The 144,179-nt window shown below is 36.2% G+C and overlaps 1 protein-coding gene and 1 long non-coding RNA gene across 3 annotated transcripts; both read left to right on the plus strand.

Moving 5' to 3' along the window:
• The first annotated feature begins 13,856 nt into the window (after positions 1 to 13,856).
• LOC141555664 (uncharacterized) lies at positions 13,857 to 30,654 on the plus strand. Its single transcript, XR_012486291.1, has 4 exons — positions 13,857 to 13,932; positions 17,448 to 17,509; positions 21,103 to 21,206; positions 30,164 to 30,654. It is a non-coding gene; the product is annotated as an uncharacterized LOC141555664 (long non-coding RNA).
• Positions 30,655 to 33,118: 2,464 nt separating this feature from the next.
• ZNF831 (zinc finger protein 831) lies at positions 33,119 to 118,773 on the plus strand. Of its 2 annotated transcripts, none has more exons than XM_074288713.1 (6): positions 33,119 to 33,394; positions 72,819 to 77,007; positions 79,027 to 79,175; positions 84,521 to 84,666; positions 112,574 to 112,689; positions 113,413 to 118,773. In XM_074288713.1, the coding sequence occupies exons 2-6, from the start codon at positions 72,856 to 72,858 to the stop codon at positions 114,253 to 114,255; spliced, it is 5,406 nt and encodes a 1,801-aa protein (XP_074144814.1). In that variant the 5' UTR covers positions 33,119 to 33,394; positions 72,819 to 72,855; the 3' UTR covers positions 114,256 to 118,773. The 2 variants fall into 2 exon arrangements, with proteins under 2 accessions (XP_074144814.1, XP_074144815.1); XM_074288714.1 differs by lacking the exon at positions 33,119 to 33,394 and adding an exon at positions 54,040 to 54,370.
• Positions 118,774 to 144,179: the final 25,406 nt, after the last annotated feature.

Consider the following 144,179-nt stretch of genomic DNA (forward strand, 5'->3'; position numbering starts at 1 on the left):
ATATATATATATATATATATACACATATATATATATACACATATATATATATGACTTCAGAGCACAGTACTTCACATGTATTTAACAATAAATATTTTTTACTAACTGATTTTGATCATGTCAGCCCTTTAGATGAGACTAAACATGAATCTGAAAGTGCCTACATTTTCTAAAGGAGGCTTAGAGAGCTCTCATTAGAGCTGGGCATATTAAGTACAGAATTGGTGGGTGTAGTAAAAAGTTGTTTAAACATAATTTACTCCCACAAGTCCTTTGATGTTCTGGTAGGTCAGTTACTTTCACATAGTAAGGTAATCTTGTTGCTATGGATACACCCATCTAGACATTAAAGTGCAAGGGGAGAAACCCTGTGTTGCCTTGACAACTGGTGCAAAAAATCTGTTAAAGCATAAGAAAAAATAAGGGGAGAAAGATCCGTATTATTAAAAAAAAATCCCTCAAAAACTAACTTGCCCCTGAAGTTATTTGGAAGCCAAAGTCTAGTGTTACGTGGATTGAGAACTATCAAATTGCTCCACACAGGTCACTTTTCCTAAGCAGCTAAGTAGAATCATTAGGGGATGCTTATTATTTTTTTCAAGAACTTTCAGTTATTTCATGTTTTCATATCACCCAAGTCTCATCTATAGAACCATAGAAAGTATGAGCTGGAAGTGTCCTTAGAGATAATCTTAGTTTCCATTTTACAGGATGGGAAGGCTTAGGTCTGAGGAAGGAAAGTGAGTTGCAAGCTTGCATCTCATTAATGGTAAAGTATAGATGAAAACCCAAGTTTCTGAACTTTCTATCCAAGACTCTTTCTGATGTACTGTAATGCTTTCATTATTCATCATCATAAATAGCATTTACAAAGAACTGACATAGAATTGGGGAAACCTTATGGCACTCATTAACTTTGAATAATATAAGGGAAGAGCAATTCCCTTAGAGTTTAGATGACATCTTATACTTTGCATCAATGAGATTATGATCTTTTCTTTTATTTCTTATCTGACACTGTTGACCACATGCTGCTTGTCAATGTTTTAAAATGGAATTGAATATTATTCTTCCCCATCCTTTAAAAATTTCTCCATTTGATCCTATCATCCCTTCAAGGCATCATACTCTATACTTTCCCCCTTTTCTGGCAAACTCCTGTCTATGTTCATTACCTCCTACTTTCTTCTCATTTACTTCTTAACTCCTTAAACTCAGGTCTACAACCTCATCACTCAACTTCAACTATTCTTTCTCAAGTAGCCAGTGAATTTTGAATGGAGAAATATAAGGATTTTCTTAATGTTTGTCTTTCTTGGCCCTTCTGCAATCTAGAACACTATTAATAACACTTCTGGATAGTCTTAATGACACTGCTCTTTCTCTTCCACTTGTCCAGCTGCTCCTTCTCAGTACTTTTCTTTTCATGATCTCTGTCCCATCCCTTCACTCAATGTATGCCTCATGACTCTGTCCCAGACTCCTTTCTGTTTTATCTTTGCATCCTCCCCTTTGGTGATCTCATCAGTGTCCTTAGATTTTATCTCTATCATCTCTATACAGGTAAATTATATACACACAGAGATATAGATTCACATATATATGTATATGTATATAATTATTTATATAGGCTTTTGAACATATGTCTATGAATTTTTTAATATATCAACTATAAATACAGCACCTCTATTTCTATATGTTTGCATCTCTGTTTTCTCTATTTCTATCTCTAATCCTAGCAACTCTAGCTGCCTCATGGACATTTCTAACTGTCATACCCTTTCTCTAATGTCTAAAATATTGCTTTTTGTTTTTTTCCATGTAAGAATGTGTGCTCCCCATGTGGACTATGTAGGTCCCTAAATGTGGCTCATGAGGAAGAATGAATGGATAGATATTGCTGAATTCTTGCTCATTCCATTTTCATCATTCCTCCCACCAATTAGAAGAGTTTTTTTGCAGAATGCTCAAGGCTTAAATCCTGAGTTACACTTGCAAGCCCACGCTTATTCCTCACTTCCTTATGTCTGTCCAGGGCACCATTATCATTTCAGTTACATAGATTTGCAGTCTCAAAGTCATCCTGAAATCTTCACTCTTCCTCATCTCCATGTCTAATCAGTTGCCAAGTCTTGGGGACTTTACCTCTCTTTCTGTTTCTCAGTTCTAACTCTATCTCTCCATTCACACTGCCACTCTCCTACTGGCTGCTTGTATCACTTCTCTTCAGAATTATTGTAATTCAGAATTATAGTCTCTCAGACTTTAGTCTCTCTCCTTTCTGCAATTCATCCACTGTTAAGCAACATTCCTAAAACACAGGAATGGCCATGTTATTCCCCAAGTCAGAAACCTACAATGACTACCTATTGCCTTTAGGATAAAATAATAATACTTCTATTAATAATTTTAAATCTTTTTGACAGGATTCTAATGTACCTTTCTAGGCTTATTGTTACATTTCCTTTCCCTACAAGCGCTGTGTTGGACATTTAAATTCTGTGTTTCTCTTATTGATTAAAATACACTTCCTTCTCAAATCCATCTCATAGGCTCACTAATTTCCTTCTACATGAGGTCATTCTATGTGCTCCAACTACTAGAACCTCCACTCCCATGAAAGTATTTTGTATCTCCTTTGTATGTGTTTTGTTTTATTTATATGTATACATGTGATCTCTCCATAAATAAATAAATAAGACCATATATAGAGTTGTGTTGGATATTAGACTTGTATCAGAGTTAAAAATTAAGAACTTTTAGAGAGGGATTTTTCCAAAACCACTTTGGTTTTGTAAAATCTGTGCTTGCTTTTGAGCAATCTCATTCTAATAAATGCATTTGCATGGGGCCAAGATTCCTACAAAGGGCACCACTCTGAAAGTCTGCAGAGCTTGTGTGATGCTTTTGCCTAATGACCAGGAAGGGTGAACTTGGTACTTAGTGAAGGTTTAAAGAAAGGCTGAGCTTGCTGCCTTAAACCTCTCCCTATTTAAAAAACAGCAAAGGTGAAGTAGAGATCAAGGGAGTAGTAAATGAATTACCAGCAAGATAAGTATAGTCAACAGCAATGAGTTCCCCACTGATTACTAGGAAGTTACCCTAACAAATAGCTTGTGGGCACGAAACCTGCTGTTATGTGAAGCAGAGGGACAGAAGAAGGCTTGTGTAGAGAAGGTTTGGATGTAGACATTTATCTGAAGGCCATATTTTTATATCTGAAGAATATCTTACATGCAGATTACATGATGCTTGTGTAAAGAAGCTTTGGATTTCAAGGATTCTATCTGGGCATCAAGGTCAGGAACAAAAGAAATCTAGCTTTTTATTAAGAGAGATGCCAGTGTTGAAGGTCACTGACACTGGTTCTTGTTTATGAAGAGACCTGTAGCCTTCATAATCTAGTAGTGTCTCTGGACAGACCCATGATTGAGTAATCTTATTTAGTGGGAACCTCTAAAATGATCAGGAATAATAATAATATTATTTTTTTCTCTGAAAGGGGAAGAGAGGGAAACTGAAATTTTTTTATGCTGTTATCATGTGAGCTCTGTTTTCTAAGGCTGTCTATAAAACAAAGGATTTTAGCTCTGGAACTAAAAGAGAACTTTGAGACCTTATTTTACAGATGAAGAAAATGAAACTCAGAGATGTTATGATTTCATATATATTTTTATACATATATGCACACATATATATTATAGTCACATAGCTATTGTATCTGAGGAAGATTTGCACTTAGATTTTACAGATTATAAATCTGGTTCCCTATCCACTACACTCTTCTACCCAACATCATGCAATGTGTAAGGATGAGAGATAAAATTTGAATCCAGATTTCTTAATTCCTTGTCCATCACTAACCACTAAAAATGAACACTGGATTAAGTTTCAGAGATTTATCTTCTCATTTGTATAGAGCTGGCTAGAAAGTGCACTTGGGGGCACACTATACTTTTGAATGAAATCATAGTTTATTTTGTACCTTGGCATTCCCTGCAGATTCTACAGAAGGTTCTTTCTGTGTCCCTGCTTTTCCATCTGTTTCAGTAATTTTCATCCAAGCTCCAAGAGAATTTAGCCTCCAACACCGTTTTTAAAAGGAACTCCTACTTTCTTATGCCTAAGACTATACAGATTTATGCACTTTTTCTGAGAAATCTTTTGAAATAGAGCAAATGACAGTGAAGCAGTAAATTGCCCATTAATCTCATCCCATCCCAATTCACTCTCTTTTGGAGCAGTATAGTCCAACATTTATAGAGCACTTTAATGTTTGTTAAATATTTTAAAGATATATCATTTGATCCTCACAACAAATTGGTGAGTTACTTCTATTAATGATCTTCATTTTACAGATGATGAAATTGAAATTGAGTTCAGGTCAAATAATTTGCCCAGGGTCACACAAGATTGTGAAACAAGATTAAAACTCGTGATTTCTGAAAACCAAGTCCAGGTTTATACACTGTGCCACTGCCCTGACATATTTCAGAAGTAAACTGTGCAGAACCCGAGTGAAAAGGGCTCTGTATCTGTACTTGTCCTCCATTCTCACTTGCTCCACTGAACTAGATTGGTTGGAATTAACTATGTGATGTCTAAGAGGCTTCAGTTTTGAGGTGTCCAGCCTAATGAGTGAGGAACTTCTTAGTTGGTGACTTAGTTTAGGAGAAGTAGAGTATAGAAAACCTCATAAAGTGTTAAAGAGTTATTTGGTAGTTTCTGTATTATCAACCAACTTAATAATTCACATTTAGAAATGTGAAAACCTGATTTTCTAGAAAGTTTGCACATTCAAATTACTTTGGAATTTGTGATACACTTATAGATTTTGAGATTTAAGACTAGAAAGGGCCTTAAAGATTGTTTAGTCAAAGTTTTTTAGGAGGAAGAAACTGAAGTTAAAGAGAGAACATCCAAGTAATGAAATTACAAACACGAATCAAATTAGGTCTTCTGAATCCAATACTAGTGTGTTTTCTAGTACTCTATGCTGCCTCTCTCAAATTAGACTTAAATTTACCCTAACTGTGGAGAAAGTAAAGATTTTCTAAAAAACAAACAAGATAGAGAACCATTAAAAATAAACAAACAAACAAAAAAACAAAAAAACCAACAACAACTCAAAAGATTGACTCTAAGGAATGAAGGGATTAGGCCATTATAATTTGTGAAGATGATCCATTATGGTGTGGAGGGATTTTTATTTGCATTGGTTGAAGGAATGCCCTTATCAAAGAAGTCAATTCTGTAATACTTACACATACTCTAAATCCTACATTTTTCTAATTTTCTTATTTAAAGAGGAAATATAGTGTAGCGGATAGTGTTGGATTCAGAATTATGAACACCTAGGTTCAAATCCTGCCTAAATCATACTAGCTACTAGTCACATTCTCTATTAGCCTCAGTTTCTTCAACTGTAACTTGAGGATAATAAATGCAGTATCTATCCCAAGGGGATAATTGCAAGAGACTAAGTTGTAAACAGTTATAAGTTAAAATGAGATGAAGTGTATGAAGCTCTTTTCAAACTTTAAAGCTCTACATAAACATCAGTTAATTTTATTGTTAATTCAGAATGACCTTCCTAACTAGATCAATTTGGCTTTATTTGAATGTATATACTTACAAATGAATCAGGAGGTACTTATTAAATCCCCACCAAGTGTTCAGCTGTTTGGTGTTTTCTGGAAGATGAGATAGTTCAGAGTTAATCTGGAGAGATAAAACTAATGTAGGGGTGTGTGTGTGTGTGTGTGTGTGTGTGTGTGTTTGGAGTAAGGTGAGTGATTATACTATTCTATGGAACAAAATGAATAGTGTAATACTTTAGATGTTAAATCAGACCCAATCAACAAATGTTTATTAAATACTCACTATGTGCCAAAAGCAGCTAAGCACTAGAAATAAAAAATAAGGTGAAAATAGGCCTTGCCCTCAAGGTGGTACATGCAAATTACTATGTGAATACTGGGATCTCAGAAGGAAGGCACTGACTATAAGGGAGAATGGGAAAAGGCATACAGGATGGTGACTAACCAGAATGTTTGGATTATGTGAAGGTTTTCTTTAAGGATGAGGAAACACATTTTAGGCACCACAGAAGAAGCCAGTAGATAGAGATTGAAAAATAGTGGGAGGAAGGGGATGACAGAGGAGATATTCTCTAACCATCTGTAAGCAGAACCAAGATGGTGTTATAACATTTCTAAGTTTGAGAGGCATTCATAAGAGGGAAAAGACAAAGAAAACTTCCAGGAGCCTGAAGTCGCATGTCTCAAGTCAACATCCCTCCTACTCCCTCCCCTCCTCTATTACAACTGAAGTAATCCCAGAACTTGGGAGATGTCAGCCTGCTGGGTGTGGAACTTTTCCTTTTGTTTCCATTTCATTCTGAACTTCTGTCAGCCATCCTGGAATCTGTATTTTGAGCAATTGAATATTTGGTGCTTGCTCTTTTTTTTTTTTTTTTTTTTAAATTCATTTTTCCAAATTATCCCCTCCCTCCCTCCACTCCCTCCCCCCATGGCAGGTAATCCCATACATTTTACATGTGTTACAATATAACCTAGATACAATATATGTGTGTAAATACCATTTTCTTGTTGCACATTAATTATTAGCTTCCGAAGGTGTAAGTAACCTGGGTAGATAGACAATAGTGCTAACAATTTACATTCGCTTCCCAGTGTTCCTTCTCTGGGTATAGTTATTTCTGTCCATCATTGATCAACTGGAAGTGAGTTGGATCTTCTCTATGTTGAAGATTTCCACTTCCATCAGAATACATCTTCGTACAGTATTGTTGTTGAAGTGTACAGTGATCTTCTGGTTCTGTTCTTTTCACTCAGCAACAGTTGATTTAAGTCTCTCCAAGCCTCTCTGTATTCCTCCTGCTGGTCATTTCTTACAGAGCAATAATATTCCATAACCTTCATATACCACAATTTACCCAACCATTCTCCAATTGATGGACATCCATTCAACTTCCAGTTTCTAGCTACAACAAAAAGAGCTGCCACAAACATTTTGGCACATACAGGTGCCTTTCCGCTCTTTAGTATTTCTTTGGGATATAATCCCAATAACAGCAATGCTGGGTCAAAGGGTATGCACAGTTTGACAACTTTTTGGGCATAGTTCCAAATTGCTCTCCAGAATGGCTGGATGTATTCACAATTCCACCAACAATGTATCAGTGTCCTAGTGTTCCCACATCCCCTCCAACATTCATCGGTGCTTGCTCTTTTAATCCCAGACATTGTTGTGGGATTTGCCAGAAAAAAAGGGTCTGGGGCGTTTCCTATGTTCTGCCTCTGGACCATTAAGACTACCAGATATGATATTGTCACTCTTTCAAGTGCTTGAAGGAGAATTTTTCTGATCTGACTGATGCTTGTGCTTATTGAGCTTGACAGTGACAATCAAAGTCCACAGGGAGCAAGTTGACCTGAATTTTAGTAAAGATGTAAGTAATACTATACTTTGTTGAATCTTTATAATACTGTTCATTTGTTAACTGTAAACATAGGTGAACCTATAATTCATTAAATATAAATATAAATCATTTCTGTACCATGTTTATAGTTCATAAAGAGCTTTCTTCTCACTATAACATAGTATGAATATGATTTTCCTTGGTTTACAAAGAAGGATATTGAGGCAAAGAGAAGGTAAAGGATCTCTCATGTGACATGGCTAGTAAATGGTAGTCTCTGAACTTGAACCCAGGTCTTCTGACTCTACTGGTAGCATGGTATGGCAAGAGAGAATAGTAGCAATGGGAAGGTATAGGTATTTGAAATCAAAGAATCTGGGTTTGAATTTCAATTTTGCAATTGATTTACTAAGTAAACTTAAATTACTTTACTTCAATGAACCTCAGTTTCTCCAGTTTTAAATTAGGGAAGGGCTGAATTAGATGACTTCTCAGATTGCTTCTGACTCTACAATTTAGGATTTTAAAAAGTATATCACAGCTTTCTCTAATTACTGAGCTGGGCTCTGCAATGCTCCAGATTACTTCTGATTTGCCTTTGGCATTAATGGATGAATGAGCTCCTGCAAAAGACCATGTGCCTTATAGCAACCCAATATCGGAGTGGGTCCCAGTAAGGACTGATCCTGTGGAGTTATCTTGTACTGATGAATTAAGCTATAGATGTCAACTCCTGAGGCTATCTTGTATAAACAAGACAACCTTGACCACCAGTTGATGCATTGATGCATACAATCAGCATAGTTAGCATACCTTTCTCTGAGTCCTTTCCCATAAAAAAATTTCATCTTTTCCCTGGTTAACTGCAAGTTCATTGGAAACTTTGCCAGTCTTACGGTGTTATAATAAAGCTTTTCACTTTGACCCAGAGATGGTTTGAGCCTGTGATTTATTCTGGATGACTCCCAACCTTTGTGACTTCTTAAAACTCATCATGATTTGTTGGACCTCATCAGCATCCCATGTCTAGTTTTCTAGGTAGCCCTATTCAAGGAAGTGAAGGGATAATCTTAAACTCTTTTGCTTCTCTTCCTCTTTAATTATTTAAGTATTTCTATATGTTAAATATTTCCCAAGGTTAATTGGGGGTGGAAAGTTTATGATCCTTTTACCTAAATAAGGGGCAGCTAGATGCTCAGTAATTAGCATGCTAGGCCTGCAGTACAGAAGACTCATTTTCCTGAGTTCAAAACTAGCGTCAGACACTTAATAGCTGTACAATGTTGGGCAACCCTGTTTGCCTTAGTTTTCTCATCTGTAAAATGAGCTGGAGAGGGAAATGGCAAATCATTGTAATACCTTTGCCAAGAAAAGCCAAAATGGAGTCATAAAAAAGTCAAGCCCATCTGAAAAATGACTGAACAAAAACTAACTAAATAGCAGAATTTGATAAAATGTGGGCTGCAGGACTGATTGGATACTTGAATTGATTGCCTCCTACCTGGGAAACACATCTGTTCTTCCTGTTCCCCCTTCTGACTCTCTCCTATGCCTCTTAGTTTCTCACCTTCTGTTCTCTCTTTTCAATTTCATAGTAATAAATGTTTAATGTTCAAAGTACTCTATACTCTACCTTGGGCTTTACAAAAGGAAAAATGCTCATTTTAGCAGCAGTATGCTCTAATTTAAATGTTATAGAGAAAACAAAAGGCACAAAGTGGCTGAATTAGAAAAGGTAAAGTTTGAACATTGTAATTCTGGAGCCTTCACATATGACAGTTTATCAGAAAACAAATCCTTGTGTACCATGGAAAGAAGAATTTTCTGGCATTAAACATATGTGCACTTAAGGAAAGTCACATTAAAAAAGAGTCTTTCTTTGCACACTTTGTGTTTTGTTCCATAGGCAGCTGCCTGAATTTACCTTTTACTTCCAACTCTGACCTTAGTTGACATCATTGCTGTTACAAAGAATTTATTACTTGGAAACCAGGGATTATCAATCAAAAAGCATTTGTTAAGAACTTGCTCTATGCGAGGCACAGTGCTAGGTTCTGAGGAGACAAATACCTGAAGAATGAAACAATTCCTACTCTCAAGTTTAATAGCTGTATAAATTAGTGTAAATTCCAATGGGAAAGACAAGTACTTATGTAAGTAAATAAGTACAAATAAACACAAGATGGCTAGATACAAGGAAGTTAAGTAGGCAGAGCACTAAAAATAGAGAAATAAATATAAATAAATAAATAAATAAAAATAGAGAAATAAATAAAAATAGAGAAATAAAAATAGAGAAAGGTTTCATATTTCCCCCCCCCCCCAGGCTGGGATTAAGTGACTTGCCCAGGGTCACACAGCTAGGAAAAGTGTTAAGTGTCTGAGATCAAATTTGAATTCAGGTCCTCCTGAATTCAAGGCTGGTGCTCTATCCACTGCGCCCCCTAGCTGTCCCAAGAAAGGTTTCATATTAAAGGGGGTCCTTGAATTGCATCTTGAAGGAAGGGAAATACTGTACACACATTCACATATATTTAATGTAGTTTCAAATTTTATTTAAAATTTTTTTATATTTTATTTTTCCAAATACATGTAAAGATAGTTTTCAGCATTCACCTTTGCAAAACCTTGTGTTTCTCCCTCTCTCTCCACTTCCCCTCTTCCCAAGACAGCAAGCAATTTGATATAGGTTAAAAATATATGCAATTCTTCTAAATATATTTCCATATTCATCATGCTACATAAGAAAAACCAGATCAAAGGGGAAAAACATGAGAGAAAACAATAACAAAAACAAAAAGATAAAAATACTATGATATAAATTTAGTCTCTATAGTTCTCTCTCTGATGTGGATGGCTCTTTCTATCACAAGTGTATTGGAAATACCTGTTTCCACTGCTGTTAAAAAGAATCAAGTCCATCTCAGTTGATCATCACACAGCCTTGTTGTTACTATGCACAATATTCTCCTGGTTCTGGTCACTTCACTTAGCATCAGTTCATGTAAGTCTTTCCAGGCTTTTCTGAAATCAACCTGCTGATCATTTTTCATAGAACAATAATATTCCATTACATTTATCCATTTCTTAACTGATGGGCATCCACTCAATTTCCAATTCCTTACCACTATAAAAAAGGTTGCTGCAAACGTTTTTGCACATGTTAATCCTTTTCCCTCAGTTTTGGGCATAGTTCTAAATTGCTCTCCAGAATGGTTGGATTATTTCACAACTCCACTAATAATGCAGTAGTGTCCCAGCTTTTCCATATGAGGGAAGTATTTAGTATAACAAAATTTAGGAAGGCCTGCCTTCCATGCATGGAGGGTAGCTTGGTACAAAGGTATAGAATGGAATTTATTGCGCATGATTACACATATTTGTAATGAATTGTTTTTCTGATGTATGTGGGAGGGGAAAAGAAGAGAGAGAATTTAAAAGTGAAAATAAAATTGAATTTAAAAATGAAATTGAAAGTCAAGACTTTTGAGCATAAATCATGAGTTTATTATTTTTAAAATGAATATATGCAAAAACAAAGCAACCCGACTCAAGGTATGAAGAATAGATATAGGGTGCTGTGTGAGAACAATAGCAAAAAAGGCCACTTGGGCTGGATTATAGAGAGTGTGAGATAGAATTTTTTGGTTTTAGGCTTTTCATATTGGTGTTCCAGACACTTAGCTCAAGACCTCTCTCACACATAGCATGTGCACAATTGTAGAATTCATTTATTCAGGAAGAATTTATTAAGTATCTAGCAAGCACCTAAGTCCTATACTAGATAATAGTCATGTAGAGACAAAACTGAAACAGGTCCTACTCTCAAGGTATTTACATTCTATTGTGAGAAATAATCCCAAAATGTATTTCTAAGCTTAAGTTGAAGAAATCTTTGCTGAGCCTAAGGCATTGGGGAACTTGACCATACTTTGTTTCCCCAAGCAAACTTTTTCATTTCTGGCCCCAGATGAGTGGTGCAGAACCTGGCCTCTAATGCTAGGAATTAAGACTCCCTATTTTTACACTCTTTGCCTTATTAAATACTTACTCAGTGCCCCAGGAAAATTTTTACTTACAGCTTAAGTCTAAAGTTTCCTCAAAAGGGAGGCAGTAAAATATACTTAATGTACAATATAAATCAGGTACCAGACAGGCATTTTTATTCCTATTCACAAAAGAAATGCCAAACATAAAAAAATATATGTTTAAGAGAATAACATAGCACTCAATAACTCACCTTATAATTTCTAGTACAAACTGCTGAAAAACTGACACTGAAACATATGACATATGTTTTAGCATATACGTAGTTTTCAGGATTGGTAATTAATAGTTAACATTTTTATAGCACCTACTATTTGGCAGATACTGTGCTAAGCACTTTAAAAATATTTATCCTCACAACAACTCTAGAAGGTAGGTCCTATTATTATTCCCATTCTGTAGTTGAGGAAAATGTCTGATACAGGTTTGAACTCTGATCTTATCTACTATATCACTGAGCTGCCTAATTATGCATTTCATCATTTACCTAGCTGTCTAATCCCTTCCATGTCATGACATCTGACAAAAGATCAGTTCTTTGTTAGTGACTGTCCTTCTAAACTGGCTAGACAGTCCATGACTCTTCCTCTTCTCAAAGTACAAGCTTCTCAGCAATGAGTCACACACATGGACATCTTCATCAAAGTCTCCATATGGTCACTGGGTAACAGGAATGGCAAGTTGGAACTTGTTCTATGGAATGTCGCTCACAGGACAATTCAACTTCACTGCATGAATAAATTATAAAACTCATGCAGAATAAATGTAAAATAACAAGTGGAGGGCTTATGAAATGCTTTATGTAGGAAGGGATTCTTGGGCCAATCTTTGGAGTTTGCTAAGGATTCTGGGGCAGAGGTGAGCAAGTAGTGCTTTCCACACAAGAGATTGGATAACCTGTTCAAAAACACCGAGGTAGCAGATTGTCATTTATGGAAAATGTTTGGATAGAAGGTAGAGTTTGTGAAAAATATCTTGTTTTTGTTTTTGAGCTAGATCTGTGATTTCAGCAGTATAGAGAACTTTCAGTGAAGAAACTTCCTTTACCAATGTAATTTGGACAGGTTGGCTGATGCCAGATTTTGAAGAGTTTTAAGAGATATATATATAGAGGCATTCATATCTTAAGGCAATAGGAGCCACTACACTTTTGAACAGGTGAGGGACTTGGTCATATTTGTGCTTTCAGAAGATTAACCTGGCACTGTGTGGAGGATGGGTTGGAGAGGAGATTAATTAAGAGGATATTGCAGTAATCCCTATGTGAGAGATGGTTGCCATATGAATAAATAATGAAGAAGGGGGTGGATGGAGAAGATAGTATAGAGATGGAATTCCCTGAACTTGGCAGTTGAGGGATATGGGTTGAGGGGATGTGAAGAATTGAGGATGATTCCAAGAATACAAAAGAGCATTGCTAGAAAGAGTGTGATGTACTTCACAGAAATAGGGAAGTGAGGGAAAAGGGTGGATTTAGGGAAAAAGAAAATGACTTCTATTTGAAATCTAGGATTTTTTAGCTTCGAATATGAATGTCTTGTTGGGAATTGAGCATTAGATTTTTAGATATTAAAAATAGGAACATCTTTTTATTTATTTTTAAATAATATTTTTATTGATATATTTTATTTTAATACAATCCCCATTTCTCCTTGAGCCCTCCCCATCCTACTCCAAAGAGCCCAGAACATTTTTCAGAGATTATTATGGGTAAGATAACCATCTTATTTTAAAGAGTCTCTTGGGTCCCAAGGGAGAATGGAATTTTTCAAGGTGTCATAATTGGTTAAAGACCTGAGAAGAGAACCCAAGTGTCTAATAGTCATCTTATAACTCATTTTTAGCTTGTCAGCTTTTGATATGATTTAGAATAATAGAATCTCAGAACTAGAAATGTTTTGGGAATTTAACCCCTTCATTTTATAGATGAGTAAGAGTCAGTGTAAAGAGAGCAGTGAGAGACTTCTCCAAGCTCACACTAACCAGTCCGGCTCATTTCCTTTGAGTCATTTGATTGCTTGATATTTTTAGGCTTGCCTTCTTTTATAGACTACAGATATCTTTCAGTTGCCTATAGGAGATAATGAAAATACCTAATTACCCTGATCAGTCAGTCATTCAACAAACATTTAAGTGCTGACTGTGTCAGGGACTATGAAAAATATTGGGAAGAGAAAGATAAGATGAAATAATCCCTGTTCTCAATTCTAATGGGTGAGGTTTTATATATACACATACACATACCATCCCTTTCTTTGACAGACTATAGATATTGTAGTTTTAAGAACTTAGATAGAATGTTGAGAAAAGACAGTGTTGACAGTTGGAAGTGACAGCTAAGAAGGGGCTTAAATGAGCTCTCCCTATGGACTGAGAAGCCTTGTGTTTTACCTGTGGTCCATATGGATCTGTGGAGAATCTGTGGAGAAGCCAGGATGAAGGTGAGGAGAAATATCTTCCTATTGTGACTATTTGGCTGTTGTATAATGAAGTGATTCATGTTACAGAGTTCATGAGGAGCTAGAGGGAAGTGAGAACTGGAGTCTGACTTCACTAGCTGTGTGACCCTGGGCAAGTCACTTACCCCTCCCCGTTTGCCTCAGTTTCTTCATCTGTAAAATAATCTGGAGAAGGAAATGGCAAACCACCTTTGCCCTTTGTACCTTTGCCCAGAAAACACAAGAGGAGTCACAAAAAGTTGAACATGATTGAAATGATTGTACATCAAAAATGGTACAGTATATTTTGGAAACACTTTTTCCTCTATTCATTGAAGAAGGAACAAAGAGAAAAGGACTAATTCTGAAGAGAAATTTGAAATTGTTTTAAGGTTTTTTATCTAGAATGAGTTAAATGATTTAAGACAGAGTTTCTTGACAAGTAAAAAGTTGTAAACTATTGTTATATGAAGGATTTGAGATGACATGGCCTATGACATTGGTCATAGCAAAGTATTGTAAAGTTACAAATATGTATTTTTGTCAGTTTTAAAAATTACATATATTCACAGTAATTATTAATATTTATTTTAACATCAATAAATCAGAATAATTACTTCTGGAAAAGAATGTTTCTCTAGTTTATTTGAATAATTAATATTCATTGCATTAATGTAGAGCTTTGAGCTAATTAAATTAATCAGAAGGCATCATAAATGTATCAATGATAAATAAATCATTTAACATATACCTAGACTTCCATAGAAATGGCAAGGAGTGACCTACAAGTGAATATGGTCAGATACCATACCTTACAACCTATTACACGTATAATTTATATGTAATGAATGTAAAATGAATTTAAAAGGTAATTTTGGGAAGTATCAAGAAAGTCTTCCTGAAGAAGGTTGTACTTAAGCTGAATCTTGAAGGAAACCAGAGATTCCAAGAGATAAAGGTGAAAAGGAAGTGTATTCCAGATACGGGAAACAGCTGAAGATAATAAAGCATGAAAAAAAGAATAAATAGGTAAATATAAGCATGATTCTGGTACAAAGTTCAGGGGAAGGAAGAATGTATAAGAATTGGGAGGCAAGAAAGATCAAGGCTATGAGAGCTTTAAATGCCAAATAGCAGTATTTATAGTTGATGCTAAAGAATAAGGATCTACTGGAATTTGATGATCAGTGGGCAATATAAAAATTGTGATGTAATAAATTAATTAAATTTGGAGATTATTTGATCTACTTTTAATTTAACTCAGTTGGAAATAGCTGTGGCTATTACATGTGGTTAGAAATGACTTTAGGCCGCTTAAAGTATCCATTCTTTTCTCTTGGACATTGTATTGTAGAAGTCAGGACCCCTTCCCCACTATAGAAGCCACAAAGAAATGAGAATTTGGCCCAAACCCTCAAGCTGACTTAGGAGAGTGGATAATGTATGTTAAAGAAGGAAATAAGAAAAGGTCTTATTCTATCATAACTTATCTCTTGAAAGTGTGTTAATTACTATTTTTGTCAATTATTAAACAAATGATCATTCTTCCAAACTGATCTATTCAGTATAACTTGAAAACATCCTCTACTTTCATCTTTGGCAATGTAGTATAACAGAAAGAACTCTAGACTAGGGGTCTTAAGACCTGGATTTGAGTCTTTGCTTCAATGCTTTAGTAACATTGTGATCTTGGACAATCAGTGAATTTCTATTCACTCTATCACCTGTCGCACAAATTTGTGATATATAGTGTGGCAGTGGAAAGAATGTTAGATTAAGATTCATAAGATCTGGGTTAAAATTAAAATCTCTGTTTTGATATTATTAACTGTGAAATGAAGAATTTTGACTTGATGGCCCTTGAAGTCCTTTCAAACTCCAAATTGTTGATACTCTTAAATGCAATATTTCCTTCAATGTACTTCTTTTTATGATAGTTATTCTTGTACTTGTTTTATCCTCTCTATTTTGTATGATCTTACTAAGGAAAGTACCTAAGCACCCCAGAATTCCAGATTTTAAGGCATTCATGCCCAAGGAGCAAGGAGTAGTCATCTTTAACAGTGATCTTTGGGGCCCCAGCCTAGTAAACTGAAACAAGGACTCAATTCTGCCTTTGGATGTGAATTTGGTTAGGATCTATCTTATGCAGAACTAAATTGACCCTACTTTTTTTCCAGATACTAAAGTGATTTCTACTATGTTATAGGGTATTTTGTATCCCTTTCACCCTCTATTTCAGGACCATGTACATAATATATGTTCAAAAGTCATTTGTTGGAAGAATTGACAATAATTGAAAATAAAATTGTTTTAGATTTATATATTATTCTTTGCCGGCTATATATAATAGAATCTGTTTCATCTTTGTCTTTTGGACAATCTAAGTATTTGACAAGCTGTCTCAATAGTCTTATAGACAAAATGGAAAAATATGGCAGAGTGGAAATTATAATTATATAGACTTGAAAAATGATAAAATACTTTACTCAGAGACTTGCTAATGGTTTAATATCTTCCTAGCTGGTGATCTCTTAATAGAGCAGGACTATGCTGTTTAACATTTTAAATCAATAATTTAAATGAATATACTGTTGACATGCTTATTGGATTTTGAGATAATTCAAAACTGGGAAAGATAGATAATCTATTGGGTAATAAAGTACCCAAAAGATCTCCACAGACTGGAATGGTGAGCAGTCTGAAATGAGATGACATTTAATTGAGCTAAAAATAAGGTTCTGCCCTGTATTTAAAAAAAAGCACAAAAAACCTCACAAATGTAGAATGGCAAAGAAATGATAGATAACAGTTTTTGTACAAATGCCCCGGGAGTTTTTGTAGCCTTCAAGATTAATATAATTCGTTAATATAACATGGAATTCTCTAAAGCAAATGTTATACTGAGATATCCTTCTTCTCTTGAAGTATGATATACACAACAAAGTGAGTTCTGCTATATTGCACTCATCAGACTATTTGAAATGCTGGCACAGTTTTGGACACTACAATTTATGAAATGCATAGACAAGCTGGAAATAATAATAAGAAATAATAAATAAGAAAAGGCTAACTAGAATAGTGAAGGGACTGGAGAATGGGCCATATGGGAATTAATTGGAGGAGATGGTACTGCTAGGAGAAGAGAAGATTTTTAAGGGGACCTCATTAATTGTCTTTAAATATTTAAAGGGTAGAAGAAAGACTGAATTTGTTTTGCTAGTCACCAGAGAGCAGACTTAGAAGCAATGGCTGGGAGATGGACAATTTTTCTACTTGTTTTGTTTTCAACATTTATTTCATTAATATTTTCCATTTACATGTAAATTTTTAAAAATCATTTAATATTTTTTAAGATCCAAATTCTCCTCCTATCTTTAGTCTTGTCTTCAGAAGGCAAGCAATTTGATATCAGTTGTACATATAAAACATATTTTTATATTAGAAGCCATATTACAAAAGAAAATTTAAAAAAACAATAAAAGTAAAACAAAGGTATGTTTCAATCTGCATTCAAGGATTATTCTCTCTGTGGAGGAACATTTGGAATTGTCTTGGATCATTGTATTTCTAAGAATAGGTAAGTTATTTACAATTGATCATTGTACAATATTGCTGTTACTGTGTACAATGTTCTCCTAGTTATTCTTACTTCATTTTGCAGCAATATATATAAAATCTCCCAGGTTTTTCTGAAATCATGCTGTTCTTTATTTTTTTTAGTGTAATAGTATTCTATCACAATTACTTATCACAACTTGTTGAGCCATTTCCCCATTGCTGACAGGACATCTCTTTGACTCCTAGTTCTTTGCTGCCACAAAAAGAGCTGTTATAAATATTTTTGTACATATAGGTCCTTTTAACTTTTGTTTGATCTCATTGAGATACAGTCCTGGTAGTGATACTGCTAAATCAAAGGATATGCACAATTTTATAGCCCTTTGGGCATAGTTCCACATTGTTTTCCAGAATGACTGGAATACTTCAACTCTATCAACAATGTATTAATCCCAGTTTTTCCCACATCTTTTCTAGAATTTGTCATTTTTCTTTTCTGTCATATTAATTAATCTGATAGATGTCAAGTGGTACTTCAGTGTTGTTTTAATTTGCATTTCTCTAATCCATATGTATTTTTATGTGATAGAGCATTTTTATATGATTATAGATAACCTTAATATCCTCTCTGTCTATTCATATCCTTTGACCATTTATCAATTGGGGAATGGCTCTTATTTATATAATTTTGACAAAATTCTATATATATTTGAGAAATGAGGCCTTTGTCAGAGAAACTTGCTATAAAAACTTTTTTTTTTTTTTTTTTTTTTACCACTTTCCTTTTTTCTTCTTCTAATCTTGGTTACACAAGTTTTAGTTGTGCAAAATCTTTTTAATTTCATGTAATTTAGAATTATTTTACTTTTTGTAATCCTTTCTATCTCTGTTCATTAATTTTTTTATTTTTCCACAAATGTGACACATACATTTTTCCATTCTCCCCAAACTTATTTATATAAACCTTTATGTCCAAGTCTTTTATCCATTTTTACCATTTGAAATGTAAGTCTAAATCTAATTTTTGCCAAACTGCTCTCCAGTTTTCCTAGCAATTTTTATCAAATATTGAGTTCTTATTTAAAATCTTAAATCTTTGGATTACTATGGAAATTTACTACTATTGGGTACACAATCTATTTTACTGACTTATCACTCTATTTTTAAGCCAGTACCAGATTATTTTGGTGATTACTGCATTGTAATATAGTTTGAAATCTAAAACTGCTAAGTCGCCTTTTTAAAGATTTTTTTCCTCCATTGATTTGATATTTTTTTACATTTTGTCCTTCAAAATGAATTTTGTTATTATTTTTCCTAGCTCTATAAGATAATTCTTTGGTAGTTTAAGTGATGTGGCAATATACACACGTACAAATACATACATACCTATACATATATACACACATATATTTATGCATATATGTAGAATGCATATTTTATATATTTATGTATTTTCCAATTTAGATTCAGTTTTCAAGTTTTGCCCACCATTTCTCCCTTCAGTATAAGAGTTCTTCTTTGCAAGATGTTTATGTGAAATGATCTTCCCTCTTCTACCTCTCTCTTCCCCATTTCCCCAGGGCATTTCTCTTAATATTTTATCCATTTTTTTATATCATTCTGACATAATTAGTTCACTTCTACACCTTCTTTTTATGTAGAATCTAACTGCCCTAATAATAATAAAATTCTTAGAAAATGCATGTATCATCTTCCCATGTAGAAAGGTAAATAGTTTAACCTTATTGAGTCTCTTTAAGTTTTCTTTTTCATGTTTACCTTTATATGTTTCTCTTGACACTTGCATTTGAAAATGAAATTTTCTTTTCATCTCTGAAAAGGAATTCTCTAGGAATTCTTGAAATTTCTTTGTTTCATTTAATATGCATTTTCCCCCCTGAAGCATTATATTCAATTTTACTGGGTAGGTTATTCTTGGTTGTAATCCCAGATCTTTTGCTTTCTGAAGTATTTTATTCTAAGCTCTCAGCTTCTTTAATTTGATAGTTGCTAAATCTTGTGTGATCCTATGTGTAGCTCCATGGTTAGTTTCTTTTTGAGTGTTTAAAGTCTTTTCTCTTTGATCTGGGAACTTTAGAATTGGCTATAATATTCCTAGGACTTTTCATTTTAGAATCTTTTTCAGGTAATCAGTATATTCTTTCAGTTTCTATTTTATCCTTTGAATCAAAGATATCAGGGTAATTTTCCTTAATAACTTCCTGAGATATGATGTCTGGCTCTTTCTTTGATCATGGCTTTCAAGTAATCTAATAATTCTTAAATGATTTCTTTTCAGTCTATTTTCCAGGTCAGTTTTTTTTTTTCTTTTCAGTAAGATATTTCACAATTTCTTTCTTTCTTTCTTTTTCCATTCTTCTGACTTTGCTTTATTGTTTCTTGATGTCTCATGGAATCATTAGTTTCTATTTGCCCAATTCTAATTTTTAAGGAATATTTTTCTTCACTGAGCATTTGTATATGTTTTTTTCCATTTGGCTAATTCTGGTTTTTTAGATGTTATTTTCTTCAGTATTTTTGGTGCCTCTTTTACCAAACTCTTAATCATTTTTTCTTAGTTTTCTTCCTTTACTTTCATTTCTTTATTAAGTTTTCCACCTACCATTCTTATTTTATTTTAAAAATAATTTTTAAACTATTCTAGGAATTATTGTGCATGTATCTAATTAATGTTTTTAATTTGAGGCTTTGCTTTTATCTATTTTGATCTCTTTGTCATCTTCTGAGTTTTTGTTTCCCTAACCCATAGCAGCTTTTTTGGTTAGGTTATTTTGTTGTTGCTTGTTCATTTTTCCACCTATTTCTTGATTTGAAATTTCATGTTAATATTGAGTTCTGTTCCCAGTGTTGGGGATTAAAGGGTACTATTTCAAATTTAAGGCTTTCCCCATACTGATATTTTTAGAATCAGTTCTAGGGGTTTGAAAGTTTTTGGTACTTGCAAGGTGGTGTGATCTGAGGTGACTCTTGATTTGCACTTTGGTTCTTACCCAGGAAGAGCTTCTGAGCCAATTCTATTGAACCATTGAACACCAGGTAAGTTTTCTTAAAGGATATTTACTTAAAATATACCAAGAATAAATATATACAAACATTTCCCATATGCCTTGGAGGCATAATCTCCCATATGCTATTCTGGTGTGTAGGGGAAGAGTAAGTTCAATTTAGCTCTTTCTACATAGCATTGTTCCCACTAAGTTCATATCCAAAGATATAGCCTTTATCTCAGCTCACCAAGCTGAAGTTCCAAAATTCACTCTTGAAAGCCTATCTTTGGAACACTGATACTACTTTGGCTGCCAACCCAAAGTCTGGAATGCCAGGATGTGGAGGTACCCTTTCTTATCTTTCAAACTCAAAAGATTATAGGCACCTATCTCAAAGAGCCTCCTCTTCCTTGTGTATTTAGCTTAGAACCAGACCCAGAATGTCCATATCTGCTATAGTCTCTCCAAGACACTTGTATTTCACACTGTAGGGTTTTTCCTGAACACAAGAAGCAGGCTTCCCAGTGTCTCCACATGGGGAAACAAAGGAGAAGTACCTGCTGCCCATTTGCCAGGCTCTTATATGGTTTTCTACTGATAGGTTTTGCTGTTCTCAAGAGGAATCTCAAAGCTCAGCTGAGTGTTCAGGAAGGGAGTGATAAGAGGAAGAAGGGAGATGGAGAAGAGGAAGAGACTTATCAAATAGTATGTTCACCATTCTAAATATCTTAAAAGTGGGACTGCTTTTTTTTTGAAGGCACAATTGGAAAACCCATGGACCAATCTGGAAATACAGAGGCAAAATGGTGCTGGGCTTAAAGTCAGTTTTGCAGTTACTGGGAATGTTTTATCTAACATTTCAAGGTTTCTGATATTTGTTCTCCCTCTTCTTCACCACCTCTGTCTCTCTTCCCCTAAGTATCAGACAATTAACTGTTCTCAGAAACATTCCTTGAGAACCAAATGTTAAATTCTTATCAGTTGTTCAACATTTAATTATGGGATTAAGTTTAATGCATAGTATTGTACTTCAGGATTCATTAAATATATTGCTTTAAAACGATAAAACTGTGATTAACCACTATGTGAGACCAATTTTTTAATCTTAATTAAATGACTGAAAACTGCTTTATGGCATTTCCATGTTTGGTAAACAAGAGCATTTGTGGAAATTAGATAAAATTCAGCTACCTTATTAGGCAATTAATGACTTCACTTTGCATGCTAGAATTGGGGGTCATTTTAGGGATCTGGTATTTTTGTTGGGTCATTGTTTGGTATTTATTGTGTGTCTAAAACCTCCCTAGTTATTGTCTGTACTATGCTTGGTGTGCAAACTCTTTCTACAAGTCATATAGGTCTAAATTTGTTCCTAGTGCCAAAAGCACAAGTTGTAGCTTCCATTCCCAATCTATCCTTAAACCCCTCTCTCTCTCTCTCCTTCCATCCCACTCCATTCCATCCCATCCCAATTTAAGCTCTCATCTCTTTGGGGGGTTGACTAATGGAGTTCAAATTCCACCTTTTCTATGAAAATTTCCCCAGTTGAAGTGATTATTTCCTATGAACTTTCAAAGTGGTATTTTAAAATAAATTTTTATTGATTTTTTTTGTGTTTATATCACCTACATTTCTTTTAGTAGTTCTTCTTTTCACTCCTCCCAGATATCCATCTCATATAACAAAGTATTTTTTTAAAGAAAAAGAAGAAAACGAAAAAAAATCAATTAATTAATACATTAAAAAATTCTGAAAATAGATGCTATATTCCACACCTGTGGACCTCCCACTTCTGCAAAGGAATGAGAAGGTCTCTCTTTTCATATGTCCTCTGTGGGGCTATGTTTATTCTCTTAGTTGTTTTGTAATTTTTATTCTTCCCACTTACATTGTTGTAGTCATGTGCTTTATTTTCTTGACTCTGCTTACTCCATTCTGCATTATCATGTTTTTCTATGCTTCTCTGTGTTAGTCACATTTTTTTTATGTCTTACAGCATAGTAATATTCCATTACATCCATATATTACAATTTGTTTAGCCAATTCCTAATCAATGGGCATTTTTGTTTCTTTTCCTGTCATGCAAAAAAAAAATACTGCTATAAATATTTTATTGGACATGGAAGCTTTCTTATCAGTGATTTCCTTGGGGTTGTATCCATAATAGTGGAATCTCTGGTTCAGAAGGGTATGGACATTTTAGTCACTTAGATTTTTTTTAAAGTCCAAATGGCTTTCCAAAATCATTGTACTGATTCACAGCTCCCCCAACAATGCACCAGTATCCCAATCTTCCCATAATCCCAGCATTTACTACTCTCATTCTTTGTAATCTTTGACATTTGCTAGATTTGAGGCAAGACTTTAGGGTTGTTTTCATTTGCATTTATCTTTCATATAGTTTCCCTTGAGAACTTTTTTTTGTTCATATCCTTTTAGCCACTTATCTTTTGGTGAATAACAGTTTTATATATTATTTATATGTGTGTGTGTGTGTGTGTGTGTGTGTGTGTGAGACAGATGCTAGACCCCTTTCCCAAATTAACTAATCAGAAACATCTTCAGGTACAAAGAGAAAGCATTTATTTAGTCCCTGTGGGGAGAGCCCCAAGCACACCCCAGAGGCATCTCAGCTTCCAACATGTGCTAGACCAGACAGGCTGGAAATAGTAAAGCTGGTCAAACAGCAAAGAACTCAAATCTTTTCATTGAATGGACTAAAAGGAAGTAACCATCACTGACCAATGGTCAAGTCACTTCCTGTTACTTCCTGCAGCTGATCTAGAGTCTGATCTTTAGAGACCTCTAGGCCTAGAGATCATGTGACTTCCTTCAACCTGGGCCCAAGCCCTGATCTTCTGGCTCTGCAGACCTCTGGAAATAGGAATCATGTGACTTAGGCCTAATCTGACCTATTCCATTTCATAGACTGAGAAAACCTCATAAAGTCTCACTTATTCATTATGGATATATGGATATATGGATGTATCCATATGTGTGTGTACATATATATATATATATATATATATATATATATATATATATATATATATATATATATATATGAATAAACAGAACAACATGTGTGTGTAGTGCGGTGAGCTAGGCTATATATGAATAAACAGAACAACATGTGTGTGTAGTGCGGTGAGCTAGGCCCAGAGATGAAAAAGATTTTTGCTATTTTATGGACCTAGGTTTCTACTATCTGGATAAACAAAACCAAATCCAAATATTTCCAATAACTATCCCCCAGGACTATGAAGCAAAGTACATCCTATCCTTTTTAACCTGGAAGGTGCTAAGTAGGCTAAGGGAGAATAAATTCCTTGAGAGCTGGGTTTGTAATTTATTTTCTTCATATCTCTTTTTGTCCTCTCCTTAGATACTTGTTGGATGCTGAATGACTAAGAGATTATTCACTTTAGATTTGACAAGTCTGTGATAGAGTTGTAAAATGTCAGTAAAGTGATTAGAGTCCAATTCAGCCCCACATTTTATGATTTAATAATCCTAAAATGAGCTTGGCCCAAATAGGACGGGCCATTTAATTTCATCAAGTATATAACAAGCACGAAGGTCTTGCTGTTTGGAAGGTTCAGAAAAGTTGTAGTTTGCAGGCTGGCCCATTACTTCTCAGTTCTATTTGTTTTCTGCTGGAGGAAGCTGAGTGCTGCTGGCAACAGAAGAGACTCAGAAAGACCCTTGTCCAAATCTAGCTTCTGACACTTAAGAACTTTGTGATCCTGGGCAAGTCATTTAACCTCAAGATTTTTTCAACTTAGTGGAGTCGTAAGACATTTCACAGATTTGTTGTGAAATTAAGTGAAATATTTGTAAAACACTGAGCATATAGTAGGTGCCTAATAAATGTTCATTCCCTTCTCCTTCCCAACCTCCTACCTCCCCAACTGTCATCAAGTTGACTATATTCACAAAATCCTACCTAGAAATCTGATGTAAACTAACTTACACAAATTGCCTTGCAGAAAAGAAGTGCTGATCCATGTCAATCTTCTCTTCTTCCCTCTGCAGAACTTTTTCTTATTTTTAGGATCCAAATTTTCCACAAATATTAGGGACCACACCAACCATTCCAACCTTTTGATGAGAATTTTGGTGTTTCGATTAATTTTTTTTGCAGCTCAAAGAAATCTTTAATTTGTATTTCTGCCTTCAATTCCAAATGTTCTCTTTCACTCTTTCCCTCCCCAATCCATACCCCTGTCTGCCTAGAGAGGCAAAAATACCAGGACTTAGTATTCTTTCAAACTTGAAGAGCAAATCCTTTTCTGAAGGACCTCAGACAGTGCCATCAGCAATGAAACAAGCCAAACTCCTTCCTTTCTTACTTTAGAGCAGGGGTTCTCAAACTATGGCCAGCGGGCCAGATGCAGTCTGCTGAGGACATTTATGCGGCCCGCTGGCTTATGGCAAATGGGCTGAGGGGTGGAGACAGAGTGTGAGTTTTTGTTTTTATTATAGTCCGTCCCTCCAACAGTCTGAGGGACAGTGAACTGGCCCCCTATTTAAAAAGTTTGAGGACCACTGCTTAGAATATATATGATTCTATATATTCTATAACTGCCTGGGATTTGATTTGAACATTCTGCTCTCAACCTCCACATCCCTAGCACTTTATTCATTGGGATCCCAGTAATTTAGAATTGCCAAAGATTGGGATAGGACTCAAGGAAACATATGAGGGCATAATCTGGAGTGGTTGTTACTTAAGAAGTAACAAAGAAATGATTTGCAAGAACTTTTATAGTAGCTTGTAAACAATGTTCTAATGACACTCATTGAAGCTCTTACTAGATTTTCTAAAACTCTTCTGTCAGTCTGTTCATGGTTGTTTGTCCTTCGTTCTCAAAGAGGACAAAAAGGACATATATTAGAGTTGAATTACAATGTGTTTAACTGTGGCTGAACAGACCAAGATGAGCTTGGAAAGCTGTGCCACAGGTTGGACACAAATAGTCCCTATGAACATTTGGGGTAGCTTCTCTAACTTTATGCATCTCACGTTTCTTCTTATCTAAATGCACTTCTGCTTTGCTCATAGAGCACCTTCCCTGATGAGGGCACACCATGCTGGGCAGTCCTGTACCAGTGTCTCCTATATCATGCAATCAATTGTAAATTTCTTAAGAGAGACCTTGAGAGTGTTCTTAAATCGCTTTTTTGGATCTACTTTGGGAGTGCTCGCTATGCATGAATTCTCCATAAAATAATCTTTTTGGCAAGTTTACATTTGGCATTCAAACAGTGTGGCCAATTGTGCTCTTTGCAGTAGAGTTGGAATGCTTGGCGGTTTAGTTCCAGAAAGGACCTCAGTGTCTGGCATCTTATCCTTCCAGGTGATCTTTAGAAGCTTCCTTAGACAATTCAGATGGAAGTCATTCATTTCCCATTGTGGGGCTGGCATGCCATCCAGGTTTCACAGGAATACAACAATGAGGTCAGCACAACGGCTCTGTTTGGCAGTCCATCTAATATCCCTTCTCTCCCAGAACTTCCTTTGAAACCTCCCAAATACTGAGCTAGCTCTGGCAATACATCTATCAGTCTCAGTATCAATGTGGACTTCCAAGGGAAGTAAATTTATCCGCAGCATTCAAAATTTTTCCATTTGTAGTACCTGACGCTTGCACATATAGATGGTATGATTCTTGCTGATGGAGGACCTGTGTTTTCTTTCTTTTTTAAAAATTTTATTTATTTATAATTTTTTTGACAGTATATATACATGAGTAATTTTTTTTATAATATTATCCCTTCTATTCATTTTTCCAAATTATCCCCTCCCTCCCTCTACTCCCTCCCCTTGATGACAGGAAATCCCATACATTTTATATATGTTACAATATAACCTAGATACAATATATGTGTGTAAATACCATTTTCTTGTTGCACATTAAGTATTAGATTCCCACGGTATAAGTAACCTGGGTAGATAGACAGTAGTGCTAACAATTTACATTCACTTCCCAGTGTTCCTTCTCTGGGTGTAGTTGTTTCTGTCCATCATTGATCAACTGGAAGTGAGTTGGATCTTCTTTATGTTGAAAATATCCACTTCCATCAGAATACATCCTCATACAACATTGAAGTGTACAGCGATCTTCTGGTTCTATTCATTTCACTCAGCATAAGTTGATGTAAGTCTGTCCAAGCCTCTCTGTATTCCTCCTGCTGGTCATTTCTTTCAGAGCAATAATATTCCATAACCTTCATATACCACAATTTACCGAACCATTCTCCAATTGATGGACATCCATTCATCTTCCAGTTTCTAGCCACTACGAAAAGAGCTGCCACAAACATTTTGGCACATACAGGTCCCTTTCCCCTCCTCAGTATTTCTTTGGGATATAAGCCCAATAGCAGCAATGCGGGATCAAAGGGTATGCACAGTTTGATAACTTTTTGGGGCATAGTTCCAGATTGCTCTCCAGAATGGCTGGATTCTTTCATAACTCAACCAACAATGCATCAGTGTCCCAGTTTTCCCACATCCCCTCCAACATTCATCATTATTTGCTCCTGTCATCTTAGCCAATCTGACAGGTGTGTAGTGGTATCTCAGAGTTGTCTTAATTTGCATTTCTCTGATCAGTAGTGATTTGGAACACTCTTTCATATGAGTGGATATAGTTCCAATTTCATCATCTGAGAATTGTCTGTTCATATCCTTTGACCATTTATCAATTGGAGAATGGTTTGATTTCTTATAAATTAGGGTCAGTTCTCTATATATTTTGGAAATGAGACCTTTACCAGAACCTTTAACTTTAAAAATATTTTCCCAATTTGTTACTTCCCTTCTAATCTTGTTTGCATTATGTACAGAAACTTTTTAGTTTGATGTAATCAAAATCTACTATTTTGTGATCAATAATGATCTCTAGTTCTCCTCTGGTCATAAATTCCTTCCTCCTCCACAGGTCTGAGAGGACCTGTGTTTTCTTGGTGTCGGTTATTAGGCCAAAATGAGCACAAGCAGAGAATTGATTGGTGCTTTGTTGCATCTCAGCTTTGGAGGCCGCATTGAGTGCACAGTTATCTGCACCAATCATGCACCAGCACTCCCTCCACTTAGTTTTGGTTTGTGGCTTTTTGAAGTTGAAAAATTTGCCATCAATGCAGTAGCTGACTTTAACTCTATGTTTGTCCTCTTTGAAAGCATTTGACAGCTTGGCTAAAAACACCATGCTAAAAAAAGCACACAACATTGTTTCACTCCATCGGTGACCAGGAAAGCTTGAGAGCATTGTCCATTGTCTAGAACCTGGGCAAACATGTTGTCAGGATATTGACATATACTGATGAACTTCTCTGGACAAATTTTGACATAATTTTCCATAAATTCTCTAGACTGACAGTGTGAAAGGCCTTGGTCAGATCTACAAATATTGTGTACAGAACTCTGTTTTGCTCCTCGCATTTCTCCTAGAGTTCTCAGGCAGTAAACATCATGTCAACTGTTCCTTGACCCCTTCTGAAGATACTCAGGTGGCTCTCAAGTAGATGAATTTTTTCCAGGTATAGGATAACCTATAAAAAAGGACTTTGGCAAGACTCATTGCAGCAATATCTAAGAGAGAGATCTCCTTCCTCTCCTCTCTCTTTCCCACAATTGTCACAGGGCAATCTATTCTCTTTACTTTTATAAAGACAGGCAATGGAGGCATCCGTGAATTCCTGAGGCATAACTTTCTCTTGCCATATAATCTGGAAAATTTCAGCTTTTATATGGGAAATCAGGGACACCCCCCACACACACCTTGTAAATATCAGTGAAATAGAATTAGTACCAGGTGCTTTGCCACATAAAAGTAGCCTAATAGTCTTCAAAACCTTTTCTTCATTTGGAACTTTAGCTAGGGAGTGATTAATTTCAACCTGAGGTAAACAATCAATAGCTTTAGCACTGATTGATGACGTTCCCTTGAGAACACAATGGAAGTACTCAGTCTATTCTCAAAGATAGACTAAATACTTCTGTTGTGTTCTCAATATGACCATATGTGATCATGTAATCAGTGTGGTACAATCATCATGGAATAGTTGAGATGCACCATAGGTCTTTCAGCCATAAATGGCCTTCAGTGCATCATAAAAACTGAATTTCATTTGCCTTCTTACTGAGCCAAGAATCCTGCATCTTTCAAATTTCAATTGTACTTTACTTTTAATGGAATCGAATACTATCTTCTTAGAGATGGATTTAGCTGCTTCTGAATTTCTCCATCATTTTCATCATACCAGTCTTGATGTTTGTGAGTGTTCTGACCCAGATGGGCAAATGTAATACTATACACCAAATGGAAGCTACCACTCCTTTTTGGCTCTGCTGTTGCCAACTGTGTATTGGTTCAATTTACCCCAAATTAGCAACAAGCTGTTCCCTCTCAGAGATATACCCTAATCTCTTGACTTTAATTATTCTAGTAGTCTTCTTGCCTTGGGACCACGGTTGTTGGTGAATGCAAATATTCAGCTTGGATAGGATAAGTCTATAATCAGTCCAGCACTCTGTGCCACACATTATCTTTGTCACTCTCACATCCCATCTTTCTCTTCTTACAATTACATAGTTTGTTAAGTACCAGTGTTTGTTCAGTGGACACCGAAGCTTTGGTACGTTTAGGTAAATGAAAAACAGCGTTAGTGATGAGAGAGTTATGAGATGTCTGTCTTCAATACTAAGTGATGATCACTGCTCTTTCTGTTTCTAATTCCATTCTTCCCAAGTCCTCCTTGCCATGTCTCGTAGTCTGAGCCTACTTTAGCATTAAAGTTACTCAGAATTATAAATTTGTTCTCTTTTGGCACATTGATGATAAGGTCTTCACAAAATTTTTCTTTAATCTCATCAGAGTTTGTCATAGCAGGAGCATAGGAACTGATGATGGTAACCTCGTGTTTTCCTGCAAGTGTCAATCGCATTGTCATGAATCTGAAATTCATTTCATTTTGAAAGGTATATGAGCTTGTTTCCTAGATTAATTTTGATTGCAAAACCTACACCAGCTTCACACTGCTCTTTCACTATGGCCAGTCCAAAAAACTATGTATGCAGCTCCTACTTCAGTAAGCTGGCCTTCATTTGCCAACCTTGTTTCACTCAGACCTGCTATTTGGCTGTGATAACTGTTGAGTTCTCTCACAACTAAGACAAGTTTGTTTCAGGTCTACCGGGTTTTGTGTTGTCTATAAGTGTGTATACATTCCACGGACCAACAGTAAATGGAATCAACTTTGCAGAAGTTTTTAAACATTTTTGGCATTTCAATTGCATGGTATGGTAATCAGGCCAGGGTTGGGTAAGTAGATAATTTTTAGGGCACTTTTTCTAGCCCCTTCCTCACACATCAAGCTGAGCAGTGTGATCATTAAAAGGCTGCTCAGAACCCAAGGGGGCTGCTGAATCCTACTGCTACTTCCAATGAGAAGACTGCCCTATATCCTGGGCTATCTGTATGCTGGGTCATGACTACTGCTTCCAGTGTGTTGACACCTGCTGCTTTCTCACTCCCTTATGCTGCTTTGAAGGTAGAAATGGTAAAATGTTATGGTGATGTCTTTTGATTTGTGCATAAGTTGCATTTAAGTGAGGCAGAATTGCATGAAGTTGTCAGCCTCATTCTCTCTTCTAGAGTCATCACTGTACAGTGAGTGGCAGGACAGAGTCAAGGTGATTGGTGACGACTTGAGATGCAGTGGATGACCTTGGTGACTGTGGTATCTGAAGAAGCTCTAGGCACTCTCCAACACCTGTTTCACTTGCCTTCATGGACGTTGGAACAAATTATTGTCATCCTCCCATTCTATGAGGGGAAGTCTGTATATGCTTGAGGTAGATATCCCTTGATTCACCACACAGTTACCTTCAACCTGGTTTAGCCCAAGGGTGTGGCCACTGTGCAGGCTACAACTTCTTGGAGCTGTAGGTGAAAGGTGGGTCAGGTGGATACTGAAGGTGGAAGGCAGCTCTGAAAAGGGCAGGGCAACCTTCCCCCGGAGAGGTACTAGTCTTCCCTGAACACATCCTATACCTTTAATTTGTTTATATTTTGTTTCAACATGTATTTAAATAATAGAACTGTGTTTCTCTTTTTAAAAAAAATTTACAATTTGGGCTTCTTCCCAATTCATGCATGGTTCTCCATTTTTATTCTGAATCAGTGATATTTTACTACACTTTATATATTTTTTTTCTTGTGCATTGTATTTGTAGGCTCAAAGATCTAGAGTGAAAAGGGACCTCAGTTGCCATCTAGTCCAATCTTCTCACTTTACAGATAAGAAAACTGACCAAGGTCACAAAGACTATAAATGCCAGAACTGGGATTTGGAAATAGTTCTTCTACACCTAAAATCATTTTTCTATCATAAAAACTGCAAAGTAAGGATTCAGATCTTTTGATATAACTGAACTTTGCCTTACTTAAAAAAAAGAAATCATCATGACGAGGGACCCCAAAACTCTGAAAAATCCTTAAAGGAGAAAACCTCCTTGGATCCTGCCTCAGGGGGGACTCCACTCCAAGCACAAACAGTTTCATATTTGTTATCTGGCTCACTCCTGAAACTCATTGAATTCAATTCAAATTCTAACCCTGGCTGAAATCCAGCCCAGAGCCAACCTGGACTCCACTTACAAGCCCCCTTCAGCTTGTAGCCAAATCCCCCTATTACAAAAGAGCCAAGCTGGAGTCCTCTCTTTGCAGAGGTCCCAAACATGGCAGCCTTACGTCTGCCATGACAAAGGATTTCTGCACACTGGAACTCTGGTTCCGATGCCTTTTAATTCTACCTTCAACTTTACTAACTAGACTTTACTTCCAAACCCCAAAATAAACCTCTTTTATCAATCTAGGGTTTTGGATCTGTAAATTCCTTTACAAGGGACTCTTGTACCGCTACTAGACCTCATTTAACTTTGTATCCTTGTGCCAAATCCAAAGGGGTTGCAGGGGAGCTCTATTTGATTCCCTGTGCCCTGAACCTGCCACTAGACCTCAATCAAACCTAATTTCATTTAGGTACCCCAATTCTAAACCTTATCAATCACATGACCTAAAACATAGAAGGAAAGTTTTCCCTGGGAAGACATTCATTTGATCTGTCACCCATTACATAGTGGAGAAGTTATAAAAGAGAAAGGACTAGAATTTGACTAGTCCTTAGGGAAAAAATATACCCTTAATTACAATCCAGAGGACACCAAGGGAAACAGTAGAAGAAAAGAAAGATGGTTCCATTTGTACCTGATGGGTTTTTTTTAATCTGTTTCCAAATATTTTAATTATTGAATGTAATTTTGTTAATGGATTCACCTAGTAAAAAAAAATCATATAACATTCAAGAGGCAGGCTTATAGATCTAGAGTTGGAGGAAAACTTAGATGTTCTGTATAGTATAACCATTTCATCTTTGTAGAGGAAGCTAAGACCCAGGGAATTTAAATGCTTATTATCTCACAAACAAGAAACAGTGGATCCAGGATTTGAAACCAGGTCTTCTGACTACAAATCCTATGTCCATAGTCCTCAACCTCTGCAAAGAAAGGAAGGAAATGCATTTTTCATGTTTTCTTCAGGGTCAACTTGATTATTAAAATGATACAATATTCCATTTATTTTGGGGTTGCTGGGATTAGAAGATTTCTATTTATATTTCTTTGTTAAAGTTACTGGCTATATTGTTTTCCTGATTCTATTTACTTTATTTTCTTTAGTCCTGCTACCCTACCATTCTTTTCTGAATTCTTCATATTCATTACTTCATATAGCTCTATTATATTCATATATCATTATTTATTTCTTAATCAGTAGATGATCACTTGGTTCCAGTTTCATATGTGAATGTTTTGGTGTATATGAGACCATCCTTTTTTCCTTGCTTTTCCTTCCTTATCTTTCACATGTGTTTTATTCTTAGTTTCAGTTTCTCCTTAGACTTTCTGGACTTCCAAATAATGTTTTAAGCAAGTTATCACATTCCTGGATTGCTTTTGCCTAGCCTAAAAAATGGGGCAATAAAAATTGATTTGTGCCCCTGCTCAAGTTACAGAGATAGTGTAAGTGGATAGCCATTGTCCACCCCTAATATTAGGGCTAGGAATGGAGTCGAGTACTGGGCCTAGCAAAGCCAGACTCCTCCTTGACTTGGTGTTCCTGAGTGAAAGATTTAGAATCATTTCCTAGTCTGTCCAGAATGCGTACTAGTGTTTCAGGAAAGGCTTACCATTGCTTGACCTACAGAATCATCCTATGACCTCATCACATGCCCTAAAACATAGTAAAGTTTTCCCTGGGAAGACATTATTTATTTGGTTTGTTACCCATTACATAGGCCTTGAGAAGTTATAGAAGAGAAAGGGCAAGAGTTTGGCTGGCCCCTTGGGAGAAAAACACACTTTTAATGACAACCCAGAGGACACCACGGGAAACAATAGAAGTAAAGAAAGATGCTTCCATTTGTACCTGTTGGTTTTGTTTTTTTATCTGTTTGCAAATGTTCAAGTAGAATGGTTTGAAACCCAGCCGTGTCGTTGCTTACGCCCACACACACAGAGCTGCAGTGGTGCAGACACTCTCACAGGCAAACCATATTACCAGCCCCAGCTATGAAACCTCTTCCCAGACTAGTGCAGGCTGGAGATCTCCCCTTCCTCAGTCCCCTCCCCACCTCCACCAGGACCAGTTACCCTTTTCCAAATTCCTCCTTCAAATGTCAATGAGCAGATTGCTTAAAGACGGGAAGGCAGCAGGAGCAGCCAAGACAGTTCTAAGAAGAGCAATGAGGATGCTGTTCCTCCAGATTTACCGGGTTTCAGGAGAACACAGGATCCCCCCACCTGCTTGGGGATTGTCCACTTAAAGGTGAGAGAAGACTTTGTGATTTCTTTGGGCTGCACAGGGCTGAGGAAATGCCATCCACCCCTGAAGCAAGGGATCTTAATCATTATATCTATTGCCTACAGAGTGATTATATCAAACAAGCATGATGGAAGGTTTCCTCCCAAACACAGCATCTAGAACACAATCCCCCACTTAGGTCGTTGTGAGTTCCTTTTAACTAGTGGGGTGGGATGTGTGTGTGTGTGTGTGTGTGTGTGTGTGTGTGTGTGTGTGTGTATGTATGTGCATGGGTGTGCATGTATATATATTTTTTCCCCCTGTTTTTGCTATTTAGTTCAGACTGCTTAACTTTAAATGCTGGATTAAGGTATAATTTTGCTCTTAGCTCAACCTGTTGATTATAGGTTGTTGGCTAAGAGGTTAACTCTTTCCTCTTATGTAAATTCCATTCTTTGGGCACTAAGAAAGAACTTTTTCTACCTGAAAAATGTCTTTTTCTAGTGACCCTAGGGAATGGCAACAATAAACAGCCAGATATGGACATCTACAGCCTATACATGAAGGAGGTTTCTTCTGAGCAGGAATCAACAAAGTTTAAAATAGATATATCAGAATTGGAAATCAAGCTATAGAATTCTGTGTCTGATTCAACATGCAGAGATATTTCAGGAGGAAAATTAATGAACAGCCTATGTGGTTAGCAACTTCTCAGACCAGAGAAATAAATAATTTTATTGCCTTCCAGGAAAGATGTCTGTGATTTTCAGGGCACCCAGGTTTATAGACAGACAGGTCTCTGGGAAGATTCAGCCATTTAAATGAGGAAGAAAGAGACTAACTCGGAAATAATCAGATAAAAGTCTCCTAAATTCTGTGCTGTCATAGGATGAATCAGTTGGCATGCTTCTATTTTTAGAGTTTGAAAGATGTGCTGCCACATTTTGTCGGGCCTTAATTGGTGCCACAGACTTGTTTGCATTCACGTGTTTAGTAGGAAGAGTGTCGATCAGAACTTCACTGATCTAAAATATCTAGTTGTCCAGAATGTGATCCCAGACCCAATCCGATTTGCTAATGTTGCCTTTCGGTTCCTCAGGGCTCTCCATGAATCTCTTACTCCAACCCAACTGGGATTTTTGGCCCCTAGCCAGAGATTTGTACTTGGCTGTGTTTGTTTATTTGTTTCCTCAGAAGGAAAAACTGCGTGTTTTGAAATCAGAAAAGAGAATTGTAATGAGAAATCATGGCTTTTGGGTAACTGTGCTGTTGCAGGAAAGAGGAGTGGGGCTTCCTAACCTCCAGACTGGACTTATTTTTTATAAAATTGATTTCATAATCATGGAGCAGGTTCCAGTGGAGTTTGGATAAAGTGTGGTTTTTGAGAAGGAACAGATTCTGTTTCTGGGATTGAACTGATATCCTGGCTGAAATTACGCATAATTACTCTGGAAAGCTTGTTGTCCATATTTCTGAGCAGACACTGTATAAATCTCAGCAGCAATTTCAGAGGGAGTGTTATAATATGTGTGGAGCCTTTTGTTCAGAGGTGATAATAGGAGATGACAGCTAGTTCAAGTAGGAGGGTAATAATAAGTAATGCAGGACAAAGTACTTGTGTTAGAACAGTTGTTTTGTAGGAAACCTGTAACATGTTCCACAGCAATAGGAAAATAAATACAATACTATATTTACAAATTAGGATAGGCCTCTAGAAATCCCCAGCCCTCTGATACTTTGAAAAATCCTTCCTGTATTCTAGAATAGATAAAGGGCTAGATTTAGAATCCGGAACACCTGGATTCAAATTTTATCTCTGAGATTTACTAGCTGTTTGACTCTGGTAAGTCACTTCACTGAAAAACGAGGTAAATTGCTAGTTTTTATATAGCACTTTCAGGTTAGGATTTTGGGAGATGGGTGCTATTATTATATTCCCTTTTCAGTTTAAGAAACTATGGCAAACGTGCTTAAGGCCACACAACTAATAAGTATCTGAAGGTGAATTTAAACTCAGATCTTCTCGACTCCAGATACAGGACTCCACACATGTGCCACCTTCACAGGATTGTCCTGAGGCTCAAAGGAGATAATATGTAAGCCGTTTTATGAAGTGATAGCTGATAGTGATAGCTGATTATAAACTTCAGCTGTTATAGTAACTATTTTTATTATACTATGTTTTACGTCTCTCATGTCTTACCTCTCTCCCCAACATTGATAATTGTTGAGCTTACTTATCAAACCCTATCTAAAGTCTTGAATTTCTTAAATTGATTTTGACTGTCTTTTTTCATAGTCTATGATGCTTTGATTGGAGGCAGTTTCCAGGACCACAGAATCACAAAATGCCATAGGTGGAAAAGAATCTGAGTTCATCTAGTCCAATTCCCCTAATTTCACAAAGTGAGGTCCAGAAAAGGCATCAGAAGTTAACAGCTTCTTCTGAAGGTCTTAAAGCAAGATCCATTTGCCCTCTGGAGCAGTCAAAGTGCCAATATCAGTGTTTTTTTTTGATGAGCTTGGAACTCTAGGTCAGAGCACTCCCTGACTCAACCATAGGGCTTTGGGGTTTATGAAGCAGTTTCCTCAGAGTAACACTGAATTTTATCCTTCTTTTACATACTCAGAGACCCCGAGAAATAAGCCAGGATGTTAGAACAGGTGCTTGCCTCAGCACCTTTTTGGGGACCTTTAGGACTCCATCCTTTGCTGATTAGAGGAGGTGTGGGGGGATAATGGAGGAGGGAGATACTCTGATTAGCTGGGGCTAAGGTAGAACTAGGCCTGCCCCAGGGTTTGCAAACCTTTCCCCTCCCCAAATCCCCTTCCATGGACAAAACCTCTGGTAATCCCAGTAATTTCTCTTTTTCTTTTGTATCCCAGAGGGTGATTTTATACAGATTCTATTATGCCTTGGTGTGGGTGTGGGTGTGGTTGGATTTCACTGATCTTTTCTTCCTTTAGAAAGCTTTCCTTGGCCACCACAGGCTACACTGACTCACTGCACTTGTTGCCTATACCATTCATTAAGGACTTGCCTTGTGTCAGCTTTTACATTATTGTTTGACTGTGGGTAGGGGATTGCGTTTAAACTAGATTATATGTTAAGGGCAAGTCCTATGCCTTGGGCTCCTTTGTATTCCCATAGGGCCTAGTTAGTGCCTATAATAAGGTAGAATTCGATAGGTATTAGAGGAAAGAAAGAATGATTCCTCTGGTTTGTAATTTTTTCCTGGACTCTGAATTTCAGTAAAATGTGCACATAACTTTAGTTGGATTTTGCCCATATACTATGGCATGTAGAATCAGAGCAGTAATTAGGGCATAGTGACTGGGTTTTGCCCCTGGGCACTGAAATTTAAAAGGCACTGACAGAATTTATATTTCTTTGACAGTATAAAGATCCTGGAGCTTAACCTGTAGTTAGCAAGAATAATTAATTGTAATAGGAAGTCTCCAATTTTCAGTTTCTTCCTTTGCCTTCTCCACAGTCCAGAAGTATGTCCAGCACAGGGAACCACAGTTATTGAAGATCAGGAAACTGAGTATTAGATCGGTTAAGTGAGTTGCCCATATTTGTAAAACTAATCAGTCTCAGAGCCTGGATTTAATCCAGGTCTAATGATACCATGCTACACTCCCTTTAAGAGAACTGGGAGGAAATTGAGGATATTTCACTTATAAAAGAACAAACTTTGGAGAAATATGACTGCTGTTGTCAAGTATTTGAATGAATGTTCTGAAGAACTATTTGGGAAAGGGATTGGTTTTGCTGGGTCACAGAAGCCAGGACTAAATATAATGAGGGCGAGTTATAGGAAAATGGAATTGGATTCAAGATGATTCAAATCTCCATAATCAATCAGCAAGCATTTATTAAGCCACTAATATGTGTTAGGCACCGGGGAATACAAGGTAGCAAGAAAATGGGTTCTATTTCGTTACATTCTCTCCTAGTAGGGACTTTCCCCATCAGAGAGGCCTTCATGGGAAGGCTGGATGAACAGTTACAGAAAATCAGTAGTTTTTAGAGGCCATTGAGTTCAAGCCCTAAACTGAAGTGAAGTGATTTGATGAACTAAGCTAAGAAGTGCTCTAGAGAGGACATTGCTAGTTTGTCCTGCTTAGAGCTGGAAGAACCTCAGAGGCTTCCTCATTTTACAGATGAGGAAACAGAGGCTCCTGGAAATAAAGTGATTCACCCAGAGTCAAACCGGCTCACAAGAGCCTGCAGTGAAATTTATACCCAGGTTTTCCTTTTTTCCAAGTCTAGCGCTGATGAAGGAATTCTTCTTCCAGGTGAAGGCTGAATGGATGATCCAGGAAGTTCCTTCTAGTTCTGAGATAGATACTGTGTGTGCATCTATGAACACTTGTGATCTCAGCTCAACCTCGTGGCACTGGTCCCTTATCCTCCAAAGGCCTGGTTAAGGAATGTGTATTGTTTGGAAAGGAATTAAAACCCCCTTTTGATTTTCAAAACCAATTTCAACCTCTTCCTTCCTGGGCTGGACCCAGGAGCCAAAGTTTCCTTGTACATTTCTTCCTTTAAATGAGTAAGCGAGTAATAATGCCATAACAACCACCAGATTTCACAGATGTGTCCAGAAGAAGGCCACCTCAGAACCAGCTTCTGGCAACTGCTTGTGCTAATTGGCTGTATAGTATGCTGCCAATCACTGAGGAGGTTCTGTAAAGGGCTCCAACATTACCCAAAGGGCTGTATATGCTTGGGCACAAAGGATGGGGAGGGGACCCTCTGTTCTCAACTCCCCCCACCCTCCATACCTCTTCCCTCATCTGACTTCCCATTGTTTTCCCTTGGGTCTGGGGTGAGGGCAGGCACTATCTCCTCTCATCTGCCTTAGGCTGCCCAGAAATGAGGGTGTTTTTGTTTTTTTTTTACCCTTTTCAGCTTTTACATTCTGAGAGAAGCCTTGGAAACGCCACTATTGTTTACATCAACACACATGGTCCTTACCACAGGAAGTGCAACCTCACGTTTGCTGTGATAAGTGCTTGGCTTACTTTGACCAAAAGAGGAACAGATTTTAAACAGATTAAAAAACATAGACAATAGCCAACCCAAAGTCTTTCAACTCAGGTCACAATTTATTTGGGGATTCTATCAGGCCCTAAGGTATAGAGATAAGGTGTTTCAGAGTGGGCAATTTAAAGTAGGATTAGAATATTGGTGGCAGTTAGTTGTGAGGATAATCCTGGTGAAAAGTGAATAATTAATCTTTGGGAACCAGGATATAATCTGATTATTTACTGCTAGATTAATGGAGGCCATAGGGTGCATCAATTCTTACTTCTACAGAGGAGGCAACTAGTGGCTATACTCCAGTAATGTGGTCGATACTCACCAAGCATGGGTAGGCTTTTAAAAACTTTCATTCTGCAAGGGAAATAAGGTAAACACCCCAGAAAAATACACAATATCTAACTCCCTAACAAAATATCACACCTTCTGCCCCAGTCAAATTGGATCTTGTTCTTTCCCAACACACTGCTTTTTCCTGATCTCAGTTTTGCTCAATTATTTCTGATGCCTTCCCCTCTTTATTTGAATTACTATTCATTCTTCAAAATAAAGCACAATCACCATCTTCTCTAGGAAATTTCCCTTCATTTTTTCCTTCCACTCCCTATAAAAATCTTTCAAAAGAGACAATGCTTACTTAACACTTGGGTTTTGTTGCACTGTAGTAATTTGTGTATGTCATGTTGCCCTACTAGATTATAAATTCCTAGAGGACAAAGGCCCAACTGGTTTAGTGCAATGATTTTCTGCTCATAAATATTGTTAATAAGTATTTGTTGAATGAACACCTCAAAAAAAGAGCATAACTAGCAACTTTGTATAGCAAGTTCTGTAGAGGCTTCAGGTATACTCAATGATTCACCATTTGGCTATTTATTTTTCACCAGATAAGCTTTATTTTCTCTTGGCAGGTATAGGTATATGAGTATATGGGGGCAGGGAGGAAAATGGATCACATCAGTATAGAGATTACAAGGGAGACTATATGGTTCTGTCTGTGTATGGAGGTCTTATGCATGTTTTTGAGTGTTGGGTAAGAAATGTTTATGGGGCTATGTGCATGCCTGTGATTGAATATTTTGTTTTTATAAATAGAAGTCCTTTTATCCTTGAGAGTAAAGACAACTTCTTTTTGGTCTTTTGGCCATAGCATAGTACTTGGCATAAGGTAGGGACATAGTCAGTACTTATTGACAGACTGGTTGATTGAAGAATTGATATTTTGCCCTTCTCTTTGACCTTAGAGAATACCATCTCCATCTACCATTTTGTCCTTCTTCCTGTCTTTAGGAGATGCAAACATTTGTTATCAGCAGATGCCTTTTGAGTACTTCCACCAGTGTAGACTTCCAAGTATTTCCCCATAACCGTACCCCTCCAAAAAAAAAAAAAAAAAGAAAAAAAGAAAAAAAGGAACGGAAAAGATAAAACTAGATAGCAATTTCTTTAAGAACCAGGGTTTAATTTTCTTTAAACATATATAATTTGTTTGATCTTGAGAAGATGGACTTATTTTCATTAGTGATAATTACTGGGAGAGGAAAATTTGGAAGAGAGCATTGGTATTGTTCCATGTTATAGAGTTTGGTCCAGGGTTCATGTGGTAAAATGGCTAATTGGTCTGGACACTGTCCAGGCTGCCAACAGAATTCCAGGATCAGATGGGAAGGCTGAACAAATGTGATAAATTATAACAATCAGCCCCAGAATAGAATTTGCAGAAGGTGAGTCAGCAGCCTCTAAGAGAATCACAGTATCCTAGATTTCTTCAGCCTAAAGCTGCTCAGATGTCTGGAGAGAGGGAAGAAGGGAGGAAAGGAGGGAAGAAGAAAGGAAGGGAGGGAGAGAGGAAAGAAGAAAAGGAGGGACGAGAGGAGGGAGGGAGGAAAAGAGAGAGGGGGAGAGAGAGAGGGAGAAAGCGGGAGAAGGAGGCAAAGACTGAAACTGGGACAGTGAGTCAGAGAGAAAAATAAAGATACAGATAGGAACAGAGATCTAGAAACCTGCCTCATATTTGCTAGAGTTTAGTTGTCATGAAGACCCTTTAGAAGAAAGAACCAGAAAGCAAACTAGATATAGCCTAAGCCATGATTTTATATTTCCATAGTCCATTTTTTTCTTTTTTTCCTTAAAATGTTTTTGAGACATCACTAAGGTTCCCAAAAAGCAACCTTCTCTACAACATCTTCCCCCAAAAACAATTAAATAAAATGTCCTAATAAAGTGATTTTGAACTGATATTTATCACTTTCATTTATTTGCTAATAGAAAAGATGGATAAATGCTTTAATCATTATAACTTGGAAGTAATACTGTCCACTGGATTTGATCTGATTCTTTTACTTTTCTCAATGAAGCTGAAAGCACTTTAAAAAAAGTAACCATTACATGTATTTTAACTGATTGTATTAACATTTATTTATGTATTTAACTTTTATTATCACTTACATTTCCTAATATATATGATCCCTCTTCTGCCTCTTCTCAGAGAGCCATCCCTCATAACAAAGATTTAAAAAGTGAAAAACAACCTAAGCAAAACATGAAAAAAAGGACTAATGTAATGTCCCAAACCTATCTCTTTCCTCTACAAAGAAGATGAGGAATTGTCTTTAATATATGTGATCTCATTTGTTCTTACAGCATCCCTGCAGTCAGGTGTGGCTGATTGTTATTCCATTCTGGGAAAGTTATAACCAACACAAATTCATAGAATAAGTTATCTATACACGCTTATTTACCTATGCTTCTTCAATGGATCTATGATCTCACTGATATGACTAGTTCCTGCATCAGGATGGATCTCAACTCATACATGCCTTCATATTTTGTGCTATTTTTGTCATTGTACTATTAAAGAACCTTCATAGAAATATTATCCAATAGCAGCTTTCCTTGAGGTTTTAAAAAATTTCATTAGCCACTGCTAGACCTAAACTACACTTATGTTATCCCTTGTTCTTGCCATAGCTTCATTCTTCATTCTTATTTCCTTACTAACCAACCTCTTTTTCTTTTTTTTTTTTTTTTTTTTTTTTTTTTTTTTTTTTTTTTTATTATATATATATATTTTATAATATTATCCCTTGTATTCATTTTTCCAATTTACCCCCCCTCCCTCTATTCCCTCCCCCCGACGACAGGCAATACCATACATTTTACATGTGTTACAATATAGTCTAGGTACAATACATGTGTGCGAATTCATTTTCTTGTTGCACAATAAACATTAGAATCCGAAGGTACATGCAACCTGGGCAGACAGATATTAGTGCTAACAATTTTCATTCCCCTCCCAGTGTTTCTTCTCTGGGTGCAGCTACCTCTGTCCATCATTGATCAACTGGAAGTGACCAACCTCTTTTTCTAATTAATCCTTTCTTCAGTAATATTCCTGTGCCATTTCTTGGTCAGCATAAACATGCTGTGGCTTACTTGTATCCATGATAATGTTCTTCAATTTTCTTTTGGATCACCTGTAATTTTTTTTTATTATTTGAGAGACTGCACTGTTCCAAGATTATGACTGTAAGGCATTACTAGGAAAACATTTGTATTTAAATTTTAAAAGATAAGGAGTTGCTGTGAGGGATGGGGAATGATCATTAAAACACTACACAGTTTCCTAAATGTAATGTAGTCTGCTCTGTTCCTCTTAGTCCTGGACCCAGATTGTTCCAGATCTATGTACGGAGGTACTAGCCCAGTGGACTAATCAATCAATTGAATATGATAGGGTAAGCAGCAACCTTTTTTTAGGCAATTAACTTTATTTTTATAGATTGTTAAGTTGTTTCTTTTGAGAAATAATAAATAACAGTAAGGAAGCCTTGCAATGTTCTGGAGCTTCATTGAAAGGCCTTGTGTTATAGTGGAAAACAGAATACACGAAACTCAAGATCAGGCTAGCCATGGGTGTGGATCTTGATACTGACAATTGCTAGTTGTGTGAACCTATACAAATCATTTAACTTGTCTGAGATTCAGTTTATTTATCTGTAAAATTCAGAAAATAATGTCTGGAGGATCAACTTTATGGTTATGAAGCTAAGTGAGATAATGTTTGTAAAATATTTTGCAAACCCTAAAGCATTTTATAAATGTCACTTATAAATCTTAAGGCAATGTATTATACAATGTATAATAATAACATGTAATATACATTATATTATAATTATGTATAATAAACATTAACTAGTAAAAGACATCCTCCCAGTGGAGCTAAATCCTAAGCCAGTATGCCTTTCCCAATTTTGTACCTTATTCACTGTTAAGATAGAAGATACTTCTATTTGAGTTAGAATAAACTAGAGGACCATTTAAGAAAAAAATTTCAAAATCCTTTGCTTGAATACTCTATACTAGGTTTTGGGAATACAAAGCTCCCTCTCTCCCAAAGTGACCTTTTCTCAAAGAGTTTATAATCTACTAGGGTGGGGGAGGTGGGGAACCATGGCATATAAACAAATAAATGTAATACAAGCAAAACTGAAGGTAGTGAAGCTAGAAACAACTTGGGAGATCAGTGAAGAGGCTGTTTTTGAATTGAGGCACAGAGTGGGAGGGCATGTAACCATGGGAGATGGCTTATAGAAATGTATAAGGCAGGAAATAAGTTTTGAGAAAAGTTAGTGCTTCACTTTGGCTGACACATGGGTCAAAAGGACTAGTATAGAATGAGGCTGGAAAAATAGATGTGAGTAATATTGTGGAGGCCCCAAAGTGCCAAGCTAAGGAGTTGGGATTTTATCCTTTAGCCAGTAAGAAGCCACTGAAGGTTTTGAAGTAAGATACCAATGTGAGATCTCTGTCGTAGGGTGATTATTTTGCTTCTTGTGTAGAGGATGAATTACAGGGTAATCAGCTGAATAATTTGAATAAGGCTTAAAAGTTAGGCTGATACTCAGATTATAGAAGACTTTGAATGCCAAATAAAAGAGTTTATATTTTATCTTAGAAGCAAAAAGATATGGGCAACAATTGGAGGCTTTTGAGTAGGGGAGTGATGTAATCTGACCTATGTTTTAAGAAAATCACTTTGGAAGTTTTCACAGAAGATAGAAGAGAGAGGAGACTAATATTAGAAGGCTATTGCAGTTGTCCAAGGAAGAAGTAACTGAGAGAATCTGAATTAAAATGGTGACCATGTGGATGGAAAGAAGGTATTAGATATCAGAGATGATATGGAAGTGGAATTAAACAAGACTTGGCAGCTAATTGAAAAGATATGGGGTAAGGGAGAGTGAGAAGTTGGTAATAATGCCTATGATCTAGAATGACTAAAAAGATGACTAGAACAGAAATACAAAAGTTAGAATTCATGGAAGGAATTTGTAGGGAAAGATAATTTCTGTTTTGGACAAATTGATTTCAAGGTGACTGTGAGAGATCTGATTAGAAATGTCAAATAGGGGGCAGCTAGGTGGCACAGTGGATAGGGCAGCAGCCCTGAAGTCAGATGGACCTGAGTTCAAATCTGATCTCAGACACTTAACACTTCTTAGCTGTGTGACCCTGGGCAAATCACTTAACCCCAATTGCCCCAGCAAAAAAAAAAAAAAAAAAAAAAAAAAAAAAAAAAAGGAAATGTCAAATATGCAGTTGGTGATTTCCTGGAATTGGAGCTCATGAGAGAGACGAGAACTGGTTGTGTACATCTGGGTGTCATCTGAATAGAGATGATAATTGAAACTATAGGAGCCAAAGAGAACCCTGAGAGAAAAGAAGATGGCTTTGGATAGAACCTTGAGGAACACTCATAGGAATCAACTTCAAAGGAAAGTGAGAGAAGGAGTGGTTAGATGAGTGAACCAAGAGAGAGCAGTTTCATGAATACCCAGAAAGAGAAAATATTCAGGAGGACAGGCTGATCTGCAATGTCTGGTATTTCCAGGAAGTCAAGAAGAATGAGAATTTAGATATCATTGGTTATGGCAAAAACAATGGGTAAAAATGGGTAAATGGGTAAAAAAAAAAGATGGGTAAGTTTGGAGAGAACAGTTTCAGTTGATCCGAAGTTATAAATGTGTCTAAAGTTATAAACAGCAACTTTTGAAGTTTCTTTCACTTCTTAAATCTGTGCTTTATTTTCTGATATATGTCATTCTCTCCCAACATGTTTGTATTGAACTCATTGAGGATCAGATTTAGAGGATCTTGTCAGACTCTTCACAGAATTTCTCTACATGTTCATTCGTCCAATTGACATTGAGTATAATTATCTTTGGAGTTTTATTGTATATGTTTATCAGGAACACTGCAAGACAAGATGATCAGGTATTTCATTGATGAGGTTTAGGTTTTGGCGTTCCCTTTTGTCAGGGAACCAAATGATGAAGTCTAGATTTAGGGAACCAAAATGAGATTAGGTTTCTGGTGGTCAGGGAGTTAAATGATAAGGTCTAGTGGCAGGTTCGGGGTTCAAGGATCCAAATGGAAAGGTTTAGCTCCCCTACAGCCCCTTGGAATTCAGCACAAGAGTAGGGGGTTTTGGGGACTCCTTTCTGGCGGCACGGAGGTTCTCTGTAAAGGAATTTACAAACCCGAAAAGACTAGACTGATAAAAGAGGTAAGTAGTGGAGGAGTAAAGTTTAGAGAAATCCTGACAGAGAGGCATAAAGTCTCATTAGGAAATAGGTGAAGATAAAGAGAGGGTAACATCAGAAGAGAATATTATTCCAGTGGGCAGAGGCTTGCTATGCCAGGAAGAGAGATTCCTTGGCATCTTAGATCCTCTGCAAAGAGTGGTTCCAAGTTGCAGTTTTTATAAGCCTTGGCTACAAGCTAAAGGGGGCTAGTGGGGGATAGTGAGGGCTAGTGGGTGGAGTTCCAAGTTGGCTCATTTAAATCTACAAGCTAGATTTCAGGTTGAGCTGGATTTGAATAGAAGTGAATGAATCTCTTTAATTCAATAGGATTGGTGTCTCCAGCTCTGAACTCAACCAGCCCCACCTAAGTTATAGAATGAAGCTGCTTGTTCTTATGTGGGATCCCCACAGTGGCAGTATTCAAGGAGAATTTGTCCTTCAAGGAGTTTTAGAATTTTGGGTCCCTTCTTCATCATGAAATAATGTTTCTTCTTGTCTTTGGGTGCAACCATGAAAGCGTCTTAGCCAATTCTTTAAGAAGAACCTGTGATCCATCTGTTTTCTAAGTCTACCTTTCTTTTGTCTTCAAATGTTATTATTTATCACAAGGATAGGGGCTATATAGAGACCAGAACTGTGGCTTCATTGGTAATGGGGACTCCTGGGTGAAGAAGCTCCTTTTACTAATGTAAATTGGCACAGGGACAGCTAGGTGGCGCAGTGGATAGAGCACCAGCCTTGAATTCAGGAGGACCAGAGTTCAAATCAGGTCTCAGACACTTAACACTTCCTAGCTGTGTGACCCTGGGCAAGTCACTTAACCCCAGCCTCAGGAAAAAAAAAATTGTAAATTGGCACTTTCTCTGTAATTTATAATGCCTTGGGTAATGAGAAGGTAAATAACTTGCATAGGGTTTCATACTAGTATGTGTTAGAGGTTTAAATCAAGCTCCTGCTAGCTGAGAAGCCAGCTCTCTGGTTATGTTGTCATTGCTTTTCATTATCATAAGTATATAATGCAGTTGAGTTCTTCTAATAGAATGTCAGTTGAGTGGTTATTAGACAAAGATGATTTCAGTTAAAATTTGTAGATGCTCTAAAAACCTTGCAGATTTTAGCACCATTTGCCTCCCTTCAAAGGAGACTACTTGGGATTGAAGGACATCCCTATTTTGTATTTGTTTCATGGGTTGCCAAGACCAGAGAATATGCTGCCTTATATCCAGCCTACTGATGAATCATCCTGCAATCATCTCAATTGGTCCTTGAATTGAAGACTCAATTTTCAGTCAGGACTGTACTTGAAGTTTTTCCAGCAAGATATATTTTATCAGAGCATATAGTCTACTAGCATATGGGAACAGAAGGAAATAAGCACTTATTAAGTATCTACTATATGCAAGCAGTGTGATAAATACTTCATCAATATCATCTTATTTGATGTTGCAACATTCCTGGAAGGTAGATAGTATTACCATCCCCATATAAGAGTTGAGGAAACTAAGGCAGATGGTGTTTAAGTGACTTGCTAAAGATCACAGAAGTGGGAGTATATGAGGCTAGCTTTGAACTTAGTACTTAAATCTTCCATGCCCAGTGCACTATTCACTATGCTCCCTTGCTCTATAGCCTTCAGGACCCGTTACTGTGAGGCATGATGTAGGGTTGGTGAAGGATATGTTTATGTACGGTCTGCGTGTGAAAGATCTGAAACTTGTTTAGAATAGGGAACTCCTTGTGTGAGAATTTCCTTCCCCAACATAGCTTATGTTTGCTTATAGAAGTAGATACCTTAGAGAGCTGTGTGTAGGAGACATTTAAAGGTTAAAAGACTTCCCTAATGACACTCAGAAACAGCATCAGATAGGGAATTTTAACACAGATCTTCCTTACTCCAAACTACTATTCCTTATTCTAGGCACAGTCTAAAAAACTATGACACATCTGAATACATAAATATATTAAAAGGGGAGTAGTAGGATAGATTATATTATTTTGAATCTCCCTTTCAACTCTTGACTCTATTGAGTCTTTGACTACTTGTAGAACATTGGAGCTCAAAGAAACCATTGAGATCATCTTATCCAGCTGTCTTATACCACAGAAGAGGAAACATTATAGTACAAAATTATTTAGAATCCTAAGTTAAGGCTAATGGTTTCCAGACCCAATGAAGCTCATTTGCGGAACTTGAATTCACTTAGGACACTTGTATAGCACAGTGGTATGAATATTGTAAATGGAATTAGAACATTAAGTTTAAAACCCAGTCTAACGCTTAAGAATTGTGCAACCATCATGAAATTACTTAACTATCTCTAAACTTCAGTTTCTATGACAGGAAAATGGGGTAGTAATTAATCACTGTGTAGTCTAGTTTGTAGATATTGTGGAGAAAGCATTACAAAATGCAAATAATAATAAGTTGCGTAATATTATTGTTGAGAGAGAGCATTGTATAGTATAGAGATAGTCAACTCAAAACCAGAAAGACCTGTGTATGAGTCTTACTTCTTACATAACGGCTGATTGATTCTGGGAAGTCTTTATTTCTATGTAATTATCTAAGTCTATATGTTGCATTGAGAGAGGACGTTTCCTCTTGGGAATTCCCTATAGAAAAGAAACTACAAGTCAAGTCTCTATCATCATGTTGTTGAGGAGGAAGAAATATATAGAGAGATACTGTTCCATAGGGTGCCAAGCATAGGAGTTAGTAGGTCCCAAGCTGTTACAAAGATATTATTTGATGACAGTTCATAGGATCTTTGACTTAGAGATGGAAGAGGACCTTAATGGTAATCTAATCCAACCGCTTTATCTTACATGTAGCCCAAACTCTGGACCTACATTTCCAAATTCCCATTTGCATTGGTATGTCACATCCCCAGAACTGCTGCCAGCACCCCCCTCCCCCAGGGTTCTCTGGAGTCCTTATCAGCTGGTTGTGTCTTTCTAATGATCTACTCCCCAATTTCTAGCTGGTCTACTAATTACCCAGAGTTAATTGGGGATATTTATTAGAGTGGTAAGGTAAGAACTGTTGTCATAAAACATTTCCCCTACAAGGTTGTGACTTCTCCCTCAAGTACAAAATGGCCTCAAACTTAGCATATGTAAAGCGGAGGGGTAGCTCAAAGATCATGGCTGATGGATGTCCCTTTCTCCCCTCATAAAATACTCACAAAATTTCCCTTAAGCATGGGATAGTAGCATGGGACAGTAGTCTTCTGGGCTCCTTGTCCAGTCCTAAAGCTTTATTTGAGCAGTGTCCTCTGCTCCCAGTATAGACACTACCACTAATCACCACTAGTTCAGTAAACACCACTAGGATACTACTGAGAAATCAAAATCCTCTGATTCTTCAAATTTCATAAGGTTCTTGTTTGGTCTAGGAAACAAGGAAGAAATAGATGTTCTATTACTCCTCCCTCTAAGCAATTATCTCTCTCAGGATCATGGCTGGAATTTCTTTCTCCTCTAAACTTCAGGACACTCAAATAATGTGGGGTACTGAACCACATGACAGGGTAGGGCTTACATTAATTTAATGTAATTAATGTAATGTAAATGTAAACACATTAATTTAATGCCGTTAGTCGATTGATTCATTATAGATGGCTTCATCTATAATGGATATAATGGATAAAGTTATCCTGGCTTGAGAATCTTTTTAGTTATTTTAGATGGGGGTATGGTGATTTGTTCAATCAGGCCATCTCACCTTTTCATACTAATGAGAACCTAATGTCCTAGAAGTTAGTCACAAAGGTTGTAAGTTTAAGTGGCAGAGATGCAATCTCTGACCCCAACCCCAACTCTTTCCAGTGAATCATGTAGCATGGGTGAAACTTGGGAAATATCCTTTGTGGTGGAGCTGAGCAAAGCTTCCTAAATAGTTACTACCTTTGCATGGAGAAGGTCTTTTGCTTGAAATGATGGATTTCTGAATTGAAATGGGTTGGTCTTGGTAAGGTGGTTGTGAAAGATTTACATTTACATTACTCTTGATTTAGAGGTTTGGACTTGAGGGAGAATTTGTCCTTTTCATTTCACAAGGACAGAAGTATTTCTGGCTTGCAGAAGCAGCTGGCAGAGGCTATCATAGAAATCTGTTTCATAATCTGTTTATTGAAATGTTTAAATATTTTGTTTTTGTAAATAAAGCTACATTCTCTTAAAAGTCAGAAAAATAAGTGTAGCCAATCTCTTAGATGGTATTTTGGGTGTGGTAGTTTTCCTAGTTTGGAAATATAGATCCTACCATTGAGATCTCTTTATAGGGCAAAGCAGGTCTTCCTTTGAGCAAATATAACTACTTTTTCCTATAAGGAACTTTGTTCTTGATGAGAGGTAGGATGGGAGCAGAGATCCTTTTTTGATTAAATTGACACAAAGCTTTTTGTGATTAAAAGAAAAAAGATTTTATATTGAGGGGAGTTTTCTACCCTCAAAATGATTTCATTTAGAATTCTGGAGTCTTTGAGGTTATGTAAGTCTAACTTCCTCATTTTATAGATGAGTAAACTGAGGCTCAGAAGAGTGAAATTACTTGTCTAAAGTGCTATAAATAGTAAGCCATACGGGAATAGAAATCAGATTTCTAAATTCAATGTTCTTTCTACTATACTAGTGCTGCCTCTTCATGAACCAAAAACATGTGCAGCTCAGTGGAAAGAGCTTTGGAGTCAGAGGACCTGGACTTGATTTGCAGCTTTACTAATTACCACTTATGTGGAATGGGTTCTTCCTCCACCTCCCACCCCCATCCCCTTCACCTTCCTTTGTCATCCTCTCTACCACCCCCACCATGAACTCATCGATTCAGTGATCACTTGCTGTTTTTGAAACATGACATTCCATTTTCCAACAGAGAATTTCTCCTCAGTAGCCCCCTAGATATTCCTGGGATGCTCTCCTTTCTCAGTTCTGCCCTTGGCTTCCTTCAAAGCCCAGCTAAAATCCCACTTTCTATTGGAAGCCTTTCCCAGTCTCTCAATTGTATTTCATTGTTATGTTGATTATTTTCTGTTTATTCTGTATATATTTTGTATGTGCAGAGTAGTTTGCACATTGCCTATCCCATTAGATTGTGAACTCCTTGTCTTGAGCCTTCTTTATAACCCCAGCACTTAGCAGTGTGTCCCGCACATACTTAATCTCTTAGGCTCAGGTTTTCTCATCAGAAAAAAGAGGGAGTTGGACTCAGTGACCTCTAAAGGCCCCTTCAAGCTTTAAATCTTTTAAATTGATTCTGTAACCATATTTTTAGTAGCTATATTCAATTCCCTGCTAAAAATATAGTTTTAAGAGAACTAAGTGGAAGGGTGGCAATAGATGATCTTTAAGAACCCTTCCAGTTCTAAAGTTTATAGTTTGTCCCTTATTTTCCTTGCCAATATTTCTGCAAAAAGAGAGGATAGAAACTGTGTACAATTAAGTTTTTGGAGAACCTGTGAATCATCTTCCCAACTCTTTCTGGCCTTCATGACCAGAGAAGACCAAGAGTAGGCTGTATGTATCATATAATAAAAAATACATCTCCTCAGATCATATAACTTGAAGTTGCAAGGATCACTGATCCAATAGACATAGATTCTGTGTTTGGAGCTGTAGAGAGTCTGGGTTTGTATCCCTGTTCTGCTCTTTTCTATTTGTGTGATTGCATGAAAAGGAAAGTCATTGAACCTCTTGGGGCCTCAGCTTGCTTCAAGTCTAAAAATGAGGGAGCTGCATTGGGTGACTTCTGATGTTTCTTGTACTTTAAACCTATGACTCTATGGTCTGGTCCACCCCTCTCACTTTGATGAATAAAATGAGGCCCAGAGAAACTATCCAGTGTCATCCAGTGTCACACAGTGTCAGAGCTGGCATTCAGATTCATACTCTATAGCTTCAGATCTGGTGCTATTTCTTTCTACCACATCACACAGTATACTGCTATCAACAAATAGAACATGACATTTGCTAACCACCTATCCTTGATCCAAGAAGTTATATAGTGTCAGACACACTAAAAACAGTCACAGTGATTCCATATGTGTGTATAGTTTGTTGTGATGTGACTTAATAGGTACAGTCTCATGTTTGTTTACATGAGGCCTGTTTTTTTTTTTTTTTAATAGGGGGATGAAGGACCAGGGAAGGGGATAAAATTCAACAGAAGTGATCTCTGAGAATCCCTGAGATACTTCAAAAGGGAGAATCAGAGGCCACCTTTTAAAGAAGGTCTTTCCTATTTCCTTTTCTAGCTAGAAGTGCCTTCTGCTTTAAGGTTAATCCTGTATTTACTTTGTATGTATTTTGTATATATAGTTTTGTATATATACACACACATGTACATAATATATATGTATTTATTATACCCCCATATATATATTTCTATGATTAGAATGTCAGATTTTTTTTGAAGTTAAGGACTGTTTTTGCTTTTGGCTTTGCATCCTCAGTCTTTGGCTTAATAAATGCTTTTTGATTGGTTGATTGAAAGGAAATTAATTTCAATTACAGTAAGAGAGGTTCCTATTGATCATCTTGCAGAACTATATCATACCTTATCTCTGTGTTAGTTTTATCTCAAAGGGATTATGATTTCCTAAGACTCTCCTGATCTCCCTCAATGCCTATCACTGTGCTAGAACCATTGTACCCTTCCACTACTTGCCCTTAAATACTTATTAATAGATCATAATCTAGATATGGAATAGAGCTCACAGGTGATCTAGTACGACCCCCTCATTTTGCAGATGAAGAATCTGAAGCCCACAGAGATTTTTTTTTTTTTGCCCAAAGTCATAAAGTAGTACCTTTTAGAGGTGAAACACTAGAATCAACAACTGGAGAGGGTCCTCAAAGTTCTACCACTAGTTTCAAGAGAAAATCAATCAATTTGCAACCTGCAGGGCTCATTATGAACAATTTAGTGCCCCCCATTTCTATTTGTCACCATTGATTTAGACAACCACTTGATCTAAAGCCAGAGAGCTAAGCCAAAGGGCCTTCTGAAATTTCATCCAGTTCCATGGTTCCATGATTCTAAAAGTAATCTATGCTCCTGACTCATTGGTCTAAGTAGTAAGGGCCAGAGTTTTTGACACTCCTTGTTGGGTTCAGTGTGCTTGTGTTGGCTCCAGCACCAGTGATTTTATCTAGGACTTCTACTTTGGAAGGTATAAGGAGGTGGGGGGGGGGGATGATAGAGAGTCACGCTTCTGGGCTAAAAGTGGGAGACTAAAATGTAATCAGCAGGATGTGGCTAGAGGCTCTGCATTCTTTTTAAAAAAGGAGACCTGGAAGGCTGTTGTTTTGTTAATCACTATTTGACTCATCATCCCTATCAAAGAACATTTGTTGAGTGACTGTAGGAGGCAGGTGCAGAGTCTGTTGTACAGAGTTATCTAGTCCTTGACTCAGAGGGCCTATGAATGGAGAGGATACCAGCAGGGCCCTTTGTGACTTCTGGTACCAGAACCCCTTTCTCTTTCAGTTTTTAAGTCGAATTTGAGGTGGGTGTCTAAACCAATCCCAGGTAGATTTGCTGTTCTCTTTTTGAAGCTCTCCTGGGATGAAACCTCTAAAAGCTCTGACTGGCTATTCTTCTGACCTGCCTTCCTGGATTTTGGGTCCACTTGCTCAGGCTGTGCTGTTGGTCAGGAATGTGTGCCTAATGGTGTTGAAACAAGATGCAGCATTGTCTGGGAGTTATTATTACCCATCTGTGGAGAGGGAATCTGTGAGCCAGAAGGGTGATTCATCCCTGGCGCAGATGGAGGTGGTGTTCTGGTTTCACTTGCTTTAAAAAAAAATCTGCATGAGATAGCTTCATTTTCCAATTCATTTTATGGATACCTCAATTTGCCAAGACAATATAATTTTTCTCTTTAAAACTTGCATTTTTTGGATGCAAGATATTGGCATCTGTGGGATTTGGTTTTCCCCTGACCCAAACCTTCACAAAGAAATGATTTTTTGCAAATCATTGTTCTTTTTCTGCACAGCTTTCCTGACAAGGCCCACATGTTAGCTCATCAGTTATATATTATACGGTTTGCAAGACTTGTGATGTGCATTATGTTTGTAAAAATGAGGGAGGGTAACATTTATTTTTGAACGTCTCCCCAAACTTTTCCTCTCTCCCTTTTGAAAAGCAATACTTGTGGCTAGTCTTTTCTCTATTCTTCTTCAGTTTGGACTGAAATGTCAGAAAAAGAGCCATAAACTTTTGCCCATGGATTCTCATGAGTCAAAAGTGTAGTCACTTTCATGGAAAAATTATTCTTCAAAGGGAACTTGCTTTTTTAAGCATAAGTTAGACAGTAGTTCCTGCAAAGGATAAAGCCAGCCTAGGGCCACAGCTAGCTTAGTGCATGAGTGATATATGTCCAATAGAGAGTAAACGCTAGATCTATACAAGGAAAAGTATCTATCCCAGTGTTTATACAGTGAGTAGTGGGGACCATCCAATTCAAGAAATGAGCTTCCAGCAAGTAGTAATTTAGAAATTTTTTTTTCATTTACCTTCAGCATTGTATGATAATTGCTTTGTGGTTTTTTTTTTTAAATAGCATTTTGAAGGTAACTCCAACCTTTTTTCCCTTTACTCTTTCCTTCCAAAGTCTGGGATTCTTGGTCAAAACTTAGAGAGTAGTCCCCTACCCACAAGGGGTTATAATTACATTCAAGGCATTTCTTCTTCCTTATTTCATATATTCCAAATTTTGTAGTATGGCCTTTGGAAATTGGGCTAGTTAAATAATATTAATTTTTTACCGAACAAATTTATCTCCCTTGCGATGTGTTAAACACCTACATTTCCAATTAACTGCTTCTGTTTATGGGTTATTAGATGAATAATAACAATTGTAGAAAAGAGCTCAAAAAGTTACTTCATTTTTCTGTTTTTACCTCTTCCTGTTTTCTAAAGGTTGTCACCGTAACTCTAACTATTGTATTGAAACTATTTACTTCCTATTTCTGAACTGGCCTAAGTTTCCTCTCTGCCTAGCTTTTTCTCTTCCTCAGTATGGCCAGAAGTGGTACTTCTTTCAGTGAAAAGCTGAGTTCAAGGGATGGGCCAAAAGCTCCTGTCTGTTCTGTTATTTTATTTGCTTCAGTGGATGTAGAAATTCTTCCCACAACCAGCAGTATGAGAAGAATTAGAGTAAGAATCATTAGAAGTTTCTAACAGCAGTTTGCCAACATTATATATAGTCTAAGAAAGATCCTCAAGGCTTTTTATCTCCTTTTATCTGGTAAGAGAAACCGATCGTTTTGTGCCTATGGATTGCATCTTTAGTTCAAGTCAAGATGTTGACTTTTTTGATCAAATAGCCATAGCTGGAGAATTCTCTACTCATCAGAAAGGTATGTAAGAAACTCAAAGATAGATATTTTGATATGTATTATTTTTAATACATGGTTTAATGAGTGACAAGAGATTTGTCTTTATTTGTAAGTTAAGTACTTGGGAAAATAAAATATTAAGAAATTGTAGATTGGACTCAGAATGGCAATTCTTAAGTGATTAACACATGTATTTTTGTTGTTGATATTCATACTAATTACTTTTGTTGTTGAGTCTCTTCAGTTGTGCTTGACTTTTTGTGACTCCACTTGGGGTTTTCTTGGCAAAGATGTGGAAGTGGTTTGTCATTTCCTTCTGAAGCTCATTGTACAGATGAGGAAACTGAGGCAAACAGTATTAAATGACTTGTCCATGGTCACATTACTAGTAAAAGTCTGAGGCAGGATTTGAACTGGGGAGGGACAAAGCTCCTTTTGACTTATTGGGAATTCCCAGCACATGGGACTATCCCATTTGTACCTGCTGGTAGCTGCCTCTTTTAATTCTTCTTAGCAAAATTTGCTCATCAGAAAGCATGCACAAAGATCTATTTCTGAAAAAATAATTCATGTAATCATCCCAAAGAATTTTTACATACATGTATCTGTGCATGCATGTGTGCTTGTATGTTTATAGGTTTATACATATATGCATGTATATGTGCTTGTATGTTTATAGGTTTGTACTGAGAGATTAATTGGTATAGGAAATTCCCTCCACTAATTTTGCCAATCTACTGCTCCACAAGTTATAATCTGATCAAACTGCCTGAGGAGAGTGAAAAGTTAGGAAACTTGCTCTCTGCCACAGAACTAAAGGCAATCTAGAGTCATCTTATCATTTCCACTATGTTACTTTTCAAGGAAGAATATAGTTCTACAAATCCATTTTCTTGTCCTCATTAAAGCACAAACATGCTTTGGGTCAGTAAAATTAATTATACGAGCCCAATTCCTTTCACAGTAATTCCAAAATCAAATTTTTAAAAGGCATTTTTATTAAAAGGATGATAATACCACCTATCACCCTATAGTTATCACCCAAAGGTGAATGGGACATATAATACACATATATTGCTTTCTTAGTATTTAGCATCCATTAGGATCTTGAGTTGATCTAAAATAATTGTGAGGCCCATGCTCAAAGAAGTAATATAGATTTCCTTTTGTAAGAAATCTTTATCCAAGAATGAAATAAGAGATTTGTATCTGCCAAACCAAAATGTAAGACAGGATGCAACTTAGAAAAATGATAACATCAGTTTAATAAAAGAAACCAAATAAATGTCACAGCCAATTAGAAAAATATCTATTTTAACAATAACTTCATTACCTCAGCTAAAAGTTAACATTAATGTTAAAAATGACTAAATATTAATTAAAATGAATGCCTGAATTATGATGAGAACTTGTGGTTTTTAGGAAACATCCTAGCACCTAGGTGAAAGATTGCTTTTTAGGTGTACAGGTATTAGATTGGGGGGAGAAGCCTTAGAGTTTAAGACATGGATCTTGGGGATTACAGGCCCCAAGAAAACAGTATGTAGGTCATCTGGATTGCTCCTATTCTCATATAGGGTATTGATTTTGAAATCACAGTAGAATTCTTCTTTTCCGGAAGCAGGGTTCAGGAACTCCTCCACTAATACTTGTTTCACTACTTTGCCATTATTCCTCTAGAGGTGCCATCTTGGTTCCACAGTTTCCATGCCTGCTACTTCTGGGATCCAGCAGCTTACTGGGTCCTCCTTTCTCCTAAGGTACCCTAATCTGCACTCTGTGTATAGCCCCTTTCTCAGTTCTTCTCTTTGTCTACACTCAGTTCTTTCAAGTTGGTTGGGTTCTATTTTCTGTTGTCTCTGTCAGGTTCCCCTTAAAGGCCAAACCCCAGGGTAAGCTATTTAACACTCTATCCAGATGTGCCAGTTATCTCAAAGATGATGTTAATAGATATTTGTCTATACCTTATAGAGAGAGCTTCAAGGTTAAATCAGTCTTCATTCAAGGTCAAGGGAAGACTTCATTCTTTTATCTTGTTAGGTTGACTAACTCTTCCTGGTCACACCCACTATATTTGGATGGGTTTGAGTCAAGGTTTCAATATTTACTAGCCCAAAGATTTGGGTAAATCACCTGTGCTTTCTATGCATTGTTTCCTCATATGAAAAAGAGAGATGAGAGTATCCATTTATGGTTAGTACCTAACACACAAGAATGTTGTGAAGAAACTCTGCACAAGACCTCACACAGCAAATTATAAATACTTGTTTAATAAAAATTATATAAATAATAAATAAAAACATACAAATAAATAAATATTAATAATTTTTTGGGGCATTTTATACTTGTATATTCAGTGTATTTATGTGTATGTGTTTTATGTTTGTAAGTGCTATTTGATATTGGGAGGCAACTTTTATATCATAGAACATAGCATGTGAAATTCTCATTCTGACCCCCTCCTTTTGACTAAGCACTGTGCATATGTGCTCATTTGGTTTTTTTTTTTTTTTGTAATTATTGTAATTACATAAAGTAACAAACTATTGCAATGCAGTATTCAAAATTATATTATTTCACACCATAAACAAGCTAACGATGTAGTCTACCAGTGTAATATCCTATTTTATTTATATGTTTATTAACCTCAAGGAAGCATTAGACTCTAGACTAAGTTACACGAGTTACGTAATGACTAGATTGGTCTTATGATATAAAGGTGGTGCAGATCTCCTTTAAATAGTTGATGTTATATAGGAAAGGTGGTGGTAACAATGTAAAATAGTCTAAAAGCCAGCATAATCTGTACTATTTTTAGTTATAGTAACAACTGTTAGTGTAACCAAGGCAATTTTTTCTGTTAGGATAATACAATAATCTTAATGCTATAAGAGTATGACACATATATTCTAGATCTAGATTTAGGTTTAAATCCTGCCTCCAGCACTTTATTAACTTTGTGAATATGGACATATCATTTCTGCCTCTTACTGACTATTGAATGATGTTGAAATTTGTCTAGAAAAGTTTAATCATTTTTATATGCCAGTTCTGTAAAGGCCTTCATAGACAGGTTCTGGATAATGGATGATACTCTCATGCTTTCCCAGTCACCAGTGTGCTTGTTCCCATGCTTTTAAGTGTTGTATTCTGTGATTTTGTCAGATGCCTAACAGAAAATATGATAAAAAATGACATCAAGAGCAGCTTCCTTCACCACTGCTAAATATTTGACTTGAAAAGACTTTGAGTTGTCCAGAGCTTCAGGAGATGCTACTGATTGCTTTCGGCAAAGAAGCTCTAACAAATCTAAACAGTTATTGATTAATATGAAAAACATAAATCCCTCAGAGACCACCTGGTGCTGGTCAAAGCAACACATTTGGCCAGAGTATGAATCATCCAGAGTCTGAGCACAAAGGATATTTGTTATGCTAAGCTCAGGGTGCCCATAGCCAGTTTGTTGGGCTCTGGAAAGCAGAGTGTCTCCAAATATCTTGACAAAGCAATCTGAACTTAGAGGACTTTAGAACTAAAGGGGTCATAGGTGCATCTGACCCACTCTTATTTTTATTTTATTTATTAATTTTTATTTACAATTTATTTACAATAAATTAATGGATAATTTTTCAGCATTGACAATTGCAAAACCTTTTGTTCCAATTTCCCACCTCTTTCTCCCCACCTCCTCCCTCAGATAGCAGGTAGACCAATACATGTTAAATATGTTAAAGTATATGTTAAATACAATATATGTATACATGTCCATACAGTTATTTTGCTGCACAAGAAGAATCGGACTTTGAAATAATTTACATTATGTGAAGGAAATAAAAAATGCAGGCAGACAAAAATAGAGGGATTGCCACTCTTCTTTTTAGAATGAGAAAGGTCATAGTATAGTGACAGGGAGTAAGTGACAGAGTTAGGATTTGAACCCAGATCTTCTGATTCCAAATACAATCACTCTTCATTTACCCTCTCTTTTCTCTCCCTATCCCTCCTCTCAAACATATACTCTCTCTCCCTAGTGTCAGGATTCCACTTCAGTGCTGCTGAATACCTTGTTAATTTGTGCCATTTTTTTGTGGACATGTCAGAATTGAATGTATTCATTGTTTTTGGAGCTGGAAGGGATCTACAGTTATCTAGTACAACTTCTTTTATTCATTGATGGGAAAAACCAAGGCTGAGAGCCAGGAATTGACTTGCCAAGCTCCTGCGGCTTGCTAATGGCAAAGATGGTACTAGATCACAGGGAGTCTAGATTTTACCCTGCTCAGTCCTATAGTTATCTTCTATCAGCAATGGATAGATGGGCTAGAACAGTTCATCCTAATGATGCTAAGAATAGTTGTCCCAGTCCATTTTTGCTGCTTTGGGTACACAGAGGTTTCCAAAGAAGCACCAGACTGGCTAATAATACTAAAAAGCTGTTGTTCAGCAGTTTTAAAAATCGTGTTCAACATTTCATAGGCCCTTTTGGGGTTTTCTTGTCAGAGATATTAGGTGCTTTACTATTTCTTTCTTCAGCACATTTTACAGATGAGGAAACTGAGGAAAATTGAGTTAATTGACTTGCCCAGACTAGTAAGGGTCTAAGGCCAGATTTAAATTCAGGAAGATGAGCCTTCTTGACTCTAGGCACAGCGCTCTATTCACTTTGCCATTCAACTGCCCCAGCGAAAAGCAATAGGCTTTCATGTCTGATTCACACAAGGAAAATACGACAACTAATGTCACACTAAAGGGAATGAGAAAGGAGAAAAAAAAAAAAAAAAACAAAGATACATCTGGATTACAGTCATTAAAGAGACAAAGACACAGCCCACTCTCCAGAATGGCAGATGCTTTCATGACTCATTGGAGAAACTCATGTCTTGGTTGATAAGACTTTAATGCCCATGGCAAGGAGATGAAGAGACTGGTTGATCCAGGTTATGCTATGTAGATCATTGCCTATTAAGGCTGATTGGAAATGCAGATGGATGCATGTATTTTATAGTGAGAGAGGAGGCCATTAGAAGGCATGTCTGGTTTTTTTTGTTTGTTTGTTTGTTTGTTGTTTTTGTTTGTTTGTTTGTTGTTTTTGTTTGTTTGTTTGTTTGTTTTTTTGTTTTTTACCTCTAGTGTAGACAGGAAATCAAAATGCATTAAGTAGGAACCTAAATGTAGCGAATAAACAGCTGTGGGCTTACTCTCCCAAACAGCAAAGCATCTGAACTTTCTCTCAGTTGAATTCAAGGCTTCTCCTTTACTGTGAGAACTTTTTTAGAAGCAGGTTTCATCTTGATAAGCAAAAGGCAAAGAATACTGCACATAAAGGATTGGCTACTTGTTTATTATTCTGTCTCCATCACATGAAAATTTCTAGCATGGAAAAATTAAAATAAAAACAGGTTCCAGAAAATAGGCAGGACAGATAGAAAAAATAGATAGAAAAAAGAGGGGGGAGATCTAGATCAGACAAGCTCGTCTTATAGATTTTTTTTTCTCTTTTTAATTTTTTTAATTAAATCTGTTTATTTTCAAAACATATAATCTAATAGGTGTTAAACATGGTAAAATATATGTTAAATCCAATATATGCACACACATTTATACAATTATCTTGCTGCACAAGAAAAATCAGATCAAAAAGAAAAAAATGAGAAAGAAAATAAAATGCAAGCAAACAGCAACAAAAAGATGAAAATGCTATGTTGTAATCCACACTCAGTTCCCATAGACCTCTGTCTGGGTGTAGATGTCTCTCTTCATCACAAGGCCATTGGAACTGGCCTGAATCATCTCATTGAGAAGAGCCATGTCCATCAGAATTGATCTTTATATAATCTTCTTGTTGCCGTGTACAGTGATCTCCTGGTTCTGTTCATTTCACTCAGCATCAGTTCTCTCCCAGGCCTCTCTGAAATCATTCTGCTGATCATTTCTTATAGAACAATAATATTCAATAACATTCATATACCACAATTTATGCAGGCATTCTCCAATTGATGGGCATCCATTCTGTTCCTAGTTTCTTGTCACTAGGAAAAGGGCTGCCACAAATATTTTTGCACATGTGGGTCCTTTCCTTCCTTTAATAAGCCCATTGTATAAATGTATATGATATAAGCCCAGTTAGCAACACTACTGGGTCAAAGAGTATTCACATTTTGATAGCCCTTTGGACATAGTTCAAAATTGTTATCCAGAATGGTTGGATCAGTTCACATCTCCACCAACAATTTATTAGTGCCCCAGTTTTCCCACCTCCCCTCCAACATTCATCATTATCTTTTCCTGTTATCTGAGCCAATCTGAGGGGTATGTAGTGGTATCTCAGTGTTGATTTAAGTTGCATTTCTTTGATCAATAGTGATTTAGAGCACCTTTTCATATGACGAGAAATGGTTTTAATTTCTACATCTAAAAATTGTCTGTTCATGTCCTTTGACCATTTATCACTTGGAGACTGGCTTGAATTCTTATAAATCTGAGTCAATTCTCTAATATTTTAGAAATAAGGCCTTTATCAAAGCCCTTGAATGTAAACATGTTTTCACATTTTATTGTTTCCCTTCTAATCTTGTCTGCATTAGTTTTATTTGCACAAAAACTTTTTAATTTTAATATAATAAAAATTATCTATTTTGTGTTCAATAAGGAACTCCAATTCTTCTTTATCCAAAAATTCCTTCCTTCTCCCTAGATCTGAGAGGTAAGCTATCTTTTGTTCTTCTAATTTGCTTATAATATCACTCCTTATATCTAAATCATGAATCCATTTTGACCTTATCTTGATATATGGTGTTAGATGTGGCTCAATGCCTAGTTTTTGCCATATTAGTTTCCAATTTTCCCAGCAGTTTTTGTCAAATAGTGAGTTCTTATCCCAAATGTTGGGGTCGTTGAATTTGTCAAAAACTAGATTACTATAGTCATTGACTTTTTTGTCTTGTGAACCTAACCTATTCCACGGATCAACTTCTCTATTTCTTAGCCAATACCAAATGGTTTTGATGACTGCTGCTTTTTAATATAGTTTTAGATCTGGTACAGCTAGGCCACCTTCATTTGTATTTTTCATGAATTCTCAGGGGAACTATATTATGAACATAATGAATTAATATCAATACTAAACATATATGCACCAAATGCCAAAGCATCCACATTTATAAAGGAAAAGGAAAAATAATTATGGACAGAAATAGACAGCAAATCTGTAATAGTGAGGGACTTGAATCTTCCTCTTTCAGAAAGAGAGAAATCTACCCAAAAAATAAATAATAAAGAAGATAAGGAGATAAATTCTTCATAAGCCAGATATGATAGTCATCAAGAGAGAACTGAATGGAAACAGAAAGGAATAAATCATTTTCTCTGCAATACATGGCACCTTTACAAATTTTGACCACATGTTTGTGTTTAAAAACTTTATAGTCAAATGCAGAAAAACAAACATTAACTGCATCATTTTTAGATCCTAATGTAGTCAGAATGCATTTAATATAAGACTATATAAACACAGATTAAAATTAATTGAAGACTAAGTAACCTGAGAAGTTCAAAGAACATAAAAGCAATAAATAATTTTATTAAAGAGAATAATGAGATAACATACCAGAAATTATGGGAGGCAACAACAGCAGTCATCAGAAAAAAGTTTATATCTCTCAATTGTTACAATGATAAAATAAAGAGCAATTCAATAAGCTGGATATGCAATTTATTTAAGAAAATGAAAAAACAAATTAAAAATCTCTAATTAAACACTAAATTAGAAATCTTTAAAATTAAAAATTATATCAATAAAATTGAATTTAAGAAAACCATTGAATTAATAAATAAAGCTAGGAGTTGGTTTTATGGGAAAAAATAAAAGAAACATAAAACTTTGGTTAATGTGATTTTTTTTTTAAAAGAGAATACCAAATCATTATATCAAAAATGCAGAGGGTGAATGCTGGGAAACTACAGCAATATAGCACAAAGATTATACATTATGATCAAGTAGGATTTATTTTAGGAATGTAGGACTAGTTTAATATATAGAAAACTATAATTAACATGATTATATCAATAACAAAAGCAAGAAAAATCACAATTAAATAAAAAATCACTGAAAAAGCTTTTGACAAAATACTCATTCCTATTGAAAACACTTGAAAACATAGGTATAGGGGCAGCTAGGTGGCGCAGTGTATAGAGCACCAGCCTTGAATTCCGGAGGACCTGAGTTCAAATGTCATCTCACACACTTAACACTTTCTAGCTGTGTGACCCTGGGCAAGTCACTTAACCCCAGCCTCAGGGGGGGGGGGGAAAGAAAGAAAACATAGGTATAATTGGATTTTTCCTTAAAATAATTAAAAGCATTTGCCTAAAATGATCATCAAACATTATCTGTAATGGGGATATGCTAGAAGTCTTCCCTATAAGATCAGAAGTGAAACAAGGATGCCTATTATTCCAATTCAATATTGCATTAGAAATGTGAACAATAGCAATAAGAAAAGAAATTATCAAAATCAGAATGGCCAATGAGAAACTAAAATATCTCTCTCTCTCTCTCTCTCTCTCTCTCTCTTTTTTACATGAAATATAATGGCATACTTAGAAAATCCTTCAGATTCACCTAAAATTAGTTGAAACAATAATTTTATTAAATTAGCTATAAATTGTTAACATTTATATATATCACCAACAAAACCCTGTAAGAAGAGACATTTCATTTTAAAATAAACATAAGCAATATGAAATACCTGAGAGTATATCTGTCAAGATGAACCCTGAAACTGTAACAATTGTTATAAACAATAACAATTCATTTGGAAGAACAAAAGGTCGAAAATGTCAAAGGAATTAATGTAGAAATATGTATAGGAAGGAATAAAATTTTTGGGATAAGAACTCACTGGTAAAAAAATGCTGGGAAAGCAGTCTGTCAAAAACTAGATATAAATTAATATCTTTGCCTTTTTTTTTCTTTTGAGAGGCAATTAAGATTAAGTGACTTGTTCAAAGTCACACATAGAGCAAGTGTTAAGTGTCTGAAATCAGATTTGAACTTACTTCTGTCTCCAGGGCTGGTGCTTTATCCACTGTACCATTTCCTTGCCCCAGATTAATATCTTAATATTATTTAGCAAGAAAAGATCAAAATGAATCCATGTCCTACATGTAAAAGTAAATGTCATAAGTAAATTAGAAGTGCATAGAATATATTACCTATCAGATTTACATATAGAAGAATTTATGAATAAACAAGAGGATAACCTTGTAGAATATAATATAAAATTTTGGTTACACTAAATTAAAAAAATTTTGTACAAATAAAACCAAAATAGCAAGATTAGGAGAGTAGAAAATTGAGGGGAAATTTTATTGAATTTCTCAGATAAAGATCTCATCCCACAAATATATAGAAAACCAAGTCAAATTGATAAGAAATATCAGTCATTCTCCAGTTGATAAACAGTCAAAGAATATGAACAGGCAGTTTTTGAAAGAAGAAATCAATACAATGTAGATAGTCATGAAAAAATGCTCTAAATTATTATTATTTTTTATATTTAATAATTTTTATTTACCAGATTATGCATGGGTAATTTTACAACATTGACAATTGCCAAACTCCTTGTTCCATTTTTTCCCCTCTCCCCCAGATAGCAGGTTGATCAATACATGTCAAATATACTAGAGTATAAATTAAATACAATATATGTATACATGATCAAACAGTTGTTTTGCTTACAAAAAGAATCGGACTTTGAAATAGTGCACAATTAGCCTGTGAAGGAAATCCACAATGCAGGCGGACAAAATTAGATGCTGGAAATTCTATGTAGTGGTTCATAATCATCTCTTAGAGTTCTTTTGCTGGGTGTAGCTGGTTCAGTTTATTACTGCTCTACTGGAATTGATTTGGTTCATCTCATTGTTGAAAATGGCCTCATCAGAATTGATCATCATATACAACGATCTCCTGGTCCTGCTCATCTAAATCATTATTAAATAGAGAAATGCAAATAAAAAAACTGAGGTACCATCTTTTTTTTTTTTTTTTTTTTTTTTTTTTTTTTTTTTTTTTACAGGAAAGATTTATTTTACATTCTTGCAAGAATCAGTGCTTAGGTGAGTAGACACACCTTTGAAACTCCAAAGGCAATATTTTATTTCCAATTCTGTAACTCAAGTCCCTCTCCAGATAACCCATTAATTGAATGTTACATAAATTTCATGATGTTAATCTCCCCCCCTCATTACATAGCTAGTCTCTGCCTTTCAGATTGGCTTAAATAATAGAAGGAGAAAATGACAAATGTTGGAGGGGTTGAGCAAAAATTGGGATATTAATATACTGCTGGTGGAACTGTGAACTGCTCCAATCATTTTGGAGAGCAATATGGAATTAGGCCCAAAGAGTTATAAAACTTTGTATATCTTATGACCCAACAGTGCTACTCACCATTAGATCTGGTTCCCAAAGATGTTTAGAAAAAAATGGAAAAATAATATATGTGTTCTAAAATATTTATAGCATTTCTCTTTATGGTGGCAAGGAACTAGAAACGGGGGGGGGTGCTCATCAATTGGGGAATGGTTGAATAGGTTGTTGTATAGAATTGTGATAGAAGGCTTCTGTGCTATAAGAAATGATGAGCAGGTTGCCCATTGCCTGCTTGTGAGCAACATTAAATGAATAGAAGTTGTCCCTAAAATGGCATCGTTCATCCCCTCGACTAATAGCAGAAGAAAATCTTCAGTTACCAGTTAAAAGGCAAAGACTATTTTAATGGAATATGTTTAGATAACTGAAAAAAAATAAATGGGGGAGAGATTATATTATTTCATTTGGGTCCCTTCAGTAAAAAAATGAAACAAAACAGAATAAAGTTTTTTTTTTTTTTATATATATATATGATATATATGATGTATATGTAATATGGTCCCGTGTGTGAATCTAACTATATCAACTGTTGGTGTTCTTTAATGCAGGTTCAGAAGAGAGGCTGGTAGACAACTCAGTACTCAAAATGCATCAAAAAAATTTAAATAAAATATTTTTTTAAAATAAAGAGAAACTAATTTTTTAAAAATAGCCATCTGGTGAGTTAAATGAGATTCTGAATCAATTTAGTATTGGAAGAGTTCCAATTCAGATTGTAGCCAAGCCCTTGACAGGAATCACTATTGGGGAAGGGGGAGCAGAAAGTTTTTCTCTCTTTCTGTCTTCTTCCTCATTTCCTCCCTGCAATTGACCATTGACCATGTCAAAGGAGAGACTGCATCAATGTAACACAAAGTGAATACAAGTGGGATCAGAGGGACTAGATCAGTTAGGAACAAAAAATTCAATTGGAGTCAATAGTCACCAGAGGGATCTTTGAGGATAAGTAGTAAAAGTTTGAATTCTAGGATACGAATGGCATGGCCTCCAAGCATGTCTCCAGTCACATGTTGGTATACTCCAGATTTGTACTGGAGGAAGTCAGCATACACAATAAAAGCTCCCTCTACAGGGCCATTCTTGTAGATCTCAGCCATGATCTCCTTCTCACTTGAAGGTACATTGTAAGCGGTTGATCCATCAGTGTTTGTCGTCTTTGTAGTCAGGAGAATAGCCTGCTTCACACTTCTTGTTGCATTTAGGGGTATCTTCTCCCTCTCCAGTACAGGCAGGGCGGGAGCCATTCACATGGTGCTCACAGGGAGGAATGGAGTAAGGTCTGCAGCCCACATGGGAATCATAGAGGCCACCAGAATCACAAGGCCTTTCTTGATCCAATACTTCCAAGCTCCAGCAGGAAAGCCACCATTACAGCCTTCCCCACACTGTAATCCACAGCAGTCCCCGATCTTCAGACTCTAGCAGAGGGAACTTTATGAAGATGAGAGAGGGAGAGGAAGAGGAAAGGGAGAAGGGAAAGAGAAGAGAAGGAGAGGGAGAGAAAGAAAAGACTTCCAGTAATCAAGAGTTCTGATGAGTTTTCAACTCAGTTGCCTCCCTAACTTTGTACTTTGAATTTGTTCTCCTTGCCTAGTCCTAGGTGTAGCTGTACCATAATGTGCTCCAGACTTTTGGAGCATTGGAAGACTCCAGATAAGGAGGATTCCAGAAAAGGGACAGACAGGATCAATAGCCATCTAAACCCTAACCCTAAATTTTCCTGTTTGCATGTTTATATCTAAATGTAGAGATATTCATCTTAGAGAAAAGAATATTTGTTTTATTCATGGGGAAGGGACATGACTGCTACAGGTTTTAATGGTGATGTATTTGGGGGATAGCATCAAATAATAACATTGATGTTCAGGCACTAAATGTTGGAGTTCCGTCATTATGAAGAATGGCCATTCTCTTTGGCAAAGATAGGTTTAGTTAGGAGAAGAGGTTACAGAAAAAGAGATACAGTAAACCAGGAGTGAAAGTTGGACAGCATATAATGGTTTTAACAATTAATAATGAAAAGGACAAATTCCCCAGTGGAACTCACAGTTAACCAGGAGAAACGGTATACTTCATCAAGTGGGAATATGCTCTTAATTGACAGGCTAAATCCATAGAGTGGTTTAGCACTCTAAAAGAGATAGCCACAAGAAAGAGAAAGACAGAATTCCATGGCAGGCTTACCCAAAAGGGATTCAGTAAAGATGGTGTGGGCCATGGACAGATTTACAGGGGAAATTTAATCTCAGGGGTTTGACATCATAACTTGGATTTATGACTGGACACAACAAGGTGGACCATGACCTCCACAGAAGGTGAAATTTAAGATTGAATTTAATCCCCATCAGTGCTTTTACCAGTACTTCAGGCTCTTTCTCCCAACCCCCAGGTCCTCACCTTTGGAATTTAGAGATTAGGTTTGCTCTGCTTGATCCCAAAAAGCAGCAATTAGGAGTAAATGATGGAAGCTGCAGAGAAACAGAGAGAAATTCTTTGTTAATTACTGATCTTGCTGTCTCATTTTAGTAAAATGCCTCTCCTAAGAAGCTCATCAAATATGACTGATAGTGAGTAGGAAGCACATCGTGATGGGAGGGGGAGGCTCATGAGTATCAGTATTAAAACCCAGCTTCCCAGTGTTAACCCCAGAATCCTGAGAATGGTAGACAGTTCTCACTGAGCACTCCAGCCTTTGAATGGCAGGTCCAGTTGTGGAGGGGATAAACCTTGAACTCCTTGGAGAGGAGAGTGGAAGTCCTAAAGGTCCCAAATAGAATGGAAAAGAAAAAGAGATAGTAGTGAGGAAATGGTGGCAGGAGGAGGGTCTGCAAGTCATGATGGGAACGGGGAAAATGCCAATTCCTCTTCTAATAAGTGTGAGAGAAGGGTTAGGCAATCTTGGACAAGATGTTTGCATGATGAGTTCAAGAGAAAACTAAATTTTCAATGAGCCCTAAAAAAATGAAAGGTTTAGATATTAGAAAAAGGTATCGAGATCATAAAAGTATACCTAGGAGGGAATTTGGGGATGATCTAAGCCAAAGCTTTCATTTTACAGATGAAGAAATTAATGCCTGGAAAATGTGAAGTGATTTAAACAATAAGAGGCAGATCCAAGATTCGAACTCAGTAAATGCTCAAATACAGAGCATGTGTCAGAGGTGAAGTAAAAGGAAAAACAGAAGACATGACTGGAGGGGGGGGCAGGAGGTGCTAGAACTGAGTTTGGGAATGTGTGTAGCAATTGTGGTAGGTGTGAATAGTGGAGAGTGGCCTTCCCTGCATATTCTTCCCATGATCTTCTCCTCGCTGCAATCCTGACCATGTCTTAGCAGTTGTCCCCTGACTCAGCAGCTCACTGAGAGTAGGAATATAGTGCACATTGTTTAGGTGGGAAGGTGACATCTATGGGAACCCAGTAACATGGAATCAAGTGAAAGAGTACCTGGTATGATAGCAAACATGGGAAAGGGTAAGGGTTCTAGTGACATGCCTTCAGGGGCATGAGACGTGGGGTACCCGCTTGCTAGTTCCTGGAAAACATGGGCTCTGATGGGTTCTGCCAAGCTGTTGTTAAGTTTGGGCTTAGAAGTGGAGCATTGTGTCTTATGTGAACCCTCAACTAGCTTATTTTCAGGAATTGTTTTTTTCCCCAAATTTATTTTATTTGAAGAAACAATATGAAAAAAGAAAAACAGAAAGGCAATAAAAAACAAAATGAAACAAAGAGAAGATACCTTTATCATATGTTCAGTAAAACATCAGGGAGGATTCAAAATATATAACACCAAATACCAATTTAAGAAAGTATATATGAGTAGAAGAAATTATATTCATGAGTGTCTCTTTTCTTTACTTCTATGTAAATTGTTCTTTTGTTCTCTGCTCCACACTTTTAAAAAATTCTTTTTCCCCTTTTTCATTCCACTCCCCCCCCCACTAGCTCCAAGCCAGTTATAGTTAAAAAAGGATTGGTTTATATATATATATTTAGACATACATACACACATATCTATCTCCTTTTCATCCGCCTACCCCAAGCAAGCTACAGTTAAGAAAAGATATATTTATGTATACATATGTAGGTGTATATATATATATATATATATATATATATATATATATATATGTATATATATATACATATACACACACACACACACACACATCCATACATATACTCTCCATACATAAGTTTTTCCTATCTTTGCTGAGTCATTAAATTCTGCTCTATTACTTGACTTACTATTACTTAACCTCTCCTCATCCAAGGATTCCTCTCTCATCTTCTTCCCTCATCCTTTGCTTCCCCATCCACTTGTCCCTCACCCCTTATTTCTTTATAGATTTTGGAGGGTCCTATATCCTTCATGGTGTATGTATATGTATATACAGTGTTGCCTATTGAACTATTCCTGATGTGAGTAGGTTTTCAGAACTACGAGCCCTCCTCCTCCATTGATGCTTCTGTATTTGCTCTTCCTCTGCATCTCATTTGTATAACATGATTACATTTTTTACCTTTGCTCTGCTAATTTTTCTTTGGAGATTACCTATTGTTGATATAAATCTTAAACATAGAGTATATATTTCCCATGTATAAAGAACAATTTGTCCATGTTGATTTTGAGGTTGAGTTCCTTAAAATTACTCTTTGATATTGGCTATCATATATTAAATTTTCTGTTAAGTTTGGTTTGGTTCCTGAAAATCTGCATGTTTATTGAATGCTCATTTTTTCTCATTCAAAATTATAGGTAATTTTTCTGGATATAATATTTTGGCTGAAGACCCTCGTTCTTTTGCTTGTCTGTAGATATAATTCCAAGACCTGTAGTCTTTTATTGTAGCTGCTGATAAACCTAGTACAATTCTAATTATAGCTCCAGTGTATTTGAATTGTTTTTTTTTTCTTGTTTCTTGCAAAATTTCCTCTTTCATCTGGCAATCATATTCCTATGTGTTTTCCACAAAGGATCTCTTTGAGGTGATGATTAGTGGATTTTATTCTATTTCTACTTTCCCCTCATGTTCCATTACTCCAGGACAGTTTTCTAGGATTATTTTCTGCATTATTGTTCAAGGTTCTCTTTTTAGTCACAATTTTCTGGCAGTCCAATTATTCTTACTTACATTTTCTCTTCTTGATCTGTTCTCTAGATCTGTTGTTTTTCTTATGAGATGTTTCACATTCTGTTCTATTTTCTCATTTTTTATCATCTGTTTTGTTATTTCTTGGTCTCTCATAGCCTCACTGGCTTCCCTTTGCCGATTCTAATTTTCAATTCTCAGAAATTGTTAAAATGAGAATCATAATCAGGTCAATTCTCCTAGATTGTCCTGTTTGTGTAAAATTGAGAAGCACACACTCTTTCATTCACCTCTAATGACTTTTGGTGTGGGACAAAAAACTTGGCCCAGTTTTCCAGGAGTTAGCATCTTTAAAAGACAGTCACAAAAATCTTTGAGATCTTGATTAGCATATCTTTAGAAAATTCTGGGACTTGGCCAAGTCAGGTGGATTCTGCCTGGATTTACACTTATTCTAAACTCTATAGATCTTCCAGCCCTTCCCCTGAGACCTTAAAAATTGTGTACCCCAAAATGAAAATTGCTCATTCATTATGAATGCTTTCTATGTTGTATCTGCTTGAGCCTGTGAAGCTTTTTCACATAAAATAAATAGCACCCTTTTGTAACCTCTCATGGATACCTGTGACATAATTTATTTATGTTGTGAACTAAATTTCTATTATACTATTTTTATATAACATTCTTTTATAATATATTGCTCTCCTGAATCTATTTCCTATTACCACTCTACTTCCTATTTTACCTCTTCATTACCAAAAGATTGGAAAGGCTCCAAGGAAAGAGACTTGGCTACCAGGTGAATTTTTTAGACAGCTCTTAAAAGAGCTTCAGTTTATAAAATATATAACTATTCACACAATGCTTTTGTGTTCCTAAAGCACTTTACTGTGGATTTTCTCATTTGACCCCACAGTAATCTTGTGAAGCAATTGGTACAGGTACTATTGTCTCCATTTTACAAATGTGGAAACTGATACCTAGAGAAATTTGACCAATGTAACAGCTAGTAAATGGTGGAGCTCTTGATGTAAGTCTTTGGCTTTCAAGTTTCATGGTATCCACTGGTATCTCTGTGTATCATGACTTCATTGTTGAGGAGCTAGTTTTGGAATCCAAAAACCCTGGATTTATTGAGAGAGAGGAGGCTCCTTGCACCTTTGTATCCTCAGCACCTGGCATTGCACTTGGACAAGCTCCCTGAGGCTCTTTGAAATACATTAAAGTACAGATAAATTGCAGATCTGTATTAGTGGGAAAAGTTTCCATAGTGAGAGAACCTTACATGGCTCAGTACACAAGCTGAATGAAAACAACCACAAGGCTTGAGATTTCTAGAATGTCAAGAAGGAATGGATACAGTAGTGGGACTTAGGGAAGAATACTTCCCAGGGTTGTTGTGTATGCCAAATGACACAAGACAGTGTCTGGCGCCTAGGAGGCCTTCTATAAATATTAGTTATTATTGCTGTGGTTGTTAATTTTGCTATTCTGTACTCTGGCCTCTGTGGCACTTGAACAAATCTCCAGAAGGAATCTTATGGTTGCGCCTCTCTTCAGAGGAAGTCTCACATCCGGCCCTGCTGAGTTGTATCTTGCAGGTCTGGGTAAGTTCCTCAAATTGCTAGGCCAAGAATGGGAAAGAGCTTTGTGATCTCAGTGACTATCTCAGGCTGGTAAAGAGAGGCAGCTTATTTCCCAAGGAAAACCAGGTAATTTGGATATGAAAATCAGGGGACTGCATGGAGTTTTGGTTTTTATTCTTTCTCTGGTGTATAATGGCTTCTTTTTTTAAACAGAAGACTTAGTTAATGTAGTATAGAATTTAGAGTCAGGAGAAACTTTGGAAATAGTATAGTCCAAACCCCTCTTTGTATAGAGAAGGAAATAGGCCTAGGCTAATTAGTAACAGCTGGCATGTATATAGTACTTAGAGTTTTCAGTGAGCTTTTCATTTGGGCCACACAACAGCCTTGTGACAAAGTACAACAATTATTATCCCTGCTTTACAAATGTGAAAACAGGCTCAGAGAAAACAGGGTTGGTCACAAGGTTTATAGTTTCAGGGAGGATTTGAATCCAGGACTCCCTGAGTCTCAAATCTTCACTCTGCACCTTCCATTGTTGTTGATGGTGCAGCAGATAGAGCACTGGGTCAGGAGTCAGGAAGAGCTGATTTAAAATCCAGACTTAGATACTTATCAGCTGTGTACCATAATGCCAATGGTCATCCAAACATTTCTCTGTTTTCACTGCTGACATGAAAGTGTGGGGATGTATGTGGGTTTGGAAAAAAATGGTTTTGACTTTGGGGAAGGGGCATGACTAGAGAATTCAAGTATCTGACCAACTGTCATGGAATTTAAAGATTAGACTTGTTCTGCTTGGCCCCCAAAGGAAAGAAGGAAACAAGCATTTATTAAACACCTATTATATGCAGGTATTGTACTAAGCACTTTACATTTATATCTCATTTGATCTTTACAGTAATTAACATCACTTTAAAGTTAAGGAAACTGTGTTAAACAGAAGTTGAGTGTTTTGTCCAAGGTCATACAGCTGGTAAGTGTATGTGGACAGATTTAAGCACAAGTCGGTCTGACTCCAGACCTAGAATTCCATCTTGTTTTTATTTAGTATTTTATTTTCCCCACTTATATGTAAAAACATTTTTTAGCATCATTCTTAAAACTTTGAGCAAATTCATGGTTCAAGTTACAGATATGTCTTATATTCTTGGGACAAGTAACTACCTCCATATGGGCATCAGTTTCTATAGTTATAAAATGAGGTGGGGTGGACCAGCTGATTCTAAGGTCCTTTTCCTCTCTAACATGCACCAGATTCTATGAATTGGTTCATCACTAAGGTACATTTCAGCATTGAAACTCACTCATTTTATATTTCGCTGTAAACTCAGGTGTCTATAATTGTTGCCCACAGATCATTCCAGTGCCCGGCATGTGCCAGCGGCTGTGAGATGGAGGTGCCCCCAGCCAGCTGTACAACCATCCCAGCCACAAATCAGCCAGTACAGACCCTGTGCCTCCCAGCTTCCCATACCAAGCAGCCATCACCGCATCCCACCGGCCCTGTCATCTTGCAACCTGAACCAAGTCTGCCTCCCACGGTGTATCTGAAGGCCCTTACCATCCCCTTGTACCACCCTGTCCAGTCTGGATGCTTCCAGCCAAGTCACTCGCTGGTAGCCAGTGGGGGCAGCTTCAGCCTGGACAGCAGCAACCTTCCCTTAATCTTGAGCCCGCTGCTACACTCAGAGAGGGCAGAAGTATCCCAGCCAAGGAAGCCTCAGAGCCAAACATTGACTGTGAACATTGTGGGTGCTCTCCCTGTCTTGTCCCCCGCTGCCTCCTGCTCAAACACAGCCTTGGGAAGCCCAGGGAAGTCTCGCAACGCAGGCAAGTATCTCTGCCAGCACTGTGGGCGGGACTGCCTAAAGCCCAGTGTGCTTGAGAAGCACATCCGTTCCCACACGGGGGAGAGGCCTTTCCCTTGTACCACTTGTGGCATTGCCTTCAAGACCCAGAGCAATCTGTACAAGCACAGGAGAACTCAGACACACATCAACAATACTCGGCTATCATCGGAGTCTGACAGCAGCAGCCTCCTGGAAGATGGTGACAGGCTGGGAGAAACCCTCCCACAATCCTCCAAAACAGAGCAGAGTGGGGAGGAAAAAGAAGAGGCAGGAGAGGAAGATGGCACTTTGGAAATCACTAGCTCTCCCAGTGCCCAGGAAGTTGGGCACACAGGGCTCTCGGGTTTGAATTCTTTTTCATTCAAGAGCCTGGAAGTTTCTCCGAGCCATGGGCCCACTCTTGGGACCTCAGACAAGGAGACCCTATTAGAACCTCCCCTCAAGGCTTCCTCAGGACTTTTGCCAGCTGGTGTGCCCCAGAGATGGAAGATGCAGGAACAGCGGTCTCCAACAGCCAGTAAGCACAGTCAGCTGCAGAGACAGCAAGCAACCTACTCTGAGAAGCACTGGGACTTTAAGGTGTCTGAAGGCAAGCTGAAGAAATGTGAGAGCACAGACTCGGGCTATCTCTCACGATCTGACAGTGTGGAGCAGCAGGTTCTGTCCTCTAGTCCCCTGCACAGCCTGTCTGAACACAGTGTGGAGTCCGAGAATGAGACTCCGCCGGGTCTCCCAAAAGGGATGGCATCAGCTGGGGCCAAAGGCCATCCCGGGGAAAGAGCGAACGCCCTGATCCTAGAGAAAAAGAAGCTAGAGGAACACATTTCCAAACTCATCTCCCACAATAAGGCTGTGGTGGATGACACCCAACTGGACAATGTCAGGCCCAGGAAGACCATCCTTTCAAAGCAGGGAAGCATTGATCTCCCAATGCCTTACACCTACAAAGACTCCTTCCATTTTGATATCAGATCCCTCAATGCCACCCGGAAGAAGAATATTACATTATGCTCTGTCAAATCTACCTTCACTCCCCTTGAAAAATCTAAGCCTCTCTTCTTCCACTCAGTCCCTACTCAGTTTTCCACTACTGTGGATTGTGTGCCTGTCACGAGGAGCAATTCCCTGCCATTTGTTGAAGGCACCAGAGCCTTTCAGGACAAAGCAGAGAACCCTTGGGTATCCTGCCTCTCGAAGCATTCCCCAAGTCCTGGCTCCTCACACCATCTGCAGGATGACAGTTCTGGACCTCGGGCTGTGGATTTTCCCAGCAGTCACCCTCGGGCCCTGGTCAGACAAGCTGCAGTGGAGGATCTGCCCCTGAGCCATCCCACTGATAATCAGGCATCTGTGGAAGAGCATAGTGGTGTGAAAAAACTGAGTGGGGAGGGGAGCTCTGTGAAATGCAAGGTGGCAGGAAAGAAATTCAGTCAAAAAAAACTGAAGATGTTCTCCCAGGAGAAGTGGCAAATGTATGGGGATGAAACATTTAAGAAAATATATCAGAAAATGAAAACTAGTCGAAGTGTCAAGAAGCCAAGGGAAACAAGGTTGTGTGACATGAGAAACTTGGGCTCTGATACAAAGGAGACTGAGGATGGAGAGGGCATGGCAGGGGCCAGAGATACCAGGGCTTCCACATGTGGGGCTATTATTTCGAATTCCCAGGTCACATCTCCATCGGTGGCAAAAGTTACAGAGCCCGACTCTAGGGGACACCAAGCCCAAGCAGTTTCATTATCTGAGAATCTGAGTGGTTTTGCAGAATCTAAGGAAACATCTCAGCTGATAGGAAGCAGTTGCCATCCTAGAGTAAACAGAGCTGGGTCATCCCCCACCCTGAGCTGGAGCATCACCTCCAATATCATTAATCACATAGGTAGCCAGGACCCTGTGACAGCTCCGAATGGCCAGCAAGCAGTGGTGCCCAAGATGCCAAAGGAAGCCTGTGCATCTTGTCTCCCTGCCCTCAGTGCTGATGATAGGAAGTCTTACACTGCCATTTCACAAGACTCTTCCTCCCTTATCCTAGATCAGGAAACCGTTCCTCTCAGTGATGGGGAAGACCAGGAAAGGTGTCAGTGGGCCCAAATGTCTCTGAGGTTGCACAGCTGTAGCCCTGGCAAAACTTTTCCAGAGTCAGAAAAGCTCCCATCTGAGAGAAAAAAACTAAAGGTGGAGGAACTGAATAGTAAAAAGAATTGGGTGTTCCTGGAATCAGAAGGGGAAGGGAATAAAATGTCTGATTGTTCCTCCCCTGCTACCTCCTCAGAATCTAGGACAGATAAAGCTCAGGGGGGAGAGGGTGGCTTAGATACAAGACCAAGTGAGTGGAGCAGGAGTATTAAAGATATCTCGGAGAAAGAGAGAGATAGTAGTGAGGGAGGTGGTACAGGAGAGGCCATGTCATCTGTCTCAGATGCAGAGAATGTGTCATTAGCATCATTTTCTGCTATATTGGGGCTTGGATTGACAAACAGAAAAGACTCTAAACATTCTTCTTTTTGTGACTCTGAAGCTGGAGGAACCAGGAAAGTTTCTGAGCCCCCAGAAGAAAGTCATTTCCCTTCTTTGATTACAACTGCAAGTGCCACTTCTAAGCTGGCCATTCCTCAGAAAGACAATGCGTTTTCTCCAAAGTACATCCTCCAGTTACCCCAAGAAGATTCTCGAACTGAATTATCGGTTACCATGAGCAAGGAGCAGAAAGATATGTCCCTTAAAGGCAGCAAAAAGGCAAATGAGATTGAATCTCTGGCTGGGTCTTTATCTCTTCCCCAGGCAGAATGTTCAGCAGGTGGGATGGGTTTGCAGCTTAATAGTGTAACATCTACTATGGCTATGACATCTTGTTTGTCTCCCAGATCCTCCCCCTCCATCAGCAAGCTTCCTGAGCTAGTCAGTGGCAGGGAGAGTCCCAAACACACTCAGCCAAGAGATGAGAGAGCAGGGACTGGAGACCTGGAGGTCAGTAAGGCACAAGCAGCAGAGGAGGCCTTAGGCAGAGCCCTGTGCTGCTTCCAGCAGGCTCCGGAAAAGGTTCCTTTTCCCTCCATATACACAAGTAGCTTTCTCTTATTAGATGACATTAAAAGGGAGAGTCAGCTCTTCCGCCACCTCCATTCGGGGAGTCCCACTTTACTGGTGACAACTACGTCTGAAAGAGTTGTCTCTGCTTGGGATAGTTCTGAACAGCTGCTTCCAGGCAGGGAGCCCAGCGAGCCTTCCTCCCCAGGGCTGCAGCATCCTCAGGAAGGCTCAGTGAGCTCTCCCAGGTCCCTGGAGAACACCAGCAGGTGCCACTCATTTGAAAGCTTTTACTGCCATGCCCTTCCTGCTCCGCCCCAAGCCTCCCCGACCTGGCCCCAAATCAGCTCGACTTCACACTCAGGGTCCCCTTGGAGCTTGGGGGCCAGGGGCTCCTTCCCTTCCCTAAGTGCTGAGCCTCGCCTTACGTGGTGTTGCCTCAGCAGGAGCCTCCCTCTGCCCGCGGAGCAGAAGGAAAAGGCCCACTCGGTGTATTCCTCTTTGCATATCTGTGACAATAACTTTAGGGAAGAGGATGCAAGTTCTAGGAGGGACTTTTCCTTTCTCAATGTGAAAAACATGACCCAGGCAGTCACCTACGGATTGACAAGTGGAAGCCTGAAAACACTGGTATCTTCACTGTCTTGGGGGCAGCAGAAACAAAAGGTAACTATCCGGCCATTGCCCCAGTCCTAGAATATACGAGCCTGAAGGGACCTTAGTAATCATCAGGTCCAACTGTCTCACCTTACAAATAGGAAAACTAGGCCTTAAGTGGGTGAATGATTTGTTCAGAGGCAGAATCCAGGTCTCTGGACACTTAGTTGTTTAATTAAATTCAGGAGACATTTATGAAGGGCTTACATTGTGCAGAATTCCACCCAGAAGTTCTCCAGTGCCTCATCATGTCCTGGAGGTGACTTTGGGTTCTGGAAGGCCCTGCCAGCTGAGTGCAAGTCCTGGAAAGCCTTGCCACATTTGTGTGTCTGACTGCTAAAGGCAGGCCTAACTGGGGACAACGTAGGAATTTTTTTGATCATGGCATTTTTTCACAAGAAGAATTTGGTCACAAAGCAATTCTTACTAAGTTGTGAAGTTGCAATATGCTTTAAAGGAAGTAAAGGGAAGGGAGGGAACAAGCATTTATTAAATAGTTACTATATGCTAAGCACTGCACAGTTTCTGAATTAGTCATTGGATCTTCACAACTCTCCAGGAGGTGCCATTATTATTTTTTTCCATTTTACAGTTGAGGAAACTGAGGCAAACAGAGGCTAAGTGACTTGTCCAAAGTCACAGTAAGTATCTGAGGCTGTATTTTTTACTGTACCACCTCAGGGAAAGCATCCTCAGCAGTGAAATGAACTGATATATAGCCACACATTATATATCAGTGTGGTTGCTGGGCAGAAAAAGGTGACCACCTTTTCCCCCCTACATCTATTCCTTGCCTTTACAGAGCTTATAGTTTAAAAGGGGGAGATATGTCCATAGATAATCATAATATAAATTATAATGAACTATGTTCTTAGGAAAGATTTAGGATTTTTAGATTTAGATCTAAAAGAACTTTCTGAGCCATCTAAATCATTTTTCAGATGAGGAAACAGAGGCACAGAGCAGTCAAATAACTTGCCCAGGATCACTCAGAACTAGCAAAGCCAAGATTCCAATCCAGATTTTGGACTCTCAATTTAGCACTCTTTTTTACTAAACCACATTGCTTAACATATTGTCCTTACAATCACATCACCTCTCAGGCCAAGGTGATACTTAGGCATGATTTTTAATATTTATAAATTAGAGATGGGGACATTGCTAGCTCAAAGACTGTGTCTGTGAGAGTCATGTTTCCTTTTTAGGAAGATGTGGTGGGATGGGAAGGGGAGATGTGGAATCCTTATATTCCTTTTTGATGTTCCAATTCAGTTTGGGTTCTGAGTTAACAATGCAGGAGGGGATTTTTTTTTTTTTAACTAGAGCACTAGATCTTGTATAGAATATTTCTCTAGAAGCCAGCCATTTTTCACCTAGGCCTCAGTCTCTAAGTTTAGCACTGTTTCTTATAACATCTATTGTGTGGTTTGGGAAAGATTGTTAGGTCTAGGGGTGGGAGTCCAAAATTTCTCTATCTCCCTCTTCCCCTGCCAAAGGTTTCAGCAAAGTCCTCCCCTAGTTTCATTATGTCTCTGGTTCATCATCAGAGGTTAAACTTTCACTCCAAAGAACCCATTTACAATAGTGGTCTAGGCCAGTGGTATCAAACTCAAATAGAAACAGGTTCCTACTGGCTACATATTGCCTTAGAAAAGCACAAAGTAACAATATATAGATTGAATTATATTTTTATTTATTTTGTGAAACATTTTCCAATTACATTTTAATATGGTTCAGACCTTACTCAGAATTCTGTAGGCTGAGAGTTTGACACTTCTGATTTACAGAAATTCTATACTAACAAGAGTCAGAGTTGCACATGGAATTCAGGCTACTTTTTATGTTTGAGTGTGTCTTAATTTGTCTAGTGGTAAAATGAATTTGAGCTCATTTGTCACTGAAGGGAAAAGAAATGGGATGATTGTGGAGAGCAACTTGACTTAAGCTTCTGATTAAGCTTTTATCACTTGGCTCAGGAGTTCTCCAAGGCTTTGAGCCCTGTGATGACCATACAACTGGTATTTTCAGCTGTCCCGGGCAATAGGTGCAGGGAGAGTGTCTGGTGAAAAGGTTTCAGAGCCAAAGAAGAAAAGAGAAGTACCCTGTAGGAGGGGAAAGGCGCCTACAAATCTTCCTGGTGTGAGCAACAAGCAGAAGAGAAAGATCCACCCCAAGAGGTAAGAAATATGGTTTCAAGTCCTTCCTAATCACCTCCTATGACCATGCTTCCAGAAAAACAAAACTGCAGTTAATGATGAGCTCTAGAGCTCTTAAGATATCCACAGCTAGCAGCTGTTGCAGTTTTAGAAAGTTATTCACACAACAAAGAAATTATTCCTTAAGAGAGCTTTGTATTTTCATGCTAAATAAAGACTTCAAATCTGCTTTCTAAAGCCAGCTGCTTCTTTCTCCCTAGTAGGATCCTAGGCCTAGATTTTTTTTCATCATAGTTTGAAGGTCCCCAACTCAGTTAATAATCAGTAGTACTTGAATTGAGAGTGTGTCACACTCTTGCTGAAAAGTCCTTTGTAGCTGTCTATTGCCTTTAGGATAAAATCCAAACACCTTAATCTAGCATTCAAAGCCTTCCAATGTTCTCCCAACCTCCTTTCTTCCCTTCTTCCCTTCCTCCCTTCTTCCTAATGGCACTGATGGAAGCTTTGTCAGTATTGAAACTAGGTCTAAATCACGTGATCCCTATTCCCAGAGCAGGAAGATGAAGTCTTGAAGAAAGATCCTAGGAAATCATATGATCTCTAAAAGGTTATGTGGCCTATGGAAAGCAGACAACATTGGTGACCATTGATCAAGGATGGTTACATCCTTTTAGTCTATCCAATGAAAAGCCTGGGTCTTTTTCTGTTTAACCTGGTGTTCTACTTCAGCTGGCCAGGTACTAGGAGCACGTGGCAGAAGCTGGAATAGCTCCCAGGTGTGTCTGGGCCTCTCCCTACAGGGACTAAATAAATCCTTTCTCTTCCTACGTGAAGATGTCTGTGATTAGTTAATTTGGGGAAGGGGTCTAGCACTTGTCCCACACATTTCTTCTCTCCCTCATTTCTCTCCTTTCCTGGCTCTGTGCTAAATGGTAAAGATATAAAAAGAAGCAACACCAGTTCAGAATGTAATAGGAGCTTACATTTTGATGGGGTGAGATAACATGTAAATAAATAAAATTAGATTCAATACAGGGTAGATGAAAGGAATTTGAGGGGACTATCCCTGGGGCATGGGGTCTTGAGTCTTGTTTCAACTTTATAGTGATAGAGATCAGAGACTGGGCCTGAAATTTCCATAGCTAAGGGAACTCCCATATAAAGAAATTTTCTATGCCAATGAAATGGTCATCTGCTCTTCATTTTATAGTCTTAGAGACTTTCTTAGGATAGTGAGGGATTAACTGAAATACCTGTGTCACACAGCCATTGTATGACAGTGGTGGGATTTGAATAGTAGTCTTTCTTGGATTTTGAGGCCTGCTGTCTGCTACTTTGCCATGCTGCCTATAAATTGTACTTCACAACATTTTATTTGATCTTGGTGCTTTTTATTTTCCCTCATTATTCACTTCCTAACAAACATTTCTGCCATCGTTTTCCATTAAAAAAACCAAACATATAAACAAAACTACCATTTGAGGAATAGAAAATAACAGTAGAAGTTATGCTATATATTTATGGACTGGATATATATATATATATATATACACATATAGCTTTAAATTGAAAATGATTAAAATCAAAGTATATATATATATATGTATATATATATATATATATATATATATATACATATATATATATATACTTTGATTTTAATAAATTGAGCCATTGTTCATTTTATTTGAGTTGTTGCTTTTTAGTGTTTCCTTCATTTACATTTCTATCTTGTGTATATTATACTTTGGGTTTTGCTTTCTTCATATAGGTCTTCCCATGTTTCTCTGAAGAATTCATATTCTTTTCTTAAGGCACATCAATTCTTTTGTATTCATAAACCACAATTTGTTCAACTATTCTCTAATTAGTGGGTATATCCTTTGTTTCTGTCTTTTTTTCTATTTAAAATAATACTGCTATGGATATTTTGGTACACATAAGTCCTTTCTTTTCCATTATGGATTTCCTTGCAGGTAGATAATGGCAAATTATTTTCTATCAGTGAATAATTCTATACCTGATTTTCTCCCTTTTCACCTCTGACTCTTGGAAACAGCTCTCTTCAAGACTTAGCTGAAGTACCTCCAACTGGAAGATATTCCTGACTCCCTAATTGCTAGTTCTCTCTCTTCTAAAATTATTTTGTATATAATTTTAAATCTGGATGCATAATATTTTCTCTATGAATGCTAAAACTTTTTTGTGTCTCTTTTGTTCCCTAGCACTTACCTCCATTTGACTAGTAACAGCTGCTTAACAAATGCTGATTGAGTAGCATTAATTGCAATTCTGGTCTTCCCACATTCTCACTAGCATTGATAATTTGTATCTTTCCTCATCTTTGCCAATTTGATGAGTAAGACTTTATGTCCTAGAATTGCCTTAATTTAAAATTACTTAATATTAAAATTTTTGATCAATGTTTTTGAAGCTGTTGATAGTTTGTATTTCTGCATTTGAAAATTGTTTATATCCTTTGATCATTTGTCCAATGGGGAGTGTGAGCCAGAACTTTTAAGGAACAAATCAAGGTAGGGCATACAGAAAACGAAACATCTAGGTTGTTCTCATTAATTTTTGGCACTCTCTGTGAGACTATAAGTATTGAGGCAAAAATATGGATTTATCATGTGTTAAGTGGTACAACTTCTTAGAGAAGTTTGATTTTAATCCTAGTTCTTTAAGCCATTGTAAAAAACTATGAAAAATAGAAAAAGGAATTGTATCTTATAAAATGGTGATCATAATGGCACCTATCTCACAGCATTATTTTTGGAGTTAAATAAAATGATAAATTTGAAGTAATTCACACATTTTAAAATGCCATGTAAAAATTAACTCTTGATCATTATGGCCCTATGCAAAATAGATGTGATCCTATTAATAATGGGATTTGTCTAAAACTCAGTTATGTGTTGGTTATATGGGACTGTTTACTCCAGTTTTATGTCCTTTATTTCTGCAGTGAAAATGCCTTCAGGGATAACAGCATAACCTTAGTGATGACTATCAGCATTCAGGTACAAACCCAAAATAGGGCACAGTAAATGATTCCATAGACATTATCTTTGTAACCATGATCCTTGGGTAGGACCATTTGGATGATTCTGCAGCCCTAGAGTAGTAAAGGAAGTCCAGAGCATGGTTATTCCATATCCCTGTGTCTCAGTCTCCTAGAAAGCCAAAATTCTCTAGAATTCTGGACAGTTAACAGCCTACCCTTCATCCTTTTTCTTTTTCTTGCTTTATGATTCACAATAGGAAAAAAGAAAGGGAAGAAAAACAACTTAAGTGAGTCCATTAAAATATGAATCAGAATTTTACTCTGTTACTTGAAGTTAATAATATATAAAAGATCCAAATTTATGGTCTTGCCCATAAATATGAATATTTACCAAATAACTATTGTATTACAGTGGAGAAAAATTTAATAAGGTGATCCCCCTCTACCAGACTGGTTATTATATTAGTAACAAAGGCAAAAGGGAGCATTTGGGAACATTTTTTTCTTTTGTAGATTTCAAATTTAAACCAAAGATCTATTCCCATATAAATTTCTTGTCAATTAATCAGTAAATATCTGTTAAACTTATTATATGATACTGTTAGGCACTGTGAGAGATCGATAGTATGGCATGATAGGGAAGGGTGCTGGAAAAAATGGTTAGGAGCCAGTTTTCATACTAATAACTGTGTGACCTTGGGAAAATATGTTAACTTCTCTGAACCTCACTTAGCTCGTCTGCCTTATCTACCTCATAGGACTGATGTAAAGCATTGTAGTTTTTATTGAGTTTAGAATCAATTTGCCTGGTAGAGGTCTTTTGGAAGTCTACTTTAATGAACAAAAAGATGATTTACAATTAGCAGATTCATTTTACATGTCTTTAGTGTTTACAAACAATGCATTTCTTAAGTAATGGACATATTTTCTTTGCCATCTGTTTTACATCATTATTGCTAATAATTGAATCTTTCTTTTTTAGGTAAATCAAAGGCAAATTGTAGTCCAGCCCTAGAATGAATGATCATAGATTCCAAATTATTGGGATTAGAATCAATATAGATTTAATCATAATAGGGTTTTTTTTGTCATTCATCTTTATTAAATGATAGTTGCTAAAGGAATTTTTTTTAATTAAGTAAAATAATACCACAGCTTCCAACTGTGTGGGTTTTAGTCCCTGCAAGGTCCTAGTACCTTCCTCTTGGAATGGGAGCAAAGGTGATCCAAAGCACACATAAAGAGAATTCTTTCCTTGTAGACACACCTTCCTGATTAGGCCACTTTCTGTACTTTGAAATCGCTTTGCTGTCTGGTTCCCAGCAGGAATCTGAACTTTCTCAGTGGTTTATGATTAGTGAGCCAGTAGGCTCACATGTAGTGGCTTTGCTTCTCCACACCCAGATCTTAGCAGGCTCTCTCAGAAATCTGTGGGCATAGGGAGCAGGGGCTGCTACTTCAAAGGACTGCCTAGGCCCCACTACAGAGAATCACAGTTCTCAAGCAGCTTAATTGCATCAATGACTGCAGTGTAATGGGAGCCTGGCAAATCTCCATTCTGCGAAGAATGACCAAAAGTTAACCAGAAGTTATAGAGCTTGGGTCTGGAAGGGACTTAAGAGATTACAAGTCTGCTTGGCATCCCTCACTTCCTCTATTTTTAGGCTTGTAAAATTTGAACCAGAGAAAGCTTTGAATGATTATTGTATTAAAAGTACTATAGACACGCTGAGTGGTTAAGGGTAGATGACTTGATTTTTAACTTGATAACTCAACTCACCAACAGGAAGAACTCACTTTTCTAGATTGCTACTATGTTCCTGAAAGATTGCAAGTAAAGAGATTTTTTAAAAAATAAACTAAATTTTCTTTTCCCATAACTTGTTTTATAATTTCAGAGACGCTTCATCATCATGGAGGACTGATTTTGCTTTGGTAGTAGCCCTAATACACTGGCAAAGTGGCAAAAACATCATTAAGTTGGAGAATGAGTCCTGGTTTCTAGTCTGGGATATGCCTCTAATTTGATGGTTGTTCTTGGGCAAATCATTCACTCTTGATCTTGGTTTTCTTTTTTACAAAAAAATGGATTAGATTTGTTGGCTAGTGAAAGTCCTTTCAATCTCTGACATTTCATGATTCTGATTTCTCTTCATAAGTGCCCATTTGTCAAAGTAGTGACCAAATTAAACAACTATATGTTGCTCTTTAAAGGACACTATAATCATATAATATGATTTTCAACCCTTAGTTTTTGGAATTTTATGAGCTCATATTTTATTTGATTAAAGCAGCGCATGGATTCCCAAAGTTTGTTAATTACATGAATTTAATCGAGAATGCCTTTTCTTTCCTACAGGTATAAACGAGGTTATCTACAAGGATGTGCTCATCTGAAAGCAAGCCGACTTCGGAAGCAACACTGGCTCCTGAGAAAACAGCACTTTACTTCTACACAAGAAGCCCATGAAGAAGGCAAGACTTGTTCTTTACCAAGCCAAGCAGGTAACTAGCTTCATGAAACAATACAGTCCAGTAGCAAGAGTATTGGAATGGGAGTCAAAACCCGAGTCCTTGTTCCCCATCTGAGAACCAATGGCAGTAGGCATTAAGTAGATTAAGCTCTGTGGGCCTCAGTTTTCAATGTGTAACGTCAAAATTATAGTACTTTATGTGGGTTTGGGGATTTTTTTTTTTTTTTTTTGCTGAGTTGAACTGGGTTAAAATATACTTGAGAGATGCAGAAATTGTTCATTTTTAGCTGTTTATTATATTGGCTTCCCTTTCTTTTCCTTTTCTCCTTCCCCACCTCTTTTGGGTACATCTACACTCTACTCATCTCCCACTAACAATACTTACTTTTACAGAAGGTTCTGGTAGCTAACATATTGTTGTCTGTCCTTCTTTCTCTAGGAGGACCATGGATTTAAGTGAGGGAGGGCTGGGCAAAGTCACCTGCCTCACTTTCTCCTCCAGAGCCACCTAGGTCCAGTTATAAATCAGGGTGACTGGAAATGGCTTTGGATACAGTGGGAGACCTTGGCCTTGTCACATGAGTGTGAATGGCATTTAGTGTTCTTCTCCCAGGAGAATTCCCTTAGGAAATCTCATCTCTAATGTGGATTAATTTTGTCCCAGTAAAAAGATTTTTATATACCAGACAGCAGTGTGTGTATGTGTGTAAATCTGTGTGTATTTTCTCATGATTACTGATATCCTACCACACAGGTCATATACATACTCTGGCTCAGCATAACTGTGTTTCCCATTGGTAAAAAGTTATCTTCTTCTTTGAATAATTGAATTTTGGAGTTGAAATCCTAGTATAAATAATCTATATGTGAATAAGAATTCCATCTTTAACATTCCTAATAGGTGGTCCTTTAACATCTCATTAATACAGAACTTAGTACTTCCACTTCTGAACCCCTCTAATCACTGTCCCCTAATCTGTGCCCTCATTGGTTGGGCTGTCCATTTGTATGTGCCTGATTGACACCTTTTGGCCAAAGGTATAGCCTGAGACTCAGACATGATAAAAGACATGTTCCTCCTCGAGCTGACAGGCAGAGGGCAACACAACATTCCCTCCTTTGAGAACTGGTTTTCCCTTAGCCTTTGGGGGAGAGCTTTGATGTTCTCCAGGACAGCTGTGTCCTTCCAAACACTTTCTCCTCCCTGCCAGCAGAAAGTGCCAAGGAATACAGAATCCTGTCATGTATCACTCCCACATGAGAAGAAAGCATACTGGATTCAGAATGAAAAACTCCAGGTTCAAATCCAGCCTTGCTTCTTACCACCTGCTTGTTCTTAGGCTGTCCTCTCCATCTCTGTTTCTTTATCTCTCAAATTAGAGGCTTGGGCTAGATGGTTGGGCAGCCTCTCCAGCTCTAAACCCCATGATCTCAATGAAGGATCTTGTCTCTTCTCCCCCCATTTGAGACCAAATCAAGGCTCTGCTTCTTTTCTGGCCTCATCTAAACCATGGGGGATGGAGTGGAGCCATGGGCTGATGGAATTTTCCTACTCTCAGCAAACAGGACCTTCTGGGTTCTCCTTTGTGCCTTTCCCCTCTTAGGAAATACCCAATGCTTTAGGATCAGGGGACCCAGGATTTAAGGAATAAGGACTTTAGAAATAATCCAGTCCATAACTTTCATTTTATGGATGAGGAGACTGAAGTCTGAGCAAACAAAATCATACTGCTTGGTAGATGACAACAAAACTAGGGTTTTTAGTTAGATTTTTGGCCTCCAATTTCAGTGCTTCTTCTACTAGACTCTTACTTCTTCCTTCCCTATAAAAGTTCTTTTTGTACTGGGATTCCATATTTTAGGAGATATATATTTCAGTTTAAACTCTAACATTAATTGGTTGTGTGACATTAAGCAAGTCACTTCCTTTGCAGGGAGGGAGTAGGGAAAAAGAAAGAACTCAGTTTCTCTGTAAATAGAAGGAGTTCAGTTAGATGACCTTTACAGATAACTTTCAGGTGGAACATTCTAGAATTTTATAAAAATTGTCAGTCTAGGAAGTCCAGTGATTTTGTGGCTGTTGGGAATGAAAAGAAATGGTCATTCTGTCAGTAGATATAACTGGACATCTCTACTCACTATATGAAAATAATTGTTCGAATCCCTGAGGGAGATTGAAAGAAGAGAAAATTCTAGTAAAAAGAAAGCCAATTGAAGTCAGGGTCTATTTTTTGTCTTCCTTACCTTAGAACTTAGCACAGAGCCTGGCAATTAGTAAAGCATTTAATGTTTCTTGAATTGAATGTTTCTTCATGTCATAGTTGAGGAAATAAGGCAGAGATCTGAAAAGATAAAAAGAAAAGAAAGATATGTATGTGTACCTATATATATATGTACATATATATATATACACACACACATATATATATGCTAAAATGCCAAATGAGGAGCAGAAACTCTTAAATTCTATAGGCACTTAGGAGAACAGAGATGGCTGTAGGCTGAAATGTTTAAAGAAGAGTTAAATGTGTTAATGTCAGAAGAGACAAAATTTGAGCTGGGCCTCAGAATTTATTTGGAGGAAGAAGAGGAAGGAAGAGAAGATGTAAGCAAAGGTATGGAGATAGAAAGGATCCGGGAGAAATTATGTGTCTGGCTGGTATTGATGGGGGCTGAATAAGACTAAAGGGCTTTGGCAGCAGGGACTGGCATCAGGAGAGAACATAAATTTTACTGTCCATTTTTTTTGGAGGCCTGCAGGAAGGATCACTGATGGGGTCATCTCTTTAAGTGGACCTTTTATTCTTAAGTTGGCCTTTTGTTGAGCCTTGCCCCCTGTTTGGAGGGGAGGAAGAAATATTGGACTCCATATCCTCGTATTTTCAGCCTTATTATTCTCTTGCTTTAGTGTGGGCAAACTGATGGTAGGGATAGTAAGAAGGAAAATTCATGTTTGCTAGTGTGCTCATACTGTAAATTTGGGATGTGTTTCTGCAACTTTGCTGCCTGGGAATGTATCAATCAGTTAGTCAGTTAATAAACAAACATTTATTAATGTATCAGTCCCTGTGCTAAATGCTAGAAAAATGTATCCCCACCTAGGTAATATTTGGGCTTTCATGTTTGTTATTCTAGTGATTCTTTAAAGTTAATTCAGAGGTATGACTCCCTGGTCTCTACCCTTCCTAACCCTCCTTAACAATAAGGAAGAGCCTGCAGAGTTTCCACTGAAGGGCAGGTGCAAAACTGCTTGATCTGCTTTAAGCATTGGCCCGGTAAGTATTAATCATAGGTTATTCCATCCTGATGTGTCAGGACAGGGACAGGCAAAATTGCTGGAGTAAAGGACTCTGTTGGGGGGTGGGAGTGGGAGTGGGCAGGGCGATGCTGAAAGGCACACTGGAGAGTCAGCAGGTCAAAAGTTACAGGCCATAATGGAAACAGTCCAGGGAGAAGGTGAAAGATTACATTAAGATAAATACAGAAGGAAAATCAAAGGGGAAAGAGGACTTTATTTCTTTTACATAGTAGTAGCCAACATCAATATTTCACAGCTGTGTGACAGGCACTGGGAGAGCGTTGTGTGTTTGAAGACGAAGTACTATAACTTCAAAGTAACTTTAAAGATGAGCTTTGGTCCCCTCAACATTTACAAACAACTTTCTTGAGAAGCCTTTGACCCAGTAATCCTGAATGGATGAGAACAGTCACCCATTCAGCCACTGAGCTTTCCTAAACAGTGACTGACATAGGACATGATAACTATGACAGAGGGATGATGGTGGGAGAAAGGTCTGTATTTTGGGTGGTCTGAAGGGCCTTAAATCAGAGGAACAAGATGATATTTAGCCAAGGAAAATTTAGGCTGGACATTGGGAAAGGTTTTCCCTCATGATCTATTAGTCTTAAATACACCACCATTCTCTTCCTCCCCCTCTTTGCCTTCACTCAACATAGGAAATATGAAAGTCTCCTGTCCAAATCTATGTAATAAACTTAAATTCAGAAAATCTTCTGCAAATATACAGCCAGGAACTACCCTGAATAATGGACAAAATGGTCCCATCATTACCTTTGAAACATCTTATTTATTTATCAGGAAAGAGAGAGATTTGTGGGAAAATATCTTTCTCTTTCCTTCAAACCACTCAGATAGTTTGGTAATAATTTGAATTAACAGATGGTTTGACAGTGAAGTCATCTGCAAGCATAGGAACAGAGGAGTTAGGAGGATAAAGACCATATTTACTCAGTCTTTGGGTTGATAGAAGACTTTGAGGCTTTGAGACTGCCCTGAGAAAGAAGAGTTTTTATCCTGAAATCTAAATCCTATCATCAGTTTAGTCCAAGAGACAAGCCAGAGCAAATGGGAAGCTAAAAGTTTTCTTTGGACATATTTGGGAATAGGATTTCAATCAGGCTAGACTTAAAGGATCTCAGAAGAAGACAGAAGGTGCATATATATACCAAGGAGATGGACTTAGCATTTAGGCCATTTAAGGAATTTCCTCTGAGTCCAGACTTTTCCTCATTAGAGCAGCAGAAAAACCCTTGTCTATATTTCCTTTCCCGTTAATATTTAGTAGACAATCCAGCTCACCCAACAAACATTTATGAAGCATGTACTGTGTGTGTGTAGGCCATTGTTCTAGAGCTGTGGGATATGGACCAAAAATCAGCTATTTCATTAGGGGAGGTTATTATGTTGGAATTTGCCCTCATATCTCTGTTATGGATGATCAGCAGCCTATCTGATATAGACATTGAGGACTAACTAGCCAATTTCTTCACTGATGAAGTAGAGTTTCCATATTTCTAGGGTTCATTTTTTTGGGATTCTATCAATCAGCAATAAAAAACATAAGCATGTGCTGACTTTGGACTATTAGAAGGCCAAGCAACATAGTTAGATTTATAGATTATAGCTAAAGGAACCACAGAATCTCTAACAGCCTTCTCATTTTATAGATATGTAGTTGAAACTCAGACAGGGAAAGTCAGTTGTCCAAAGTCACACAACATGTTAATGGAAATGAACTAGAATTCAAGTTTTTTCTTCTTTAATGTAAATCATATTGATTCAATTAATTCCTACTCTTGTTCCTTAATTATGTCCCACCTCTTTCTTAAAGGTGATGGTAAGTGACTTTACTCTCGCCTTTTATTTGAAGCATTGACTTTTGAAGAGAGAATGCCACCAAAGCAAAGTAATGTGGCAGACAATAGAAAATGTATATAAAAAAAAAAACAAAAAACCAATCACATGACAAAGCTACTGGGTCACAACAGCGCTTTCCCATTTCTCCACAGAGCTTAGATGCCTTTTTTTAGGTGGGGGGAGAGAAGCAAATACCTCAAATTGATTTTTTGAGCACCTGTATTATTACCAGGTCTTACCATATTCCAAATGCAGAAAGAATATGCCCACGCTAGGAGAGGTTAGGCACTAAAGTCCCATGTAAGGCTCTGTCTCAAATAGTATGTTGGAAAGAACTAGGTAGGAATTAGGGTTCTTGGCTTCTATGTTTTGGCTTCTGTGTTCTGGCTCTATCACTATCTAAAAGGAGAGGTGTGCTAGCTACTGTAGTTAGTAGATTTGTAATTTTATTTGTGTTATAATTTTAGAAGGCTCCATGAAATATTGATTATCATAAAGGATGTAGCAGGGTTTTGTTTTGTTTTGTTTTGTTTTTTTCTCCTGCTAATTAATTAATTGGATTCACTTAACCCTTTGCTAGGATCTTATCAGTTTGGTTATCATATAAGGCAAACCCCTAGGGTGACACTGACACTCCTCTATAGTAGAGAGATTGTCTTTGCCTAGAGCTCAGGGTGGCTCTAAGCAAAGAGCTTGTTTATCTTTCATCCCTTGATGCAAGCAGAGACCAGAGAGTTAGATTTATCCCTTATTATAGGCAAAGGCCAAGGAAGTGAATTTTCTCATTCCTACTCCATTTCATGTGCTTCCAGTGCCAAGAGCCATGTTCCTGGGAATTAAAGATGAAATAAGTAAGCTCATAGCTACAAGGCAATTAATGTAATTTTATTTGTTCAGATTGAAAGTAATGATTGACCCAACCGCAAGACTTGGTTTTCTTTACTTTTTATTGCTTCTAAAAAAAGTCTTCTCTCTTTATTTTGATCTGTTGTAAATAGTAGTATAAATCTGTGCTTCCAGCAAATAGTTCAGACAGGTCTCCGTTTCCTTTTTAGAATTTAATTCAACAAGCATTTTTTGAGCATTCATTTATTCATGCACATGTTCATTCATTCAGCAAATATTTATTGAACACCTGATACATGTGAACTCTTTTAAAGGCACGATGAGAGATACAAAGCAGAAGACCCATTTGCTGCCCTTGTGGAGCTTACATTTGAAATGGGGAAATTGAGCATACAGTCATACAGCTAAGTGACCCACCAGTCAAGGCAAGGCAAATATCAAGAAGTATTTACTGAGCTACTCTGTGTCAGGTACTGTGCTAAGCTTTGAGGATATAGCATATGATTTAATAATTTTTATAATAGGTAGCATTTATTTGACACTTTAATATTTGCAAAGCACTTTGCATATGTTATCTCCTAGATTCTTCTAATAAAGCTTTGAGCCGAGTGCTATTATTATTCTTATTTTGTAGATGAGGAAACTGAGATTGAAAGAGGATATGTGATTTTTAAAGGGTGATTCAAACTCAGGTCTTTCTTGATCCAAGTCAACTTCTTTAGCTGCATTCCATAAATTTAGTCCCTGAGCTCATTCAGAGGTTAGAGGTAGAATGTGAGATAAGAATTGAATACTGGACTTAGAATATCTGAGCTAGAAAAAAGGAAAGAATTACAAGACCTTAAAACATTGACCAGAGAACGTTAGAGTTGCAGAGAAGAGATTAGAAATCATTTATTCTTAAATGATTTTTAAAATTTTACATATAATGAAACAGAGGAAAGTTTCCTTGAAATCTTGTAAAAAGATTTCCTTCCATAGTCTTTTCTCCATTCCCCTATCTCTCTTCATAAGATTCACTTAGTGATAGCTCCCTTGATTTTCAGACTTTAGCTTCAATTTTTTTTCTCTTGTACTCCTAAATAACTTTTGCTACACATTAAATTGCTGGAAATTGAGGCTCCCAGCACTAAATATTTCTCTAAATCCTTAACTTTTCCTATGGCAATCACTATTTGACATTTAACAGTATTTTCTCAATTCTTAAATTCTTATGCAGAATGCAGATGGCTTTAATATTTAGGGAGATTGGAAGGGAAAAACAGTCTTACAATTGAAAAAAATTAAAAATAATCTCTTTAAACTTTCAACCCCAAATCTGATATTGAAAATGAGTGTAAAAACAATTTTCATCTTTGAGTCCAGAGAAATCAATTCTTGCTTCACCATTTAATATCTCTAAGGCCTTTTTCCCCTTTAATATGGGGAAGTATAAATTATGACAAATCCTCTTTAATAACTGGAAAAAAAACTGAGACTTCTAAAGGTTACACCCTGTGATCATAGACTTAGAGAGAATAAAATTCCAACTACAATTCAGGACTTGAATAGAACTCCTGAACTTTATGTTTTTCATTTTCCTAGGTGCTAGACTTGCAGGATAATTCTAGCACTCCTATCAGCATTGTTCTTAGTGATTATTTTAAGTTTTCATGGAGGTCAGTGCTTGTCTTCCAAGTGGACTTTATAACACTGGGAACTTATAAAAGCTTCTTTATTTCAATCTCTTGAGTTTTAAATGATCTTAAAATGTTTATTAACCTTCCTCTGTGTTCAGATCACTCTACATTGATTTTGCTCCCCAATTCTTCCAATTTCCTTTATTTTTCCAGCTACAGGCAGCTTGCAAAATGAGCTCAGTATGGTAGTCTGAATCATGATTAATGCTTCACGCCTCCTCCTCTTTAACTGCTTCTATTTTCTTTCTGCCTCCTTTTTTTTTTTTTCCTCTTGCATATCTGGCAAGGCTCTTGTTCTCTTTAACTCCTTACAACAGATTCAACTTCTAATTTTTAGTTTTATTTTTCATTGCTGAGGAATATGTGTTGTTTTGTGCTGGGGTATTAAATGACTTATGAGGTCCTTTCTAACTCAGATTATGTTCCTTAAAGAAATATGCAGTCATGAAATGTTTAACACTCCACTAGCCAGGATTGTAGTCTGAATAAAACAAAAATGCAAGAAAGGGGTCAGGAGTTTTAATGCCCTAATCATGGGCAAATCACTTAATTTGCTTCAGCCTAAGTTTCCTCTTCTGTAAAATGGGAAAGTGGAAAGGGGAATGGGTAATGGACTAGATGGTTTCTGAGGTCAGATTCCTTTCAACACTATAATCTATAAGATAGGTACCAAAAGACATAAAAGATAATTGGAGCATACAGAATAAAAAAAGCTATGTTAGGAAGAATAATAGCACTTGTTTGTATTTGATAAAGGTTGACAAACTACAACCAGACGGCTAAATAGATCACCTCCGTATGACCCTCCCAGGAGCTAAGAGCAGTTTTTATGTTAAAAAATCATTTGACTTTCCTATGGTAATGTGTCAATCCCTGGTATATGCCCTGAATTAAGCATGTATTCTCATTATTTAGCATTTAAACAAAACAAATGTAAGGTTCCCCTACTTTGAATATTGTGGGTTTGGGTAAACATGTCCAAGTTGAACTGACTTACCCTTTTAGCCTTTGTGTCTCCAAAGTTAACTTTATTAAGTGAGCCTATTCTTTAGAACAATTGCTTCTTTACATAATAAGCATGCTATAAGAGTCTTATTTTCTTATCATGTTTGTTGAAGTTTTCTGTAGATATTTATTCCAAATAAACCAGAATACTCTTCCAGTTGCTTAGTTCTGGGCTCTCAGTTGGACTTTGAGCTGGACTCAGAATTGAATGGGAGAAGAATGGGCTGAATCATATTTGGAAATTTATGTAGCTCTTTCAGTACTCTTAAGCTGTTTCCTAATGCAAAAAGTCATCTTTTTTGAACACTAAAATTCTTCCAGTGACATCATATATCTTGTAAAATATGGAGCCTTTTAATCTCCAAAAAAGAAGCAAACTGGTGGATAATCCAGTGGACATTGAAGGTACTTATGGTAGTCTATAGCATATTTGTATGTTTGCAATCATGAAGTTGTGCACAAGAAATATCATAAAGGTATCATCATGAAAAGAAAGGATTGGGATAGAAAATGAGTCAGTAATGCAATGAACATAAGGGAGATAGTCATGTTATGAAAGAAAACAGACCAAAAAACCCCTAATAAAAATAAAGTTTTAAAAGTTTGCTTCAATCTGTATTCAGACACCTTCAGTTCTTTGAGGATGGATAGCATTTTTCATCATTTAAGTCTTTAAGAATTATCATGGATCACTTTATTGCTGAGAATAGCTAAGTTCACAGTTGATTGTCTATATTGTTAATTTTTACATAATACATTTTACTTTGCATCAGCTTATGGAAATTTTTACAAGTTTTTTGGAGAGTATCCTGATCATCATATAAACAATCATATAGCATAATTTGTTAACCATTCCCCAATTGATAGGTATCCTTCCAATTTCTAACTCTCTTCCACCAGAAAATAGCTGCCAAATATATTTTCATACAGACAATTTCTCTCCCCCAACCCCTTAAATCTCTTTTTTTGGATGCAGTCCTAGTGGTAGCACTGCTAGGTCAAAGTTATGCACTGTTTTATGATCTTTTTGGCATAGTTCCAAATTGCTCTAAAGAACTGTTGAATCAGGACAGCTAGATGGCTCAGTGGATAGAAAACTGGCCCTGAAGTTAGGAGGACCTGAGTTCAAATCCAGCCTCAGATATTTAACAGTTATTAGCTGTGTGACCCTGAGAAAGTCATTTAACCCCAATTACCTCAATAACAACAACAAAAAAAGTAAAAGAAAGAATGGTTGAATCATTGCACAGCTCCACTGACAGTACATTAATGTCTCAATTTTCCCATATTCATGGCTATAAATATCTTTGATTACCTCAACTGAAAATTATTCACATCTCTTGATCATTTATCAATTGGGGAATAGTTCCTATTTTAAAAATTTGACTCAGTTCTTTTATTTATTTGAGAAATGAGGCCTTGATCAGAGAAAACTTGCCTCAAAATTCTTTTCAGTTATGATTGCTAACTCTATTTCTTTCCATTCTATCCCCCAATTCAACTTTTTCTCCTTCCTTTTACCTTGTAAGTCTCAAAAATGTTTTGTTTTTGACAATCCCTTCCCCCCAGTCTGCTCTTCCTTCTCTCACTACCTCTCTTCCTCTTAGATCCCCTTTCCTTGCTACTTTCTAGTAGTGTAACATCACTCCTCTACTTCCCCCACTTTCCCTTCTACTGTAATAACTTTTTCTTAGCTCATCTATATTTGTAAAGAGGTTTGTGGAATGGAGGAGGGCTATTAGAATGGAGACCTCATATGGGTAATCAAATGAATTTTCATTTTCTGATCCATTCCATCTACTAATGTAGCTGTTGGCCATAGAATAAGTTTTAGATTTGAAAAGGATTTAGAGTCTTAGACCACTTAGCTTTTTTCCTACTTCTCTTTTATTGCTCAAGCAGTGCTTTCAGCAAATCCTGGCATAGTGTGTTCCGCTTCATTTGAGAGAGCCACATGTAATTTTTGCCTCTGAAAGGGCAGATTAAGTATAATGGTATTTTGCTGCTTATCTTATAAAATGTCAACAAGTCCTAATAATTTAAAAAAAGGAGTGTAGCAATTTGAGAAAAAAAAATTGATACAAGTAATATAAAAGCCCTCAGGCACTATGTAATCACTGAAAAACCAAAGATGAATATCTAGTAATTAAATATAATTGATACTTAGGTGAATGTACACTGAAAATTGATTTTAGATGTTTGAAATGTGGTCACAATTATTTTAGTTAGCACTATGTTGAGCAATAGAGTTCTAGGCCTGGATCCAGCAAATCCTGAGTTCAAATCTTGCCTTAGTTACTTACTGATCCTAGGCATGTCACTTAACCTCAGGTTCCTCTGCAGTAAAACAGGGATAAAATTGTTTTGAAGACCAAATAAAGTAATATTTGTAAGGTTCTTTGTCAACTTTAAAGCAATATATAAATACTATCATCATTATTGTTATTATTTATGACTACTAAGCCTCTTTCTGAATTTGGTGAATTCTTTTATAAGTTTGTATGTTATAATGCTATCTGATGCAGAGTTGAAAGAGAGCTACTAATCTTCATATATTTTGCTTTTTAAATTCCTTATTTTATTTTGATTACTATAAGCAATTATTATGTATTTAATTTTTAAATTTAATAAGACTATTTTATATAAAATTATTTTATATCTAAGAAAGCACACTTCCCCTGCTCTCCCACTGAATACTTTTCTATATCAAAGAGGCCCTTTGTACTTGTTTTCCAGGTTCCTTTAGAAATAATCCTTTCTGTTGTCTTCTACCTTTTGTAGCTAGTTGCTTGCAACATTTTGAGAGGTGGGAACCATTTTTTCTCTATCTCTCAGTTTTCCTGTTCAGCATTAGGAGTTACCAGATAGTTCTGCAACAAGATAGTTAAGACAATTATTTTTTCAAGGTACTTTACAGCTTTGGGTAACTAGTTGGCTCAGCGCATATAGTGCCTGGTCTGAGACAGGAATATTTATCTTTTTGAATTCAAATCCAGCCTTAGAAACTTACTGTGTGATTCTGAGCCAGTAACTAAATCCTGTTTGCCTTAATTTCTTCATTTGTAAAAGAGCTAGAGGTCATGGAGAGTCAGACATGATGGAAACAAATGAACAACGACTTTACAGATCTAAAATTGCAGTTATATTTTACAGGAAAAATATTAGAATTATAATTTTTATTGAAGTTAAGCTTCATAAAAGTCAAGGTCCATTATAAAGCTATCTTATGTGTTCCTTTCTTATGCTATTAGGACTGTAATATTAAAGCCAAGCCCAAGGGCTTTGTAAGAAACTAGAACTTCTTCATTCCAGTTCTTAGAAACAGAAGAGTTACTAGTGTGTGGGATGGGTACTAGATCCTATTCCCCAAATTAACTAATCAGAGACATTTTCAGGTACAAAGAGAATGTATTTATTTAGTCCCTGCAGGGAGGGGCCCAGACACACACCTGGGAGACATCTCAGCTCCTAACATGTGCACCTGATCTGATAAACTAGAAGCAAAACACCCAGTTAAATAGCAAAAGACCCAAGCCTTTTCATTGGATAGACTAAAAGGAAGTAACCGTCATTGACCAGTGGTCACTAATGTTGTCTGCTTCCTATGGTTCACTCCTGTCACTGACCTATGGTTTTGGCCTTTAGAGACCTCTAGGCCTAGAGATCATGTGACTTCCTGTAACTTGGGCCCAAGTCCTGATCTTCCAGCCCTGGGAGTAGCGATCATGTGACTTAGGCCTAGTCTCATAGACTTCTTGAGAAAACTTCACCTGTTTATCTCACTAAGAATCATCCTGAAGTCTTCTATAAGTATATAATTTGAATGTAGTTTCCTACATTATTTAAATTTTGAGGTCTTAAACTTTGACCTTTCTTAATACCATCTTTCTATATGTAATATTTTGAGAGAATCTACTAAATCTTTGATCCTATGAAACCTTCAGATGAATTTTGCTGTTGTTTCTGCCTCTTAATCCTTTGGCAGTGTAATTGCATGCACTAAGTTACTTTAGACAGTATTGCCATTTTAATTATATTGATGTGGCCTACTCATGAATTACTAATATTTTCCCACTTATTTAGGCCTATCTTTATTTCTACAAAGAATGTTTTATTGTTGAAGTCAGAGTTCCTGTATATATATATATATATCCCAGTGGATAGACTTTAAAATATTTTATACATTCTACAATTATTTTGGATGGAATTTTTCTGTCTCTTCTTACTGAGTTTTGTTGGTCGTATTCAGAAATGAAATTGATTTTTGTGCATTATGATGGAGCCTTGATGAAGTTATTATTTCAATTAATTTTTATTTTACTTTTTGGGATCCTCTATACAAATCATCATGCTTATTTTTATTTCTTTTTCTTATCTTATTGCTATAACTATCATATATTTCTAGCACCATCTTAAATAATAGTGTTGATAATGGATGTCCTTGTTCTTATTGGAAAGGCCTCCAGCCTTTTTCCATTATATATAATGTTGACACTTGATGTTAGATAAAATTTACTGTATTAATACATCATTCTTTCTTATATTGTAGATGTGTGTGGGTGTGTATATATGTAGATACACATATATACATATGTATACATATATATTTTTTCCTGAGTATCAGTTGATAAGTTGTTATTTTTTTCTTCTGAATTTTTCACATATACTTTTTTATGTAAAACAATAACATATCATTATATTTATATGCCACAACTTGTTTAGCCATTTCTCATTAGATGAGCACCTGCTTTCTTTTGAGTTCTTTGCTGCCACACACACACATCCACATACTATAGTATGTGGATATTTTGTATGTATACTATAGTATGTGGATATAGTATATGAATATTTTGGTATGTATAGGTCCCTTTGTTTTTGATCTCTTGTTTTTTTAATTCATAATTGTAATGTAGGTATTTATTTAAAAATTAAATGCAAAACAAGAAAAAACAAGATAGAAAAATGTACTCAGCAGAACATCAGGAAGGATTTAATATATAACAATAAATTTTCATTTCAAGAAAACATATGTAATAGAAAATATTGCATTCATAATGTCCATCTTTACTTTCTTGTGGGTTTTCTTTTGTTTACTGCTATGCACTTTTATTCTTTTTTTCTCCCTTTCCTCCCTTTCATCTCCCCCAAACAGGGCATACATATATTTATGCATATACACACCCTTACATGCATGCACACACACATACATAAACACACACACACATATATATATATATATATATATATTCACATATGCATATCCATATATATGCACTTACATCTAAACAATATTAGTGTGGCTGACATATAATGTTGATTTCTTTCCTTATTGAATTTTTTTTAAGTTGGACTTTGAGATCAATGATTACTACCCTTACTTTTTTTTTCTAATAAATTCTATTCCTGAACATTGTTATTATATTTCCTATCTCTGCTAGCTCTTCTATTTTGATTCTGCTTGTTAACTTGTCTTGCTATTACTCATCTTTCCACCCCACCCCCATCCTCACCCCTATCCCCATGGATTCTCCCCTTATCTTCTCTATGTTTGATCTCCTTGAGAATATATACCTATCAGTAAGCTCTCTAAATCTAAGAGTCTGATCATTTTAGTTCATTTTTTTAAAGCATATTTCCAAATTTCCTTCCAGAGTGGTTAGATCAGTTCTCAACTTTACCAGTTTTTTATTAGTGTGCTTGTTTTTCTACAGCTCTTCTACCCAACAGGAATTACTTTTCTGTATTTTGCAAATTTATTGGATATGGGGAAACCTCAGAGTATTTTGATAATTTTAGTTACTTAGAATATTCTTTCTTGTGTTTAATTCTTTGCAATTTTATTTTGAGAACCATTTGTTTCTATTAGGAAATGGTTGTTGGCATTTAGTATAAATATTTGTATTAATTTATTTTATAAGCCTTTGATATCACAAAAATTATTTTCCCTAATTAGTAATTTCCCCTCTAATTTTAGGTGCTCTGGTTTCCTTTGTGCCAAGTCTTATAAATTCATAAATCCAAAATTATCTATTTTTTTGTTATGTTTTCCTTATTTGGTTAATAATTCTTCCACTAGCTATAATTGTGAGACATCTCCACCCATTTTGTGAGTGTGACTCTTGATATTTTACTTATAGTGTTGAGAATAGTAATCAGCTAATAAGCCAAGGAGATAAATCTCTTACAAGGATTATAAGTGGCCTGAGCTGCTTTATTCTTTCCAAAAAAATATACTTATTTCTCTTTTGAAGAGATTAGCTTTAAATTTAAAAGAGAAGACTCAGAATTATTCAGGAGATTTACCATGAAACTCTTAGCTCCTCCTTTAACCTTGTAGAGTAGCTCTAGATCATTTCTCAAAAATTAATAGGGCTAGTCTCTTCTAACCACATTTTCTCTACATTTATTATCTGTAACTCTACACCTGAAATTGTGTTCTTGAGATTGTATGGCATGTTTTTTAAATTTTGTTCTAACTCATACCAGAAATAGATCTTAGTTCTGATCACACAGGAAACTTAGCATAAAGCTATTTTCTTCTTTACTATAGCTCAGCTCTAAGGACCAGAAGCAGGTCTTAAATGTGTCTTTGTCTTATCCTGAGATGTACTGGAATCATTGTTAAGTTTTTACTTTCAACATTGTAAGTTTAAGAAATGGAAAATGCTACAATCAGACTTGTTCTGTTGGTTTATTCGGCTGTTAATTATCTAGACCTAAGAATGTATCTATAGTGCATATTAAACTTTTAAATGTGTATGCATATGTGTTTTTTTGTTTTTTTTTTTAACCTACCAGCACATACTTGACTATAATCCAGCCCTAACTCTTGAGTGGCCACAGCTGCTTCCCTCAAAAGTTTGTCCATGCTTGCATGACACATACCTTCCTCTAAAATCTTCTCAGCTAGCCTGGCTTTGTAGACTAGAAATGATTCTTAGTTCTCGTCATAAAAAAGACTGCAAATAAAGCTTTATTCTCTTCTACTGCATCTGAGCTTCAAAGACCATGTGTGGAGAGAAATGACTGGAAACCAAAAACTGGACATTGAAGCATTCATGGTAAGGGCTGGGTATGGGTGCTGGAAGCCACCGGGAGGGATGGAGTACATTGCTTGTCCTTACTATGGGATGAGCCATCCCAGTGGATAAACTAAAAGTTAGCTTCTCCATTCCTCCTCCTCCAACCCCCAAAACAACAATTATTACTCTTACATGCAGCACCTAATAAGTGCCAACAGGATGCTAACACTAAGAAGTCAGGGACTGATTCATTTTTGTCTTCATATTTCACTGCCTGGTTTGTCATTACAATAGTGTTAAATACAGGCTTCAAATAATTTCTCCCATCTTTCTCTATCTTCCCCTCCAGGTCTAGAATCAGGAAGAACTTTAAAATTTCTATTATAGTAGTTGTATGATCCTGGGCAGGCCACTTCACCTCTGACTGCCTCAACTGTGAAAGGGGGTTAATAATAAGACCTCCCAGGGTTATTGTGAGGATCAAATGAAATAAAATAAGTAAAGTATTTAGTACAATGGCAGAAACATTTTAGGTCTCCTGTCCTTTCTTTTCCTCCTTCCTCTTCCTCTTCCCCTTTCATTTAGTCTTGTTATGAAGGTATCTAAGTGCCCCTTAATGAAACTGATGGCATGTATTTAGTGCTGGTAAAGCCTACACCTTGATTCCCGTACATTGTTACAATGTTACACATTCTCTTTTTTTTTTTAAAGGAACAAAAAGCTCTTTCATATTCTTTGCCAAAGTTAACCCTCACGTCAACATTTTTAGCCCATGATTCATGAATGGACTCCCTGCACTATATGACACACTATCTGATCACTCTGATGAGGACTTGAGGATATCATCAGGCTATCTTGTGAGCCGACTCCTCTCTATGACTGTCAAAGTGTAATCATTCTCTAGCCATCTGAGTTGCACAAATAACAGGTTTTCCAAAGCAGTTATAACAGCTTCTGATCATTTTCTAAATGAAGATGAACTTTTTCCTGCAGGGAATTTGTTACTTCATTTCCCCTGAGCCATCATATTGCTATCACTGGCTTCTGGGATCTCATCAAGTACTTGGAATCGGTTGTGGTCCTCAGTCTTGCTAATTGATGTTCTTGATGATTTTCCTCACTCTCCCATCACCTTTCTGCATGAATGGAGATCAGCCACCTTTGATATCCTCAGAAACAGTAGGCAAGTCTCTAGATCACCCAGGAAAGTTCACAACTCTGCTTGCTGTCCAGAGTGGCACAATTTTTCACTTTAGTCACAAGGAAAGCATTACCTTTCTCCTTCACATGTACATTGTGAAGGATAACTTCACACCTTGCCAATATTTTAATAGTCTGTTCACAGAATTTTGTCATCACATATCTCCATGTGGTAATCATCTAAGATGATTTTCAGTGTTGCCCTTTGTCAGTTCTACCTTTGAAGACTCTAAGTTCGGGTTTCATTTTTTGTTGACCTATAGCAACATGATAGAATTAGGAAATAAAGCTCCCTTTGGATGTTTACACGTTTCTTATGACCTTTGCATAGTGTCCTCATGACTTTTATGGAGCCGTTCAGATGAACCACCACTCATTTAACTTTAATAATCTCTCTTAACATTTCCACAGAATGAGAGACTGGGCTAATTATTCAGATGATGCCAGTGGCCCTGGTAGGCTATGAGTTGCTGTCTAAATCACAGAATATATACAGCAACATACAGCTATTGGTTCTGAATAAAAGCAGTGTCTATTCTACTGGGTGATTTCAAGGGAGAGGAATAAAACATTCCTTATTATTGCCTGTCTCCTCAGCACTCACTAAATTTCTTTGACTGTTCAGTACTGTTATTACAGATTGTATTTGCATGGTTCTTTGAGGTTTTCAGAGCATTTTGTTCACATTATTTCATTTGTTTCTCACAACAACTCTTGTGAAGTACATTTATTTTCTTCCTTTAGCAGATGGAGAAACTAAGGGTGAAAAAGGCTAAATGACTTGGCTAAAGTCACAAACTAGTAAGACTCTAAGGTAGAACTCAAACTAAATCTTCCTGACTGTAAAAAAAAACACGCTGATCACTATTTCTATATATTAAAGATTGTACCACTAGTCAAGTCAAGAAACATTTGTTAAACATATATTGTATGCCAGGCACTGTGCATAGTAACATTGGGAATACAAAGAAAGGCAAAAGAAAGCTCCTTACCCCAAAGAGCTCACAATTTAATGGGGGAGACAGCATGCAAATAACTGTATACAAAGAAGATATATATACAAATAGGAAAAATAGGCATTAGTAGAAATTGCATTTTATCTGCATATCTGCTGGAGCTCAGTCAATTATATGGAATGTAACTCAACATCTCATTACTCCACATGCCCAAAACAAAACCCATTATCTTTCCCTTAAAACCTCCCTTCCTCCAAAATTTTGTATTTTTGTAGAGGGCACCACAATTCTTCCCATCTCCCAGGTTCATAATGTTAGTTAGTCTTGATTCCTCAGTCTCCTTTATTAAATATGTCCAATCAGTTGCATCTTGCTGTTTCTACCTCTGTAACATCTTTTGCATCTGTGCCCTACTCATGCAACCATCATCTTAGTTGAGGATCCCATAATCTTTTTCCTAGATCCCTAATTGGTTTCTCTGATTCAAAACTCTTGCCACTTTACAACATCCTTTGCATCCTTTGCATCCTTTACAACAGAAATATCATATACATGAACCATAGGCTGTAGCACTCCCAAGTGTTATGGAACCATATTAAAATATAATTGGGAAATATTTTATTACAAATATATTTTCTTATATATATTTTCTCTAGAAATAAAAATATTTTCCAAGGGAAATAACAATAATACCTCTAATCATTTTATATATGTAAAAGATATGAATGTTCTGGATTATAAGGGGCTAATACCTAATGCTGGAAACATGACCTTTACTGCCCATTTGCAAATTTATTGGTAAATTTTTTCTTTTACTTTTTTTTAAATGTATGGCTTTCTAAGTCAATTAGTGGTCCCCATTTCTATTTGACTTTGACACCACACTATGGCTGCCAAAATTATTTTCCTTAATTTCAGGTCTGACCATGTAAACTCCCTTCTTATTCAACAAACTCCAATGCCCCCTCTTGCTCCTAGGATAAAGGATACATTCTTCTGTTTGATTTTTAAAGCCTTTTGAAACCTAGCCTCAACCAATCTTTTTGCAGCTTCATTACTTACTGTGTACTCTGTGGTCCAGCCATTCTCTTTTTTTGATTATTCTTCTCTTTTTCCATTTTTTTTCCTTTATAGTGACCATTCCCAGTACCTAAAATACACTGTTTTCTTAGCTTCAAAGCAAGCTTACTTCCTTCAAGACTCACCTTCAAAATTATTTTCCTTAAAGTTGACTGATTGAGACTTTGAGGAAAATAATTTTGATTGATTTATCAATGGAGGAATGGCTTTTTTAGTATTATATATTTGTAGTGACTCCCTCTATATCTGAGTGCTCCAGAGTCGCTTCTATAGAATATAAGTTAAAGAGATAGTCTATGAAGAAACTAGTAGTCATTTTGTGAAAGAAATATATTATGTATACAGCTGAAATACACTAATATAGTTTTCAAAAATATAATTTTTGGAGGTTCCTTTAGTAGAGTGACACTTAAATTGTCTTCAACTGATCAATTAGACATATATATACTTATTCTTTTCTGGTGCTTTGTCATCTTTATCTCCTATCAATATTTCATAATATATTTCCTTAGTTCTTTCAGAATCCATTGTATATTTATGCCCTACTACTGTCACTGCTTCCTTTCCAGCCATGTTTCATGAGGCATCTGCCTGAGACAACATGGTAAAATCAACTCTTCGAACTTTTGTGCCATTTTTCTCTATAAGGATGTTTATTTCTTTATAATTTTCTATTCCCAAATTATGCAGATAGCCCTGTTAAAATTTACTCTTTTGCCAATTTATGTTAGAACAGATTATATTTATGCTACCATAGAACTGAAGCCTTTCCAAGAGTCAAATGTGTTTCTTGTCCTTTCCCCAACCAACCATTGATATGCTATTTAAACTCTCTAACAATCTTTAAATATGCACATCTAAGCTGTTCCCATCATAACTCTCTGGGGAATTATACTTTGAGGACTGGAGCTGATATAACTGTTCTGTTGATGTTGATACTTCTTTCTTAGACTGATACTCATTTCATAATCTTAAGATTGCTAAATGTAGATGAAAAAGGAAGTTTCAGGAAAAGAATCCTCTTAGGTTTTACTAAGACAGTTTTGTAATCACTAATTTTCAACAAGACCAAACATGCAGTTATTTTTTTCAAAGCTGAAAATTCTGTAGAAAAATTATTTATAATTTTCTTTTCTTCCTTGAAAGCATTAGGTGGGAAAAGATATCAAAGATACAGAGTTCACATAGAAAATACTCCAAGAATGATCAAGAGTAAAGGGAACCTATGAAGACTAATAAAGGACCTTTCCTCACTAAAACCTACTCTCATATTATTCTATATTATTCTGTTTTCATTGTCTTTCATATTTATGAAGTCTCTTCCAGTGAATATTGATATGATAAGAACCAGTTTAGAGGTAAACCATTACACCTGTCTTTCTTTTTATGCAAGAAATTCTTCTCATGTAAATGAAATATTTTCAAAATGGAATATTGAAGGTTGTGTTAGTATAATGGGATTTTAAAATCTTCAAATGACTTATTGAATGCAAAACAATTTTTTTTCTTGGCAAGCTGTGAAGTCCTTGTTTTTTATTTTGCTTTTGGTGGGCTCTCATTTTTCCTCTAGTTATGTTTATATTCTTTTCACACTGAAGTGCCATGTCATGTTTTCATGAGCTTCCTCAGAAAGGTAATCAGTCAAAATGATCTCTTAGTGGTTCAGTTCTTTCTTAGAAATCATAGTGCACTAGAAAATCTCAAGATCAGATTTCAAATTTCAAATCTGCCATTGACTGTCTCTGTGACCTTGGGAAAGGCACTTATCTAGGCCTTCAAGATGAGGGGATGGGAATAGGTCATCTCTAAGTCAGTTCCAGATTTGTGAGCTCACTTCTCCATTATTATCTTGCAATAAAAAAAACCCACAAATATTTTCACCTCTAATTCCTCATATAACCTTTCCTTAGTCACCATCATCATAATAAGTAATCTCTAAATGGCCTTAAAGTTTATGAAGAATATTTTATTCATGTTTCATTTGATTCTTATAGTCTCTCTGTGAACAGGGTACCATGGGATTCATTATTATCCCCATTTTACTGATATGGAAACAGAGGTTCAGAGAGGTTATGACTTACTTATGATCACACAGGCTGTGTTCAAAATGATATTTGAACCAAGATCTTTTGTAACTCCAAGCTTAGTGTTCTTTCCATTTGTTACATCATGTTCTAGTTTTATTTACTTGCTTGTTTACTTTTTTGTGACTTAAATTTGGTAATAATAAACCTTTAAAAATCTATGAAGTTGCTTTTCTGAATACCTTTTTTATTTATTTAAACATTTTTTTTCTGAATACCTTTTGGCATTTATTTTTGCTTTCTATGCATAACAACTTTAAAATTACTGAAGCATTTAATTTTTTTTTTTAATTTGTCCTAGAGATTCCACTGCTGAGTCACACTCCCAAAGCAGGTAATTGACAAAAACCAAGGTCCCACATACACCAAAATATTTATTGTAACATGTTTTTGAGGTACAGAAAAAATTGGAAGCAAAGTAAACCTCATTGATTGAGGATTGGCTAAACAAAATAGAGCTCATGGATGTAATGGGATGTCACTGTGCTATAAGAAATGATGAACATGATGCAGAGAAGCATGGCAAAACTTAGATGAAGTGAAGAAGGTAGAGCCAGGAAAACAATGTACACAAATACAAATAGTGTATATTAAAAGAACAACTCTCACAAAACATCCGAAAATTTAAGTTATGAACTTTAAAAGGAAAAAAAAGTAGCTCCAAAGAAGAATCATGACCATCCCGACTTCTTTGAAAGGAGGGCAGTTCACAGATGTGGAATATTATATATAAAGTCAGATTTTTAGAATGTACTGATCAACTTTACTGATTTTTTTTTCTTTCCTTCTTTTTTGAAAAATAAAATTGTTATTAAGGGATGAGGAGAAAAACACAGAGGGAAATCGGGGTGGTACAAAAACAAAAGAGATCAATAAAATCTATTGAAATATACTTTTTGTTGATGTCTTTTGTCTTTTTAGCAGTCATTTCTAAAAAAAGACCACCCTTGTTACTGAAGCATTTTAAGCAACCTAAAAGTCTTGGAGAAAATTTCTGAGGGAAAATTTATCATGGACTTCTACAGCTCCAAGGCATTTTAGGGACCTTCTAGTTCAATTTTCTTACTTCACAGACTAGGAGTCAAGGGCCCATTGATATGAAATAACTTACCCAAAGTCACTTAGGAAATACCTCATGAAGTAAACGCAACTAGAACCTGGATCTTCTGACTCCTTTTGTGTCCAGTGACATATGCTGCCTCTCTAAATAGAATGATTTCAAAAGTAAGAAGAATAGTTTCCTGAATTTAAAACAACAAAATTCCTCACTGATACTAATTGCCTAAAAGAGAATTTAAAGACTGTAATTTTTGGAATTTGATGAGATTTTTCTTAACTCACTTTTTCCCCCCTAATTTCTTTCACTTTTAGTATTCATTTATCTGATTTTCAAGCTATAGAATTGGAGTCACTCATGGTTCCCCATCCTCTTCCTCCCCCACAGAGAAGACTTTCTGTGTCTTCCTCAAAATATTTGCATACCAGCTTCCTGAAAATCACCCTCCCAATCCTTTTCACTTTGACAGGAATAAGTGGTCCTCTCTAATTCTTTTCTCTCACAATGTGTATTATTTTCTGAAAGCCCATTATAACCTAAAAGTCATATTGGTATATGTTTAAAGAAACAGAATAATTAGAATAATTCTTCCTTCCTTTTTTGGAGTGTAGAAATAAATGAGGAAAGATGGAAAGTGCTCTTACATTTCTTAGCATATTTCATAAAGTAGATTTGATAGAATTGCCCTTGACAGTTTCAATTAAATGTTCTATCTTTTAATTTTAAAAATTTCTGAAAATAAATACTCCTGTATTATTTTGTTTATAAGCGGGTTGGGGGACAGTTTCATATTTTAATTTTATAGTTTGCTCACATTTTTTCTCTCTGTTCTAAGGTTAATACTGTCATTTTTATTCACAACTAGCCTGGTAAATTATTGAAAAAATATATTAAGTTAAAAGATGATTTTTGAGTAAAAGCTTAACTGAATTGCTCATAAAGGTTAGACTTTCTCAGTATTTTTAAAAGATAATAAATATGATTTATTTAGTGTTTTGATTTTTTTTGCTAGTTTCTTTTTTTCTCTTCTCCCCATTCTTTCTGCCTTTGATCTGGCTCACTTAGTACTGATGTGTTTGAGGTATAGCACCAAATGATGAGATTGAGAAGAGCAATAAACACCAAATGTTGGGGTTTGGCACCAAATGTTGGAGGATCAGTTATGTAAAGAATTCACAATGGCCTTTTTTCTGGCAAAAAGTATTTTTATTTAAGAGAAGAGGTTATAGATAAAATGAAGAGGTAAAATGGGCACTAGGAATGGTATATATGAAATAGAATTAGGAGAGCATATAATTAGCAAGGAAAGGGGTTTTAACAATTAATGATGGAAAAGACAAGTTCTCTAGTGAAACTTACAATTAACTAGAAGAAAGGGGATACACCAAGAGGTAGGAATATTCTACTGACTGATAGGCTAAATCCTAAAAGATATTTAACACCTAAAAAGAGTTAGGCAGCTATAATGAGGGGGGATGAGAGGAAAGACATCATGAGGCATGGGGGAGGGGATGAGAAGGAAGATACCACCAGGCAGAATGCTATAGCAGGCTAACCTAAGAGGGATTCTGCAAAGATGGAGTGGGCCACAGACAGATTTGTGGGAAAAATTTAACCTCAGAGGTTTGACATAATTAGGATTTTTCACTGGATACAGCAAGTCAAGGTGTATCCAAGACCTCTATACAGAGGGTAGGACTAAGAGACTGAACTGATCCCATCAGTGTCCTTTCTTGCTTGTCCCAAAGAGTAATCTTGCCAGTACTTCAGGTTTTCTAAGCCAACCCTACCTAGTTACTCAGGACCTCACCAATACTTAATACTCACATTTCCAAATTATCTTTCTTGCCCTCCTTCCCATTTTCTTGAGGTGATAATAGATAAAAGAATATGGAACCCACTACCTTCTTTGTTTCCATGTTTGAATTAATTGGGAAACAATTTTTTTCCCCTCAAACCCCTTAATTAAGAAACACTGTTGAAGGATTTCAGGAAATCTTGAGGAAAGATGGAAAGATGTCAAATGCTTTAGCAAGTTTCAAGGAATGGATTTTTTGTATTAATTTTAATTAAATCACTAATCTTTCTTTTTTACAAACCCAAAAATAATTCCATATTTATTTTTTTTTGGTGTAAGGGAACAATTTTTATTTTATATTTATCCAATTTGGCCTCATTATTATGCCATATTTTGAAGCATATTTCCCTCAAGGAGCTTTAGATAATATGTCTGAGAAAAAATGTTTTGACTCATTGCTTTTCTCATAAAAGAATACAGAATTAAAGAGATCTGTCTCAGAGATATTTTTCAAGTACAAGATTCATATAAAATTATATAATTCTGTATAACTTTGTTAACATTTGATTTTTTGTTTCTTTTAAATTAGCTTTTTTAATTTCTTAAACTTTGAGAGCCTGTTTTTCTTAATATTCATCTTTTTTTTTTTTTTTTTTTTTTTTTTTTTTTTTTTTTTTTTTACTTTATTTGTTTTCCTGAGGTGACCAGTATTATAAAACATGAATAAGTTTGGGCTAAACCCTGAAGCATTTTCTACCCCACCCTTTGCTCTAATTGAAATTGATGACTCTTACTATCTTATTACTTTCTCTCAAAGAAACATTATAAATTATTTTCTAAAGCTTATTAAATAATGCTGTCCCAAGATTGTAATTGAGATATTTATTTTTATAAGTGGAAATCTTAAGTAAAGATGAAAAGTATTAAAATTCCTTGATTCTTTAATACTTCAGGAATTTTTGATTTCACAATGCTTTCAAGTATTTATGAATACTACTTCTATCATCACAGATCACAACCTTTCCATGAGTATTGGTCACTGTGGATAAAAACTGTCATCATGTGGTCAGTAATTTAGTGGTCTTTGTAATAACAACAATTACTAGCATTTATATAGCACCAAATATTTACAAAAAACCTTACAAAGATTTACATAAATTAACTCACTTGATCCTTACAAAAACTATGGGAGGTATGGTTTTTTATCCTCCTTTTACTGATGAGGAAACTGAGGCACAGAGATACTAAAGACCTATTGGAAATTCTTCTTTTGGCTTTCTTATTTAATGAATATGTGATCTTGGGTAAGTCATTTGACCCCACTAGAATGCACTTTTCTTCATTTTTAAAATGAGTGAGTTGGTAGAGGCAATTTCTTCAAGTCAGGTCCAACTCTAATTCCATGTTCCTGTGAAAAATTCCTATGGGGGGGGGGAAACCCTCTCTTTTTATAGAGCAGCCCTTCTCCCAGTTTTCCTCCCAGAGTGTTCTCTAAGTAGATTTTTGTTTTTGAATTAAAGAGATAAAATAGTCCCCAAACCAGCAGGAAATTGTTCTAAAATCAAGATTAGATGTCTTAATATCTAGAAATCTTGGAAAATAAAAACTTGCCTGTAAAGGCACAACACAAGCCTCCATGAATTTGAAATTGTTAGCATTGAATTTTCCAAATTCCATGAATTTAGTTAGCATTGCTGGTGTACAATGAATAAATTCCTTATACATAGAACTTATAAATAGTACCTCAGTCTTTTAATATGCTATACAAATACTTTATTCATGGAAAATGTAAAAATAAACTTCATTTTAACTTATCTGAATTATCACAAATATAGAATTCAAGAAGTCAAAATGAATTGTACTTAAGGAATGAATAACAAATGTTTCCTTTCTCTTCCCTCCCTCCTTCCTTCCTTCCTTCCTTCCTTCCTTCCTTCCTTCCTTCCTTCCTTCCTTCCTTCCTTCCTTCCTTCCTTCCTTCCTTCCTTCCTTCCTTCCCTACCTCCCTTCCTTCTTCTCTTCCTTCCTTCTTCCTTTCCTCCCTCTTGTTCTCTTTCCCTCCCTTTCTTCCTACACTTACTACATCCTTCTTTTCTCCCTCCTTTCCTTCCTTCCTTTCTTACTCCTTCTTTCCTTCCTGAATATGCTCAGTTCCTTTAATTGGCACCCAGATCTGAGTACATCAGTACATATGAGGTCTTACAAGGGCAGAGAATACCCTGTTTCTGGAAGCTGTCTTTCTGATGTATTCAAAACTCACATTAACTTTTTTTGGTTGCCACATCATGCTGACATATATTGAACTTGTAGTCCTCTAAAACTCCCAGATCTTTCCTAAAAAAAACTGCCTTGTAATGCCTCTCCCCAATAATCTACAGTGATGTTTTAATCTCATGCTCTCCTTTGCAAACTTTTGAGTTTGTCCTCTGTCCCAGTGGATGAGGAGTCAGGAAATGACATTGATTTAGATGCAATCTATGGCCTAGGACCCCTTAAAGCTTTGCTTTTGGGAGCTGATCCAAGAGAATTATTTTCTTATTTGTCTTTTCTACTCCAATCCAAAGAGTTTACTATAGGAGCATCTTCAAATGTACTCATGTCTAGATTTTCACAAAAGTTGAATAACTATATCCTAAGAGTCCACATAAGCATTCAATATATCAAATGAAATATGACTAGAAGAGCTTTTTCATTCCACACAAAATACATCAATCATAAACAACATACAGAAGGTCATAAGCAGGTCCATAAAATAAAAGGTCCTGATAGTAGTTCTTCTTGGATGGAAATAAACTCAAGTTACCAAAAGGACAATTCCCAGACTTTTCAGTTAAACCTCAGTTTTTGCCAAGGGATCACTATCATTCTACCCTAAGATTTGTAGTATCCCTTGTGGTTTGAGTTCTCTATAGAATGGAGCCATGCTTTAAAATCAGTAGATATACAACACCATTGAACCATTGCTGTCTGCAAACTTGAATAATACTGAGCCGTGTCAAAGTCCAGATCTTTTGCTTCTCTTTGTTGTGGCTTTAATCATCATTACTCCTCTGCCATGAGGCAATTCCATTTGTTTTCCAAGAGGCTCACTGATTAGGAAACTTTTTTTTTTCCTTTATTGAAGGTATGATCCATGAACTCACATGTCAGAATCAGATTCATATCTAATTCAGTTTTGGATTCAAATTTGGAACTACTCTTGAGACAATCACCAAAGCTAATGCTGCCCAAGAGATTTCCCTTCTTTGCTAGATTTTAGGATCTTGCTGTCTAGAAATTTCCCTTCTCTACATTGAAGATCAGGGTTCAGGAACATTGTCCATGAATTCCCCTTCCTGCCCACACAATTAAGCATCTTCCTTGGGCTTCTACAGAAATTCTGTGCCCCTAATTGTGGCCATCTCTTCATCTGGAGTAGTGTATGGTCAAGCACTTTCTTCTGTGGTAGTAGGCAAGCCCATGTTGCTTCCATTTGTTTTTCTCCATGACAGCAATTAACATTTCCTAGGAAAATGAGATTCTGAGCATGCTTAGACTTGCTCCCATTTACCCAAAAATATTGCTATGCTGTACTTTGTTCTATTCATAAAGAAATGGGGGAAAAACAAGAGTGGCCCACTGTGTTTCATAGATTAATGGAGCGTGGGCGCCTCTGATGAGAGTTCTTTCTCTCTAGAATCCCAAATAATCAATCACTTTGGGGGAAGCCCTGGTTACTGGAACTCAATGAGAAGCAGCAGTTCTCTTAAAAAGTGTTAATGGCCTTTGTCCATATTCTGTAGGGAAAGATTATCTCAGGACACTGAAGAGATAATCAGGAAAATAAATATGTTGGGGGAACAACCCCACTACTCTAACAATCTTATTTACTTTAAAACTAAATAAAAATTATTCTGTGATTATTTCAAACTTTTTTTGAATAGATAATCTAGAATTGACTTAGTATGAGTTGATATTGTACAATATAATAAGATGATATAACTTCATCAAAGAATAAATCATCTAAAATTTCTATTTGTTAGATGTCTATATAAATCTGTTTTTTTTTTTCAGGTCCAGATTTACAAGGGAAATCATCTGGCACAATCTCAGAACTGTCACTTTGCTGTGAGGATGACCTGAAGAATGAAGATAACAGTAAAAATAACTCAGGAAACTTTTCTCACAGTGTAAGTTCAGGAAGTTTTCAAGAAAAAGACAAACTTCACATGGAAGTAAAGTAGTTCAGAGTGAAAATTTGCTCAATGGTTGCCATACATCAGTGATTCTGAAATCTTTTTGGTATAATGTGGCACTCTTCAGACCATTTATTCCATCTATTTTTGTTTTATGCCATAAAATTTCATCAAAATTAGTGAGAAAAATGGGGCTGCTTTTCATGAGAACAAATAGTTTGATATCCCAAGGCTATGATGATCACATTACAAAAATAAATGTTAAAAGATATCAACTCATAAATTGCTTGGAGGATTATCAGTGAACTCAAAGGACCCTTTAAAAACATTTGATATAGATAAAAACAAGTCTACAGAAAATGTGTCATTAATGGTGCCTTAGTGCCATGAAGAGAGGTAACTTCAAAACTGGAAGGAGTTAAGTTATTGGATATTTGAATATTTCAATTTGTGATAGAGATAGAAATTATAAAATTACATCAATAACTTCCTTTAGTACATACATTAGTTGGCTTAGTGCTTTGCAGACATTAAAATATCATAAGTGTTAGTTATTATTGTTATTAATATCTTGATTAATTATTCATGCAGTGCTTTCTGCATGTGTTCAATGTTGTAGAAATTATTACTATTTTATTAGAATTATGTTGTTTTGGACTAGAACTTTCTGCACCGGTAGACATTTTAAATATTTCTATTTTCCTTCATTTCTTTCAGGATCTGCCTCCATCTGCTAGTGAGTGTGGTGATCCCTCTCTTAAGAACACTACCACCACTTCAGAATTACCTCTGCAAACACATTGTGGTTTGGCCACAGCCAAGGCTGAGCCTTTTGCATATGATAGTGCCCTCCACACTGGATTGCTGTTGAGTTCTTCCCTACACACATTGAAACACATTTCAACAGACTCAGCTTCAAAAAGTTACTTAGATCCTTTGGGGCCCTCTTATTTGGATGCTAGGGGAAAAATTCATCATCCTGATGCTGTCACATCTGGGTCTGCCATTTCTATTTCTTTAGGGCCTAACCCAAACCACAAAGCCCTGACAAGTCACAGCGATGAGTCTCAGGTCCAAGGTTCAGCTACAGCAGAACCTCTGTCACAAAACATGCCAGGCAGAGAACCTGAGGTAGTAGGTAAGTGTTGTTTGCCTTTATCAGAGAAACCCTCATCTGCATCAAGAGTCCCATGCTCAGCCTCAATGGGCACGACTGGAAAGACTCGACTGGAAGCATCAGTTTCAAGACTTAGTACAAGTAGTTTACATCAGGTGGCAGTGAGACCCCAGACATTCTTTTCTACCAGTAGCTATTATAGCTGTGGGGAAAAGCAGGGAACCTGCAAAGGTGGAAGGGATGGTAGGAAAAACCAAGAAACTGGCATGGTCACAATTAAAGAGAGCATTGTTGCTGCTGGTCCTGGAGAGTCCTCAGATCTCTCTGGAGTAGCTTCTAAAACCCTCAAGAAGAGGAGCCTAGAAGGGATGAGGAAGCAAACTCGAGTGGAATACAGTGATACCAGTAGTGATGATGAAGACCGCTTAGTTATAGAATTGTAGAGACTCTAAAAAACAGACCGGTGATTTTATAAAAGATTGCAGGGAATAGAAATACTGACAGACATAAACGCCACAGAGTTGTTAGGAAAACCGAATTTCTATCATAGTGTATCTTAAGATTTGAAAAAGAAAACCTTGGATGCTAGAGGCTTACTACCTTCCACTCTATAGCTCTAGGTGAAATTAGTGTAGACATTTAGTTCTCTAAGGGCAACTTTGCTTCAACAAGGTAGTCATGAAATTGTTTCTGAATAGAATCTGTAAATATTCTCTGTATTTTACCTCTCTTCTACATTAAGAGTTTGTTTATATCCCCTCTTTCCTTTATCTTTTGAGTTTTCTCAATCCTTTGCTCCCTAGAAGGGGCACCTTGACTGTTTACAAGAATCAAAGTCTATAAAATGTTGGGGGACCACTTTCCTCAGCCAATGAAGGTCATGTTAAAGATGAGGAAGATGAGTACACTACCCCTAGGGTCAATGTGTTTAGAAATTAGGCTTAGGGTTTTTGGATAATTGAGTCATGTCAAATGGGTATCATGGATTTAGACCTACAAAGGGACCTGAGAGATCATATTTGAACCTCTTCATTTTATGAATGAGAATACTGAGGCCTAGAAATATTAAATGACTCATCTAGGATTACATACTAGATGGCAGAGTGGGCATTCAAACCCAGGTCTTCTGACTGCAAATCAAGCTCTATTTCTATTACAACACAGTCTCTCAGTTCTAGATAATTGAATTCTGATTTACACAAACCCCTGAAGTTTGATTATCTACTCTTTGTGCTTATTTTGAAATAATGATCATTTTTAAATGTTGCATAAATGAACAATGCTCATTTATGATCAAATAATGCAACCATGCCCTGCTTTTATGGCTGGTATCTTTTCTGTTGAGAACTTTAAAAATCCTTGATTTTGCAGTTATTCTTTGAGAACACTGATATTTAAAATGTAATTGGGGCAGTTTTCTGCAATTGGGGAGGGGAAATAGGATATCACATGACTCTAATTCTATTTTTGTCATATTGTGGTCAATTTCAGTTAGACTGTCAATATCCCAAGCTTAAATCGGTGCTTTTGTTCATCCAAGAAAAAAAGAATTTTAGATTTCCTCCAGAAGCATGAAGGATACAAAACTAAATGGAGTTTGATGCTGTTTTAAGTTTTAGTCATTTTATTTTGAAAAGTTTCCTATGGATTTTACTATGAAGTAAATCTCTGTATTATATAAATCAGACCAGAAACAGATTTTAAAAAAATTAACCCTCGTAGCCATAACATGACTCAGACAATAAAATAACAGGCACATACCTGAATATAGATTTACTATATTCTTAGTTTATCTAGTTTAAATGGGGTAGAAAAGTTTGAAGAGGTTTGCACAGCTGTTATAATTTTATACTTGCCTTTGGTACGATTTTGTACTCTTTTGAAATTTATATTGTAGGGATCTTTGGGGTTAATTTTCTTATAATAATGCTCATATGCTAGCTTATGTATGCGTCAGAGGAAAGATGAAAATAAGAAATATCTCATCCATCTGATGGTAATGTTGCAATGGATCCAAGCTCTTGTCTATGTGTAGTCAAATTCCAGTGACCTTCATTTGAATTATCTACTTCCAGAATTACTGATGTCAGCTTTCTCTGTTCACATTATATGTAGTCAGTTACTGTGTACTAGAGAACTTAACTTCAGTATTAACTCAGAAAAATATTGGGGAAATCATTCATATGACCTTGGATAAGTCATTACTTGGACAAGTTCTCTGATCTTCAGTTTCCTAATCTGTAAACTATGGGGTTGGACTAAATAACCTTTAAGGTCCCTTTCAGCCCTGTCTGTGATCCCATGATTTGGAACTATTTATACTTGGATGCTTTAAAACTGCCTCCCTTACTACATATTGCCCCTCCCCCCAATGCCTTTCTGTCCTGTGGAATTTTCCTTCCTATAATTTCATAAATTTTTTAATCACTCACCATCTCAAAACCAAATATGATCTTTGAATATCTGGTCAAGCACCACCTGGTTGTTCAGGAGGGCTTTTTTGTACCCAGTCTCTTCACAGCTGCTATTGCTAATGCTTCTAGAATTATTTTCTATTTACTCTGTATTTCTTTCATGTTCTGATTTATATACACTGTCTTCCACCTTTAAAAAGCTTCTTGAGGGCAGGGTCCATTGTATTTTTTTGTTTGTGTCCTCAACCTTGGCATAGTGCCTGGCGTATAGTAAGTACTTAACAAATACTTGTTGATTGATCTGCTGCAATCTTTCCTCCATCAGCATGAACAATTAAAAATTGACTCTTTTCCAAACATGAATTGAATGGTGTTGAGAAATGCCAAAATGTGGACATCTTTGATGACTCATTCCACACAAAAGTATGGTTCTTAGTTAATTACCCCAGCAAAAAAAAGACTGTCCTGAAGACATTGCCATAGGAAGGGAATCTTAGAGTTCTTTGTTGTGCCCATTCTACTGGGCTTCTGCTGAGACTCAGCTAGGTAGCTGGGTCAGAAATGCAAATATTATGTCACCAAATGGTAATGACTTCAGAACAGAGGTAAAAAAGTAATTGCTCCATTAGCCAATTTTGCTAATAGTCTCTTGGCTCATTCCTCAAGAACAAGTATGAATAATGTGTTCCAGTAATTGAGAATTCAGGTTACATTTTAAAAAAAAATTTATTTTCTCTGTTTGGAGAGGGAGGGGAAAGGGCTCTGTAAAAATTCACACAGGTATTAAAAACATTCTTGCAAGTGTATCTCACTGTGTACAATGTGTTTCTAAAAAGCTATGTTTAAACTGATTTTTTTTTTTGTAAATCCAGTTATTTAAAATATTGTATATAGGGGGTATATAGAGAAGGGCTTGTTATTTAAATTTTATGGTGAATTCCTTTTTGTAAAGCATTCTTTTGTAAAAATGAATAACTACTATAATTTTTAAAATCTGGGCTTTCCTGGTTTTGTAAATCTTGATTTTCATATATCAGTTTGCTTAAAGTGTAATGTACCTGTATTTGCATTGCTTGACATATTTTATATCTTAATGGCAGGACCTGAGCTACAACCTCAGCTTTTGGTCATTAAAAAAGGGTTTTTTTCCAGATATATTTGACTGATATGGGTGATTAAGGTAAAAAATAAATATATAAATCATCACCTATTGGCCAACCTTTTAATGAAGAGCACTTGAGTTTAGTCAGTCTGAGACTGAACCCCCATCCAAAACCTTTTCCATCTTGAAGGGAGCTATTTGCCAGAGCTTGCACTTTTCTGGCAAATGCTTCTAGAACTCAGGCTTATTCTTCACTCCCTAAAAAGGGCATGGAAGGATAGATTCAGTAGAGGATCTATAAATCAGAGATCCATCTGCAGAAATAATCTTCAGATAGTGAAGATAAGGTAGGGGAAAACAGACTGCCTAGAACCTTGAGTAGAAAACTCAAAATTATTAATGACTTTCATTGGGGCTTTAGGGAAGTAATTTAGTCCATCTGGACCCTGGATGAAATGGAGAGCAGCTTTTTATTTTGTCATAACTTTTCAGATTCCTGAAGTATATAATCAGTGATACTAAAACTATTGATGTGATTGTGCAAGTTATTTTACCTCCCTCTGCCCAGCCTGCTCCTTGGAAGAATGAGTCTTGGGCACTAAACAGACAAGACTTATTTGAGATCTGTTTCCAAAAGGCAGTTATTTGCATTCCCATCAACTACTTATAATGAATCCATGATTTATTACTATTTTTTTTTTACCTTGAATTTTGCAGGAGATTCTCCTAATGCAGATGTTTGTAGTGAGAGAAATTGTGGCATTATTATCTACTTCTGGCAAAATTGAGTGTGGCAGAAGAGGAAATGATTAGTTTAAACCTATAATATTCCTGCAGCACATATGTCACCCATCTTTATTACATACAATTGTTTTCTGCCATAGGTTTAGTGAGATGCTGTAAAGAATTTTCTGAAAAATTCCATACTTTGAACACAGACCTATTTCTCATCACTGTCAGAACTCATGAAGCATGGAGTCATGTCTTAGTGATTTCTGCCCCATATTTCAGCAGTATTTGTGAATTGTGTAAAATGCAGTTATTAGGAACAGCATTGAATAGTATGTATTACATTGGGTCCGAAGTGACTGAGTTAAAATTTTACCTGTGTGACAAGTCCTTTCACTCTTGTGAGTCTCAGGCAACTTTTAAAGTTCTATTTACTATGTTACAGACCAATTTTCTATTGATTTATAAGGCCAGATATTTTGAGTATTTGGAGTATTGAGTATTGGAAAATTCGAACCCTTAGGAGAACAAATAGGTTTGGGGGTAGGGGAAGAAGGCCACCTGCAATCTCAAGGAGAATTGTTAAATATGCAGGTACAGAACTCGACTACAGTCTGTTGATTGTTCAGAATCAGGGAAGCCACTGACTTTTTTGAAGATTGTTGGAATTTATTCTTCTTTATATTATTAAATTATTTTGTTTTTATAAAATAAAGTTGGAGATCAAAACAAAACTGTGTGATAAGGTTTCAGTGCCTAAGAATTATTGTCAAGAATTCTTTGTGGTTAGTAAGCATGCACTCAAACACAGCCCACCATATCTTCACGCCTTTCAATTTAAACTTAAGTTTTACATTACTAAGTGTAGCTAATCTTGGAAACCACATGAGGGCACTGTCGACAATAGAAAAATACAGTCTTTATCCATTGTGGTTAATATTTATTTGACAAGATTCATATGATTTGGTAGTGATGCAAAGCATTTTTAATTTAAAAGGTTTTCTTGAAGGCAGAATTCCTTTGCTTTTTTGGGGAAGGGGTAAGAGTAAATTTAATTTACATATCCACAATCTTAGTCCATCTTCCTCTTGCCTTTTAAAAATCTCTTTTGAAGTGAACAGGGATGAAAAAAACTGAAGAAAACCAAATTTAGTTGTTAATTACTGAAGGGCATCAATAGTCCTTCCAACTAATCAAACTTTCTCCCAATAATAATCTAAGGAAATTCATCCTTTGTTTCTTCCTTAATGCAAAACATTTCTGGGGAAATCAGCTCCACCTCCTGTTAAACAATGGAATTTCCTTAGTTTCCAAGAATATAGGATGGTTATGGGGGAAGGGAAGGTTATGGGGTGTTTGGCAAGGGAGGGGAATAGTGTGGGGTGATCAGTTCCTTCAGTCAAACTTAGTTCTTTGTTAACTAACATTCCATGCTGGCCCACCACCTCTGCATATCTACCAAACCCAAGGGAATGATGTGGGATTTTTTAAAAAAAAAGTGAATGTAATTGGATCTCCCAGAAAACCATACTCAGAGTTTCATGTTGAGTCATAAACTATTTCCATCAGTTTTGCTTTGAAAGGGCTTCCATCCTTCTAGATTTCAAGCAAATGAACTGGGCAGCACCACCAGCGGCTCAGAGAGCAGGTCTTAAGTCTCCTACTTATTTACAGCCTGTTGAGCTTTGCTCCACAAATGCAAAGGTCTCATTCCCAGACATCTGGAAACTTTGCTTCCAACAGGGACAGCTGCCTCTTGTTCTTAGCTGTCTCCCAGCTGCACGCTAGAGGCAAATCCTGCATCATTTATGATTGATCAGCAAAGGATTAGCCTATTGAAATTTTATTTCATAAATAGTTGAATTGGTTTGTTTGCTTTTTTTTTTTTCAGTTTTAACAGGAAGAAAAGCACTCCTTTAATATCTAGAATGATGTACCCAGGCCTTGTTGCTGGATGGGACAAGAAATCTCTGTCAATTATATGGACTACATTTACAAGCAGCAATTCAGGCACTTAATAGGCTTCTTAGTGTATTATAAATAATGGTTAAGAGAATTGGATTGGTTCTTTTAAAGACAAGGGAAGTCCATGGATAGATTAGAAGCAATAGAACCCCAGTTAGATCTGTTTGTTCTTAGAGACAGGCTGTTCAGTTATTCAGTAAGGTAACATTATTGAACCTACATACAAAACCCTCTGTCTCTCTGGTGGTCTTCTGATTAAAACTGAGAATTCAGAAATAAGGCTAATGAGATATCCAGAGATCACATACTCTCTAGGAGCCAAGAAATTGTGGCATAAATTAAGGCTTTCATTCCTTCAGAAGCATTTTAGTAAACACCTACTGTATACTCTGGTTCAGAAGGCACTATGAAGCACAAGAAAGAAAATTAAGTTTAACTAAGACTTTTATTCTACTCTTGTAGAGCTGATAGTTTAGAGTTAAAACAAAAACCACAGATATAACACATAAAGCATGGTAAACCACATTTTCTGAAGCATCAAACTTTTAAGTTTTCTAAGGACAATGGACAAATGAATGATGGGTCTAAATAGGCTGCAACATATTACTGATGAAGAAATCCCATACAGAGAAGTGTTATAAAAGCTATCTAACAAATGTCTGAACCAAAGTGGTGGTGGATCTGAAATAGTAAGAGTGAAGGATGATTGGTGAAGTCTTGCTACATAGCTCTTGCATCTATGTAATATCAAGTGGATGTTCCATGGAAGATTTATGGGAGGACTTAGACCAGAGGGACCCAGATGAGAATGTGTGGATAGGAAGATGTGTGTATCCGGGAGATCACAGATCCATTGACTTGCACTTGAAAGAGTGGAAGGTTGGTGAGGGCTCACATGTCTGAGTTCCTGAATGGATTCATTACAGATGCTGAGCCTCAGGGTATGAGATCTACTTTCACATTTACATGTTCAGGATTTCTTTTAGAACAGAGTTCCCTGCTGTTTCTCTCCAGAATCTCTCAGATCCTCAGTGCTTGGAATGACAAGTGATAGAATGAGATACCACCATCATTGTGCCTGGATCTAGGTTCAGATATCATGGGGTCCTGGAAGTCAGGACTTTATCCCCAATCTTACCTATACTTAATAATACCATCCTCCTCAAGTTATAATCCTCCATAGCTTTTCATGTTCACTGTCAAATCACCTGACTCATCTACACTCTCTGCCTTCTTTATTATTTACTAAAATCTTAATCTCAGCAACCTGCCTTCTTTATTATTATTATTATAGCTTTTTATTTACAAAACATATACATGGGTAGTTTTTCAACATTGACCCTCACAAAACTTTTTATTCCAACTTTTCCCCTCCATCCCCCCACTCCCTCCCCTAGATGGCAGATAGTCCAGTACATGTTAAATATGTTAAATACAATATATGTATACATATTTATATAGTTCTCTTGTTGCACAAGAAAAAGCAGATCTAGAAAGAAGGTAAAAAAATCTGAGAAGGAAAACAAAAATGCAAGCAAACAACAGAAAGAGAGGAAATGCTATGTTGTAGTCTACACTCATTTCCCATAGTTCTCTCTCTGGGTGTAGCTGATTCTTTTCATTGGAACTGGTTTGAATCATCTTATAGTTGAAGAGAGCCATGTCCATCAGAATTGATCATCATATAGTATTGTTGTTGAAGTATATAATGATGTCCTGGTCCTGCTCATTTCACTCAGCATCAGTTCATGTAAGTCTCTCCAGACCTCTCTGAAATCATCCTGCTGGTCATTTCTTACAGAACAATAATATTCCATAACTTTCATACACCATAATTTATTCAGCCATTTTCTAGTTGATGGGCATCCACTCAGTTTCCAGTTCCTAGCCACTACAAAAAGGGGCTGCCACAAACATTTTCAGCAACCTGCCTTCTGACTCAACAAATGGACTGAAACTGCTCTCTCCAAAGTTACCAATATATATAAACTGATTAATGTGACAGTTTTTCCTCAGTGTTCATCCTCCTAGACTTCTATGTAGCTTTCAGTAATATTGACCATTACCTCTTCTGGTCATCTCTCCTTTGGATTCTACAATTTTGCCTTTTCCTGATTCTCTTCTGATCTGTGTGATTGTTACTTTCCCTTCTTCATTGCTGGATTATCTTTTAATTTTGTCCCCTCAGGATAGTTGTTCCTCATAGATCTGTTCTGTCTTTTTTCTTTCTCTCAGATATTTCATCAGCTTTATACAGGTTTCAGATATATTCATTCCAGATCTTTTTTTCTGAACTCCATTCATACAGTGCCAACTGCTCTCTGAATAGCTTTTATATTTATTGACTGTGTATCTCCAGGGTCCAGCATAGTGATTTGTATACTGTGGATCCTTAATCAACATTGGGATTTGATTTCTTTAGAAAGCTACAAACTAAAATGCTTTTTGAGATCATGGGGGGGGAGAGCATAATGATGGGGAGGCATCTGGGAAGGCTTCATTGAGGAGGTATCAGTTGAGTTTAATTTTAAAGAATAGATGGAAATTCAATGGGAGATGAGAGAGAGTGCATCAATCAACCAATTAATAAATAAGCATTATAGATATAGAAAATGACATAAGGGCATGGAAAGGAGGACAGGCTACATAAGTCATTTAATTTCACACTCCCAAATTGCAGGAGAAAAACACAAATCATCGAAGATAGGTACGGGTCTATCATTCAATATAATGTAATGTAATGTAATATATATATAGCACATTTACTTAGAACTTACAATTGTATATCATTGTGCTAGGGACTAAGAGTACAGAAAAAATAGAACAATCTCTGCTTTCAAGGACCTCACATTCTATATAGAAAGAGAAGGTTTTTCTCACTTATTCCAGAATTTTACAAACTCTCCAGTATTTAAAGCTATCACTGTTGCAGAGTTTACCTTTATCAGTATCATAAAGTTATTGTATTACAAATAAATACATTTCTTCCTCTATTCTCTGGGAAGGAGAACACATCTTATGTTCTGTTAATACATCACCTCTTCACTTTTTTGTTTGTTTTAAGGTGAATAATTCTTTTTAAAAATTTATTTTTAGTTCACATTGCTCATGTTGGGAGAGAAAAATAAGAGCAAAAGGGAAAAACAGTGGGAGAATAAAAAACAGAAAAAAAGAAGTGAACATAGCATGTGTTGATTTACATTCAATCTCCACAGTTCTTGGGATGTATGTAGCATTTTCTGTCCAAAGTATATTGGGATTGCTTTGGATCACTGAAACACTAAGAACCAAGCCTTTCATAAGTGATCATCGACATTCTTGCTATTATTATGTATGATGTATTCCTGTATCTGCTTGTTTTGCTTAGCATCAGCTCATGTAAATCTTTCCAGGACTAAAATCAGCTTGTTCATCATTTTTTTATAGATATTTAAAAATATTCCATTATCTTCATATACCATAACTTATTCAGCCATTCCCCAATTAATGGGCATCTTCTCATTTTCCAACTTTTTGCTACTACAAAAAGAATTTTATAAACATTTTTGCACACGTGAGTCCTTTTCTCTTCTAATTTATTTATTTTATCTAGAAGAAGGCAGTTTGAAAGATAATACATTAATAATTTTTAAATTCATTTTTGCCCCTCATGACTTTTTATTAGCTTCAATAATATCTCTATCCATGGGAACATAACAAATGAATTACTTCATCCTGAGCTAAGAGTAGATGTGTTTATGGGGAATGCCCCTTTGAATCTAAGAGAGGTCAATAAACTCAATAAGCAGTGTTTAGTTTTAACTTTTTGGATCATTAAAGATGTCATGTATTTGCCAAAATCTTGATTCTTTTCTTTTTAAAATGTTTGTTTTACAAACTCTTAAAGGGATATAAAATCACAGACTTCCAGTTTTTAAGATCACTTTCATCTGAATTGTCTTTGGAAGATTCTGAAGATCACCTGCAAGACTAGGTTCCAACACCGAAGTCTTATCTGGAGCTGAGCTTCCAAACAAACATTCAAACTCTACTGCAGAGAGTGCAACTCTGTTGAGCTGGCCATGTGTTTGAAATATGTGTTTGCCTAAAAGATTATCACCAAGCAGGCGCTTACATGGAGGATACAAGGACACTCTCAAGGTCTCTCTGAAGAACTCTAGAATTGATTATTAGATATGGAGACAGTGGCCCAGAACCGCCCAGTACAGTGTGCCCCCATCAAAGAAGGCTCTGTGCTCTATAAGCAAGAGAAGCTCAAAAGAAACATGAGATATGCAAATTTAGAGACGTCTCCACTCCAAATGTTCACTGGGCTATTTGTGCCTGGCCTGTGATAGAGCCTTCTCAAACTCACAGAGGTCTTATCAGCCACAAGTGGACACATTGTACCTTGATCCCAACATAGTGATGTTACTTTGATCCTCTCAGAGAACAAAGGACGATAACAAGACCAGACCTCCCAAGGTTGATGTGAAGCCCAAAGGAGACATTGATTGTAAAGCAATTAGCACAGTGCCAGGGTAGTAGTTAAAACTATGTAAATGTTGACTATTCTTATTACTCACATTAAAAATTTATTGATCAGCTTTGAGTATGGGACTAAGTACATAGTGTATAATAAAAATCTGTAAGTCAGTTGACTTGAAACTCCAACTTAATGTGTTATATATGTCCTAGAATCAAATACCACAAACACTATCTCTTACATCATCTTTAGTACCACATAATATGCATTTTTGTTGAGAATCATGATGCAAGAGCTTCATAAGATGCCAAGTTATGGTGATATTGAAAATAGGAAAGGGCAAATCTAGAGAGAGACATAAGAAAAAACCTATTCTATTTGGCTCCAGTTTAGAGCAGCTAGCTGGTGCCATGACGTACAGAATGCTAGGCTGGAAATCAGAAAGACTTCTTTTCCTGAGTTCAAATCTGAACTCTTAAGACATTTACTAAATGGATATCTCTGGGCAAATTACTTAAACTTGTCCACCTCAGTTTCTTTATCTGTAAAATGAGCTGAAGAAGGAAATGGCAAACCACTCCAGGATCTCTGCCAAGAAAACCCCAAATGGGGGTCATAAAAAGTCAGCCATGACTGCAACAACTGAACAAAATATATTTGTATTTGTTTCTGTAAATATTTCTCAAGTACATGTAAGACTGTTTTTGTTTTAAAAAATTGAGTTTTAAATTTTCTTCCATCCCTTGAGTAGGCAAGCAATATGATATCAATTATATGTATGAAGTCATGTAAAACATATTTTCATGTTGTCATGTTGCAAAAGAAACATAAATAAATAAATAAGAAAAAATAAAGTAAAAATAGTATATTCCCTCTCGAGGTGGATAACATTTTTCATCCATGGAGTCTTTTAGAATTGTCTTAGATCATTTTCTTGATCAGAGTAGCTGATCTTTCATAATTGATAATCCTTACAATATTGCTGTTACTTTGTAAACTATTCCCCTGGCTCTAGGAACTTATATTCTAATGGAGAAAACCAACACATTAAAAGGAGCTGAAAGGGAGTATGGGGATGGTACCAATTTCAGGGAATGGTGTCAAAGTCTAGAAAGTTAAAAACAGGGTTAGGAGGAGAATGAAGATTGGCTACTTCAGGACCCTCCCTAAAACGGAGAACTAAAAGAAATCAATAAGGGGGTTAGCATGATAAAAGGGTTTGATAGGATAAAGAGGTGATCAAATGACTGAAGGAAGTTACTGAGTATGATTGCAGCTTATTAAGAAAGAACATGGACTAATACACCCTATAAAAATTTTCCACTAGAATGATTGGAATAACAGTGCATTGCTCAGCTCACTCAATTTTTTTTTTTAACCAGATTTTATTATGATTTCATTGGTGTAATAGAGAAACTGTCTGCCACTGTGGCTCATAGCCTTTATGTACAATTAATGTTCTTAGAGTGATGTCTGAGATCAGCGAGAAATTTAAATGAATTGTCACACAACTAGTAGGTGTCTGAGCAGTTTTCCCTTACTCTGTGGTCAACCTTCTATCCAATATGATATACTGCCTATTTAACTAGAAATTCAAAATTATAGTGTCGTAATTCCCGAGCATTCCAATTAAGGTTGCAGTGTCTTTGTCTTATAGAAAGAACATTATTCCTTTTGATTCTGCCTCTTTCCCAATTTGTGTAGCTAGCTTCTATGCCTTTTCATCATATATTTACTTGAAGTATGAAATAAAATAAAATATTACATAAATATTATTGGGCCTTAAGAGGATAAAAATATATTAAAAGGATGTTTTAATATCATTTAAATATTAAAGAGATGTTACAAAAGTCCAAGTGCTTGAAATCTTAAATTATGAGACAGTACGGTTCTGAACTAAAATAAATTAATTTATGAACTTCTTGCACATAGAAACAAAGTTACTATTATATTTGTACTAAAAGACAAATGCTTTGGGGAAAAGTTCTACATGTGGCTAAAATGTTGACTTTCTGGTTTTTCTTTGGTTCTCTATCACATGACAGAAAAAGACCAAGAATCAGGAATTTTCAAAACATTTTTGGGCGGCCTTTTAAAACAAATTTGCATTTGTTTCAAATCATTACATCATAACTCCAGATATTTCACTGGGGATCTGTTAGGCTTTACTGCAAAGTATATTTCTTTCAGGGTCTTTGCTTAAAGTATTTGGTTCAAGCTGCGAATGCAGGTGGAAATACTGCCTGGGTGTTCTTTTAGAGGGCGGAGAGTTCAGGTTCATGGATTTTGTTCAAGTTGTGACCCTGAGCCTTCCTATACTTCTTTTCATCTCCAGGGAAAAGACCCTTGGGCTGGTCTCAGGGTATCACAAATATGGCTTCATTACAGATTGTAAGGGTGTGATCACTGCCCAAGAAATTCCTGCAGGAGCCTGAGAAGTGTTTCTGGGAAATGTGTACTAGAGAGAAAGGATAAGAGAAGGGTCAGAATTTATAGAACTTGTATTTGTTCTAAGATATCCATGGTTTGTTGTTCCATTATCCTCTTCCACAAAAAGACACTAGAAGTTGAAATAGCTTTATGAGACACAGCTTAAATGGTGTAAACTAAAAATGCAAAAATAACTACCCACCTGTTTTGGTCTTCTCAGGACTTTAACTAGATGGAACAATGTAAAAGAACATAGGATTGGAATCTTAGTTCAAGTCCTACCTCAGAAATTTACTTTGTCATCTTGAGCAAGTTACTTCTATCGACCTCAATTTCCTCATCTGTAAAATGGGGAGGGGGTGGATTCAGTAGCCTCTAAGGTCATAGTTATATGTTGTCATTTAATTGTATAAATGTTCTTTATCATAACTACTTATCTCCATGAGATTTTTAAAGCTGTAAGATGAGATATGCACAAGTAGGTAGCAGAATGGATAGAATACTGGGCCTGCAGTCAGGAAAACTCATCTTCCTGAGTTCAAATGTACCCTCCTCTACTTACATGTCACTCTTTGCCTCAGTTTCCTCATTTGTAAAGTGAACCAGAAAAGAAATGGGAAACTACTACAGTATCTTTGCCAAAAAAGCCCAAGTGAGATCATGGAAAGTTGGACATGACTGAAACAACTGAAGAATTACAAAAAGATGACAAGTAATGATTCAGCCAACTCTAAGATTTGAAGATTATTGCTCAAAAGCCTTATTACAGAGTAATAGGTGGTCTGTATCTCCTGTTCATTGTTTTTGAGATTTTTGCTGCATCTCTTTGATGCTGAACAGTTGGGCAGACAATGAAAAACTCGTTTAAGTATTGGGATCTTTCCAAATACTTGGTTATCTAGATTTTATGAGGGAAGAGGCTCCCTCCTGTTTTATTCCATACTAGAATAAGGTAAGTGGGAGTTTGTGAAATTCCAGAAGCTGTGTCCTTTCTTTTCCCCTTTCAATTTTTAGATTTGGACTCCCTCTAAAAGAAAAGTGGAGGAGTACCTAGGAAATAGTCACTCTAACTGACTTGGAGAAAATAGAATTTGATGGGGTTTTTCTATCCTGGAAGCTGATTAGAAGACTATACCCAAAATTGAGGTGGTTTCTTTAGGACTTAGATTTAAAGGTGGGGAAAATGTTGTTTTTTCATTAAGTATATATGTGATTCTCCCATGGAAATTAGCCACTTTGAGAAAGCTGGACTACTTTATATCAACTGCCATGCATTTCATCTTCAAAGTTTCTTTTAAAAAACTTTTTGTTTTATTTTTTGATTTATGTAATAAAACAAGCATTTCCATAACATGGTATAATTTTTTTAAAAAGATGATTGCAATGTAATTCCAAATCTAATATATATATATATATATATATATATATATATATATAAAACTTACTATTCCTTTTAAGTATTATAATAAAGTTATCATGTAAATTTCTTTTTTTCTCCCTTTTCCAAGATGGTTACGAGACACAAATATATATATATGTATATATATATATACATATATATATATGTGTGTGTGTGTGTGTGTGTATACACACACATGCACAAATGCATACCCATATGCATATATACTATGTATGTAAAATAATTCTACATATATTTCTATTTTTTCTTCTTTTTCTGGTTAGAGATATTCATATGTTTTCTGTAGTTAATTTGGATATTTATAATAGGCAAAATGACTTAGTTGCTCAAAATTGTTCTTAAAACAATATTGCTATTACTGTGTACACTGTTCTCTTGGTTCTTATTATTCTTTTCATTGTTTCATGCAAAGTTTATCTATATTTTCTAAGGCCACTGAGCTCATTGTTTCTCATAGCACAATAGTATCCCAACACAATCATATACTACAACTTGTTCAGCCATTCCCCAATTGATAGGTATCCCTTCAATTTCCAGTTTTTTGCCACCACAAAAAGAACTGATATAAATATCTTTTTAAATTAAAGCTTTTCATTTTTGAAACATATGCATGGATAATTTTTCAACATTGACCCTTGTAAAACTTTGTGTTCCAAATTTTCCCTTCCTTTCCTGGACCCTCTCCCCTAGATGGCAAGTAATCCAATATATGTTGAACATGTTAATATATATGTTAAATCCAATATATGTATACATATTTACACAATTATTTTTTTGCACAACAAAAATCAGATCAAAAAGGAAAAAATGAGAAAGAAAACAAAAATGCAAGCAAACAACAACAAAAAGAGCGGAAATGCTATGTTATGATCCACACTCAGTTCCCACAGTCCTCTCCCTGGGTGCAGATGGCTCTCTTCATCACAAGATCATTGGAACTGGCTTCAATCATCTTATTTTTGTAATCACATCCGTCAGAATTGATCATCATATAATCTTGTTGTTGCCGTGTATATAAACATCATTTCTAAAGCTCATAAACAAGTGGTCTTATCAAAAGAGGAGAGTATAGAGAAAAGTAATTTCAAAATTAATTATCTCTGAAGTGATCAAAGAGGACACTTCAAGTCTTGGAGATCACAAGTCAAGGAACTTTATGGTTTGTTAATTAAAGGAACAATCAGGAATGACTAACATTTGACTTCTTGAAAGTCTGGTAACTTAATGGAAATCCCTTGGTGTGCTCAATGACAAAAAAGTGGGCTTGTTGATCCAGCTGCTTCAGTACCTGGCTTGGCCTGAACAGCTGACCCAAAACTAAATGATTCCCAGCGGGGTGGATTATAAATTATCATCAACTCTCTGAACTGCAATGACTCAATTTTCACAAGTGGTCAAGAAAGTAAAAGTGCAGAGTGCTCACATGGGAAGCTTTTTCCAGAGGGCTTCGGGGAACTAAAGGGAAAAACATCCTTTAAGGAGGAAAAAAAAACATGGAAAAAGAGAGAGGCAATGAAAAGACAATAAATGATAAGGAGATATTTAATAGTTCGCATTTCATCATTTTTTCTTTGATTTGGTGGGTTTGGGGGATGTGGCTATAGAAGAAGCAAATAAAAAAAGCCTATGGATTTTATTTTGATTTTATAACCAGATTGATAGAAACTTCTGAATAATTGAAAGAAATAATATTCTTAAAAGCAGCAGGGGATTTAAAGGTGGAAATTGAATTGACTTCACTCTACTTAGGAGCTTGGGGAGGATGAAAGAACTATTAATCACCACTTTGGTCAGTGGTTCATGCACTGTGAGAGGGAAATGTAATTTTCAGTTACATATATGTGAATTTCAATGTGACTAGTAGGATAGCAAAGATTAGACAGGTGGCTGGCAACTTGAATTTTATAGACAGATTGTGGCCTTTACTAGATACTAAAGTAAATGACAACTCCTCTATTAAAGATATTGCTAGAAGATGTGGAAAATAAAGTTCTTTATAATTCCCATTTTGTCACATGAAATTTTCCTGCTTGCAAATTACTTGCTGAGAGTATGCCCAGAATTTTAGAGCCATTTCTTCAGTCTATACTTTAAAAATTCCAGCCTCTCCTTGAGACCTCTGATAAAGATTGACCATTACCTCAAGAATTATCCCATTCCATTTATGAAGGGCTCTAAGATTTAAAAAAAATTTTCTTTATAGAAAACCCAAATTTATCTTTTCACAATTCCATCCATTGTTTTTTTTGTTTTTTCCTCTGGGGAATAAATAGAAGTTGAATGCCTCTTTTATGCTCAAATTATTGCTAATTCAGATTGTTACTAAATTTGAAATAATCCTGTTTACAGTTAGCCATCTTTAATTTCCAAATGAAGTGGCATCTGATAGAATGAACATGACTTGAAGTAGTCAATTTATTATGATACTAATAATAGCCTAAATGATAAAGTGGGTGTTAAAAGACCTAAAGAGATACCTCCAGTACACTAGGTAGATCTTCTATGAAGAATTAATGAGAGGACATGTCTAAGAATTTTTCCAGATGAGAAGACATGGATGGTTTACATCTTTTTTTTTTTTTGCCTTTGTTATCTCCTTTTAAAAATTTTTTTTTAATTTAAAAAAATTATTTTTTTATTAATTTTTATAATTATAACATTTTCTTTGACAGTACATATGCATAGGTAAATTTTTTTTTACAACATTATCCCTTGTACTCCCTTCTGTTCCGAGTTTTTCCCCTCCTTTCCTCCACCCCCTCCTCTAGATGGCAGGCATTCCCATACATATTAAATATCTTATAGTATATCCTAGGTACAATATATATGTGCAGAACCGAATTTTGTTGTTGTTTTTGTTGCAAAGGAAGGATTGTATTTGGAAGGTAAAATTAATCTGGGAAGAGAAACAACACAAAACAAAAAACAAAACAGTGCTTACAGTTTACACTCATTTCCCAGTGTTCCTTTTCTGGATGTAGCTGATTCTGTCCATCATTGATCAATTGGAATTGGATTAGCTCTTCTCTATGTTGAAGATATCCACTTCCATCAGAATACATCCTCATACAGTATCATTGTTGAAGTGTATAATGATCCCCTAGTTCTGCTCATTTTACTCAGCACCAGTTCATATAAGTCTCTCCAAGCCTCTCTGTATTCGTCCTGCTGGTCATTTCTTACAGAACAATAATATTCCGTAACATTCATATACCATAATTTACCCAACCATTCTCCAATTGATGGACATCCATTCATTTTTCCGTTTCTAGCCACTATGAAAAGGGCTGCCACAAACATTTTGGCACATACAGGTCCCTTTCCCTTTAGTGTCTTCTTGGGATATAAGCCCAGTATTAGCACTGCTGGATCAAAGGGTATGCACATTTTGATAACTTTTTGGGCATAATTCCAGATTGCTCTCCAGAATGGTTGGATTCTTTCACAACTCAACCAACAATGCATCAGTGTCCAAGTTTTCCCACAACCCCTCCAACATTCATCATTATTTGTTCCTGTCATCTTAGCCAATCTTACAGGTGTGTAATGATATCTCAGAGTTGTCTTAATTTGCATTTCTCTCATCAATAGTGATTTGGAACACTCTTTCATATGAGTGGAAATAGTTTTAATTTCATCATCTGAAAATTGTCTGTTCATATCCTTTGACATTTATCGATTGGAGAATGGCTTGATTTCTTACAAATTAGAGTCAATTCTCTGTATATTTTGGAGATGAGGCTTTTATCAGAACCTTTAACTGTAAAAATGTTTTCCCAATTTGTTACTTCCATTCTAATCTTGTTTGCATTAGTTTTGTTTGTGCAGAAACTTTTTAATTTGGTGTAATCAAAATTTTCTATTTTGTGATCAATAATGATTTCTAGTTCTCCCTTGGATACAAACTCCTTCCTCCTCCACAAGTCCAAGAGGTAAACCATCCCATGTTCCTCCAATTTATTTATGATTTCGTTCTTTATGCCTAAATCTTGGACCCATTTTGATCTTATCTTAGTATGTGGCGTTAAATGTGGGTCCATGCCTAGTTTCTGCCATACTAATTTCCAGTTTTCCCAGCAGTTTTTGTCAAATAATGAATTCTTATCCCAAAATTTGGGATCTTTGGGTTTGTCAAACACTAGATTGCTATTTTTATTCACTATCTTGCCCTGTGAACCTAACCTATTCCACTGATCAACTAGTCTGTTTCTAAGCCAATATCAAATGGTTTTGGTGACTGTTGCTTTATAATATAGTTCAAGATCAGGTACAGCTAGACCACCTTCATTTAATTTTTTTTTTCATTACTTCCCTTGAAATTCTCGACCTTTTCCATATGAATTCTGTTGTTATTTTTTCTAGGTCATTAAAATAGTTTCTTGGGAGTCTGATTGGTATAGCACTAAATAAATAGATTAGTTTAGGGAGTATTGTCATCTTAATTATATTCGCTCGGCCTATCCAAGAGCACTCAATGTCTTTCCAATTATTTAAATCTGACTTTATTTTTGTGGCAAGTGTTTCATAATTTTGCTCATATAATTCCTGACTTTCCTTTGGTAGATATATTCCCAAATATTTTATACTATCGACCGTTATTTTGAATGGAATTTCTCTTTGTATTTCTTGCTGTTGGATTGTGTTGGTAATGTATAAAAATGCTGAGGATTTATGTGGATTTATTTTGTACCCTGCAACTTTGTTAAAATTCTGAATTATTTCTAATAGCTTTTTAGCAGAGTCTTTGGGGTTCTCTAAGTATAGGATGGTTTACATCTTGTACCATTGGGAGGGGGTATCCAAATGCATGGGATGATTAGGACCTAAATAGGGTGTTGGCTGTATGGATGGGGAGAAGGGAGAGATGTAGATATAGATACAAGAAGATTTAAAAATATATTGAAATATTAAAGCATATTAATATGGCATCTTATAGCACTTCACAAAATATTTGAGACCTATTATCATATTTATATTTTACAATATCCCTAGCGCTATTTTACAGATGAGAAAACTGGGCCAAATAAAGGTTGAGTAATTTTATCCAAGTTCACACAGCTAGTACAAAGGAGATGTAACATTTGAAAACCCACACCTTCAGACTCCAATTGAACTTATAAGTAGGGTACAGTGGAAACAATGCTGGTTTTTGAGTCAGAAAACCTGAGTTCAAATCTTTCTCTGCTCGTTACTGTGTGACCAAGAGCAAATCACTTAACCTCTCTAAGTTTTACTTTCCTCATGTGCTAAAAGGGGTTGAGAGGTGGAGTCCATGGACTGAAAGTTCACTCCAGCTCTAGAAGTATGATCCTACAATGATAATATTTAGGGGTCATTTGGAAAGGTTACATTTCCTAAGATGTCCAATAGCAAGTTATTTAAAGGAAAAGTACAGGGGGAATTTTCCATGTGACCAATTCCTTCTTATGACCAGTCCTTTAGGAACCTCTGGTGGAAATCTATTTTTTTTCTATGCATATGTCTTCCTCTAGTGCATAAAGACACTGTGATGGGGTGATGGGATTGGTAATTGGAGCTGCCACTGTATCCTCTTTATCAAGGAATCACTGGCTAATTTGCTTCAGTGGGAGAAAGACCTTACGTGGGACTATGGAAGAGGATATAAAAACTATATTTGGATGAACACTAAAGACAATTCTGGAGATGAACAACAATATGCCTTGACTAAACATATGACCAGATTCAGAAAGGATTGTATGATTAAGATTTAAATAATAAAGGTAAGCTGTAAAAGCAAATGTTCTCTCATCTGTACACTGGTCTTTATACACAAACACACACACACATACCCTAGCATTTTTTTCTTGAGTCATTTTTTTCAGTCATGTTTGACTCTCTGTGACTCTGTTTGGGATTTTCTTGGCAAAGATCCTGGAGTAATTTGCTATTTTCTTTTCTGGCTCATTTTACAGGTGAAGCAATTTATCAACTGTACCACCTAGCTGCTCATATACATAGTCCATTTTAATAATGATGATGATGATGACATTTATAACTTTAAGATATTAGATTTCCTAGATGAGAATTTTATAATAATATCTGATATTTGTAGAACACTTTAAGGATTGCAATGGCTTTGGAGCCTGTTACCTCTTTTATTTCTTAAAACAGCCCAGTAAGGAAGATACTATTATCATCCCCATTTTACAGATGAGGAAATTGATGTTCAATTTTTAAAGAGGTAAGTGGCTTGCCCAAGGCCCCCCAATTAGTAAGTAATTGGGATAGAATTTGAAGCTAGTTCTTCCTGATTCCAAATGCAGTATGCTATCTATTATGCTACATAGCCAATGTTAGATTATATTGTTGGAAGAAATTATCATGAGCCTAAAAGAAATCAGGGCAGGTAATTGGCACAATGGATGTAGTTCTGTACCTAGAGTCAGGAAGGTAAGTCTGGTCTCCAGACACTTACTTTCTGTGTGACCCTAGGCAAGTAATTTAATCCTGTTTGCCTCATTTTTTCCTCATCTGTAAAATGATCTGGAGAAGGAAATAGCAAACCACTTTATTATCTTTGCCAAAAAACCCTAAAATGACATCACAAAGAGTTTGACATGCCTGAAATAACCAAACAATAATAACAAAAAGAAATCAGGTCACAGATAATTTTTTCAATTAAAAAACCCCTTTAAATTACACCCATCAAATCAGTTACGATCCTTCAAGATAATGATGTTCACTGATGTCTGGTGCACTGTCACTGTGATCCTAAATAGAACTAGTGAAACATTGGGGAAACTGCTGGAAATTTTGGGATAGTATGAGGACTGTCTCTTAATCTTTGAAGCTCTGGCTATTTCCTCATGCTGAAATATGAAGAATTGGAACATAGTACTTTTAGTACTTCAAATGATTTGTGATTTCAAAAGTGGGTGTGCTCCCTCCACCATGACAGATTGTAGCCCTTCTATGTCTAATGGATGGCCTTCCTGAATCACTGTGGCAAGAAAAATCCATCATCTGGTTGCTAGCCTTCTGGCAATAAGTCTTCACTGACTTAGCTAAGTTGATTCTTGAACAATAGACACTGTCTAGTACTGGGCCCACATTCAAATTTTTTTTCAGTTGGTGCTGAAGTTTATGCTCCATAGATAGAAGGTTTATGCTCCTTAGATAGAATTCAGGACTATCTCTGTAAACAAGGGGCCAAAGGAATGAGACTCTAAGGAAAATTTGGAAAAAGACATTAAAAGCTTAATATTTTAAAAATAGTCTCTAAACTCAAACTTATCCAGATTGTTCACCTCAGGGTACTGTTATGAGAAAAATTCTTTGTAAGATTTCAGGGTCTATAAAAATGTGAGCTCTTGGTATTTCAAGATTAAAGGTATAGTTTAACTCTAGCTTTGAGCAATGATTTGAGCATTCCTTCCTCCATCTTTAAATCAGTTGATCAATATTTAGTAAGTGTCTACCATGTGCCAGGTATTATGCTAAGCGGTGGGGAAGGGGAGAATTAAAAAAGAAAAATAGTTTCTGCTCCTCCCCCACCCCTTGCCAAGGAGCTCAAAGTCTAATGAAGGAAGACAAAATACAAAAGGAGAAGATACCTGATTTTGTAGACATGGTGAAGAAGTTCCAAGGTGAGAAATGTAAGGGGCTATCCTCTGAATTTTTGATAATATTGTTTTTCAAAGGTAATCTCTTTTTCTTAATAACCACAGACTCAGGTCTGCTATTTGGTTTGGAAACTGAATAGTCTCCAAGTGAATCTAACCTCTTGAGAGAGGTTAGAAAGATTACCTGAAAAACCAGTGTTATCACCCTCCAGAAGTAATCTATTATAGTTGACTATAGTGTACACGTTTTTGGTTTCTTGTCACTGTCTTTATATTATCTCACCTCTGATCACACACCAGACTGACTGTGTTACACACAAACATGCCAAACCCTTGATTATTCTTCCCAGTTTTCCAGTAACCAGTGCCAAACACTTGTGTGACTGTTAGAATTTGTAGATAAATTCAGTTATAACTTTTTGTTATAACTGCAATTTGTATCACATTCCCTAGTTACTCTCATAGCAAAATTGACATTATTTTAGTAGTTTTTTATATACTCTAAGAATTATGCACATATTCTGTTTGAATTAAGTAATGATAAGAATATAAATCTGAAGGACTTCAGAGATGATCTAGCCTAGCTCCTCTCTTTTTACAGACGAGTAAAATGAGTCCATAAGAAGTTAAATGACTTGCTAAAGATCACATAAATAGTATCAGAACTCAGGTTCCATTACTCCAAGTCCTTTCCATTTGCTCACACTGTGTGTCATACCACTTTAAAGTGCTTCAAACAAAATTTGAACCTCACTTATAGTTATCTACTAGCTGAGATATATTTTCCTTTAGGAAACATGATAGTTAAAAATATTCTAGAGATATGAAGACAATACAAGCCTCATTGTGTCTTGAATATGACTGGATTCTCAAAGGTTCAGAAGTCAGCAAATTTTACAGACAGGATCCATTAATCAATTTATCAATAAATGTCAAGTATTAGCATGATCTAGGAACTGTGTCAAAAACTGTGAATACAAAACCAAAATTTTAAAAATCAATTTTTTACCTCATGGAAATTCCATTCTAAAGAAGGCTATTTACTAGGTAACATAGAGAGGAAGGCATTAGCAATTAGGGGGACAGGCAAAAGCTGCTAAGTCAAAGTTGGTTCTGTAGCCGAGTTTTGAAAGAACACAGAAGTTTTAAGAGACCAAGGTGAGGAGAAAGAGCATTTCAGATATGGGGAAATAGCAATCACAGAGGCACAGAGATGGAAGACAGAGCATTATGTATGAAAAACAGAAAATGGACCATTATGCTTGTAATTTAGCATATATAAAAGAGCATAAGCTTTAAAAAGACTGGAAATGTAGGAAGATAATCAGGTTGGAAAAAACTTTAGATATCAAACCAAATTTTATATTTGATCTTAGAGGTTTTGTGGAGCCAATGAAGTCTAAGTAAGGGAGTGGACAGTTATGCAACTAAGGAAAATAATTTTGATATTTGCATGGAGGATGGATTGAAGAGGAAAGAGACTGGAGGAAGGAAGACCAATCAGAAAGTTATTGAAATTGTCTAGGGGAGAGGTGATCAGGGCCTGAACTGTGGTGGTAGTCATATATAGTTATATGACTAGAGAGACAGGAACATAAAGGAAAGATGTGGAGAAAAGAATGAGATTTAGCAACAGATTGAGTATGAGGACTGAGTGTGAGCAAGGGAGTATGACACAGAGTATGAACCCTGGTGAGCAGAGGGATTGGATCTCCGGATCAGATGGAGAAAGGAGGGAACAAGCATGTATTAGACATCTGTGTTTCAGTCACTGTGCTGAATTCTTTACTAACATTATTTCTGGTACAGCAGATAAAATGATAATCTTGGAGTGGGAACAATTAGAGTTCAAATTTGAACCCTTCAACATTTATTATCCATGTGAACTTGGGCAAGTCTTCTATTAACTTCCATAAGCCTTAATTTCCTTAAGTATAAAATAGGGATAAATCCTCACAGGATTGTTGTAAGGATCAAATGAAATAGTATTTGTTAAAAAACACTTAGTACCTGCTCATAGTAGATGCTATATAAATGCTTATTATTTTCCCTTTTATCAATCAATAGACATTTATTAAATGTATACTACATTTCATATACTGTGCTGTGTTTGGATTACCAAAAAAAATCCTCCCTGCCCTCAAAAAGCTTTCATTGGATAATAGTGAAGTTTGGAAAAGGATCTTGGACCATAGGTCTAGAGCTAGAAAGAACTTTAGTGACTGTCTAAGATGACTTCTTCATTTTACATATGAGACTCACAGAAATTAAGTTATTTGTCCAATACAAAAGGATAATAAGCGACAGAGCCACAATTCATAAATTTTTTTTTTTAACAGGATTCTCCCATCTCATTCAAACAAGAAGGGCAGGAATATCCAAGGGCTTGATCCTATATTGCTTGAGAAGGCAGTTTGACTTGTTCTGTTTTTGTTCTAGATTGTTTTGTCTTTCTATAAACAGCCCACTTTCAGGGAATTCACCATTTTTGTCCTTGACTTAGTATGGACACTTAGCAAAACCCACTGTGGCTCTGAACTCCTGAATTCAAGAGATTTGATAGTTTTAGCCTTAAATTTTAGGCATGTGTCACCATACCTGGACAGAAGCAGAATTCATGCTCAAGTCCTATGACTTCAAATTGGTTTTGATTTTGGATTGGTGATAATCTATCATCTAACAACCAGTATAACTAAATTCAAGGAGATTCACCAGCAGAAAATTAGCTATTGATGATGAAATTTTCAACCAAGACTGCTCTGAAACCTTACTCAAAAGTATCCATACTGATAATTTCAGAGACCCTTGAAGTTTGAAGGAGGTAATCATAAGTGCGTATAGTTTTGTGTGTGTGTGTGTGTATGTATGTGTTTAATAGGAACTTGATGGAATGTTTATAGTGATAATCATGCTTTACATTAAGATTTCCTTAATTTTCTATCCTGATTCATTATAAAAATCAACCACTAAGAAATGTGTTGGTGGCATATATAACCTATATCATATTGTTCACCATCTCAGGGAGGGGAAAAAAGAGGAAGGAATAGAATTTGAAATTCAAAACTTAAAAAAGCCCCAAATATTAAAGATTGTTTTAAAGTGTGATTTGGGCAAGATAATATTATTTTGAAATTTTAAAAAATGTATTGGCAAAATCAAAGGATACAGCCAGATATGGTGACAACATGTTTGTAAACTCTGTTATGGGGGAGGTTGAAAGGCTTGTACATTACTGAGATTCATGAGTTCTGAACTAAAGTAGGGCTAAAGTTGATCAGATATTCTTATTACATGGGATACCCACATGGTAATCAATCTTCTTCCCCTGTTCAGTAGAGGAACACTAGATTGCCTAGAATAGGATGAACTTGTCCACATTAGAAAAATGGATAAGGTTAAGGCTTAAGTACTGATCAGTAGTGGGACCGGATCAGGAGTATGCTGGAGCCAATTCAAATCAATTAATAAAGACTTTTATTAAGTTTTCTGCATGAATATTCATACCTCAGAAACTGGCAAAGGATACAAAGGAGGGCTAGATTTATTGATTTGTTTATCTAAACCAAAGATGTTAAACATAGCTCCCAAGTGTAGTCAGAACCAGATTAAGAGTAATTATGAAGTAGTTACAAAATAAATAAAAAGATAATAAAATATAAATAACATTGCATTTCAAAACAAGAGTAATTTGAAGTAGTTAACAAAATAAATAAAAAGACAATAAAATATAAATAACATTGCATTTCAAAACTAAGTCAATACATAGTAGGAAGATATCTTTATGTATGGATCAATGGTTCCTATTTTTATTTCAGTTTAATGTCACTGATCTAGTCTTAAGCCATCTCTATTTCCCCCAAGGTTGATCATGACCTTTCCTTCCTTTAATGTTGGCATAATACTTTCCTTGTACTTCTCATTTATTCTTATTTTTAAAATGTCATTTTTTTCCTTTTTTATGCGTGGAGGAATGGAAAAATGGTAATAATGTATTTTAAATTTAAAAATGTATTGCAGGTAAATTTCCAATTTCCATCCTCCATCCTCACGAGCTGATTGTTAAACATATACTAGTATACACCTGAATCAGACCATAAATGACATAAAACAAGAAAAATAAAGAAGATACAAATGGCTTTTATTTGAACTTGCAGGCAGTCACATTCAGTTTATTGAAGAGTTCACATATGTTTGTGGATGGGGATGCTGTGGAAACATGTTTACTTTGAGTAGATCAACAGATTATGGATAGTGTATGCTAAAAGGAACACATAAATTTAGAAGTGCCACTCTGGATGAAGTCTTTGGATGAAGTTGACCAGATCTGGAAGAGTAAACATAATAAGGAAACAGGAAATCTCTCTCCTCCTGTGTATTTTTATGGAGATCAAGCAGGATTGTAAAGAGAAGGATTTAGCAGCCTACACTGACACACACACATATTTGCACATATATATATATATATATGTATATATATATATACATATATATATATATGTATAAATAATATATCTAACTTATCCACTGGAACAAAGTATAAAAACATTTTAAAAGTCCCTTGTAATAATTCAAGACAGATATGTGGATGTAGATTTTTAATTTTAAGCCCAAGAGTAGCTAGATGGTGCAGTGGATAGAGCCTCAGCCCTGAAGTCAAGAGGACCTGAGTTCAAATTTGGCCTTAACACATCCTAGCTGTGTGATCCTAAGTAAGTCACTTAGTACCAATTGCCTTAGCAAAAAAAAAATTAAATTAAAAAATAAAAAAAATTTAAACCTAATTCTTCTTTAAAATTATAATTTATCCTCTAGGAAAACTTCCCAGTTTCCCCCAAGGTTGATTATGACCTTTCCTCCCTTTATTCTTTACGTAACACTTTCCTTGCACTTCTCATTTATTCTTATTTTAAAAATGTTATTGATATTATTTTCTTTCTTTTTTATGTGTTAATTCCCAATGAAACTTTTTTGGTGATGAATAAGTATAGTCTTTTTTGGCTAGGCAATTGGGGTTAAGTGACTTGCCCAGGGTCACACACAGCTAGGAAGTGTGCTGTGTCTGAAATCAGATTGGAAGGCAAGTGCACCTGACTCCAGGACCATCTAACTGCCCTGAAAAATAACTACAGTCAAGCAACATATTATCAACATACTAGCTCTGTGATAAGGTGTGTTTCATTCTTTACCTATAGTCCACCACTTCTGCTGAGAAGTAGGAAGTATGTTTCACTATCACTCCCCTGTAATCACTGTTGGTCAGCTCATCTTTCATTCATTTATAATTTGTTTCTGACATCTCCCAACAGGAGACACTTAATTAATGTGTTCTAAATTGAATTGAATTATTTCTTTTTAGTCCTTATTAATTACATAGAAAAGTTCAGATCTCTTTTAAAGATAATTAATTATGTTCATTAATACTAGACTTGGAGTCAGGAGACTTGGACTTAAATCTTAGTTTCAAGTTTCTAATTATGTGACCTTAGACAAATCGCTTAATGTCTTGGATCCTTTTCTTCCAAAGTGGGATAAAAATATTTGCACTACTTGATTCCATCCTTAGGACTTTGTATTGGTTGTCCCCAGTGCTTGGAATGAATTTTCTTCTCACCTCTGTCTCTTAGAATCCCTTCTTTCTCTCAGGAAGATAGGTCAGGTACCACCTTATACATGAAAACTTTTCTGATTTCTTCTGTGGTTGGTGCAAAGTGCAATAAACACAGGGGTTTTGCAGTAAACACAGAGCACGGGGTTTTGCATCAAGATGAGCCAAGTTCAAACCCTGCCTCAGATATTAACTAGCTGCGGATCTGGACAAGTTACTTAATATCTGTTTGCCTCAATTTCTTCACCTGCAAGATGAGGACAATAATAGCACTTACCTCCTAGAGTTGTTTTGAGAATCAAATGAAATTATTATTTCCTTTGTATACATTTTGTCTTTCAGGTTCCTTGGATGTAGACATTGTTTCATTTTTTACTTTGTGTCTATCTCCAGGACTTTGATGGCATAATAAAAAGAGGAGTAGATCTGGAATCAGGAATGCTAGGGTTTAGATTCATCCTCAGACAATTATCAGTTGTGTAACCCCGGGCAAGTCATTTAACCTCTCTTTCTTTCCTCATCTGTAAAATGGGATTAATAATAATACCTTCCAGAGATTTTGTGAGAAATAAAATATTTGTAAAATATGTTGCAATCCTTAAAGTGCTACATAATGATAACTTATTTTTTCATTATTATTTACTTATTGCAAAGGAGTGTTGTGGGAGGAGAACCCTTTGCAAATGCTGTTACTGTTCTTCTGACTCTTTGTGACCCTATTTGGGGTTTTTGATACTGGAGTGGTTTGTTGTTTCCTTCTTCAGCTCATTTTACAGATGAAGAAACTGAGGTAAACCAGATTAAGTGACTAGCTCAGTGTCACATAGCTAGTAATGTTTGGGGCCATTTTGACTCCAGGCTTGGCACATCTATTTGCCTTCTTATAAATATAACATAATATAAATGTATGCTATTATAATTTTATTAAAATAGGTTTCAGAAATTAGAAATAGAAAGAACATAGTGTTATACTAAAAAGCAACCGACTTATAAAGGCAAAAATGGATAATAATAAATCAATTAATAAATATTTATTAAGAACCTACTATATGCCAGGTACTCTGCTAAATGCTATAGGTGCAAAAAGAAACAAAAGCCAGTTCCTGGCCCCAAGGAGCTTGCAATCTAGTCAGAGAGACAATATAATCACAGATATCACAACAAGCATAATCACAGATGGAAAATCCCAGTGGTGTATTGACAATCTGGTAAAGTTGAAAGATCTACAGAAAGACCCCTGGCGTTTGGATAGACCCATTGTGGAGCATTTCTTGGATGACATGGACAAGAATTACACAGACAAGAATAAGAAGTTGCATCATTAGGTTAGACTGTGCTGAAGACAAAGGATGCACAGGCATATTGTAAAGATAACAAGTCCATCAAAGTATAATAATACCGATTTACATTTATGTAATGGAGGCCAATGATTGCTCAATCCTTATAGAAATTAGTAATGTACCTGGACTTATGCAATATTACTCTATTACTATATTGACTTTGCAGTGTGCACAAGAATGTGATGACTATTTCCTGTCCACTAATCTAATGGTAAAGAAAGGGCTTCCTCAAATGACGGCTGATTTACATGGCAAATATGTTTGAAATATAGTTTTATATAGTTCTTTAAGATTTATTTATGAAGGACTTTTTATAAACTATCTTATTAAATCTTTATTAAAACTAGGAGAGTTAAATAGTGCACTATTATTCTCCAATTTTATAAATAAGGAAATTGGAACTCAAGTAGAATGATTTCCTCAGTGTCAGATAATTATGTACCATCCATCTACAAGTTTTTTTTTTTAACCAAAAAAGATGAAGAAATAAAGTTTACAACAAAATTAATTGAATAAAATAGCACTGAAATCCATCAATCAAAAGGTATGGATGAGTGCTTAAGAGATGCTTGTCTCAAACATAGCTTCTTCAAATTAGAATAAACAAAAAAGGGAAATTCAAGAAAACAAATGCTTTTCTGAAAATAAAATAAATTGTCATTAAGGTGTATGGATTACATATTTATATAGCATCCACACTTAGCACTTTAAATTTTGCAAAGTACTTTCCTTAAAACAGTCCTGTGGAGAGCGCCAATATTATTTTCTCCATTTTAGAGATGAGAAATTTGAGATGATGTAATTTGATCAGGGATGCTATTAGTTAAATGACAGGCCTGGACTGCTACTTTACTAGTAATTTCCACCACACTATCTACTCTTATATACTTATTATATCCTAATTTGTATTATATTACCTGTGTACCTGTCTTTATCCCTCAATTTAATTATATAATCTTCAGGGACAAGGGCCTATCTTATCTATGTCTATATTTTCTCTAGTCCATTGTATAATACTGTGCACATAGGATAAATTATAATTTAGATGTCATTAAGCTCATTAGAACTAGAAGGGACCTTAGAGATCATATAATCCTACTTATTCATTTTACAGAGAAAAAAAATCTAAGACCAGAGAGGGACAATAACTTATTAACATTGCCTGTCTACCAAAAAAGCAAATCTGGATTTCAAGCCTACGCCTTTTTACTCTAAATCCCTTTCTCCATTATACCATAGCTTTCTACAAAGATGCTTTGTGAGTGAATTTCCCAGAATGTTATACTATTAATTCAGTGATTATTTAATAATCTA

The sequence above is a fragment of the Sminthopsis crassicaudata genome, chromosome 2 (assembly GCF_048593235.1).
Source record: "Sminthopsis crassicaudata isolate SCR6 chromosome 2, ASM4859323v1, whole genome shotgun sequence".
Lineage (NCBI taxonomy): Eukaryota > Metazoa > Chordata > Mammalia > Dasyuromorphia > Dasyuridae > Sminthopsis > Sminthopsis crassicaudata.

Excerpts from the sequence above, each read along its gene's own strand:
- ZNF831 (XM_074288713.1), top strand. The coding sequence starts at position 72,856 with ATGGAGGTGCCCCCAGCCAGCTGTACAACCATCCCAGCCACAAATCAG. Across the intron at positions 77,008-79,026 it reads GGGGGCAGCAGAAACAAAAG|CTGTCCCGGGCAATAGGTGC; the intron begins GTAACTATCCGG and ends TGGTATTTTCAG. Across the intron at positions 84,667-112,573 it reads TTCTTTACCAAGCCAAGCAG|GTCCAGATTTACAAGGGAAA; the intron begins GTAACTAGCTTC and ends TTTTTTTTTCAG.